Source organism: Stegostoma tigrinum, chromosome 20, assembly GCF_030684315.1.
Source record: "Stegostoma tigrinum isolate sSteTig4 chromosome 20, sSteTig4.hap1, whole genome shotgun sequence".
NCBI classification, from domain to species: domain Eukaryota; kingdom Metazoa; phylum Chordata; class Chondrichthyes; order Orectolobiformes; family Stegostomatidae; genus Stegostoma; species Stegostoma tigrinum.
This window is the reverse complement of record NC_081373.1, coordinates 14,724,035-14,868,213: the sequence shown is the minus strand read 5'-3', so window position 1 is coordinate 14,868,213 and position 144,179 is coordinate 14,724,035. Positions and strand designations below refer to the sequence as shown.

General features: G+C 42.3%; 1 protein-coding gene across 1 annotated transcript; it reads left to right on the top strand.

Annotated features, from left to right (window-relative positions):
- Positions 1–58,530: 58,530 nt before the first annotated feature.
- Positions 58,531–121,766, top strand: LOC125461735 (solute carrier family 2, facilitated glucose transporter member 5-like). Its single transcript, XM_048550834.2, has 12 exons — positions 58,531–58,619; positions 79,840–79,938; positions 85,698–85,858; positions 89,391–89,515; positions 89,919–90,064; positions 95,572–95,704; positions 98,358–98,551; positions 99,916–100,026; positions 114,057–114,158; positions 118,703–118,772; positions 120,943–121,070; positions 121,521–121,766. The coding sequence occupies exons 1-12, from the start codon at positions 58,569–58,571 to the stop codon at positions 121,764–121,766; spliced, it is 1,566 nt and encodes a 521-aa protein (XP_048406791.2). The 5' UTR covers positions 58,531–58,568.
- The last annotated feature ends 22,413 nt before the right edge of the window (positions 121,767–144,179 follow it).

Genomic DNA, 144,179 nt, shown 5'->3' with positions numbered 1-144,179 from the left:
AGTGGTGATCGGAGTTACTTTGGAACAAAGTACTGAAAAAAATGCAAAGTTGGAATATGACTTTTGTTCAAAGTTTTGTGAAGCTGAACATTATGATAAATGAAATGAATTTGTGGACACAGGTTTCATCAGAAAAAATAAAAGGTGTGATCTTTGTACTGACTCTTCCTGCCAGAAGCAGTTCAAGTGTAATCTCAGAGCTGGAGATCAACACTCAGACAGTGAGGGAGGCTTTAGAAATTCTGTTATAATTGATGAATAAAATTTGTAAGAAAAAGACCTAGCAAATGCATATGACACATAATCAGAGTTTACAACATTTAGAAAACAGATGGATATTCTAGAGAATAATATTTATTGCAATTTAACAGACTGTTTGCAAGATTACAAAAATCCTACACAGAGATTCTTAACTCAGTGTTTGCTTTTAAATTCCTGGACTGTGCTGAGGTGTCAAACACAGATAGATCCTGAGTTCAGCTGGGAATTAGAATTGCGAAGGAACTATATTTTTGGAACAGGTGTCAGAAAATTTTTGAACATCCTTAAATAGTATTCGTTGCCAGCAGTTTAATAGCTCAACAGGCATTACGGTGGCTCAGAAGTTGGCACTGCTGCCTCACAGTGCCAGGGACCCAGCTTTGATTCCAGCCTTGGGTCACTGTCTGTGTGGAGTTTGCACATTCTCCCCATGTCTGCATGGGTTTCCTTTGGGTGCTCTGGAATCCTCCCACAGTCCAAAGATGTCCGGGATAGGTGGAGTGGCCATGCTAAACTGCCCATAGTGTTCAGGGAAGTGTAGATTAGGTGGGTTATCGGGGGATGTGCCTGGGTGGGATGCTCTGAGGGTTGGTGTGGACTTGTTGGGCCAAAGGGGCTGTTTCCATGCTATAGTGATTCTATGATCTGTAAACTGGGACATTCTCTGGTAAAATAAGGAATTGAGGATTCAGTGGTAGCAGCAATGTAAAACTCTCAAAAAATGAGGCCAAAAACGTCAACATGAAAGTAGTGTTGATAGAGGCACCTCTTACAGTGTTCTAACCAATAACAAAAAATTAGGAACTATTGCAGTAGAATGAATGCTGGGGATATGATCAATAGGTTTCCCAGATGAGACCCAAAATAAATTATGCATTGAAATGTTCAAAATGGGATACAAAGATTTTCAAAACAATGCATGATATGGAAGGTTCAGAGGGAGAAGTTGGTGATACTATTCAGGAAAAGCGACTTATATTTGTTACAAGAAGCTGCAGCCCAGTAATGAATGTTTTTGTCAGAAACTTAATCAATTGCACTGTGTTAGATGGTGAGTGCTTGTCTTCAGTGCGTGGAATGGATTGATTTAAATTTTGCCTGGATTCCTTAAATAATAAGGAATTAAACAAGGATTCAGAATGTGATCGTTCTTCAGGTTTGGGATTGACAACATCTTTGTCACATGGCTTGGGCAATCCATTTTTTTTTCTGCACAGACATAATGTCGGTGAAATGCCATTGAATAGGCTATTCATGAAAGAAACTCAAATGAATCTGGACATAGCACTTGGCCAGGCATTTGTGTTTGGGAAGTCAGTGGATTTACAGTTTACACAATCTGGGCATTATTGGAGTTTAAAGGGGAGGAAAATTAATTATCTTAAAACTACAACGTCACTTTGCCCATCCATCTTCTCATAGGTAAAAGGATGCAAAAGTAAGAATAGCGGGACGCTAAATTTCAGTCCTAAATGTGATGTATGAAAGTATTTAAGGGGACACCATGATGACTCATTGCTGGTGTTTACCAGCAAGGGACTTTAACAAAGTTATAATAATGGGCTTGAAGGTATAGGATAAGAAAATACACTTGCACCTCATAGATTCCAGTCAACAACAATATAGAGTGAAGAGATAGGAGTAACAGCGGACAAGGAATAGAGAAATGGATGGGAGAATCGGACTGGAGATGCCAGCTAAATCTCTAGCTGACAATGGCTTTGGGAATTTGTCAATGCTACATTTAGGGATACATGTGAAAATATGAACATTGTGGTATGAAGACATCCGTGGGAAGTCCTTTCAGAAATGAAGTGTGTAAATGGAGTCAAACTTCAAAGGATAAGAGACTTCCTAAAATCCTAGCAGACTAACCAAGGTTCAACTTAACATGTCCCCTGGCGCAGGCAGGCCATGTATAGGCTGGGCCTATATCCGTATCAATTGGTTTTTGGGAAAATCCAAAAATTCTTTTGTTATTCAATGATCTTTCCTTGGGCAAAGGAACACTTTTTCTAAGCGCTTGTAGGCCCTGCATGCTGGGAGATGGGCAGATTCTTTGGCTGAGGGAGAGTAGAGATCATTGCTTGATGAACGTAAGGATTGTGGAACAGGCTGACAGTATGATAAGAAGTACAAGCCCTTTCGACTGAGAGATTATCAATCTGCAAACAAATTAGAAGTTAACTTGACAAAAGATGTGAAACATAACCAAAAAAAATTGGCGAAATAAAAACCAAACAAACTGCAGATGCTGTAAATCAGAAACAAGAACAGAAACTGTTGGAAGAGCTCAGCAGGTTGGGCAGTATCTGCGGAGAGAAATCAGAGTTAACATTTCAGGTCGAGTGATCCTTTTCAAAAATATTGGAGAGCTGGAAAGAATTTTGTACTACACTAAGGTACCAGATAAGAGACACCCAGTTTCACTTCGTGGTTTTAACCAATGGAATTTGCTACTACAGAAGGCTGTTGGGGCCAAATTACTGACTGATTCAAGAAAGAATTGGATTAATATTTCAACTTTCAAGTCATAAAGGGACATGGTGACAAGGAGAGTAAATGGCACTGAGATGGAAAATCAGCCATGATAATATTGAATGATGGTGCAGACTCAAAGGGCCAGATGGCCTACTCCTGTTGCTGATTTCTATGTTTCGATGTTTATCGTTAGGATAGACATGCACAGAAAATGTGCTCCTTTATGAGACCTATAGACCTGGAGCTAGAAAAAATGGCTTAGAGTTTGATCAAGATATTACAGTGGATTCCTTTATTGCAGGAAAAGTGACTTTGAAGATCTTCTTAGATCTTTTAGGAACATAATATTGGGGAGTGTTGCCGAACAAAGAGAACGAGTGGTACAGGTGCACAGTTCCTTGAAAGTGGAGTGGCAGGTAGACAGGGTGGAGAGGAAGGTGTTTGGCACTCTTGCCTTTATTGGTCAGTGCATTGAGTATAGGTGCTAGGATGTCAAGTTGTAGCTGTACAGGGCATTGAACATAGAACATTGAACAGTACAGCACAGTACAGGCTCTTCGACCCATGAAGTTGTGCTGACCTATTATCCTACTCTAAGATCAAAACTAACCTGCATACCCTTGTTTAGGCCACTTCTGGAATACTGTGTTCATTTCTGGTCTCCCTGCTATAGGAAGTATGTTGTTAAACTTCAAAGGATTCAGAAAAGATTTATAGGAATGTTGCTGGGATTGGAGGGATTGAGCTATATGGAGAGGCTGAATAGGCTGGGGCTTTTTATACTCTGGAGTTTCGGATACTGAGAGGTGACCTTAAAAAGGTTTACAAAATCATGAGAGACAAGGATATGGTGAACTGCCAAAGTCTTTTCCCCAGGGTATGGGGGTCCAAAACTAGAGGACATCGGTTTAAGGTGAGAGGAGAAAGATTTAAAAAGGGATCAAAGGGGCAACTTTTTCAGACAGAGAGTTGTGTGTGTGTGGAACAAGCTGCCTCAGGAAGTAGTGCAATTACAACATTTAAAAGGCATCTGGATGGGTGTATGAATAGGAAGGGTTTAAATGGATATGGGCCAAATGCTGGCAAATGAGACTATATTTACTTGGTATCTAGTTGGCCTGGACAAGTTGGACCGAAGGGTCTGTTTCTGTGCTATATAACTGTATATGCGAAGAGTTGCAAGCCAACAAGTACTAAACAAAATTTTTACAGGGTGAGAAAGGTTAGAAGAAAATATTTTTGAAACCATTTAAGGCAGGTATATGGAAGGTAAACTATGGAAATTAATCAAATGTATTGAAAGATGCAGTAAGGGTTTGGTATTTCTCACATAGGACTGACTTACTGAAATTGGTTGTATTGAACTTAAAGCAGATCCAGGTATGTTCTACTGGTGTCACAAAGAGAAACAAAGACACATTTATGATGCATGTCTGTGGGGAGATTTACAGAATTTCTGCAATGTGCGACAGATAAATTAAGAGTGGAGATTGGAAGTCAGGCTTCAGGAGACTTTGAGGGTGCGAGGTTAGATGTATATGCAGAATAGGCCAAGAGTGAGTATGGATCAATATTCTTACTTGGAAATTGTTAATCAAAGTTTTATTTAAAAACAGGAGCATCTGATAATATGGCAATTAGTTAAACAGAAAAGTTGGGCCACACAGTTCCCCTGAGACATGATTTCACATCCAGGGAATATAGTGATTGGTCAAGGAGTTTTATTTGGCAGTGAAATTGTTCTGCACTCATATGTGACCCAATGCCAGCTACAACATATTGGGACTGAGTATGGTGATGAAACATCCTACGGCTTACGGAGGCTCAACAGTGAATAAAACATTGAAGAAATTAAGTTTTAATAAAGGTACATTCAAGTTTCCAGCCTTGGCTGAGTGAGAAGGCAAGAAGCGTTTTTTTTAGCAAAGCTTCACATGCCAATCTTCTGGGTGGCTATTCAGCCCAGGAGGATTTGACATATTCTTGATGAAAAATAAATAAATGCTGTCAATTGGCCTGTAAAACAAAGTGTATAAAAAGGGTGGTTGAAGGCCTGTAGAAGTTATGGAAACAGGGGTTTATTTATCCGTTCTGAAGGAAATTCTATAAAAGGCACAACAGAAAAATTGTCATCCATAGAATGTTGTGTGGATAACCATTCCCTTTAGAACCATATACACTCAACAAAAAAGTCACTGATGAAAGGTTGAGAATTGACCTTGCTAACATAAAGGAACCATTAGAAAGAAAAGAGATTTTCAAATTAAAATGGGGTTGATGCAAGTGACCAGTTGTTACACAGAAAAAGATGCTTGATCCAAGATATTGTTAAATATCCTTGAAGAGGGACATCTGGTGGTACAGAATGTTATAGGAACATAAAAAACATAAAGATTTCCTCAGGTCACTTTCATTTAAGAATTACTTGCATGTCTTCAAAGTTATATTTTGAGAAGGGGCACCTGATATTATGGCATACAGTTAAGCAGATGCTCAGGGTATATTGATGAATTAATTAGCTGGGTAGATAGAAAGTGAGGTGCAGGTGAAACTAGAATTGAAAGGAGCTGTAAGACTGAGTGGCTAATACATTCTAGGAGAGGCTGGATAGATTGGGACTTGTTTCACTGGAGTGCAGGAAGTTGAGGAATATCCTTACAGAGGTTTACAAAATCATGAGGGGGTGTGAATGACAGGTGTCTTTCGCTTAGGATGGGGATGTCAAGACTAGGGAGCATATTTTAAGGTGGGTGCAGAAAGATTTTAAAACATTTTTACACAGAGAGTGGTTCATGTGTGGAATAAACTTCCAGAGGAAGTAGTGGACGTGGATACAGTTACAATGTTTAAAAAAATTTTGATAAGTTCATGAATAAGCAACGATTGGAGAGATAGGAGCCAAGTGCAGGTAGGTATGATTAGTTTAATTCGGATTATGCTCAGCATGGACTGATTGGACAAAATGGACTGTTTCTGTGCTACATGACTCTATCCTCAAAGAAAGGTGGTTTGTTTTATGTCTCACCAAATGGACTGGACCTGAATTGACATGAGATACAGAAGTAAAACTTCCTCTACATTGTCGTTATCGAACACTCCCAAGACAGATAGAGAAGGGTTTAAATTAAAGTAAAGCTGTCTCAACACTGTCCCCATTTGATACCCCCAGGGTAGATTCAACGTGAAGTTAGATTAAGAGCAGAACTCCCATGACCTGTGCCCTCACAAACCTTGGAATTTCTCACAGATTATGTCTGCACAAGGATTTTAAAGGTTGACCTTTGGATGTTAGTGTGCACTATGATGTGTAAGCACAACAGAGCCACAGCTCACACTGAAGCTGTGACAGCACTTACAGGCATAAGAGTTTAAGAAGTAGGAGAAGAATAAATCAAGTGGCCTCTCGAGCCTTGTCCACTATTCAATACAACTGTTGGCTGCTGTACTGCCTAAAACTTGACTTTCCTCTCTATTCCCCATGTTCCCTAATTCCCTGAGAGACTGAAAATCTGTCTATCCCAGTCTTGACCAGTTAAACACTGTCAGTGTTGACAGTTGCTTTTTATGTGAAGCGGTGCTGTTTACATTACAGCAACTACACACAGGTAAATCTTATACTGTTTCACATTTCCATGGTAAAGTGACGATCCCAAACAGAGGAAAGGTGGATGTTATCGATTAATTTTGGGAGGGCTACATAAAGACCGCTCAGTCGAAGAAAGGTTTTCTGAGACTGTTGAGTTTTGCTTTGGGAGAAATTTCTGAATGAGGAGGCAGAATACAGATTTACCTCTGACAATAGGAGGAGTACATGGACTCAGATTCCAGCCCGCAGAGTTTTACCAACACACTCAGTCATTTTCATGATATTTCTAAAGTAATTATCAGTCAGTTACCCAACTTAGAATGAGAGACTTGAACTTATCACAGCAGTGGGATGTATAAAAAGCATCTCACACACAACTGAATCACTTTTCAATGCACTAACTATTATTTTGCAGTTACAGCCACCATTTTACATGCAGCAATGTCTCACAGGCTGCATTTGTTTTTTTTGTTTAACCATCAATTAATGGAAAAGCAATGCCAGGATGATTGCCTCCTCATCCTCAAGTTCTGCCAAGGGATATTTAGTTAGCAGAATAGGCAGACAGTAAACTAGTGCCTCATCCAAGGGACATTACCTCCAGGAATGCACTGCTCCTTCGGTACCGTCCTCCCTGGATTATGTGCTGAGGCCCTGCAACGGGACATAAGCACACTGACTGCTGACAAAAAGGTGACATTAGCAGAACCACAGTAACAAAAAGACATGCCAAAAAACTGAACAGCTAATATAAATTTCATCTCAAGCTTTGAAAGCATACGGAGAGAAAGGAGCAGGAAAGGGCCCAGAAATACATCAATTTCAAAGTAGCCACCCTGATTTTCAAATCTCTTCACAATTTCCACCTTTCTTATGTCTGTAACATCTTTAACCTTGCAATCCCCCCAGAGTCTGTGCACCCTTCCCATTATGGCCTCTTGCAAATCCCAATTTTAATCACTCCACTGACCATAGCTGTGCCTTCAGCTGTCTAGGCCCTAAATTAAGAAATTCCTTCCTCTCCACTTCTGTTTAGACCTGTGAAAAAATCATGTTAAGTTCTTCATCTGCCCTAATATATACTTTCAAGATTCAAGGTTAAATTTTGTTGGATGAGCATTCCAAGCAAGCATGTTCAAATGGTTCACTATGTTAAAGGCAATGCAAAAATGCCAGTGAGTTATTGAACGAGGTGGAGACCAACCAGGCTTACCACAGAATTGTTACTGAACAAAAAGAGGCCATTCGACCCATCATGCCTGCACCAATTTTATTTCCTAGCGCCAATTTCCTGTCTTTTCCCCATATCCCCACACGGCATTTCTATGTAAATAATCCTCCAATATTGGAAGTGGCCAAATTCAATGGCGCAGGAAGATTCAACCAGCAGTGGTGGCAGGGGGTGACTTTCAGCCCAAATTCTAACACAACAGGGACAGATGACATCCTAAAATGGTTGGCCAGAACCAACCTGCCCCTTTGCAACTAGATTCACAATCATGCCAAGTGAGGATGGGAGAGCAGGACACCACAATTAATGGGCTTTTTTCAGACTGAGGGGGAATGTTCTGCCTTGAGTAAACTAACCTTTGTATTATATTTATAGCTGAGGATTTTTGATGGGTGTTCTATTCCTGCTGTATCTTGAGCCAGCTCTTAAATTCCTGACGCTTGGATTGAAGATAATGTCAGGTCACTGGGTAGAACACTTACCTTGAACACAAAAAGTACTGGGTTCATACTGAGAGTCATGAGCAGAAAATCCAGGCTGACAATCCCAGTGTTCTATGTCCAAGAAATGCTACACAGTGGGCAGTGTTTAACTGGATGCAACTGAGTTAAACTAAGACCACACGTCTCAGTTAAATAGGAGAAATCCTGTGATTACTATTTCAAAGTTTCCTGGCAAATATTAGTGCCTCAAGCATTAATTACTAAAACTAATTCTCCGATTATTATCATTTTGCTGTGTATTGGATCTTGCTGTGTAAAAATTGATTACACTTCAAAAGTATTTAATTCGCTGTGAAACCCTTTGGAATATCCTGAGGTAGTGAAAGGAGCTATAGAAATTCAAGAGCATTCTTATCCTTCTTTCCCTTAATCATTCTCCCCCTGTGGGAAGGGAATCTGGACTTTCACTTAAGTGAGAGCAGTAATGCATTGGAGATGGGGAAACATTTTGACTCAGCAATGGGAGAATCTTCCAGGCTTCTCCATGCAAAGAGGCCCAGAATCAATCCGAAACAGGAGCTGCTGTTTGTGCGGATTTAAGGTTCATAACACACCAGCTGAGAAACTGCTGATGCTGTTGTTTTTGAGGCCCGAATCGCTTGTCTCAAGGCCCCCTTGATTCAGGCAGATTTATGCAAGAGCTTGCTGCTGTTATTACAAGTCTGAGCTTATTGGGAAATTGCTACATTATGTAGAGTGTCTAACAAATTGCTTATGTTGGTATAATTGGATTACAACAGCAGTGCAATCCCAGAGGAAAGATTAGCAAAGCGAAGGCACTTTCCAACCTCTGAAGCCGTGTATTTGCATTTTTTATTTTTTGCTTCTTCCCCATCTCTCTCTCTCTGTCTCTCTCTTTCCCTTCCTTCCGCAAGGCAAGCATGTCTCCTTCTGGTATATAAGAAGCAGCCCAGTGTGGTTTTTATTTGGTTGTCATTGTTGAATGCCCTGACAACTCAATTATGAGTCCCCATGCTTCAGCCAGTGTACATCACGTACAGTCCAAGATTGAGACATGATGATCACCCAGCCACAACACCTTTGTGGTTAAACAAAGCTAATCAGACATGAACTGAGAGTTAGGGCACCAGTAAGCCTATCACCAGAGCTCACCCCTGACTCTCCATGCAGCTAAAGTTGTGGATTCATTAGTGATCACATACAATTCCTTAACACACATCTCTCACCTTTCCAAAGCATAACCTCATGATGTCCCAAAGTGCCTTAATAGCTAACGAAATACTTTATGAAGAGTAATATAGGAAGTGGTGTATTATTAATGAGTGTGGCCTCTTTGGGTCTTCATATAGGCTCAGGCAGGACCTCTAGCTTACTGTTTAACAACATTTATTAGTATCATATATGGGATGGAAAGGCTACAGAGAAACATGCTTCAAAAGCATTAGAAGGTCAAACTTTCTTAGCCAAATGTTAACGTGACTACATGGCATGGTGGCTCTGTGGTTAGCACTGCTGCCTCAGACCGCCAAGGACCCAGGTTTGATTCCACCCTCAGGTGACTGTATGTGTGGAGTTTGCATGTTCTCCTTGAGTCTGCATGGGTGTCCTCCAGGTGCTCTGGTTTCCTCCCACAGTCCAAAGACATGCAGGGTAGGTGGGTTGGCCATGCTAAATTGCCCATAGTGTTCAGGGATGTGTAGCTTGTGTGGGTTACAGGGGGATGCATCTGGGTGGGATGCTTCAAGGTTCGGAGTGAACTTGTTGAGCTGAAGGGCCTGTTTCCACAGTAGGGATTCTACGATCTACCAAGGCTGCATTGACACCACAGCATATCTCAGGTGCCTACATATCAAACTTTGTCTCTACCCCAAATTCTTTCTGAATTGCTAACATTACTAACTAATTGTGCTTTCTCAACCTTATTAGCTGAAATATTTGATTAAACATATTTCTCTTAACGGCACAATACATAACCCCTCAGTTCCAAAGAAGCACCATTGGACTCGAGTTAACTTTATTTCTCTCCCTGCAGGTGCTGCCAGAGCCTCTGAGTTTTCCTGGCATTTTGGGTTTTGTTTCAAGACTTCATCAATTGCAGTGACCCCTTTTTATTTTGCACCTTAAAACTGAACGTACTTCCATTCCCATCCCTCTCACAAAGTCCATTTTTCTCAGCTTCACACACACTGTGGAAATCTCACGATTCCTCCTGAGACAGTCGTTTGAGATGGGGTAGAAGGCCATTGGCAGGAACACTGTCCTGGAACCAGCTTAAATAAAAAGAGTGGGATTAGTGACAATGGATAGAATCTTACAGGAGCCTGGACAATTTGGGATATGGTGAGAAATTATGCAAAAAGCCAACCGCGACCTCTCAATGTCAATTTACGGCATCTTTTATCTACAATCTGGGTGCCAGGATAAGATTGTTGCTAGGGAGTGGCAAGTTGCCTGTTCTGGCATATTATTGCTAGTTCGACAGGCAGAAATCTTTCCAAATCCACTCTAGGTGAAAGTTCATGTTTCTGGACAGACTGAGGAAACTTATTACATAATTAAGGGCAATCCTTGACTACGTTGAAGGTATCATTTTGCCAGAATTATCTTGCTGACATGTGCCTTGTACCTCCCACAGGAGGCCTAACTGCACACAAGCCTACCGACTTCACAAAGGCCAGCTCTGATTTCACACGACATAACTCGGCTCTCTTTACAATTTTGCATAAGTGTTGCATCAAATCAACCTGTAGCTGTTAGTTAGACACCTCCAGGAGACTGGATTTTGATATGTGATGATGAGACGTTAACTTTGTAAAGCCACTTTAAAACATAATGCATGATACCGATTGCTAATCCTGAATTAAGAAAAATTTTGGATTAAAATTTTTAAAGTGACAGTCTAAAAATGATTATCCCAACTTGCTCTAAAAGGCAAACAAATTTTTTGGATTCAATCTCAATTTGCCAGAATCCTTTCACTGTGGAGGCGATCAATTCAGTTTAGTTTGAAGAGACAATCTTACACTACAAACCTTCGGAAATGGCTCAAAATTGCCGATCCAAAAGCATTGGGTGCCCCCTATTGGGCAATCATGTCACTTGCGATGCTTCCTTGTAGGACAATGTCAGCACTTCAAAATGGCATTTTCCCTCTTTTTCTGATTTTCGGCAACTTCTTGTTGGATCGAGGAAACACCTTTGGGACTAACCAACCTTCAGGCTCAGATTGAGACCTGGAATTACATCTCATGACACCCCAGTTATGCGCTCCTCCTTGCCTTACCATGTATGGTGGACTGATTGTTCTAATGTTAAGACTTCTTTAGAAGGCTAAAACCCGAAGGAGCACCTCATTGAAGACTCCAACCACTGTTCCATTTCAAAGAAGCTCATTTTTCAATACACTGTAACTGCATGAACTGGCCAATCAATATAAACCATTACTGAAGGAGTCTGATAAATCCCATGGCTGTCAGGGCCTCGTGGTTGAAGCAGCACATTTGATTATAAGGTCTTTTTGAGACTAAGGTAAGTAGTTAACGTAACTCAAAAGTAAGTAAAAAAAAATCTGCTGAGGTTTCATCAACACCTCACCAAACAGGGATATCATTAATAATGGGTAGCACTGCATATAAGATAGTCCTGACTTTGAAGCTGCTGGTGTTTCAAATGGAGACCTGAGACGGGTCTTAATTGTATATCTTCATCTTCCAAAGCAGAGGAGGTGGTGGCCTGTTGGTATTATCACTGGATTTAATAATCAAGGGAAGGTTCTGAGAGCATGGGTTCAAATCTGGTCGTGGCAGACAGTGGAATTTGAATGAAAAAAAATCTGGAATTAAGAGCATAATGATAACCATGAATCAATTATTTGTAAAAACCAATCTGGTTCACTAATACTCTTAAGAGAACAAAGCTGCCATCCCTACCTTTGTCTGAGAAATTCACCACCTCCATCAGACTGGTATCTCTGTTGTTACTAACATGTTGTTGGGTGTTTTAATGTTGGTTCTTTAGGTCTCCGTACAGGCTCAGGCCAGATTTAGAGGTTACTGTGAAACAACATTTATTAATACACTGTACACAAAGGTAGGGCAACTTGCTGATGAACTACACAGAGCCCATTCTCTTAGCAGAGTGCAAATCCATGATAATTGAGGCCACAGTGAAGGTTCGGCTTATTTTACAGACTTACTTGCATATTCATTAAACCTTGTCTTTACGGGAAAAGCAATGGCCTATTTTTGCACAGCAAGCTCATGCAAGTGTTGACCTAGGATGCCAGAGTGAACTCCATCCATATCCTCTTCAAAATAGCAGCCATGGGATCTTTCATGTTCACGTGAGAGAGCAGATGGGATCTCAGTTTAATGTCACAACTGAAAAATGACACCTGTGATAGAGGTCTGAAGAAGGGTCCCAACCAAAAACATTAACTTTCCTGCTCCTCTGATTCTGCCTGGCCTGCTGCGCATCTCCAGCTCCACAGTGTATTGTCTCTGATGGGGCTGTAGTGTCAAGTTACTGTATTTATTCATACCATGGACTATGAATTGAAGCTACACTTTCTGACTTTGAGGTGTGTATGCTGACCACTAATTCATAGTGAACATTGATTTTTCAATGATGAATGATCGGATCCTGTGAAACAGTTTTGCGGCTTTGGAATGCATTTGGCGGATAAAGGACTCAGTAATGGTATTGCGTCCTCACATCTGGGGCAGCACAGAGGCTCAGTGGTTAGCACTGCCTCCTCACAGCACCAGAGACCCAGTTCAATTCCAGCCTCGGGCAACTGTCTGTGTGGGGTTTGCACATTCTCCCTGCCCCTACATGGGTTCCCTCTGGGTGCTCCAGTTTCAGAACACAGACCACAGAACACAGAACATTACAGCACAGTTACAGGCCCTTCGGCCCTCGATGTTGTGCCGACCTGTCATACCGATCTGAAGCCCATCTAACCTACACTATTCCACATACGTCCATATGCTTATCCAATGATGACTTAAATGTATCTAAAGTTGGCGAATCTACTATCGTTGCAGGCAAAGCGTTCCATTCCCTTACTACTCTCTGAGTAAAGAAACCACCTCTGACATCTGTCCTATATCTTTCACCCCTCAATTTAAAGCTATGCCCCCTCGTGTTCGCCATCACCATCCTAGGAAAAAGGCTCTCCCTATCCACCCTATCTAACTCTCTGATTATTTTACATGTTTCAATTAAGTCACCTCTCAACCTTCTCTCTAATGAAAACAGCCTCAAGTCCCTCAGCCTTTCCTCATAAGACCTTCCCTCCATACCAGGCAACATCCTAGTAAATCTCCTCTGCACCCTTTCCAAAGCTTCCACATCCTTCTTATAATGCTTCTTATAATAGATAGATAGAGTCGATAGCCAGAGACTATTTCCCAGGGCAGAAATGGCTAGCACGAGGGGTCATAGTTTTAAGCTGGTTGGTGGAAAGTATAGAGGGGATGTCAGAGGCAGGTTCTTTACGCAGAGAGTTGTGAGAGCATGGAATGCGTTGCCAGCAGCAGTTGTGGAAGCAAGGTCATTGGGGTCATTTAAGAGACTGCTGGACATGCATATGGTCACAGAAATTTGAGGGTGCATCCATGAGGATCAATGGTCGGCACAACATTGTGGGCTGAAGGGCCTGTTCTGTGCTGTACTGTTCTATGTTCTATGTTCTATGTTCTATGTTCTAATGCGGTGACCAGAACTGTACGCAATACTCCAAGAGCAGCCGCACCAGAGTTTTGCACAGCTGCAGCATAACCTCTTGGTTCTGGAACTCGATCCCTCTATTAATAAAAGCTAAAACACTGCATGCCTTCTTAACAGCCCTGTCAACCTGGGTGGCAACTTTTAAGGATCTGTGTACATGGACACCGAGATCTCTCTGCTCATCTACACTACCAAGAATCTTACCATTAGCCCAGTACTTTGCCTTCTGGTTATTCCTACCAAAGTGCATCACCTCACACTTGTCTGCATTAAACTCCATTTGCCACCTCTCAGCCCAGCTCTGCAGCTTATCTATGTCTCTCTGCAACCTACAGCATCCTTTGTCACTATCCACAACTCCACCAACCTTAGTGTCAGCTGCAAATTTACTAACCCATCCTTCTACGCCCTCATCCAGGTCATTTATAAAAATGACAAACAGCAGTGGACCCAACACCGACCCTTGCGGTACACCACTAGTAACTGGTCTCCAGGATTAACATTTCCCATCAACTACCACCCTCTGTCTTCTTTCAGCAAGCCAATTTCCAATCCAAACTGCTATATCTCCCACAATCCCATTCCTCCGCATTTTGTATAATAGCCTATTGTGGGGAACCTTATCGAACGCCTTCCTCCCATAGTCCAAAGATGTGTAGGCTCGGCGGCTTGGTCATGCTTAAACCATTCAGTGCAGGGATGTTTAGGTTAGGTGGGTTAAACTCAGTGAATGGGTGTGGGTGGGATGCTCTTCAGAGGGGCAGTGTGGACTTGTTGGGCCAAAGGGCCTGTTTCCACACTGTAGCGGTTCTATGATCTTCTTTTGTGGCTAAATGTTTCTGTTTACTTACTTCTTTTACTCGTTTACTTTAAATCGCACAGGAAATGCCTTTCCCTGAGGGCAGAGATGGTGTAATTCTCCAAATGTAGTCAGTCAATTCATTTTAACGCTAGTTACTCTTGGACAACTATTGAAAGCCCCTACCTGCAGGGATGGTTCATGCTACAGGGTCTCAAGTTAAGGGAAAATTGGAAGGCAATTTGATGCAGTGGGTGGGCAATAGCTAATTGTCTCAATCTCCATCACCATTAACAACAGCCCAACTTGAAAATGTTTGTTAGAGTTCCTCCAGCATTCTTTATGACTAGCCCAGTGAGGTGACCAGCAGAAAACTGCTCATTGTAGCATTCACACAGGTGAATTGAACTTATAGCCCCTCATCAAGACGTCCAAAACCACTTGTTTCTAAAAGCAAGCTGTGAATTGGAAAGCATCCTACAGTGACAACGAATCCTTCAAAATCAATCAAACAATGGTCGTCCAATATTGGAAATCCTTAGACTTATGTTAAAGATCAGAGTGAACTCTAAGTCTCCAGCCTTACTTCCCAAAATGAAAAAGGCTGCATTAGTTTAAAATACCTAGACTGTCTTGATAGATCTCTTTGCCAGCCTTCACTGTGTTTTTTTTTGCAGACTTGACAGTTCTTGACGCCTTGTCAGTTCCAATAAGTTAATACACTTTTTCTGCATGAGCATGTCTATTTTTGCAGATCTACAAGACCGTCTGACCTCTTTTTAGAGTTACCTTAGCTTTCTGAAGACATGATATATCTCACCTAAAGGCTGCCTTAGCACAACTAAAGGGCAACTTACTTCCTTCAAAAGTGCTTTGGGACAGCTCCAAAGGGATACTTACCACTTCAAATGGGCACCCCAGCTATCCAGATGTATCCCTGAAGAAGGGGCCCGATCCGAAACGTCAGCTTTCCTGCTCCTCTGATGCTGCCTGGCCTGCTGTGTTCATCCATCTCAACACTATGTGGTCTGCAAGGTCCTGACCTGCTTTTGCGAAGTTTAATCTACATGCCTTGTGTTTCAGACTTTGACCTCACCAAAATCACGCAGGAGTGGAGGCAGCTGATGATTTAAATAGTGAGCTGTCTCTGTACACCACATGAGCACAAATCCTGAATTGGCTCCTTTCCATTCCCAGAAGAATTAAAGAAGAGGTGGTACTTGTGATTACTGACCACATTGCTATGACATAAAACCACGTTATCTAGCAAAAATCTGTACGTGTCCCAACGCAGACTCTGTGTACGTGTGTGTGTACGTGTGTATGTGTGTACGTGTGTGTGTGTGTACGTGTGTGTGCGTGTGTGTAAAATTCCTGTGTGTGTGTGTGACAGGATCTTCCAAGTGTCAGTGTGAAAGAACTGAGTCTTCCAGCACAGACTGTGTGTAAAATCGCATCTTCCTTGTACAGCATGGTGGGCAGTATTTTCGAAGAAGTCTGCCTCTGTATATCAAGATTGTAACAGAGTTGTCCATTTAAGTTGCACTGCCTCTGAAAGCAGTGAACTTTAACTTGGCTTTTCCAACGAGGAAGTGTGAGGAACCCAGTGACTGCTGGTAGTTTGGATGCGGTTTACCAAACAATAGAGGCATCGCTCACTGTGAGATCCTGCGCCGCCTGTTCCCTTCGTATTCATCTTATGGTTTGCCAGGGGCTGAAGTTATTAAGTTTTCACTGCAGTCATTCATCACCTGCACACAAGTTAGCACAGCAGAGCTAGGTCCTTGGAAATGATGTCTTGTACAATAATTAAGTAAATGAGAAAGTTAAATCTTGCTTGGGAGCTTTGAGAAATGAAATGGCAGTGAGTTTGGCAGGCTCTCCATGAAAATTAAGAGACATTTCACACTCCCTGAGTAACCCCAGCGTCATATTTTACCCAAGCAGAGGGAAATTGACTCGTAATTAGTGCTGTCATGGAGTTTTTTGATGGGCGAATAATTCATTAAACGTTTTGCTGTGAGAGATTCTAATGGGGAATCGTACCAGAGGGCTGGATTTAAACCTCATTATGGCTAACATGCCATTAATACAGATCCAACCTACTTTACTAAAGTTACCTACCAAGTGCATTCAATGAAGGCAAGCAAGTCAGGTCAGGAGTCTTATCGAAGGATAGTTTTATTTTATTTTGCTTCACCCATTAAAGAGATGCTCTTTGGCATCCTCACTTGTTGTATTGACATGCATTCCTACTGCAGGGACTGAGCTGAGGCAAATCTCTTTGGATTTGGAGGGGTCAGTAGGATACAAAGTGGCTTTATAAAACTGCTGTAATTTTATTTATTTTTACATATGTCTGCCTCTACCTATGTAAAATCTGGGCTTCCCCTGGTTTTGCTTACCATTGAGTCGGACATTATGCTGTTTCATAACAGCAAGAGCAATATTCCACATGATGGCTCATAGAGTCATAGGGTCACCGTGCTCAACAGCACCGAAACAGACCCTTCAGCCCAACTCATCCATACTGTCCAGATATCCTAAATAAAGCTAGTCCCATTTACCAGCATTTTGCCCACATCCCCCAAACCCTTCCTATTCATATGTGCATCCAGATGTTTTTTAAATGTTGTAATTGTATCAGCCTCCACCACTTCCTCTGGCAGCTCATTCCATACACACACCACCCTCTGTGTGAAAAAGTTGCCCCGTAGGTCCCTTTTAAATCTTTCCTCTCTCACCTTACACCTATGACCTCTAGTTTTGGACTCTTCCGCCCCAGAGAAAAAACCTTGTCTATTTACCCTATCCATGCCCCTCATGATTTTATAAACCTCTATAAAGGTCACCCCTCAGCCCCTGACATTCCAGAGAAAATAGCCCCCGCCTATTCAACCTTTCCCTGTAGCTCAAACTTTCCAACCCTGGCAACATCCTTGTAAATTTTTTCTGAACCCTTTCAGGTCTCACAACATCCTTCCTATTGCAGGGAGACCAGAACTGTATGCAGTATTCCAAAAGTGGCCTAACCAGTGTCCTGCACCGCAACATTACCTCACAACTCCTACACTCAATACACTGCCCGATAAAGGCAAGCATACCAAATGCCTTCTTCACTTTCTTATCTACCTGTGATTCCACTTTCAAGGTATTATGAACCTGCACTCCAAGGTCTCTGTTCAGCAACACTCCCTAGGACTTTAACATTAAGTATATAAGTCCTGCCCTGGTTTGTCCTTCCAAAATGCAGAACCTCACATCTATCTAAATTAAACCCTTTCTGCCACTCATCGGGCCATTGGCCCACCTGATCAACATTCTGTTGTACTTTGAGGTAACGTTCTTCGCTGTCCACTACACCTACAATTTTCTGCAAAATTACTGGCCGTAACTGCTATGTTCATGCCATCCTCATGCCTGGTCAACGGCTGCTTCAGGCTGTAAATTCTCAGTGACGTCAGTCAGAGTTCAATTGCAAATTAGAAAGAGCATGTTTTTAATTTTCAGGCCAGGCCTTTGTTCAGAGAAAGGGCCGCCCAACCCAAAATGTTAACTCTGATTTCTCTCCGTAGGTGCTACCTCAGACCTGCTGAGCTTTTCCAACAATGTCTTTCTTTGTTTTTTAAAGATTGTTTTTGCATTTGTACAAAATAGGTAACATTTTTCCAGCTGGGATGTAGCACATTTATACATGTAATAACACGTTTATATTATGTGCCTTGCAGAGCATGCATGGGAGATTTACAAAAATTGGGTCCAAGCAACAGGGATTTCGATGATGTGAAGAGACTGTAGAAACTGTAAATTGTCATCCTCAAGAGAAGGGAAGGTTAGTAGGAGATTTGGTAGCAGTGTTGAAAACTAGGAAGTCAAAATTATTACACATTCATTGAATTTCTTTCCTCTAGTTGTTTCACATCATCTTTCAAATGTTAGCATGGGAGGTGAGGACATTTACAAGTGGATGCCGGGAATAATATTACTTATTGATTATGTACGTCATTCTGACAGGATAGGGAGAAACTGCTTCCAATGGCAGGATGGTAACTAACTGAATACCCCATATTTGAGGTCATTGAAAAATATGAACGGAAAGGAGGGTTTATAAGAATGTTGTTTACATAATGAGTCCTCGTGACCCGGAACACATTGTGTGAAAGCACAGTCTGCTTTCATTTTAGACTCAGTAGGAACTTTTAAAAGGGAGATTTAGAGAAATGATTGGAAAGGAAATATTGCAGGGCTATGGGGAAATAGCAGAGGGCACGTAAGCGAGCAGAGGTAAGCTCAGCTCATACGCTTCTTTCTATGTTGTACTCTCTATGATTGATGTATCTATTGTATAAAAAGAATTAATCATTGTTAGAAAAAGTAGCAAGCCTGAGGATTGGGACAATTTTAGACCTCAGCAAAATTTAGATCAAGAGACAGAAAATAGCATATGAGTGTATAATTGCGGGATAAATAGAAACTGGCCATAAAAGCTTCAATAAATGTGTGAAAAGGCAAAGGCCAGTAAATACAAATGTAGATCCTTACAGTCAGAAGCTGGGGAAATTATAATGGAATGAATGAAGAAATGATTGAGGAATGGGACACATACCGTGGTTCTAGCTTCTCAAAAGAGGCCTCAAATAAGAAATGATAGGAAACCAAGGTCTAGTAAGGGGGAAGAATTGAAGGAAATCAGTTTTTCTTTAAAAAAATGTTGCTGGGAAAATTAATGGCGTTGAAAGCTAATAAATCACCAGGGTCTGATAATCTATGTCCCAGAAGCACAGAAGGAAGGGGGCTGGAAAGTATTGGTTGCACCAGTGATCATAGAGCATAGAGCATAGAACATGACAGCACAGTACAGGCTCTTCGGCCCTTGATGTTGTGCCGACCTGTCATACCGATCTCAAGCCCATCTAACCTACACTATTCCATGTACGTCCATATGCTTGTCCAAATCATCTCCTGTAATTATACAGATTTGCAGAGTGATAACTATAACCTACTATTGAAAAAGGTAAGGAGACAAAAAAGAAACAGAGGATTACAGGGAAGTTACCCGAACAACAGTAGTGGGGAAATGCTACAGTCAATTATAAAAGAGTGATAAGAGAGCTTATGGAAAGTATTAACAGGATTGACAAAGCCAGCATGGGTTTATGAGAGGCAAATCAGTTTTACAAATCTCCTAGAGTGTTTTGAGGATATAACTAATAGAATAGATAAGGGAGAATTAGTGGATGTGACATATTTGGATTTTCACAAGTCTTTTGAGAAGGACTCTTATGAGAAGTTAGTGAGCAAATTTAAAGCACATGGAATGGAGATAATGTATTGGCATGGATCAAGAGTGGGTTGGCAGACAGCAGACAGAGAATGAAATAAATAGGTCTTTTTTTCCAAGTGGTAGCTAGTGGGTTGAGACCACACCTGGAGTATTGTGTGACATTGTGGCCTTTCTACCCATGAAAGGATATACTTGCCATTGAAGGATGTAATGGAGGTTCACTAGGCTTACGCTGGAGATGGCAGGACTATTCTATGAAGGCAGATTGGTTTGACTGGACCTGTGTTCACTAGGATTTCGGAAGGATGAGAGGAGATCCAATTGAAACATATGAATTTCTTACAGGGTTGAACAGATTAGAATCAGGAAGGATGTTTTCCTCTGTTACAGAGTCTAGAACTAGGGGACACAGTCTGGTCCAGGCTACAAAAAAAATTGCATTTTTCTAGCACTTTACATGACAATTGGGCATCTTGTGGGTACAAGAAGCTTTTTGTTAGCTTTCCCAACAACTTTAAGTTATGCGTTACCCTAGGCAGAGGGTATTTGATAATAGGGTCATAAGAGCCTAATCTCAACTGATGTATATGCAGTCCCACAGGGAGTTATTTGACAGTGATTAGAAGGATCCCAGAACATACCTTCAATTCCTTCAGGAAAAATAAACATAATTACATCGTTCCAAATCAATGACTCTCTCTGGTTAAGTTTAGAATTTTGTGATGTCACATGATTAAGGTACTTTAAATGATAAAGTGATTTAATGGAGTAGATGAAATGATTTATTCCAAGTGGAGGGTTGAGGGTTGAAGTCTGAATGAGGAAATTAAAATTAGAGCTAGATTCTTTAAGAGTTAAATCAGAAATAACTTTTTCATTTGAAGGGCGATGGCAGTCTGGAACTCTGCCCCCCCCCAAAGTCAAATAGAACATTTAGCATTGAGACTGATAGGCTCTGAAGGTGAATCATTGTTTTTCTCTCTCCACAGATGTTACCAGATTTGCTGACTTTCTCCCCCATATTTTGATCTATTTCAGATTTTCTAGTATCCACGGCAATTTTGCTTTTATTTTATAGGTTGTATTGTGTTGTATCTCACAGTAAGTGTGTGGTATAGCTTTAAGAGACAAGCTCATGATATCATTGCTGTATCATTTCATATAAGCTGAGGGCATAAAGGCCTCAGACTTCATCTTATTTGGGAGACAACTTGAAGCATGACATGCTGATGGATGTGTGCTACCTTTTGTAACTGAATAGCTTACTATTAACCCAGAAACTCAAGTGCCTACAATATATGTGTATATCAGAAATTGTAGTAAGCATCCTTTAAACCTTTCAATACCCTGTTACCCACACCTAGTTCTATGTTGTGGGAGCTAATATAAGTCTTTCTACATCAGATACAAATACCCTGCTGGATGCAAAAGCCCAGAGAAGTCAGGGTCAAAATAACAGGTGGCTACTGAAGCACTTCATGAAATATAGCCATTGTTATAATGTAGGAACACAGCAGCCAATAGATGCTCAACAAAATACTGTAATGATAATGGCCAAAGCGTGTGATTAATAGTGTTGGTTGGGGGTTAAATATTTACCAGGACAGGTCTGAAACCTACTTTCCTTCAAAATAGTGTTACAGGATCTAACATAATCACCTCAGAATGCAAAGCGTTTAATCTCATCTGAAGACAACACCTTCAACTATGGATGTGTCTGTTTGGATTTTGTGTTTAAGTCTCTTATTTGAAATCACAAACTTTCAAGCACTGCCCCTTTGTCAGGTGAAGTGAAGAAAAGCATACAGGGACAAAATTTATAGGCAGAGAGATCAAAAGATCATACAAATGGGATGAGTGCAGTGTCGACAGACTGAATAAAATGCCTCTGCAGGCAATCAGAAGTGTCAGATGGTGTGAATAAAGTTTCAACAGCTGAATAGTAAGAGAAGGGATGGCCCATGATCCAATTAATTGAGGTAGAGAGTTAATTATATACGTTAAAAATAAAAATAAGGTCGTGCTGGAATACAAACCAAATGGCTAGAATAACATGACAGATGAATTTTTCTTCACAGATGCTGGCAGGCTTGCCGAGCTTTTCCAGCAACTTTCTTTTTGTTCCTGATTTACATTATCCGCGGTTCTTTCAGTTTTTATTTGGCCGGAATAACATGATAGGTATAAGAGTTGCAAGATGAGGGTCTAACCAAAGTAATGAGTAATCCAGAACTGTACAAACTAATTAACATAGAGAGATCATAGCAAGTTATCAAGGTGATGGTGTCAAAACAGAACAGTAAAGAAGATTTTACAAATACGGAACAGTGTGGTGAGGTTACATGTAGTGCAACATGAACCCAAGATCTCAATTGAGGCCATCTTCATGGGTATGGAACTTGGTTAACAGTTTCTGCTTGATGATTCTGCATTGTTGTGCATCTAAAAGGCGAATGTGGAAGACAATTACCCGAAGATCAGAGGCTGAATGTCCTTGATCACTGAAGTGTATCCCTGACTGGGAGGAAACACTCCTGTCTGGTGATCATTGTATGGTTTCCATTCATGTGTTGTTGTAGTGTCTGCGTGGTCTCACCAATATACCGTGCCAATATATGCCAATATATCTGTGAAGAAAAATATCAGAGTGAACATTTCAGGTCTGGTGACCCTCAAGTTCTGAGGAAGGGTCACCAGATCTGAAATGTTCACTCTGATATTTTTCTTCACAGATGCTGCCAGACCTGCTGAGCTTTTCTAGCAACTTTGTTTTTGTTCCATATTGTTTCAGCCACTTGGTTTGTCTCCAGCACCATGTTATTTTTAAGATTTTGTAATAATCTGTTAGAGTCAATTTATCGGATTATGGGTCATCCCTTCCCTTGCTGCTCAACTGTTGACACTTTATTCAGGACAGCTGACACTTTTGATCACCTGCAGAGACATTTTTATTCAGCCTGTCGACACTCAATTCACACCATTTGTATGATCTTTTGATCTCTTTGCCTATTGATCTGTCTGCCTATAAATTCTGTGCCTGTATGCTTTTCTTCACTTCACTTGACTAAGGGGCAGTACTCCAAGAGCTTGTGATTTCAAATAAACCTGTTGGACTGTAACTTAGTAACATGTGACTTCTGATGTTGAAAAGATGAAACAGCTCAAATCCTGTAATGAAGTGGCATCTTGTACCAGTGATAATGGGAACTGCAGATGCTGCAGAATCCAAGATAATAAAATGTGAGGCTGGATGAACACAGCAGGCCAAGCAGCATCTCAGGAGCACAAAAGCTGACGTTTCAGGCCTAGACCCTTCATTAGAGCTCTGAAGAAGGGTCTAGGCCCGAAATGTCAGCTTTTGTGCCCCTGAGATGCTGCTGGGCCTGCTGTGTTCATCCACCCTCACCATTTATTATCTTGGCATCTTGTACCTCCTGGATTTGTGTAATTCTTTCATGAATGTCTTTGTTATATCTTTGTTTCAAACAGGTCTATGTCCACAGAATCATTCCCAAGCACAGGAAGCTTCAGCTAATCACAAGAAAAAAATGGTGTGGATGAAGTATTTCAAACAGTGGTCTGAGTCCAACAAAATGGAATTTATCCTGATCTCCAGGATGCGTCGTCACTAACATACCACGTTACCAGCTACCTGACACCAATGCTGCTAAGAAACACTGTTACTGCTCTGCCACGCTCTATTCACCGAGGAACAAAAATTCTTTGAAGACTATTATTCCTCAAGTTTAAGACTTTGAAACTTTCATGCTCTTTGGCATTTAAACTATCTTGTTTTATCCTTATATTCAAGTCCTTTCTTAGCGCACTACTCCCTGTGCCTGAAATTTCCTCAAATCTTACAACTCTCCCAGAGTTCAGTGCCTCTCCATTTATTTCCCTTAGATATTCCTGATTTTAATTCCCCCACCATTGTCAGTAGTATTTCAATTGCCTGAATGCTACATTCTGGAATTCGCTCCATAAACCTCTTCCCCTCTTCATCGCTCTCTCTCCTCTTTTAAGCTACTTTAATAATATCTCTAAATGTGGCTCTGTGCTAAATTTGCTCTGCTCATTTTCCTGTGAAGGACCTTGGGACATTTTACAACAGTATAGTTGCTAGATAATTGGGATTTGGTTTTGCTGAAGTACCGGCTTGCCACCATTAGAGGCCCCTAGAGAGCTATGTGCTGTGGATAGACATACAGTGGTGAGTAAATTAGGGGAGAATGCCAATTTGGTTCACAGATCTGAGAGTTTCCACTGTATCAGTCCCTCTTCCCCTCCAAATGTATGCTACTGATACCCAATTCTACTCCAGCCTTGCCTCTCTCTCGGCATCCCACTGCCTCTCATTTGTCAGGTGCTCAGCGCTAGATGAACAGAAATCTCTGCCACCTAAATACTACAGAGACCAAAGCTATATTTTTTTGGTCCCCATCACAAACAGTTCCAGTGTCACCAACTACATTCTTTCCTCTGGCAACTGTTAGAGTGGAAACAAGACAGTCTTCATGTATATGTGATTCTGAGAAGAAATTCTGTCCTTGTAATCACACCATCGTGAAGATCGTGTCTTTCTACCTCTGTAGCACTGAGTATTTCCATCTCATTCATTTTTTTTGCTATCTCTAGGCCCACTGTTTCAATGAACACTTGGCTGGTTCACTGTCGATAAACTAGGATTCATCTCAATCCATTAGCGCATCCTTACTCAGGCTAAGTCACATTCATCATTCATTTCTGTGCTCATAGACCTACATCAGCTAAAGGTTTGGAAAAGCCTACATTAAAATCTCTCCATAGGCTCTCTCCCTGCAAATCCATGAACTTCATCAGCTCAAAATCCCTCTGAGACATCGGCAATCCTTTCTTTCTCAAGATAGGTATAACACAAGATTAGATACAATAAAGCCCCCTCTACATTGTCCCCATCAAACACTTCCAGGGGCAGTTACAGCATGGATAGGGCACAATTCTCACTCTCTTGCTCTTTCTCAATCGATCTCTCTGTCTCTCTTTCTCTCTCTTTGACTCTCTCTTTCTGCTTTACTCTGCCATTATCTCTCCCTCTCATTCACTCACTATCAATCTCAGAATGCTGCCCAAATTATACGGCTCATTTACTCTATTGCCTTGTATTCCTCATTGTCCTGAAGTCAGTCTGTGTTATGCCTCACTGTAGGGTTTTGGTCATTGATGCAGAGTGTGTGCTGTTTTATAGACTGGGTCATGATATCAAAGCTTAAGATGGATATTCTTATACTGATACCTAATTTGAGGTATTACTGTGGGAATATCTTAAAACAGGACCAGAGTCACTCCCAATAAGTGTCATATTAATGCCAGATAAGTGACTGGCATTTGTCTCAGTGATTTGGTTCATGCGTGGGCCTCATGACTGGGACTTGATGTTGGATCTGAAAACCAGGCTTATGGTGAGATCAGTAAATTCAGACAGACAATTATCTGGGGAAAGAAAAGTAAATGACGCAGATGCTGCAGATCTGAAATAAGAACAGAAAGTGACGCACAACAGACCTGGCAGCATCTGCAGAGAGAGAAACAAAGTTAATGTTTCAAATTGAGATGACTCTTCAGAACTCAGTTTGGACTCAAAATTCCAACTTTGTTTGTCTTCCTGCCAATGCAGAGTTTCGTCAACACTTTCTGTAATTATCCGGAGCAAGTCTGTTACACTATGACTATTACACCAGATGGGTTCCCCAGAATTTGCTCGCTGAATCCAAAGGTAAATTCTGCATGATTGGCTTAAATAATTGATTAATTGGCTTGTTCTGCAGGAGATTGAGTGATGGTGGAGGGTTGTTTTTCAGATGAGAGGCCTGTGACTAGCGGCATGCCACAACAATCGATGCTGGGTCCAGTTTTGTTTCTCATTTATATAAATGATTTACATGAAAATATAGAAAGCGTGGTTACTAAGTTTGCAGATGACACCAAGATTAGTGATTTTGTGGACCGTGAAGAAGGTAATCCAAGATTACAAAGAGATCTTGATCAATTGGCTCAATGGGCTGAAGGGTGGCAGTTGGAGTTTAATTTGGATAAATGCAAGTATTGTATTTAAGTAAAACAAAGGCAAGACTTCATAGAGACGTAAGCATGGAACCAGATCCTTCAGTTCAACGAATCCATGCTGACCAGATATCCTGAATGAATCTAGTCCCATTTTCCAGCATTTGGCTCATATCCCCTTAAACCCTTCCTATTCATATACTTGTCCAGATGCCTGATAAATTTTGAAATTGTACCAGTCTCAGCCACTTTCTCTGGCAGCTCATTCCATGCACACACCAGCCTCTGTGTAAAGAAGTTGCCCCTGAGGCCCCCTTTAAATCTTTCCCCCCTCACCTTAAACCTAAGCCCTCTAGTCTTGGACTCCCTTATCCTGGGGAAAACGACCTTGTCTATTTACCGTATTCATGCCCTTCATGATTTTTGAACCTCTATAACGTCATCCCTTAGCCTCCGATGCTCCAGGGGAAAATAACCCAGCCTATTCAATCTCTCCCTATAGCTCAAACCCTTCAACTCTGGTAACATCCTTGTAAATCTTTTCGGAACCCTTTCAAGTTTAACTACATCCTTCATATAGCAGGGAGACTTGGATAGTGTTGTAGAGCAGAGAGACCTATGGGTTCCGATACATAATTCTTAGGCATTTGCATTACATATAAATAGGGTAGTTACGAAGGTATTTAGCACACTTGCCTTCATTGCTCAGGCCATTGAGTTTGGGAGTTGGGACATTATGTGGAAGGTTGAACAGAAGGTTGGTGAGGCCTCTTCTGGAGTACCTTGTCCAGTTTTGGCCTCCCTGTAATAGGAAGGATAAAATTAAGCTAGTAAGGGTTCATAAGAGACTGCCAGGAATGAAGATTTTTGATTTACATATTTGAGAGACTGGATAGGCTGTGACTTTTCACTGGAGCGTGGGAGGTTGAGAAATGATGTTATATAAGTTTATAAAATCATGAGGCTTATAGATAAGGTGTCTTTTTCTCAGGGTGAGGGATTTCAAGACCAAGAGGTACGTTTTTAAGGTGAGAGGAGAAAGATTTTTAAAAAAAGACACAAGGGGCAATTTTTTATACATAGAGAGTGGTTCGTGTGTGAAATGAACTTCCAGGGAAAGTGGTGGATGAGGGTACAGTTACAATGTTTAAAAGACATTAAGATACCTACATGAGTAAGCAATGTTTGGAGGGATTTGGGCCAAGCAGGTGGGGCTAGTTTAGTTTGGGATTATGGTTAGAATGGACTGGTTGGACTGAATGGTCTGTTTCTATTCTTATGATTCTATGACTCTATGGTTGCTTGTGGCTGGTGGACCTTGCTTATTTGCATCTCCCTACCTCTGTCATACTCAATATAGCTCTACAAACATTCTCCCTGTGTCTACGTGGGGGTTTCCTCCGGGTGCTCTGGTTTCCTCCCACAGTCCAAAGATGTGCAGGCTAGGTGGATTGGCCATGCAAAATTGCCCGTAGTGTTCAGGGGTGTGTAGATTATTTGCGCCATAGCGGGATTGGTCTGGGAGGAATGCTCTGAGGGTTGGTATGGACTTGTTGGGCCAAAGGTCCTGTTTCCACACAATAGGAATTCTATGACCTATGATCTGAACAGAGTAACTGAGCTGTCCCTGCAATAAGTAGGTGGTGGCAAAAGGTTAGAGACACTGCCCTCATTCTGCTCACAATACATCTTTGATGAAGCAGTCACATGACAGTGAAGAGCTATTTCTGATTTGTAGAGGATGTTTGTAAAGTTCTATGACTGGCTTCACAAAAGAACTATTCATTTTCAGCTTTCCAGTTTCTGAAATGTGATTTAACAATCAGAATCTAATGAATTAATAAAAAGGTCATGGGTTCTGCAAAGTCTTGTAATTCCAAAATTATTCACATAAGCCTGTTGTGTGGGTCCTCTGTGAAGCAGATAGATGATAATCTAACTAAAGGCACCAGATTTCTAATAGGCTTCTTTTGTGGTTTATTCCTGGTCTTTGGCGAGAATTCTATGGGGTTTATAATTTAATGCAATTTCTGAAATTTAGGTCATAGAGTCATAGAGATGTTCTGCATGGAAGGACTCCCTTCAGTCTGACTCATCCATGCCGACCAGATATCCTAAATTAATCCAGTCTGAATTGCCAGCATTTGTCCCATACCCCTCCAAGCCCTTCCCATTCATGTGCCCATCTAGATGCCATTTAAATGTTATAATTGTACCAGCCTCCACCACTTTCTCTGGCAGCTCATTTGAGACATGCACCACACTCTGCATGAAAATGCTACTCTTCTGGTCCCTTTTAAATATTTCCTCTCTCACATTAAACCTATGACCTCTAGTTTTGGGCTCCCCCATCCTGGGGAAAAAGGCCCTGTCTGACAGAGAAACTCCAAAACAGTTCAAATCAATCAGATGGAAACTTCTCTTTGTTTGCTTTTATTTTCTCTCTCCCTCTCCAACGTCCTTCCTCTATCTCACGCACACTCTTCCACTCTCACTCTCCCTCTATTTAAGTCATGACTCTCTCATTCTCACTTTAATTGACTTTCACATCCTTGAAGAGTTTGAGACGGTGATTTTCTTTCTATTGTAAATGTTAGAAAATTCTAATAAGCACATGGGATCTTGGACATGAATATACACATGGTGTACAAAAGTTTGGAAATTATGCTAAACCTTTCTCAAGCACTGGTTAGGTCCCGGTTGAAATATCATCTTTAAATCTGTGCACAGTTTAGAAAGAATGTCAAGACATTCAAGAGGAGCAGAGGAGATTGACCAAAATATTACCACGATGAGGGACCTCAGTTACATGCAGATACTGGAGAAAACTTGATTATTCTCCTTGAAGCACCTCAAGGTTAACACCAGAAGACTCTAAGATGTGGGACCAGAGGTAGGCAATTTGGACCATGGATTCTATTCCTCCATTCAATGAGATCATAGCAGATCTGATTATCGTCAACTTCACTTCATACCTTGTGCCCATAACCCTTGATTCTCACACTAACAAAAAATATGTCTGCTCAGTTTTGGAGACGCTTAATGATCCAGCCTCAATAAAGCTCTTTGGTAAAGAATTCCATACATTCACAACCCTTTCAGAGAAGAACTTCCTCCTCATCTCCGTCTGAAATAGGCAACCCCTTATTGGAATTATTCCCACTGATTCTAGATTCTCCAATAAGGCAAAGCAACCTCTCCTCATCTACTCTCTAAAACCCCTTAAGAATTTTATACATTTCAGTAAGGCCACATTTCATTCGACTAAACTCCAATAAACACAAAACCAACCTACTCAATTTCTCATAAGAAACTCCCTCCGTATCCATGATTGACTTAATGAGCTTTCTCTGGACTCCCTCCAACTCCAGTATATCTTTCCTTGCATAAGAGGTTGAAACTGTTCACAGTATTCCAGCTGTGGTCTCACTAGTGCCTTGCATTGTTTTTGCAAGATTTCCCTCTTTTTACACTCCATTCCCTTTAAAATAAAGACCAACTTTCCATTTCTCTTTCGTATTACATGTTAAGTTTGTTTGCAAACGTTTTGTGATTCATTCACAAGGACTCTCAAATCCCTCCATGCCACAACTTTATGCAATCTTTCTCTATTTAAATAATATTCTGCTCCTTTAATCTTCCTGGCAAAGTGCATAAGCTCATATTTCCCATTGAATCTGAACCATGTATCAAAATTTACAAGGGGTATCCCCAGTAGTTGGTCAGTATTTACAAGAAATCCCTAAGTATGTTTAAGTAATTACTGGGGGATCCCTGGAGAGTGTCAGTATTTGAAGGGGTTCCCCGGTCGTATGTCAGTATTTATAGGGAGTCCCAAAGAATGTTTCGGTGTTTATAAGGAGTCCCATGAGTGTATCAGTATTTACAAGGCATCCATGTGATTGTGTTAGTATTGAAAGGAGGGCCCCTAATGGTGTGTCAAGATTTGTGAGTATGTCAGTGTTTACGGGAGAGGATCCGTGAAAGTCTAAGTATTTACAGTACATTCCTGTGTGCCTGTCAGTTTTTGCTGTGAGTCATTGTGTGTATGTGACTATTTAAAGGAGGCCCCCTAATTGTGTGTCAGTACTTACAGTGAGTAGATTCGTACATTTGAGATGGTAAAATATTAAGCTAAAGAAACATTTGAACCAAGAGTGAATTATATGAACAGTGGTAAATACTGGACAATATTTTTATGTAAATCAGTACCAAAGCAAGCAAAATAAGAGCTTCAAACAGTGACGGCAGAAGAATTGGCAAGCGTGCAGATGATTTTGATAATCCTCCAATCAATTGGCCTAGAAAAGGTGATGATCCCCTCTTAAACTATTGCTGTCCAGTCTGTTTGCTGTAGTTCATTGAGACATGTTTTTAAATAGACTCTGTAATTAGACTTTGTTTGCTTTGCTATTTGTTGAGTGAGTGAGTTTTGTTTGCCATAAAATATTCTTGTTTGTCGTTACTCTCGCTGCCATCAATTCATTGGCTAAGGCAGTGGTATCGATAAACATTTCAGATTTCAAAGGAGTGAAATGACTAAAGCCTGGTACATTTATCTCCATATTCGTACCTCAATGCAGACACCTCTTTCGAGTGTCAATATTTGTTTCAACTAAAGCCTTCAGATAAGGCATCCCTCTGAATGCCTTCTACATGGATATTACACAAGACATTAAGGTGAGACACACTGACTATGGAAATTCAATAATGTTTAACCACAATGTTTCATGTGCCTTGTCAGATTTGGAGTCTTATTATCATCTGGGCATAGCGAAGGCAAATTCTTAAATTAAACTTCTGAAAAATATACCAGAGGCTTCAGCACAAAGTCTCAACTGACACTTCCATGCAGTACCAAGGGAGGGCTACACTCTTGGAGGTGCTAGTTTTGCAAATAGAGACTTAACACATGAAACAACAAAAACCCAAACAGCAAACTGTTCTTTTCTGGTCATACTCTCGTCCACAAAATGACTGGAGAATCCATCATTGTGCAATGTAGCTGGACTGGATAGTTGGAAATATGACTATTGATCTCATTCTCTACAGTTTTTCTCCTTCACAGACAATTCAGTGGAACTGGTAATGTGGGACACAAGCGGACTCACAGTACTCATTAGAATACTGTGGACAGTATGACGACATGAGAATTATCGGTGCACTGAGGGACAACACCATTATTGGTCAGATTGCTTCTTTCCTGATCTGTGTATATCAAACGGTGCGGCACGGTGGCTCAGTGGTTAGCACTGCAGCCTCACAGCGCCAGAGACCTGGGTTTGATTCCAGCCTCGGGCCACTGTCTGTGCAGAGTTTGCACATTCTCCCCGTGTCTGCGTGGGTTTCCACTGGGTGCTCCAGCCTCCTCCCACAGTCCGAAAATGTGCAGACTAGGTGGATCGGCCATTGCTAAATTACCCGTAGTGTTCAGGGGTGTGTGGGTTACAGGGGGATGGGTCTGGGTGGGATGCTTCAAGGGGCGGTGTGGACTTGTTGGGCTGAAGGGCCTGTTTCCACACTGCTTGTCAAACAGCTAGAGGCTATAATCCAGAAATGTCTAATGGTTTTGTTATCCAGAGTCTCTAGGACCACCTGTCATGTTCAGATCCCTGCTCCTGGTAATTTAAGGAAATCTCAGGTTACCAATTCACAATTCTGGGTGTTCCGATGATCAGTTCCTTCATCCAAATCTCAAAGTCCAGGCAATTCACACCAGGCAAGAAATGTAAACTCCAGTAGAAGGGAGATAATGAAATGTGAGGCTGGATGAACACAGCAGGCCCAGCAGCATCTCAGGAGCACAAAAGTTGACGTTTTGGGCCTAGACCCTTCACCAGAGAGGGGGATGGGGTGAAGGTTCTGGAATAAATAGGGAGAGAGGGGGAGGTGGACCGAAGATGGAGAGAAAAGAAGATAGGTCCGCCTCCCCCTCTCTCCCTATTTATTCCAGAACCCTCACCCCATCCCCCTCTCTGATGAAGGGTCTAGGCCCGAAACGTCAGCTTTTGTGCTCCTGAGATGCTGCTGGGCCTGCTGTGTGCATCCAGCCTCACATTTCATTATCTTGGATTCTTCAGCATCTGCAGTTCCCATTATCACTGACTCCAGTAGGAGGGAGTCAGCTGAGGAACTCTTTCTGCAGGTTTGGAGCAGTAAATAGTCGGAGGTGAGAGTCACTGACTGTAATGCATGAGCCATTGTTCAGATAATTGTCCTCTAATGTACGATTGCAAAGTCGTTTACTTTAAAAAAGATAATAGATTAAATACCTTGGAGAACCTGCTCCCACTGGTAGGAGTGTTGATGGCCAGAAGAACTGAAAAAGTAACACTAGCAGATTCAAGAGTAAATTTCAAAAAGGAATTGGGTAAATTCTTGAACAGGAACTAATCGCGCATCTTTGGGGAATGATTCAGTATATGGGACTAAATGTAGTGCTTCTGAAAAGGCAGATTATGACTGGGTTAGGAAGGATAAACCGGTTCATTTTCTTGTCCCACTTCTCCACTGTTCATAACAATGTCTGAATTTAGGTATCGCCAGATTTTAAAAACATATATATAAAACACGTTTGTCATATGCATATATGGTGTAAAACTGTATGTAACTCACTATCATAAACAGGTCAGTAGTTCGTTCAGTAACCAGGAAATGGCTAGTTTGTTGCAAACAAAACTTATTCAAAAAAGATGCAAAGTTTAATAAGAAAGGGATTAAACTGTGTAACAACTCTTCTTGAAAAATAATACATACACAGCATTAGCAGCACAGCCAATGAGAATACAGGTCATGCCAGATCCTAGAATTAAAGCTAGTTCTTCGATCATTTTTGCAGCTGGTTATCATTGTGATCATTCACTAAGACATAGCCACACTGGCTGCTAATGTTCTTTGGCAGCGAGGCTTTAGCTTATTATGCAAAACAAACTTTCCAGTTTCTTTCCCTTGGACCACTGAGACTGGTTTTTATATGATTCCTGTTGGCATGAATCTCTCACAATTCTGATGTCCTAAACATTTTCAGTTACAATAACCTAAAAGATTTCTACCCAAATTCTGCTGGCTTGGAAGCTTCACAAACTAGAAGTCACTTCTGCTGAGATGACTGGTTCCCTTTAACTGAACTGAAAAGCTAGATTCTCCTCCTCAGAGAAAAGCTGTCCTCTTCTGAAGTGAACTCTGCATTGTTCTGAACCGAGACCTTGAACATTCTATTCTAAAGTCTAAACTAAATTAATTATGTAAATGGGTTTACTCAATCTATCATTTGTGGCAGAATTAGGCAACAAGTCCAATGAGACTGAGGTTGACATCAGGAGCATCTCATTTCATCTTTTATCCTTTTCACAAACGGTGTTGTGAGTTTTTTGCCAGGCAGCAGCAAATCACCAATTAAGGGAGATTATTGTAGGCGAAAAGCCTTGTTGACAGCACAACTTGCCCATTAACATTCAGCTTTCTAACTTACCAAACCAGTCAAACAAGCTAGAGATTGAAGGGTCTAGGCCCGAAACGTCTGCTTTTGTGCTCCTGAGATGCTGCTTGGCCTGCTGTGTTCATCCAGCTCCACACTTTGTTATCTTAAGCTAGAGATTGAGAAGTCTCAAGATGGTAACTAGAGCAGTACTTGACGAATTCAGTTTGCGGCTTAGTCTAGATGACTTCCATGTTGGACTCAACACCAACATCTCAGGGCACTCCACAGGCACCAGGGACATTTAACCATGGGATCCAGGGGGAGCAAACCAATTGGCTACAAAATTGGTTTGAAGGTTGGGTCAGAGAGTGGTGTTAGAAGCCTGCTTGTCAGACTGGAGGCTCTGTGACCAGTGGTGTGCCACAAGGATCGGTGTTGGGTCCATTGCTTTTCGTCATTTCTATAAATGATTTGGATATGAATATAAGAGGCATGGTTAGTAAGTTTGCGGATGCAGCAAAATTGGAGGTGTGATGGACAGTGAAGAAGATTATCTCAGAATACAATAGTACCTTGATTAAATGGGCCAATGGGCTAAGGGGTAACAGATGGGAGTTTAATTTAGATAAATGCGAGGTGTTGCATTTTGCTAAAGCAAACCAGGACAGGACTTATGTACATAATGGTAGGGCCCTGGAGTGTGTTGTAGAACAGAGAGAGTTAGGAGTTAGGTGCATAGTTCCTTGAAAGTAGACAGGGTGGTGAAGAAGGTGTTTAGCACGCTTGCCTTCATTGGTCAGAACATTGAGTATAGGAGTTGGGGTGTACTCTTGAGGTTGTACAGGGCATTGTTGAGGCCACTTTTTGAATACTGTGTACAATTCTGCTTGTCCTTCTATAGGAAGGATGTTGTTAAACTTCAGAGAGTGCAGAAAAGATTTACAAGGATGTTGCCAGGACTGGAGGATTTGAGCTAAAGATAGAGGCTGAATATACTGGGGCTTTTTCCTCTGGAGCTTCAAAAACTGAAGGGTGGCCTTAAAGATACTCACAAAATCATGAGGGGCATGGATAGGGTGAAACATTTTCCCCAAGGTTAGGGAGTCCAAAACAAGAGGGCATAGGTTCAGGGTGAGAGGGGAAAGATTTAACAAGGGCTTGAGGGGTAATTTTTTTGTGCAGAGGGTGGAATGAGCTGCTGGTAGAAGTGTGGAAGTTTGTACAATTACAACATTCACAAGTCATCTGGATGGGTACACGAATAGCAAAGGTTTAAAGGATATGGGCCAAATGCTGGCAACTGGGACTAGGTCAGTCTGTTCAGCATGGACGAGTTGGGCCAAAGGTTGTGTTTTCATGTTGTACAACTCTATAAGTATCTATCTCAGCAACTGGACCAGGCTCCATTTCCAGTTACTTTACACACTTTCATAGCATATGTTCACTCTGGGCTTCCCTGGATATTCACAAGATTTTCTTTTGCCCTTTTTGGCCCTCTCAGCCAGTGATATGAGGTTCATAATACCCCAGCCTTGCCTTGACATTTAATGCAGACACAAAGCCAAGAAGTTTGTCGTGGTTGTCTACAGTTCTCAGTCAATCGAAGACTGCTCTTCGGTCAGAGGGCCCTGGTACAGTAACTCAGGGGCATCCTCCAATACCAGTCCAGGGGTCTGGAAACAAGTCAGCCACTTGGAGCAGCCATAGGCAGGATGTTCTCCCTCACATGAGGGGTGAGGAGCCAATCGTCAGGCTGCCCAGCACCTATCTTGCTTGTTTCTGCCCTATTGTGAGCTGTTTTCCTCCAGAATAAGAGAGATGCAGATATAAAGGAAGTTGAAAGTAGGTGGAATGGTTTATTATTTTTGATGCAGGTGGGGAGTTGTCCTGAGTGACCGAGTAGGTAGGGCAAAAGGCACGGAGACTTAATGGTGTTACGGGTGGGGGTGGATGAGAGTGAGTGCCTAAAAGTGTTGCAGGCAACAGTGAGAGATGTGGAGCATAATACTTGGTAAGAGGTGGGATACAGGAGCAGACATAGTGTGAGTTTTCATAGAGAAAATGGTGACACTTACACTGGCAGATTGTGAAGAATATTGACTTATGTTTCTGTATATTCCTACTAACACTAAACTGAGTGGCAATCTCAAACCATGTTGGCAAGCTCTGGTGACATTGTCGCCATCACTGGTCCTGGGGAATGGGAAGTCCTACTCTTCACCACCCCAAGTCCAAGTCTCTGCCCACAAAGTTGGGCAACCATTTGCCCCTGTCTGCTATACCCAGGCAAATGTCAGGAAGTGTGCAGGGCAGCTCCACACTGACAGTGCTTGAACAGGTAACAATGGGCGTTTAAAGAAAGCAAGGATGCCCGATGCATTCTGGGATATTGGCTGTGTGGCAAGTTATTCTGGGAATGCTGTGTAATAAAATGGGGCCAGAATTGAATGTGAGAGAGGCCATGAGCAGGGTTGGAAAAAATGGTAAACTGGTAGGATATGGTGAGAAATCTCAACTGGCCTCATTGTGAAAAAGACAGTGTAACTTTGCCTTAGCAAAAGTGTATGCTTCAACCCACTTTATCCATTAATACTGCAGGAGTCTGATGGACAACTGGTTGTATTCAACTGATGTATTCAGAACACATCCTGAATTTTTAAAAAAATCTTCACAGGACTAACCAAAATCCACATTCCTCTTTTTTTAAAAAAATTCAAATTCCAAAAATATGAATAATGCATCATAATTAATGTATTATGTTCATTAATATTATACATTTATCACAACAACCTTCAAACTAGTTAACAAATACAAAATAGTTGCAGAGCCTTATCTTAGGATTTTGGCTGAGCAACAGTTAAATTCAGGAGGGGTAACTATTTGCAGATTGTCGAAATATCGGTCTGTAGCTAAAGACATTTTGCACACAAGCTGTTGGTTCTGGGATCAGCTGAACAGTCAATCTTGTCCATGCCCAGAGTCTTACAGATGGGGACTCTGAATAGTGTTGAGGTCCAAGTGGCCTTCTCAGGTGTTATTCTGGGATGTGCTGGGGCGAAGGTCAGTTTGAGGGCGTTTTAGAAATGATGGGTAGGTATGTTCACAATTATGATGAGAAGGTGGGCAAGTGAGGTTGAGGGAATTGAGGCGATGGAATTAAAGGATGTGGGAGGAAGGTAGGGTGGATTGGAAGCAAGGTGCTTGATATCAGCCAGTGTTGTTATTATCAAGTCTGCCAAACTGAGGATGGTGTTGGGGGGTGAGTGGTCGTTGGTTTTCCAGAAGAGCCCAGAGTTGTTGCTGATTAATTTTGCAAGTGTGTGGGATATGGGATGAATTCACATGTGAGATACACAATACACTGATTCAACATCATGAGGCTGTTCCCCAAAAGCGATTCAGCAATGGAATAATGCCCACTAGTCCAAGGACCACACCGTAGCTGCCTGGACACTGATCTTGCCCAACAACATCATCATCCTGAGGAGGGCGCTGATGTGCCATTAGGCAACAATCAATGCAGCCTCAAAGAGGTGGATAGCATAGTGGTAACATCACCAGACTAGCAAAATGCTCTGATAACCTGGGTTCAAATCCCACCATGGCAGCTGGTGTCTTTGAAATAAAGAAACTAGTCTAATGGCAGCCATGTAACCACTGCTGATTGTTATAAAAGCCCATCTGTTCACTAATGTGCTCAGGGAAGGAAATCTGCCATTCTTACCTGATCTGATTTACATGTGACTCCATCAATGTGGTTGCCTCTTAACTATCATCTGGGCAATTAGGGATAGGCAACAAATGCTGGTCTATTCTGCAACATCCTCATCCCATGAACAAATAAAATCATGATAGACAAAGAACGTTGTGTCACCTTCCAGGGATAGAATATTAAAAATAAACAGGAATAATTTCCAATGTTGGAATGTCTCAATGAAAGTTCAGTGGAACATGGGCCTAAAGTAGACAGGAGAACACATGTGATCACCAGCCTCTGGGATTTCACTAGGCAGGGCTAGGCTGTGAGTGAACAGGAATAATTCTAACTTCTGTCAAATAATTTTAAAAGCCGGGAAAATTCTAATCAGCTCAACAACTCAACTCAAATACTCAACTCACCCACCCACGATGTCCCTCACTGCACTATACACTCAATCCCATCAGATTCTCAAACCTTCCATAATCTTCATCTCTCCATATCAGCATGTCTCTAAGTGCAGCCCAGCTGTAAATAAGCAATGGACCATTGTGAATCCCCCAAAACATATTTTCACATACAATCCTTCAATTTAATAAGAGGACTTTGCTCCATCTCTGTGCTGTTGCTGAGTCTGTCTTTATAAGGTGTATTTTTTTTTACTTTGTGGCAGGTTTCCTTTATGTCTTTATTGGGTTAATGACAGCTAGCTCTGCAGGTTCTGTTCCGGAGGGTGAAATTTGCGAATGGTCTCATTAGCCTCATTATCCTTCAGAGGATTACTACATTCTCTACTATAATGAGCCCCCTCTCTTTACGTTCAATCTATGTAATTTATACTACACAGTTTACCAGTGACTAGCTTCCCACAAGCACACACACAGTGACTCTGTGTGATCTTGGGCCATTGAGTACACACACATTTACTCATGAAAGAACCTGGATGGAAGTGATGGGCAGCTTGTTTATTAACAGTTTCTGTCAAGGGAACATGAGGATTTCAGACCAGATAATCCACACTGTAAGCTATACCAAGCTAATACGTCTTCTAGACCACAGGTTCAATCCCGCAAGGCAGTAATTGACTGCTCAGATTTTGCTGCTGGAGTACAATAGAGTACAACAAAACCATCCATTGAAATCCTACAATCAAACTTCAGATTTTCAAATAAACCCCAAAACCCCTCTATTGGCTTCCTGTCTGCAATGCACCAGTAAAGCTCAGGTTTTCTATGCATCGATTATCTTAATTCATCAGTGCATCCATGTCTGCATCTCACTTTCTTGTATGTTATTCTAACAAACAAACCCTGAACCCCTCAATTAGATTCCAGTCTGTGGGGCGGCACAGTAGCTCAGCGGTTAGCACTGCAGCTTCACAGCATCAGGGACCTGGGTTCAATTCCAGCCTCAGGTAACTGGCTGTGCGGAGTTTGCACATTCTCCCCATGTCTGCGTGGGTTTCCTCCGGGTGCTCCGGTTTCCTCCCACAGTCCAAAGATGTGCAGGCTAGGTGGATTGGTCATGCTAAATTGTCCATAGTGTTCAGGGGTGTGCGGGTTATAGGGGGAATGGGTCTAGGTGGGATGTTCCAAGGGACAGTGTGGACTTGTTGGGCCGAAGGGCCTGTTTCCACACTGTAGGGAATCTAATCTAATCTAAACTCACTCCCAGGTATCAGTTATTCTATACATAAACCACCCTGAACCCATCAGCTAGATTCCAGTTCTAACTCACTCCCAGGTGTATGTTAATCTATGTATTACTCCATTCCCCACATCCCAACCCCATGCCTCAATTAAATTCCAGTCTGTAATTCACTCCCAGGAATCTTGGATCTAATCTATATGATAGTCTATACATAAAATACGCCAAGCCTCTCAATTAGATTCCAGTACGTATCTTACTCCTGGGATTCTGTTATTCCATACATAAATTCCTCCCAAATTCTTCAATTATATTACAGCCTGTTACTGACTCCAGGCTAACTGAATGATCTCTGAAGGAGTAGCTTGCAATTTACTGGGCCATAAACATAAGTCATGGGAGCAGAAGTAGGTCATTGAACACATTGAGTCTGCTTCCCCATTCTATGAGATCATGGCTGATCTGATGGATAGTAAGAACTGCGGATGCCGGAGTCAGAGATAACACAGCACAGAGCTGGAGGACCACAGCAGGCCAGGCAGCATCAGGCTGCTTTACTCCTCCAGCTCGACACTGTGTTATCTCTTATTTATGGCTGACCCGATGATCTTCAACTCCACTTTTAATAATCTCAAAGCCTCACAACCTTCTGAGAGAAGAAATTCATCCTCATCTGTGCCTCAATTATGCAATGCTTTATTCTGAGATTATGCCCTTTGGCATAGAGGAAATACCTTCTCCCCATTTACCGTGTCACGTCTCTAAGAACCTTGTATGTTTCAATAAGGTTGTATCTCATTCTTCTATATTCCAATGAATACAGGTCCAGTCTACACAACTTCTCCACACTAGGTGAAGGCCTAGTGAACCTTCTCTAGACAGTTTCCAATACCAGTACATCTTTCCTTAGATAAGGGTCCCAAAACTGTTCATAGTATTCCAGCTGTGATCTGACTGGTGCTATGTGTAGGTTTAATAAAACCTCTCTACTTTTATCAAAAACAGATATTGCCAGAGAAACTCAGCAGGTTTGGCAGCATCTGTGGAGAGAAAGCAGTTTCTGTCTTAAGCACTTTCTGATTTTTTGTTTCAGATCTTCAGTATCTGCAATTCCTTGTTTTATCTCCCCAGTTTTATACTCTATTCCCTTTGAAATACAGGCCAACATTCTACTTAGTTTTCCCGCTGAATGTGGATGCAAGCCTTTTGTAATTCATGAACAAGGCCTTACAAATCACTCTGTTCAGTAGCTTTCTGTAGCTTTTCTGCAGTAAGATAGTATTCAACTTCTTTATTCTTACTGCCAAAGTGCATAACCTCACATTTCCCCACATCACTTGTTTGCACATTGTGTACTGGTGGAGAATAAATAAAACCCTTTCTCTGCTTCCAATTGATTCTAGATGTGGAACACAAACACTTGTGAATTTGTACCAAGGTTTAATAGGTTCAAATGTTGGATTACTTGTTTACAATATTGAGACAGACTGGTTATCAGTGGCTAGCAGACAACACCATCCGGTATCTCTCCATCACTTCCCTGTTGACCGAAGCAATCTGTGTCTATTATGCTGCGTGATTGCAATACTTGTCTGAATAGAAGTCCACATGTCAGTTTAGCAAAATAGGTTTGGTCATGAAATTGTAGCATTTTCTGCAATATGATTACATGCCCTCCAGTCTGAACTAGCACTGACATCAAAGGCGATAGTGGTATATTAGTATTTAATCCAGATACAGTTCAGCAGAGGATTCTATCACTTCAGAGTAGGAGATCATGGGCATATTTCACTCCCCAGAGATTTCAACTCAGGCTAAATTAATGGCACTATGGGGGTGCTGGTGTCACTACCCCACAGATGCGGTATGAAACTAAGGCCAATCAGATGGATGTAAAAGATTCTATTGCCACTTTAGAAGATCAGGGAGGTTCTCATCGGTGTTCTAGTCACTATTTATCCCTTTGTCAATGTCAATAAAACAGAACTTCAGATCATTTATCTTGTTACTCTTTAATGGGATCTGAAATGTCTATGTTGGCACCTGAGTTTATAATCCTTTAGTTCAGTCACTGTACCTCATAAATTACTTTGATGGTTGTCAGGTTCTTTGGAGGGTCTGTATATGTGAAAGGAACCAGAGGAATGCAGAGTTATATGTCTATATTGTGCTAGTGTTAGGTTTTTGGTGCTGAGATGATGTCACAGGTCCTGATAATTGATGCTCAGTGACAGAGGGATGAATATTAACTTGATGATTCTCATCCTCCTAGGTTGTGGGATATTTGATGTGTTGCCTGCTTGTGGATACTAGAGGGACATTAGGAGCTGGTGCACTACATTTACTTCGAGAGTATCAGAATTGTTAGTGGTGCCAACAAAAGTTCACTCCTCACCCATCGTTATCCACAGGATATTTCAGTCCTTTTGGTGTCCTGAGCCTTGGGAGACATTTTCACCTCTTGAACTTACAATATGTACTTGTACCTGTCTCAACACCCACCCCTCAATCCACTGCCCCTCAGTCTGCCCTTCGGTAAGTCCATCCCACACTCTCTCCCTCCAGCCCATCTCTCAGTGCTGCCACCTATAAACCAAAATAGTCACAGTTTCAATTCCCAGCCAAAGTATCAATCCTGATCCTAAAACTGGCCTCATCTTTCCTGAATTAAGCATAGTCACAGGGTTTTAGCAACTTAAGCAAATGATTTATGCTGACACCCTTGTACTGAGTGCACTGAAAAAGTGCTGGACCGTCAGAAGTGCCATCTTTTGGCTGGAATGGTAAACCAAGGCTCCATCGCCCATCTCAGATTGATGTGAAAGATGACATGGCACTATTCAAATAACGGCAGAGAGATGAACCAGCCCTGGTGTCCTGACCAATATTTATCCCCAAACAACAGTGTCACATCAAATTACTTGTTCATTTAACTCATTGCTGTTTGTGGAGTTTACTTTCCATGATCACTGAGCATATCAAAAATCTTTACAGCTAATGAAGTATTTTTGAACTGTGGTTATTGTTATAATGTAGGCAGCCAGATTTCTTACATTACAACAATGGTAGCCATTAAAAAGTATTCCAGAAGTTGTAAAGCACTTTGGGTAAGTCTAATGTTATAAATGGCACGACAGAAATGCAAGTTTCTTTTTTATATATGAACATGTGAAATGATTGGATAATAGAAAAAGCCAGCTGGACCATCTAGACTGTCCCACCCCAAATCTAACAATTCCCATTCACCCAGATTTATGTAAACTCCAAAGAAGGGGAAAGTCCAGATAAAACCAACATTCATTCTGGGGAAATAATTCATCTCTGATTCTCTCCATCTCTGCCTGACTTTCACAAGGGAATTGTAATTAACAGGCGCTCACACTGGCTGTAGTTTACTTTATTTCACACTTTCTTCCTGTGTGGTACAATTTCTGTCCCATTCAGAGTCTTAGAAGATCATTCAATTCCTGGAGCATGTTCTATCATTCAGGTAGATCATTGGCTGCTCTGTGCCTGGACTCCAGCTACCTGCCCTGGATCTATAATTCTTAATGGCCAGGAACCAGTCCAACCTTCATTTTATGGTACAAATCAAATCAACATTCACCACGTGCCTGAATTGTTGTGATCTGGAAGACATTGCCTGAAATGACATTGGAAGTCAATTCAGGAATGATCTTCAAAATGAAGGAGCTACATTCTTGAGGAGGAGAACATTCGCATGGTTTTGCCAACAAAAGCCTTGCATTTTTATAATGCTTTTCATGATAGCTTGACATACCAAAGATCTTTACAGCTAATGAAGTACTTTTGAAGTGTAGTCATTGTTGTAATGAAGGGACTGACTAAAGATGGGTGGGAATAATTGAGTAGCAAGTTCACAGTGTCAGTACAGGCATGGTGGGCTGAGTGGCCTCCTGTGCTGTAAGATTCAGTGAAGTGGGCCAATTGCTCACATTCATGGTAGTGTAACATGGGATCAGGCTAGCACCTTCATAGGAAGAGGAAACAAAAATAGGGGGTGGAAAAGCAATGCTGGAGGATCCTATTCATCACAAGGGTAACAACCATGGCCCAATTCTAAGATCTGATTAGTTTAGCAACAGGAGGTAACTGATTATGACATCATTAAGTTAGCAACAGGTCTCGCACTGGTCCGTTGCAAACTCAGCTTGTGACCGTCCTAATTTTCCACAGTAATGAACAGGCGTCAGCATCTCTTCTGAAGCATTTATCTTGCCTGTGAAGATTAGTGAAGGTTAGCAGCAATAAAGAGGTCATATACACAACATTCTGTGCCAGTGCAAGGCTTCATCAGTTCCCACATTCTCATCATATCAATGTATGTTGAAGTATGTTCTTTACAGATGTTCAGGGAATTCTATTTAAAGGCTCCATGAAAAGTGAACACACAGCACTACACATTGTATAAATGTACCAGTGTAGCCCTAAATTACAGAGAGCTCAGGAATGGGAGAACAATTGGATTTCCCCAGTCTTTATTCGCTGTAGTAAACTACATGATGTTTATTTACTATAAAGAATGGCCTATTTGGCTACAATTGGTCAAATATAATCAAATGACGCTCAGTCTCCAAATGGGATTAGAAATGTTCTCAACCTGAGCTACAGAGTTAGAATGGCACTGACCTTTCACCTTCCAGAGAATTGTATTAAAAGACAGAAGAGATGGAAGAAAATACTTTGCATTGGCTCAGTGATTGTCACCTTGATCAAAATATGCTCCAGGAGCCTAAGTACAGCATCGGGATATGCTGGCGAACTCATGTCAGAGTTGACTCATTAAACCAAGATCCCATCTACCATCTAGGGTGGATCTAAGAAGATCCCATGGCTGTTATTTGAAGAGGAGCACGGTAGTTTTGTCCACTGTCTTTGCCCATCAATCTACATCAATAAAATAGATTGGCTGGTAATATAATTGCTGCAGTTATCAACTAACTGTGGAATTTTGTTGTATGCAGTTTGCCTGATGTGGTTTTCATTAAATGCAAAATAAAAAGCGAAAGAACTGTGGATGCTGTAAATCAGGAACAAAAACAGAAGTTGCTGAAAAAGCTCAGCTGCTCCAGCAGCGTCTGTGAAGACAAAATCAGAGTTTTAGGTCCAGTGACCCTTCCTCAGAATCTCTCCACAGAAATCCTTTCACAGATGCTGCCACACTTGCTGAGCTTTTCGAGCAACTTTGCTTTCATTCGTTAAATGCAATATATCCTGAGGTTATAAATATTCTTCATTTCAATCTCTCAAATCATTTTGCAAGTTGAAGAGCCATTGAATTGCGATAACTGTTACATTGTAAGCTGCCATCATGTGCCCGAAGCCAGGCAATCAGATGAATGATTGGGGTTCAGTGGTCGGGGAATGGGGAGGCACTGGTTTGTTTTAGCCTTTGTGTCTCTTTCTGCCTTCATTCTGGTTTGTTCCTATTTTTAAACAATAAGATGTAGGATTTGTGGACAGCATTGGATCCCTCTATTCCTGCTGGAATTCTGTGCCTGAGAAGCTCAGTGAGACTGAGGTACAGGATCCATGCAGAATGAATGGTCACAGGAGGGTGGCAACCAGGAAATGCGAGTTGTAACTATAGGAGTAAGTGGGCAGGAGCAGAGACGTGTGTGTGTGTGTTTGTTTTATACATGCATGGGATGTGGGCATCACAGGCTGGGCCATCAATTTTTACCCATCCCTGATTGCCTTTGAAAAGCCTTCTGGAATCATTGCAGTCCATTTGATGTAGGTACGCTCCACATTGTTAGTGAGGGAGTTCCACGATTTTGACAAGTGGCACTGAAGGAATGGCAATCTCTTTCCCAATCTGGACGCTGAGTGGTTTGAAGGGAAATTTGCAGCTGGTGGTGTCCCCATGTATCTGCTGCATTTGTCCTCCTCGATGGCAATGGTGATATTTTTGGAAGGTGCTGTCTAAGGGCAGGGAGGGGGTGAACGTACACGGGTGTGAATTGTCTTGTACGGGTTTTCAGAACGGGTATCTGTTTAATTCCAGTCAATTGATAAGCAATCCTTTCCCTGGCTGATAATTGCCATGGAAAATATTATTAAAATGGTTATTATTGCAGGCCTGCCGACAGACACAGGCTGCAGCAGTTCAAGGTGGCAGCTCACTACTGCCTTTTCAAGGACATGTGGAGACAAGCAATAAATGCTGATCCAGCCAATGAAGCCAATGTCCCATAATTAAAAATTACTGAATGCCAATCAGATAGCGTAGTGATAAGTTCCTAACAGCAGGTTCTAGGCTGTGGTAATTACTGTCCCAGTTTTGTAAAGTAAACTGTGGTGTATCTTGGTCATTTCACACTGTATAAGTGCAAGTTGTTGTAAGTTCATGTCAACTGTAAGTTTATATCTGGAGCGTAGTGAAGCATGTTCTTATCTCCATGTCACATCTCAGCCGTGTGAGTGGCACGGTGGCTCAGTGGTTGGCACCACTGCATCACAGCACAAGGGACCTGGGTTTGATTCCACCCTCGGGTGATTGTCTGTGTGGAGTTTGTACATTCTTCCTGTGTCTGCATGGGTTTTGTCTGAGTGCTGCGGTTTCCTCCCACAGTCCAAATATGTGCATGTTGGGTTGTTTGGCCATGCTAAATTGTCCTGTAGTGTCCAGGAAGGTATAGACTAGGTGAATTACCTAAGAGAATTGAAAGGTTAAAGGGGTAGGGTAGAGGGTGGGTCTTGGGTGAGAGGCTCTTCGGAGGGTCAGTATAGATGCGATGAGCTGAATGGCCTGCTTTCATACTGTAAGGATTCTATGTATCCACTGACCCTTTGATACTTCTGCCTTTGAGCAACTTAACCTGTTCCCCCATCTCACCTCTCCTTTCAACTTTTTGTTGGCTTATCCATTCCCTGTGCTCATACTCTCTGACAGCCTGATTTACTTTCTTTCCTTCCCTCTGTCAAATTCTGCACTTATCAACTCCATTTCTTCAGGGACTTTTGTTCTTCTCATCTCCAGTTGTCTTCACACCTCTTAATTCAATGTGCTTGAGACTTCCCTCAACCTTTTTCTCTAGTTTCTCCTATCTCCTGGTGTACTGAACTTACATTATACCTGAGCTGCAGCCATTCCTCCCTTGATCCAAATCCAGTAACTTGCAGACCAAATATTATTCCTGCCTGTTAAGCTAGCTACTTCGCGTCTAGTGCTATCTTTTGGAACTGCCATAATCATATTCTCAAAAAAAAATCCAACTTAACAATCAGAGATGTTACAATTTCCCAGAGACTGAGATGTTACTCTGTGCCAGACAGCAAGATGTCACAATTTCTCCGAGAATGGAGATGTTACACTTCCCCAAACAGCGAGATGTTACTCTTTCCCAGAGAGTGACATGTTACACTTTCTCAGAAAGCAAGTTGTTACTCAGTCCCAGAGAGCGAGATGTTGCTCAGTCCCAGAGAGCAAGGCATTGCACTCTTTCAGAAAACAAGATCTTATTTACCTTTTCTCACTCTCTTTTATGTTTACAAAGCCCCAGCAAGCCTTCTTACCCTATCTGTACACATACTTTAATGGATTGAAATATTTGTTCCCCTTAACTGTCCCTATTCCATTATTAAATTGAATGTTTTTCCATTAGTACTTACTCCCATACCTTCTTTTCCATCTCAGTAAGAAGTGACTTAATAGAGACATATAAGGTGATCAAAGGATTAGATAGGGTGGACAGTAAAAGCCTTTTTCCTCAGATAGCTAGCACAAGGGGACATAACTTTAAATTGAGGGGTGATAGATATAGGACAGATGACAGAGGTAGGCTCTTTACTCAGAGAGTAGTAAGGGTGTGGGATGCACTGCCTGCAACAGTAGTAGACTCGCCAAGATTAAGGGTATTTAAATGGTCATTGGATAAACATATGGATGGTAATGGAATAGTGTAGGTTAGATGGGCTTCAGATCGGTTTCACAGGTCTGTGCAACATTGAGGGCCGAAGGACCTGTACTGCGCTGTAATGTTCTATGTTCTATGTTCTATGACATTTTGTGGAGTGGCTGTGTGCATGTAGCAATTAACAAGTCATGATAATTTAGCAATTACAAGTGTCAAAAAGGCATAAAGGGCCAGTCTTTGCCAGGCCATCAATTTCATCTGTCTCCAAACATATGACCTCTCAGTTCTACATTAAGCTGCATCTGTCACATGTCTGCCTATTTGCATGTAAGGTACAGAGATAGCACAACTGTGGCCAGTATTTACTGCCCATCTGTAGTTGGTCTTGAGAAGGTGGTCTTGAACTGTTGCTTTCCATTTAGTGTAGGTGTGCCCATATTGCAGTTTTAGAGGGAGTTCTAGGATTTTGAAATAGCAACGCTGAAGAATGGTGATATATTTCCAAGTCAGGACGACATGCGGGAAATTAAGGAGCAAATATGTAGGAAGATTGCAGATAACTGTAAAAATAATAGTGTTGTCATAGTAGGCGATTTTAACCTTCCAAACATAGATTGAGACTGCCATAGTGGTAAGGGCTTGGATGGGGAAGAATTTGTTAAGTGTGTTCAAGAAAGCTTTGTCAAACAAAATTTAGATGGCCCTATTAGAGAAGTAGTAAAATTTGACCCGTTCTTGGGAAATAAGACAGGCAAGTGACTGAGATGTTAGTTGGGGGAGCACCTTCGGGACCAGTAACTGTAATTCAATCAGTTTTAAAATAGATATGGAAAAGGATCGATCTCGTCTACAAGTTAAAGTTCTAAATTGAGGCAAGGCCAATTTTGATGGTATTAGACAGGAACCTTCAAAAGTTGACTCAGGGACACTGTTCGCAGGTAAAGGCATGTCTGGCACACAGGAGGTTTTCAAAAAGCAGGATAACAAGAGTTCAGGGACAGCATGTTCCTATTGTGTGAAGGGCAAGGCTAGCAGGAGTAAAAAACAATGGACAACTAGAGATATTGAAGTTCTGGTCAAGAAAAAGGAGATATATGTCAGGTACAGACGTCGGGGATCACGTAAATCCCTTGTGGAGTACAAAGGGTGTAGGAATACACTTAAGAGAGAAATCAAGAGGGCAAAATGGCGATATGAGATAGCTTTGGCAGGTAGTGTAAAGGATAATCCAAAGAGGTTCTACAAGTACATTAAGGGCAATATTGTCGAGGGAGAATAGGGCCCTTTAAAGATCAATGAGGTCATCAATGTTTGGAATCATAGGAAACGGGGAGATCCTAAGCGAATATTTCAAATCAGTATTTGCTGTGGAGAAAAACATGGAAGCTAGGGAACTCAGGGAAATAAACAGTCATGAATTAAAAAGAGTCACCATTACAGAAGAGGAGATGATGGAGGTCTTAAAACGCATCATGGTAATAAATCCCTTGGACCTGATCAAGTACATCCCAGGACAGTGTAGGAAGCTAAGGAAGATATTGCAGGGCCCCGAGCAGAGATATTTGTATCATAGACTTCCATGCGTGAGGTGCCACACGACTGGAGGGTTGCTAATGTTGCGGCATTATTTAAGAAAAGCTGCAAGGAAGAGCCAGGAAACTACAGACTGGTGAGTCTAATGCCAGCAGTGGGTATATTGTCGTAGGAGATTCTGAGAGACTGGATTACATGCATTTGGAAAGGCAAGGACTGATTTGGGATAGTCAGCATAGCTTTGTGAGTGGAAAATTGTGGGTTTACCCAGTTAATTGTGGGGCCCTAAGGAGTGTTGTCGAGCAGAGAGACCTAGGGATGGAAGTACCTAGTTTCTTCAAAGTGGCATCAGGGTGATGAAGAAGACATTTGACATGCTTGTCTTTCTCAGTCAGCGCATGGAGTCCAGGAATTAAAGTACATCATATTATGGCTGTACAATACATTAGTAAGGCCACATTTGGAGTACTGCATATAATTCTGGTTGCTTTGCTCTAGGAAGGATACTATTAAACTGGAAAGGCTACAAAAAAGATCTACAAGGATATTACTGAGTCTAGATTGTTTGAGTTATAAGAAGAGGCTGGGTAGGCTGAGATTTTTTTACCCTGGATCATAGGAGGCTGAGGGGTGACCTTATAGAGGTTGATAAAATCCTGAGAAGCATACATAAGGTGAATAGCTAGGGTTTTTTCCTCAAGGTAGAGGAGTCCAGAACTAGAGGGCATAGATCTAAGGTAAGAGGATAAAGACTTAAAAGGGACCTGAGGGACAACAGACGGTGGTGCATATGTGGAATGAGCTGCCAGAGGAAGTGGTAGAGGTGGGTACAACTACAGCATTTAAAAGACATTTGGACAGGTACATGGATAGAAAAACTTTGCAGATATGGGCCAAATCCGAGCAAATGGGACTAGTCAGTTAGGAAACCTGGTGAACATGGACAAGTTGAGCCAAAGGGCCTTTTCCTTGCTGTAGGGCTCTATGTGAGTGGCCTTAGAGAGGTGCTTGCTGGTGGTGATGTATCTGCTGCCCTTATAATGGTCATGGATTTGGAAACTGCTTTTGAAGGAGACTTGGTGAATTTCTGCAGTGTATTTGCATATGGTACACACTGTTGCTACTGTGTATTTTTGATGGAAGGAGTAAATGTTTGAGGATGTGGTGTCAATCAAGTGGGCTACTTCGTCCTGAATGGTGTCAAGCTTCTTGTGCATTGCCGAAAACACAATCACTCAAACAAGTGAGAATATTCGATCACATGCCTGACTTGTGCCTTGCAGATGGTGGACAGACTTCGAGCAGTCAGGAGGTGTTTTTAACTGCACGACTCCCAGTCACTGACCTGTCTTGTAGCCTCAGTATTTATCTGGCTAGTCCAATTCAATTTCTGACCAATGGTACTGCATTGTCATTGTTGTGTAACTGTACTGATATCTTTTCACTTGTAAAGACGTTACATAAATACAGGTTGTTGTCATCAATAACCTGCACAAAACTCCATGGGAATTCAATCTTTCCTCAAATCACTATCAGTCTGCTGAGAATCTCCTTAAGCAGGGATTGCACAGTTTAGAGATCCCATCAGTGCCTTGAACAACGCCACTGAAGATACACTCTGCGTTCACCAAAGTAGAGAAATGAAGCCCTGAAGAAAGTGGGAAATCTGTCCAAACCAAGCCCAAGAAAATACCTGACATTGCATTGTGCACCTATCCCTTCCAGTGTAATTTAATGAAGTCTGTTCAAAGTGAGACAGTAATGAGACAGTCTTATTCCCTTCTTCTTGGTGCTGTCCTCTTGTCCAGTTGACGAGATTGTTCTCAACAACAAGAACGACAATTTCTCTACTCAATTACCTTGTCTTTATACAAAAAAAGTACTGTTATTTTCATTCTCCTCACAGGAAACACTGATGTCCCCAGTGGCAAGATCCAAAGGAAAAACATAAGAGCAGAAATAAGCCATTGAGTCTATCTAATCTGCAATGAGATTGTGGCTGATATGATAAACCTCACTCCACAGTTTTGCCTTTATCCATTACCCTTGGTTCCCTTACTGTTTAAAAAGCTGTCTACCTCAGTTTTGGGGTATACTTAATGACCCAGCCATTGCAATCCCCTAAAGCAAAGAGTTCCACAGATTCAGTACCCTCTGAGTGAAGAAATTCCTCCTCATTTCTGTATTAAATGTCAGAAATCACACGACACCAGTTGTAGTCCAACATGTTTATTTGCAAACACAAGCTTTCAGAGCGTAGCCCGTTTGTCAGGTGAAGTGACTTGACAAAGGGCCTATGCTCCGAAAGCTTGTCTAAGGTTTTAGAGTAGATCTGTAGCTTGGGTTGTGGGTGATCAGGTTGATCCACAACCTCAACATCCGAAAGCTTGTGTTTTCAAGTGAACCTGTTGGACTATAACCTGGTGTTGTGTGATTTCTGACCCTGTCCACCCCAGTCCAACATCAGCACCTCCACATTTTACTCATGGATTATACCTTCTGGTCCTAGAATCGCCAGAAAGAGAAACAACCTATTCTCATCTATCCTATCAAGCCTCTGTGTTTCAATGAGCTCACCTCTCAGCTTTCTAAACCCCACTGAGTACCACCCCAACCTACTCAACCTCTCCTCATAAGACAATCACTGCATACCTGATATCAATCTATGAACGTTCTCTGGTTCTCTGTGTGCTTCACAGCACTGTATATGCAATAAAGACTATACAATTGTGGATCTTTCTCCCACACAGAATAAAGAAGGATAGGAGGTTAGAAATGTTTGGTTAATCAGTTTAAATAAATTCTGCTTTGGTCACATTAGCAGGGAGCTTGACAATAAAGGTGAGTGCTCCACCAAGCGCACAACATGACCCTGCTTTGCTTGTGTTGCAAATGGAAGGCAGGGCCTAGTAACAGATTCCATGCGTAGTAATCAATCTGTAATCAATCTTTACAGTAATATAAATCAGCTTTAAACATTGCCGCAGTTAATTACTTTCTAACTTAATGCGTAGGAATATTGCTAGGTTGTGGGTGTTGTTCAGTATTAAAACAAATTGATCCAAGAGTAATAATCTAAAAGAAATTTAATTTGTTTTACTTCTGACTCTAATTAAGTTTTACACAAAATACAGGTTATATAACGTGATTTATAGCAAAAAGCATCGGAGGTAAAAAAGAGAAATTGTTGGCCACAGGCAATCCCAATATTAAATAAATGGATCTGTTTTAATAATCCAAAATAATTTAATTAGCTTCACTCCTAATTAATTTCTGCACAAATAAATTGTCTTAGAGGATGCTTATCTCAGATAATAAAACAAATTGATATGTTCTGTGGCTGCATTGCCTTTGCAGGAGAGAGAGAACGAGTGCTGGTGTTTTTGCGAGGAGCTTGCTTTTTTTAATCTTGAAACGCTTCCTTCAAAGAACAAGGAAGCAGTGGAAAGATTTGTGGAATGACCAAACATGACTTGGTGATATTTTTTGTTGGAACATTGTATCAGCTAAGCTCTGGATTTTCTACCCTAAACCTTTTACATTTAAGTAACATTCTCTCTTGTTTAAGATGGTCCTTAACATTTACCTCTTTGACCAAGACCTATCTTGATGGCTTCATGTTGGCATCAAATAGTCTCACACTTCCCACATATGCCCATTTTAAAAGGGCACAACTGGCTGCCTATTGCCTTGAGTGGGCTGGAGACCTTGCCCAAAATGAAGAAGTGAGAAAAGAAATTTATATAACACCTTTAATATAATGGAATTTCATAACATGTGTGCAGAACTGCTTTCTAATCCAATATGTAAATAGCCCCACAAGGGAAGACTTACAATTGGAACTAGTAATGGAAGAATGACCCAGAGCCGGTAAGAGAAATAGGGGACTATCCAGGCAACAGTGACCATAATGTAATATGCTTTAAGTTGACACTGGAGAAGGACATAAGTAAGATGAAAATCAGGTTCATATAATGGAGAACAATTGACAATCAAACTCTAGAAAACAAAATGGGCAACAATTTTGGGAAATAACAATGCAGAACAATAATGGGAAACATTGAAAATGTTCTTCAGAGGAGCTGAGGGAAAATACATTCCGCTCAAAGAAAAGAACAAGATAAACATGAGTGTGACTCTGTGGATGAATAACGACATAGGGAACAACTATGAGATAGGAAAGAAACACACATTCAGTACAGTAACATCAAAGGAGAGCAAGATATGAGATAACACAAAGTGATTAGGAGAAACAAACTGGGTGGGTAAAGAGGAATATGGAATTAAATTGTCAAGGAACATAAATACTTCACAGATATGTCAATTTTTTAAGAAAGCTGCAAAGGAATTGGATCATTAAGATATAGACAGAATAATATCACAGATAATGATAGAGAGATAGTGGAAACATTAAATGATTATTTTTCTTTGATATACACCAAGGAAATAGAACAGGTAATCATGACATTGAACAATGAGGTGAGCAAGGCAATGTATACATTTAGATAAAAATTAGGGATATATTAAATAAACTTAGCAAATACAAAATGGAAAAGCCCCTGGTTCAGATGAATTATATTTCAAAAAATCTAGGAAAACAATCATGACAAAAAAAAGAAAAAATATTATGTCTTTACAGGCAGCACATTCCAAATCACAACTGTTTATTGCAGAAAAAGAGTCTACTTTTCTCTCTCCTTTACTTCTTTCACCAATCTCCTTTTCAGTCACAGACACATTCTCCATCAGCGCCAATTCCATCATGCTCTTGCCCTTCAATTCTAATAGGCAAACAGTTCCTATTACCACATTTTGAGGTTTTGCTGTAGCAGCTGAGGATGTGAGGTCATCATTTGTAAAGCAATCTCTGAGCAAAGAGGCTTCCTTATTGTACATGCACTCAAACCATGTCTGCACCTCATTGGGTGATAGGTTTTTTACCATCATTTGTTTTAAGTGTAGCAATCTATAGGGCCTGCTTGGTCTGTTGTAGCTCAGGACAGCTACTTACAGGTCTAAGCAGGAGAGACACTTGTCTTGAGCAAGAAGTAGTTTATTCCACATCAGCAACTAGTTAAAAGTTGCATTGATATGATAGACATTATTACAGAGACTATGAAGAGGACCTGGATGATAGGTCTCATTCTTTCAAGATCCTAAGTTGTTTCTGCCCACAAGTTCACATGACATCATCATAGTGGGTGGTTTTTAAGGCAGTTCTCAGAATGAACCCTTTCAAACTGTTATACTCTTAGACACTATCTCCTCCCAAACATTTTTTTCTGGTTATTATTATTATTAAATATTGTGTTTGTATTTGTATTTGCCACCACTCCAATTCCCCCAGTTTTTTGGCTTCACAAATACGGGAGATCAATGCCTGACTATTCTCCCAGAAAGTATTCTCTTTGGATTTGGAAGATTGGTGGCTCCCTGCGTTGAAGATAGTTGACTGATTCTTCCCCTGACAGGATGAGGTTTAAAAGTCCCTTCAAACAGGAGGCCCTTTAATACCGTGGATTTCCATCATAGAGAACAAAACAGTCAATTACTGCTTTGCAGTTAAACTGGGGAACACTTAAACTAACAGATTCCTTTTCCGGAAGACAACTGCCCTGTTGAAACAAACAATTTCTTTTTTGCAGTACCTTGAATCTTTGGGTATTAGTCATTCTGTGAGACCTCATGGAGTTGTACACATCACAGCCTTAATCTGTGTCAAAAGATTTTCATTCTCAATCTGCCAGTAAATAGGTTATGAAATATGTAAACTTTTATTTCAGCTTGTGTCTGTTTTAGTTTAAGTTTTAGTTGTTTAACGAATCCCCTTCTCCAAGGGGTTCCTAACTTGTCTACTGCTTTATATCTGTTAGCAGTTCTAAAATGTTTTCACCATTGACTGTAGATTCTTCTTTATTGAATCTTGCAATGAGAGTTTATTTTGGAGAGCTTGGAATATTCATCTCTTCCCCGCTGTCCATCTACACGAGCAGACTGGGTATTTAGAAGCTGAGAAACTTTCAGAACTCCAGCCAGCATGTAATAAGAGGCAGGTAAATAAAATCCTTACTGCTGAACACTATGCCATGCTTGCAACTAAAGTCAAGTCTGCATCTCACCTGCTTGGTGCAATGTGATACAGGAAAACCACTTCCTGGTCTAACCAGAAGAGGAGCTTGTAGTAATTAATTTCATGTTATCAACTAGTTGCAGGTAACATTGATATATTACACATTGCTGCACATTTTATGAGGAGGACCAGGAAGTTAGGTTTTATCCCTTGAAAATATTGATCTATTTTGCTCATATATACATGTATATAATCTTAGATGGTGGTGCTTAAGGCCCTCCTCATTTTTCTGATCCATACAACCTGTATAAACTTGCTCACACTCCTCTAGGTCAGGGTCAGTGGAAATTTGGAATGAGGAAACAAGCAAGAGGAGTACAAGTAGAAAGAGTTAGTGAGTTCTGAGAATCTTTACAGCGTGTAAACAGTCCCTTTGGCCCAACAAGCCCACACTGACCCCCAGACGTATTCTCTTATAATCCACCTAATCTACTCATCCCTGAATACTGTGGGCAATTTAGCATGGCTGATCCACCTAGCCTGCACATCTTTGGACTGTGGGATGAAACTAGAGCACCTGGAGGAAACCCATGCAGACACGGGGAGAATGTGCAAACTCCACACAGACAGTCGCCCGAGGATGGAATTGAACCTAGGTTCCTGGTGCTGTGAGGTAGCAGTGCTACTGAGCCACTGTGCCACCCCATTATTAAGTCATTTTACAGTTTCCCCATGAAACGCTCCCAGGGCAGACACAGGACAGAGCTAAATACAGGATACAGCTCCCTGTATAATGTCCCAACAAACACTTCTTCGATAGGTAGGGCACAGTGCTTGATCAGAGTAAATCTTCCTTTACACAGCCCCCATCAAATGCTACCAGGACAGGCACAGTACAGGGTCATGTAGGAATGCAGGTTCACTGAATTTATAGTACACTGCTCACATGTACCATGCACGCTCCTGAATGATGCTATTGCTTAGTTCACTTCCCAGCATTGACTATCAGTTTGCATTCCAACTCCAAATCAATAGGTTATGGAATGGCTGTCACTTAGCTCAAAGGAAAAACCATGCAGAGCAGGGGAGCATCATGATATAAATTGTTCATCTAGAGAGCCAGTGAAGTCACAACGTGCTGAATGGCCTCCTTCGGTGCCATACGCATTCTACGATTCTGTCAATAATGTTCATTGTCAAAACCTAAGAATCTTCCTGTCTCTTCACTGTCCGTAATTTCAGCAAGTACAACCAAAAAGTTAATTTGTCCAATTTATTTTATTAATGGTTTTATGGATCAGACAGTGTCCTATTTAATGTTTGTTTGAAAGCCCATTTTCAACGGTTTCCTCTCACCCAGGGGCAGTTTATTAGACACATACAAGCCCCGGATGGAGTTTGCTGGACAGGACAGATGAATAAGGTTTGAAATCTCATTTAATGCGGCCTCCTGGCCTGAGGGCTGTGAACAGATAGATCAGAGGGCCAGGTTATCCCAGAATTAGAACTCATCCACAACACAGATGGATCTGCTGATTCCCAGCAAACATGTTGGTTTCAGCACAGGATGACTCACTCACTTTGTTAAAAGGCCAGCAAGCATCAAACAGATGGTTTGTGCAGTTGGCTGGGGATGTGTCTGAGTGACCACAGCCACACAGGGCTAATTCAGAACTAATTATTAACGAAGGAGCTTCCTCAGAGCAAAAACCACTGTGGAAAGTCAGGAAGAATATAAAGAGTACAGTGGGGAGGTGATACTGGAAGAGATATAAAGGGAAAAATGCCAGACCACATATAAAGGAGAACTAAAGATTTCTAAGCATAAGATGAAAATGAATCATCAGCAAGAATAGAATGCACTAAAGTGAAAATAGGTCTACCTGCGGAGAATGATGTTTTTGTGGAATTATTTTGCTTTGAATTTTACAAATGATGGCAGAGAAGAATATAGATGCAGAAGGGAATATTATGATTGCTTTAGATATTAAAGGTTCTACACAATTTGAAGTTATGCAAACAATCAATAGAGACCACTGATGAAGGAAACATTCATTCAGAGAAAATTAGTAAAACCCTGAACTAAGTAAGTTATTGGTTATAAAATACAGAAGACACGAGACATTATGAAAACAATTTTTCAATCCTCTTTAAACATGCAAATTGTGCCAAAGGATTAGAAAAGAGCCAAACAAACGCTTTTGTTCAAGAAGGCAGGGTCTGCAGTTCGTGCCCACCCCTACTGCCCTTAACTGAGCGGTTTGCTAGAACAATGCTGGTGGCAGTTAAGAGTCAACCATGTTGCTGTGGATCAAGAATCACATGTAGGTCAGACTGAGTAAGGATGGTGGATTTCCTTCTCAAAAATACATCAGTGAACTAGAGAGAGTTTTATGATAGTAGTTTAGAAGAATGAAAAGCAATTTCATTGAAAGGCATTTACCTCTAAAGGGGCTTGACTTGGTAAATATCAGGAGGCAGTATCCATCCATGGAGTCTCGGAGTAGGGAGGACAGTCTCAGAATGAGAGTCTAACCATTTAGGACTGAGGTAACACTCAAAGTGTTGAGGAACTTTGGAGTTCTCGACCCCAGGGAGCAGTTCATCAAATGAACGTATTCGAGATAGAGGCTGATAGATTTTTGGAATACATAGGGAGGCAACAGATATGGATTATAGCGCAGGAAGATTATTTGAGATAGAAGATTGGGCAGACTCTTAGTGAATTATGAATTCAATCATGCAGAAAGCATCACTTCCAAGTTTCACAGAAAATTCTTACTGTTTAAACTGGCAGTTAACATTTTGGAATATCCATTAGAATGATGGTAAGTGGTGTTAGTGGAATCATTACATTAGTCACAGACACAGTTATAATCCCATTAGAGAGGTTTACATCAAATCTTACAATGCAGAGTTTTTTTAATACCACTGAGTTTTTTTAAAATTGGATGGAGCAGGTGGATCAGTCTCAGAGTAAAGAACAACAGTTTCAGTGATAAGAGATGGGAGACCACTCAGAGGGTGGTAAATATTTTGGGAATCTCTACCCCATGGAGCTGTAGAGGTCAACCATTGAGCATGTTCAAGTTGGAGATCGATTGGTTTCTAGATGACAACTGCAACAAGGAACATGGAGATAGTGCAGGAAAATGATGCTGAAATAGATGGTCAGCAATGATCTTGATTGGCACAACAGGCACAAGGGGCCAAATGGTCTTTTCCTGCTGCATATTTGAATTTTCACAAGGCTAATATTTGTTATCTAATTATCCCTGACCACCAGGGCAATGGAGTCCAAAACTAGAGGCTACTGGTCTAGAGGAGAATGATCTAAAAGGGATCGAAGGGGCAATTTTTTTCACGGAGAGAGTAGCGTGTGTATGGAATGACCTAGCAGAGCAAGTGTTAGAAGCTGGTACAATTACATGGGTACATGAATAGGAAGGGTTTAGAGTGATATGGGCCAAATGCTGGCAAATGGGACAAGATCAGTTTAGGATATCTCGTAGTCATGAATGATTTAAACCGAAAGGTCTGTTTCTGCACTGTACAGCTCTGACTGTAATTGATCCACTAAGGGGCCGTCACAGTGGCTCAGTGGTTAGCACTGCTGCCTCACAGTGCCAGGGACTCGGGTTTGATCCCAGCCTTGAGCAACTGTCCATGTAGAGTTTGCACATTCTCCCCGTGTCTACGTGGGTTTCCTTTGGATGCTCTGATTTCGTCCCACAGTCCAAAGACGTGCAGCTTAGGTGAATTGACCACGCTAAATTACCCGTAGTGTCTTGGGTGGGAAATGCAGGGATAGGGTAGGCCTGGGGGGGGGGGGGGGGAATGCTGTTTGGAGGGTTGTTGTGGATTCGATGGGCCGAATAGCCTGCTCCCACACTGTGGAAATTCAATGGAAAATATTACCACTTCCTGTCTAAACTGAAGGAACACAAAATAATCAGGCACTTTGGAGAATAATTCCAAGAAGGCTGTTGTTTGACCGCATGAGTTTTGCCCAGATTGAGTCCCATTTATTTAACAGTAAGTTTTGTACCGTCAGTTACTGTGGTAGAAGCAAGTATTGCATCCTCTCGAACTTTTGCACAATGAAGGAAACTCTGCAGGCAATCTTCATTATTCTAGCTAAAAATTCAAGATTACTTATTTGCCTGTGCTGCTACATTTTAGGGATCCAAACGCTTCCGCAGCCTCTCTGTTACAGACACTGTTAAGTCCCCGCCTTCCCTCCCAACAAACACATTGTTGTTCCCCCCCACTATGACTGACAGCCTGGTCTCACTTTCCATTGCCCGAATGGATCGTCAATCATCTTGCTTTCCGAATTCAAGCTGAATTGAGGTGGAGATTCGAGGGGTGGGGGCGAAGAAATTGAATGGTTTTGTCTCTCCGTTGCGGGACAGTTGAGTTTGCTGACTGTATTTGGCTGGAGTCATGGTAGACGAAGCTTATCTCTGCGAGCCTGGCAATGGAAAAATCATCGGGGTAAGACCAAACCTCCGTGGAAAAATCAGTCAGTTTTGTTTGCTGAAATTCTATTACAAATGGAAACAAATATCTTCATCATTGTTAAATGTGGGCTAGATTGTGTTTCTTTGCATGAACTGTGCGCATTTAAAATTTAATAACTCTTTGCAGATATAAAACGAAAGTTCTGAATCAAGTACTGTGCAACTTCCACTGATCTTTGAAGCAACTGAAAAGCAATAAAGGGAAATCACATTTCAAAATATGAAGTTCTGGACTGTTGGCTTGAGCACATCATTAGGGCTGACGCTCCGGTGCAGTACTGAGGGAGTGCAGGTGTGTCAGAGGTATGCATTTTCCACATAAGATGAGACCATACCTGCTGTTTAGAGGGAAGCAGTTATTTGCTAGGACTATGTGAATAAAAGCAGTCTTGGCCAAAGTACCTCCCTCGATAAACACTACCAACAAAGCCTGACTGTTCATCTTGCCTCAGTGTTAATGGGAACTGCAGATGCTGGAGAATCCAAGATAATAAAATGTGAGGCTGGATGAACACAGCAGGCCCAGCAGCATCTCAGGAGCACAAAAGCTGACGTTTCGGGCCTAGACCCTTCATCAGAAAGGGGGATGGGGTGAGGGTTCTGGACTGCCCTCCAACCCCACCACCCCGGCACCTTCCCCTGCAACCGCAGGAAATGCTATACTTGCCCCCACACCTCCTCCCTCACCACTATCCCAGGCCCCAAGATGACTTTCCATATTAAGCAGAGGTTCACCTGCACATCTGCCAATGTGGTATAGTGCATCCATTGTACCCGGTGTGGCTCCTTCTACATTGGGGAAACCAAGCGGAGGCTTGGGGACCGCTTTGCAAAACACCTCCGCTCGGTTTGCAATAAGCAACTGCACCTCCCAGTCGCAAACCATTTCCACTCCCCCTCCCATTCTTTAGATGACATGTCCATCATGGGCCTCCTGCAGTGCCACAATGATGCCACCCGAAGGTTGCAGGAATAGCAACTCATATTCCGCTTGGGAACCCTGCAGCCTAATGGTATCAATGTGGACTTCACCAGCTTCAAAATCTCCCCGTCCCCCACCGCATCCCAAAACCAGCCCAGTTCGTCCCCTCCCCCCACTGCACCACACAACCAGCCCAGCTCTTCCCCTCCACCCACTGCATCCCAAAACCAGTCCAACCTGTCTCTGCCTCCCTAACCTGTTCTTCCTCTCACCCATCCCTTCCTCCCACCCCAAGCCGCACCTCCATTTCCTACCTACCTCATCCCACCTCCTTGACCTGTCATCTTCCCTGGACTGACCTATCCCCTCCCTACCTCCCCACCTATACTCTCCTCTCCACCTATCTTCTTTTCTCTCCATCTTCGGTCCGCCTCCCCCTCTCTCCCTATTTATTCCAGAACCCTCACCCCATCCCCCTCTCTGATGAAGGGTCTAGGCCCGAAACGTCAGCTTTTGTGCTCCTGAGATACTGCTGGGCCTGCTGTGTTCATCCAGCCTCACATTTTATTACCCTGTTCATCTTGCCTTCTCATTAGTCAGTCCTATTCTTGGCGAATTTGTCAAACAGTAATTGATGCATGTTAACTGCAGCCCTTGTGTTGGTGAGGCAGTGGCCTAGTGGAATTGTCACTAGGCTGTTAGTCTGAAATCTGCTGTAATGTTGTTGGGATCTGGTTTCGAATGCTGCTAGGGCAGTTAGTGAAATTTTATTTCAGTACAAATATGGAATCCATTGTCAATTGTCAGGAAAAACACATCTGGTTCTCTAATGCCCTTTAGGGAGTGAAGCTGCCCCATCCTGGCCTACATGTGACTCCAGATCCACAGCAATGTGGCTCACTCTTAACTGCCCTCTGGGCAATTAGGGATGGGCATTTAATACTGGCCCAGCCAGAGTTGCCCACATCCTGTGAATGTTTGTTTTTAAAGCTTCAGAATGTTTTATGGATCCTTTTAGGTTGTTGGCAGCATCCTGGTAATGTCACAAGCATGCTTACCCAATGATTCATAGAATCCCTACAGTGTGAAAGCAGTCCATTCAGCCCTTTGAGTCCGTATCAACCCTCTGAAGAGCATCCCACCTACCCTGATAACTCTGCATTTTCCATTGCCAATCTGCTTAGCCTGCACATCTTTGGACTGTGGGAGGAAACCAGAGCATCTACACAGACATGGGGGTAACGTGCAAACTCCACACAGACAATCACCCGAGGATGGGGTTGAACCCGCTCCCTGACACTGTGAGGCAGCAGTGCTGATCACTGAGCCATCATGCCACCCCAGGTTAGGCTAATGATCTGAGATATGCAAGGCAGCTAGTGGAATTTAAATTGAGATGATAAAACCTGACATTGAAAGCGAGCCTCAGTAATTGTGACCATGAAACTATTATCAGTTACTATTTTTAAAAATCACGTGGTTCACTAATATCCTTTAGAGAAATCTCATCCAGTCCAGCATGCAATTGCACAGTTGTGTGGTTGACAATGAACTCCCCCCAGAAATGGGGGTTACGTCAATCAAGGGGTGATTAGTGAAGCATAAAGATGCCCACATCCATAACACCTAGACTCTATGCCACCACACGCTACCATCAATGTGGATGTAGGGGTGGGGGTGGTGGTGTACGAAGTAGAGATTGTCTGACAACTTCTTCTGGAATGTGCCTTTTGAAAGGAAGTCTGGAGAAAGATGCAGTAGTTCTTGTCGGGGTTGGTCCTGTGCAGCTCTGTGTCGCAAGACTCTGTGCCCTGCAGCCTGTTCCCTGGGGCACACACCAAGACAAATATCGACTGTGCCTGGAGGACCATCAACGCATTGAAAGACTCTTTGGTCTACCCAAAACATGTTGGTCTTCCTGACCAAGGAGTTGACTTTGACTTACTGTTGCAGACTGGCACATCCCAAGGTCCAGGACTATGTGCTGAGGGATGCACTAAAGCTTGGGGCAGATGCTGCCAAGGTACAGTGGGGTAAGACCACTGTCTGAGGTCTTTCTGCCAAAGTTAAATGGGGGCCGTTCAGTTATCTGACCCTCCCAATCGTTCAAATAAGTGTAAATATAACTATGTATAAGGAAGAAATGCCTTTGGTTTGTTTGCTGGATACAGTCAAACTTCATTCTTTTTATGTTTGTTTATTTCATCATATGCTACTGTACAGAACCAAACTGCTTTATTAACAATGTATGTATATAAGGAATTTTTATAAATAAAGTATATTTTGACATAATAAAAGAAGAAAAAGTAAGATAAAAAGTGAGGGAATGGGGTAAGACACAGTGTAAATCGATCAGATCCCTGATAATTGCAAAGAACAAAATTAGCTGATGTGTTTGGGACTATTCCTGACACTTACCTGATGCATTCTCAGAATCCTCTCCAATTTAAAAAAATGACCTTTATCTGTGTTAAATCCATGGGAGATTGACAGTAAGGTGCCGTGGATTGAATGAGTGTAGAAAGGATAGACCTTTATGGCTGCACTTGTAGTGACGGAATGGAAGTTGTTTGCTGACATTTCTGTAAAGTCAAAAGCAGCATTTGTGGCTCAAAGTCAACCAGCAGGGAAAAAACTAGACAGTGTTTGGAATGTTTATCAGTAAAGAAAGAGGAGTTTGTCATGTATGTAAAGGACTCCAGTGTTCAATTATTTTATCTGCTCTCAGCTGTTAACTCATCAGTGTAGCCAACATGAGTTTCAGCTAACTCATGTGCAACTTTCCATCGTAAAGTGACGATCATAAGTCCATGCTGAGCATCTGTAGGGTTAAGTGTCACCTCGTGTGGCTGAGGAGCTGACTGTGGCCTGGCAGGATCTGCCACATTTGCTGCAGAGGATGACAGTGAGCGAAGAAGGTGCACTGTCTGCCAACTCTGCTTTCTCTGGGGCCTCTTCTTGGCCAGTCAAACTTGCTGTTCATCTCTTCCAATGTAACTTCCAAATGGTCCACCTCCAGGACTCATGGCTGTCAGCAACTATTTCCCAGTTGTCAATGTGAATGCCTGGTATATTCACATCTCACTTTCAGGTGTCCTTGTAACAGGGGCATAGACACCCAGGAGGCTGTTACCCAGTGACCACTTCTACATACTGAAGATCTTCACAATTATCAAACGTGGGAAACTGGCACTCCATAGGATTTGCAGAAACTTCAATATCTCTGCTAGTAGGATAAGCCTGATGCAAAGGTTGGCAAGAACAAGGATATCAGTAATAATTGCAACAACTATCAAGGCAAGTGCCTGTTGAGCATCTTGGAAAAGTATTTGCCTGTGTTGCCCTTATTAAACTACAGGCCCTGGCTGAATGCATCTACCCCGAGTGCCAGTGTCATTTCAGAACTGCAAGTTCCACAACTGACATGATCTTCAGTCCAAGAGCTGCACAAAACTGTCGTCTGAGTAAGGAGCCATAACATGTTGCCTTCATGGATCTGACCAAAGCATTTGACCATGTCAGCAGGGTCAGACTGTTTTACCGGTTGAGAAAATTGACAGCCCTATGAAGATCCTCATCGTGATCCCATCGACCCATGACAATATAATGAGTGAGGTCATCTCATCACTACTTACTCAATGGAAATTAGGGGTGGGCAATAAATGTCTGCCCAGCCAGGCAACATGTACGTTCCCATGAATGAATAAAAGAAAATGCAATGGTGGGCTAACATCATAAAAACTGAGATCCGCAGTAGGGGCAAAGAAGGTTCTGGCACCAACACTCTGGTTTATTCTTCACTTTGCTGCTGTCATATACCTTCAGGTCATCAACAGAGGATATCTACTTACAAACTAGAACTGACTGATTCAATCATTCAAGATTCAAGACAATGGTGCATTAAGCCCTTATGAGATTGTTACATTATAACAGTCTCAGCTAAAACAGTCAGTAAACATTCTTAGGTATTGCAATAAAAAGATTGCAGTCAAAAGAGTGAATTTGATATTCTTGTTATGTACATCAGACCACCTCACTCCATCGTTCTAAGAAGGACTTACTTCCTTCAGCCATTCTTTACTCCATTACCTTTCCTTCTCTCCTGTTATCATCTCAACTCTTTTCTTTCTCTGATATAACACGGTGTAGAGCGGGATGAACACAGCGGGCCAAGCAGCATCAGAGGAGCAGGAAAGTTGACGTTTTGGGTCAGGACCCTTCTTCAGAAATGGGGGAGGGGAAGGGGATTCTGAAATAAATAGGGAGACGGGGGAGGCGGATAGAAGATGGATAAAGGAGAAGATAGGGTGAGAGGAGACAGACAGGTTAAAGAGGCGGGGTTAGAGCCAGTGAAGGTGAATGTAGTTGGGGAGTTAGTGGGGGATAGGTCAGCCCAGGGAGGACGGACAGGTCGGGGGGGAGGGTGGCGGAATGAGGTTAGTGGGTAGGGAGTGGGGGTGGGGCTTGAGGTGGGAGGAATGGTGAGGGAGGTGGGGACTAGCTGGGCTGGATTTGGTATGTGGTCGAGGGAGGGGAGATTTTGAAGCTTGTGAAATTCACATTGATACCCTTGAGCTGCAGAGTTCCCAAGCGAAATATGAGATGGGCTGTTCCTGCATCTTTCGGGTGGCATCATTGTGGCAATGCAGGAAGCCCAGGATGGACATGTCGTCTGAGGAGTGGGGAGGGGGAATTGAAATGGTTCATGATTGGGAGGTGCAGTTGTTTGTTTTTTGTTGTTGCGACAAACAAACAAACAACTACACGTCCCTGTCGTGAACAATATGGCTCTAAACCCGCCTCTTTGACTTGTCTGTCTCCTCTCACCCTACCTTCTCCTTTATCCATCTTCTATCCGCCTCCCCCGTCTCCCTATTTATTTCAGAATCCCCTTCCCCTCCCCCATTTCTGAAGAAGGGTCCCGACCCGAAACATCAAGCTTTCCTGCTCCTCTGATGCTGTTTGGCCCACTGCGTTCATCCAGCTTCACACCGTGTTATCTCAGATTCTCCAGCATTGGCAGTTCCTACTATCTCTTTTCTATCTCTCTTTTCATTAAGCATTCATGAGATGTGGGCATCACTAGCATGACCAGAATTTCTTGCTTATCTCTAACTGCCCTGGAGACTGTGCCCCAGTGTTTTGGATTCCTCAAACAGGGGAAACCATGTCTCAAGTGTTGATCTTGCATCTAGAGATAGTAAGAACTGCTGATGCTGGATTCAGAGATAACAGTGTGGAGCTAGAGGATCACAGCAGGCCAGGCAGCATCAGAGGGACAGGAAAGCTGACGTTTTGGGTCGGGACCCTTCTTCAGAAAATGAAGAAGGGTCCCGACTTGAAATGTCAGCTTTTCTGCTCCTCTGATGCTGCCTGGCCTGCTGTGATCCTCTAGCTCCACTCTGTGTTATCCCTTTTGCATCTAGTATGCTTCAATAAGATCACTCTCACTTGCATAGACTCATCATACAACAACCACTTGGTGCCAAGAGCCAATCCAGTGAACCGTCACTGTGCTGCTTCCATGGCAAATGTATCGTTCCTTAAGTATGGAGACCAAAACTGCACAGAGTATTCCAGATGTGGGTCTCACCAAAATCCCATGCAGTTTTAGCATGACTTCATTATTCCTGTACTCCTGAAATCTCGGAATAAAGTCATTTTTTTAAAAAAGTCTACTTTTCTCTTCTCATGGACAAATGGAATAACTTCACGTTTCCAAAAATTCTATTCCATCTGCTGCCTAGTTACCCACTCTCTTAACAGGTCTCTATCGCTTTGAAGGCTCTTTGTATCCTGTACACAGTTCACACTGCCATCTAGCTTTCCATTATCAGCAAATTTGATATGTTACTATTTAATATAGATATAGATTAGTATAGATTGCAAATAGCTGATTCTTGTGGCAGTCAACCAATTGGAGTCTGCCAACTTGAAAATGCATCATTAGTCCTTACCCTCTTCTCTTATCCATTAATGATCCATTATCCATGCTAAATAATAGGTTGGATTTTCCTGGATGATGTAAAGTCTCTTGAGGGTTGTTGGAGCTGCATTCATCCAGGCAAGTGGAGAAAACTCCATCAAATTCTGACTTGAGCCTTGTAAATGTTGGACAGGTTGTGGGGAGACAGGAGGTGAGTTACCCAGCACAGAATTCCCAGCATCTGACCTGCTTTTGTAACCACAAATTCCACATGGCTGTTTCAATTCAATTTCTGGTTAGTAGCAACTCCAGAATAATGATGGCAGTGAATTTATTGATGTTTATTGAAGTTAGATTCTCACTTGCTTGGAGACGGTCATTGCTTGTCCAATAAGAGGAAATGTTAATTAACACTTATCGGCCAAAACTTAATGTTACCCAGATCGTGCTCCATTTAAACGTAGACTACTTCATTGTCTACTGGATTGCAAATGGTGCTGATCATTGTGCAATCAGCAAACATCCCCATTTCTGATCGTACCTTAGAGGGCAGGTCATTAATGAAGCAGTTGAAGATTATTGGTCAATGACGTTACCCTGAGGAATTCCTGCAGAGATGTTCTGTGGCTGAGATGATTGACCTTCAACAACCAAAACCATCTTCCTTTGTGGTAGGCATGATTCCAACCAGTGGGGAGAAATTTCCCCCTGATTCCCATTGACTTCAACTTTACTGTGGCTATTCTATGCTACACTCCAGTTAAATGTTATCTTGAAATCAAAGGCAGTCAAGTTCAACTCTTTTGTCCATGTTTGGACCAAAACTGTAAAGCGGTCAGGAGCTGGTGTAACCCAATTGGAATGTCAGTGGCCAAATTTTGGTCAGTAAATTAGTCAGTTAATGGTCAATAACATCTTCCATCACTTTGCTGATGATTGACGGATGACTGACAGGGCAGAAATTGGCAAAACTGAATTTTTTCTGCTTTCTGTGGACAGTTTCCACACTGCAGGGTAGTTAGCAATGTTGTCGCTGTTCTGGAACAACTGGTGCAGCTAATTCTTGGAGCATATGCCTCCGGTACCCATGCTGGAATATTGGCAAGGCCTATGGTCTTTGCAATTTCCAGCATCTTCAGCCATGGAGTGAATCAAATTGGCTGAAGATACAGAATAGATCTTCCACCCCCTTCAAACCCTCCCAGGACAATTCCGGCATGGGGCTGGATACTGAGTAAATCTCCCTTTATATTGTCCCCATTAAACTGTTCCAGGTTAAAGTATCAAATACTTTGTCCATCAATCTGAGTTTCTGACTCTATTTTTCCTTGTTTCAAACAACTAAATATTTTTGTTTGAAAGAGAGTAGAATGCAGAAAGTGAGTTCTTGCTGAATAGAAAATCTTTAGATTATAAAACACTCTCTAGGTTCTTTAAGGATTAAAGTTGTGTGGGAATGAGAGGTTTTGGGAAATGGCAGATGTGGTATGTGAATTCATCATATCGAGTCAGGCTGGCTGTGGATTCTGATAACATATGTGTAGGTCAATAAAGCATCTGTCACACAAGAAACTGAAAGCACAAAATGACTACAGGGAGCCTGGACCAGATGGGATACACCCTAGAATTCCTTGTGGAAAGGAGGGAGCGAAATATCTGAAACTTGGATTAATATTTCACTCAGTCTCATCGCTACCTCAGGGCTGGAGAGTGACTCCCATACAGTCTCCAGATTCAATCATAAATACTGAATCTTAAACCCACAATGGCTGATCAGTGCATCAAACATCTGCATCAAGGGAATGATGGAGTAATGCGTGTATCTTTCTTTCTTCTCTGCTTTAACACCCTTCCTTCACATGTGCTGCTGTTCTGTCCCTCGGTGACTTACAGCTCCCGCACTCAGATTATCTTGCAGTGACTCATGTTAATAGACATTGAATCATGGTCCAAGCTTCAGATGTGAGTGTCAACCAGCAATTCAACCAGTCACAGTAACTGAGGAAGGCCTTTCAGCCCCTTAAGCCCACTCGCCATTCCATTATAACCTTTTTTTATGTGAAGTTTTCAAAGAGCATCTTACATTTTATTGTGCTTTTACTGTTGTAAAAGCGCTTTAAACAAAACTTGGTAAAGCCACATACTGGGATACTGGGACAGGTGACCAATGGTTTGGTCAAAGAAGTAGATTTTAAGGAGCTTCTTAAAGAAAGCTTTTAAAATTCTGATATTCATCTCATCAGATTCCCCTATTGTGTCACCCCATTCCTATAACTTCCTTCATGTCCACATTCCTCCAAGTTATCTGCAATCCTCTAACTCTGGCCTTTTGTGCCTCCCTGATTTTAACTATGTCGTCAATGGCAGCTATGACTTCAGCTATCTGGGCCCTGTAATTCCACCCGAAAACCTCTCCCCTCCCCCATTTTTCTATCATCCTCAAGATGCTCAGTCACCATATGTGGCACTTTAGTGTCACATCTTGTTTGCTAAAAACCGGTAGGAAGTGCCTCTGAATGTTTTCATTAAGGTTGAAGAGTTTTATAAATGAAGGTTGTTGTTGATGAACCACTTAATCAGTGGCATACGAATAGGAGTAGGCAATTCAGCCCCTCGAGCTTACTGCACCATTTAATACAACCATGGCTGACCTCAACTCAATCCCGATAACAGGTCCCCATAACAGTTTGGGACTTATAAAGGAAAAGAGTAAGTAAAGTCAGTATTCATCCTTAGATAGTGAAAATTGGATATTAATAGTAGAAAATAAGGAAATTATGTATAAATCAAATATTTTTCTTCTGTCTTCAGTATAGAGGATACAAAAAACATTCCAGTAATAGCTGTACATTGGGAGAAAGAAACTTGGTGAAATTACAATCACAAGGGAGGGATGCTGAGCAAACTAACGGAGCTGTGAGCTGACAATTCTCTGAGTCCAGACAGACTTTATCCCTGACTCTCAAAGGAGATGGTCGTAAGTGGGTTAGAGTTAATTTGCCAAAATGTGCTAAAGGTTCCATCAAACTTTAAAGTTGCAAATATTCAATTGAGGTAGAAAACAAGAAACCATGGGCCAGTTAAATTGATGTCTGTCATGGGGGATGTTGTTAGAATCTGTCATTAAGGAGGTTATAGATGGGCACTGAGGAAAATTCAAAGGTAATCTGGAAAGTCAACATGGTTTTGTGAAAGTGAAATTATGTATATGCAATTTATTGGAGTCCTTTGAAGGAGTAACATGCATTGTGGATAAAAGGGAACCAGTAGATGTACTGTACTTAGATTTCCAGAGGCATTTAACAAGGTTCCATGTAAAAGGTTTATTGTGCTAAATATGATCTCATGGTGTAGGCATAACACATTAGCATGGATGGAAAATTGGCTGTCAAAAAACAGAATATGCATAAATGGGTTTTTGCCTGATTGGCAGTCTGTGATATGATGAGCCCACAGGAATCAGTCTGGGAGTATCTGCATTTACTGTTTATATCAATGATTTAAATGAGGAGAGTGATAAACAGTAGCTAAATTTGCACATGTATTAAGGACAGGTAGGAATGTGTGTTGTGAAGTGTACACAAAGAGATTGAAGATGGATACAGGTAGATTGAGTTAGTAGTCAAATATCTGGCAGATGGAGTGTAATGTGGGAAAATGTGAAGTAACTCACTTTGGTGAGAAGAATGAAAAAGCAGAGTATTACTTAAATAATGTTTAAGTAATACAGACAACAACTGCAGAATTCTGAAGTACAGAGGGATTTTCATGTTATGTGCATGAGTTACAAAAAATTAGCATGCAAGGACAATAAGTTTTAAGTGAATAAAATTATGTCTCCTATTACAAAAGAAATTGGACATTAAAGTAAGATTCCTGTGCTTCAATTATAAACGGTATTGGTGAGACCATATTTTGAACATTGTGCAGTTTTGGCCTGCTTATTTAAAGGAGTTCAGAAATCACACGATATCAGGTTATAGTCCAGTAGGTTTATTTGAAAACACGAGCTTTTGGAACCTCAGTTCTTCTTCAGGTGCTAGACACAGAATTTATAAGTAAAAAGATCAAAGGTTCACACCATTGATGGGGATGTACTAAGCAAACCTAAAGTGCTAAGATTAATAATTGTATATGTATATGAAATATATATTAATCAATTAAGACCTCCTAACTGATTAAAGATTTAACAGCATCTTACGTTTGTTTAGTACATCCTCATCAATGGCAGGAACCTTTGATCTTTTACTTATAAATTCTATGTCTGATACTACCTCTCTCACTAACACCTGAAGAAGGATTGAGACTCTGAAAGCTTGTGTTTTCAAATAAACCTGTTGGACTATAACCTGGCATCGTGTGATTTCTGACCCTGTCCACCCCAGTCCAACACCGGTACCTCAACATCATATTTAAAGAAGACTATAGCTGCATTGGAGGGAGCACAAGGAGGTTTATGAGATTAACATTTGGAATAAGCAGATTGTGTTATGAGGATATAATGGACGGACTGGGTTTGTTTCCACTGGAATTTAGAAGAACGGGGGATTACATGATTGACGATTCTGAATGGTTTTGACAAGGTGGATGCTTCTTTGTGTGAGTGAGACCAGAACCAGAAGGCACTGTTTAAAAATCTGGAGTCACTCTTTTAAGACGGGGATGATAAGAGACATTTTTCTCTCAGTATGTTGCGTGACTTCAGAATTCTCTGCGTCAAAAGGCAGCGGAAGCAGGGTCATTCAATATTTTTAAGGTACAGGTAGATAGATTCGTGTTAGACAAGGAATTTTTCTTTTTATTTACTCAGGGGATATGGGCGTTGCTGGCTGGGTCAGCCTTTATAGCCCATCCCTTATTACTCTTGAACCCTGCACTTTTGCTTGGCCATTTGATTTTGATCATTTGGGTCAGTCTAGTAAAGAATGGCAGATGGAGTTTAATTTGGATGAATGCGGGGATTGCAATTTGGTAAAACAAACAAGGGTATGACTTATACTATTAAAAGTAGGGCCTTGGGTAGTGTTGTAGAACAGAGAGATCTAGGGGTCCAGGTACATAATTCTTTCAAGTTTGTGTTGCATACAGGTAGGGTGGTGAAGAAGGCGTTTAGCACGCTTGCATTCATTGCTCAGACCTTTGAGTACAGGAGTAGAGACTTTATGTTGAGGTTGTACATGATGTTGATGAGGCCTCTTCTTGAGTTTTGTGACCAATTCTGGTCTCCCTGCTATAGGAAGGAATTATTAAGCTGGAGGGGGCTTAGAAGAGATTTACCAGAATGTTGCCAGGAATGGAAGTTTTGAGTTATAAGTAGGCTGGGACCTTTTCCACTAGAACGTAGGAGGTTGAGGGGTGAACCTTTAGAAGTTTTAAAATCATGCGGGGTATAGATGAGGTAAATGGCAAGTGTCCTTTCCTCAGGATAGGGAATTTCAAGACTAAGGGGCGTATTTTTAAGTTGAAAAGAGAAAGATTTAAAAAAAGATTTGAGGGGCAATTTTTTTACACAGCAAACTCATTCGTGTGTGGAATGAACTGCCAGAGAAAGTGATGGATCTGGGTACAGTTACAATGTTTAAAAGGCATTTAGGTAAGTACATGAATAAGAAATGTTTAGAGTGATATGGGCCAAGCACAGATGGGGCTAGTTTAGTTTGGGTTTATGGTCAGCATGGACTGGTTGAACTGAAGGGTCTGTTTCCCTGTTTTATCACACTGTGACTCTATGACTCTATTTCAACCACATTGCTGCGAAAAATACACTGAAAAGTTTAATAAGTTGCCCCATCCATGGGATCTACAACAATGGCAAATTTCATAGATAATAAAAAAGGTAAAATTAGGGCAAAGTTCATCACAGTTGAGTTAATGACTCCTGGGCTTGGGAAAGCTAGATTAGGAACAAGGGAGTACCTTGCAGACTCCAGGCTACTGGATACTAGGCCAGAAGCCTTTGCCGGGACAAGACATTCACAAGAGGACAACAGTCTCACCCTGGGAGATGGCCAAAAAAGGAGACCACCACAGAGGGAGACCACCATGCCGGGTCGAGACCACTTTTCTCCTCCTTCAGGAACTGGGCCTAGCTATGGTCCGGGAGCCTTGGCCTAGCCTGCGAGTCCAGGCTAGGGAGGTCAGCCCAGGAACCATTTCTTGTTGACCAGGCTAGGATGGAGCCATGTCCAGCTCGATATGGCAATACTGCTGCTGCGGTGTGAGGCTTAAGAGAAAAAATAATGAAGGAAAGAAGAGAACAATCAAAAAGAGAAAGAAGAAGAAGAGAAATAAAGCCGATAGGAGTGGGTGAGACCTGGGCTCAGCAACTGGACCCCCTCCCCCCCCACCTCATCACTATCTTGAAAATTCAGGCCAGACCAGGTAAGGATGGCAGATTTCCTTCCAGGAAGAACATTAATGGACTGGCTGGGTTTCTAAGACAATCATCAGTGGCTATATGTTCATTAGTAGACTATCTTTTAATTCCCGAATTTATTGAATTCAAATTTCACCATGGAGTTGGCTGAAGGTGCTGAATGGACACCTTCTGCCCCTATTTCTTATGTTTGTAGGGCAGTCAGCACATAGTATTATAGCTATCTAACCAACATTCAATATAGGTTAGCATAAGATCTCTACTTTTTGGCTGTATCTATCTAAAAATAAAGCCCTGTGCTTGTTTAGCTTTCTTATGGCCTTGTTAACCTGAGGCATCATTTTGTGATTGATGTATTTGTACTCCAAGATCCCTTTGCTTCTGTACCTTATGCAGACTCAGACCATTTAAGTAGTAAGTGACCTCCCTATTTTCCTTCTAAAATGTACAACATCATAATTGTTGGTGTTAAAATTCATCTGCCAACTGTAGATGTTGGTGTGTTCATCAATAGCAAACCTCCCAGCTCGGCGAACACACCAACATCTAAGCCAGCACCCAAGCTACAAATCTTCACTCAAACTCTGATCATCCGCCAATTATTTGCCCATTATGCAGGTTTATTAAGCTTTTCCTGTAATTTGTCACAATCCTCTTCAATTTTTTTTCATGGGATACAGGTTCACTAGCTGGACCAGCCTTTATTGCCCATCCCTTGTTGACATTGAGGAGGTGGTGGTGAGCTGCCTTCCTGAACTGTAGCAGTCTATTTAATAGGTACACCGACAATGCTGTTCGGAAGGAGTTCCAGTGACAATGAGGGGGCAGCAATATATTTCCAGTGCAAGAACTTTATTGACTTGACCTTCCCAATTTGGTGTCCTTCACAAATTTAGATATTCTGTTTCTGATTCCAAAGTTTAGATCATTAATGCAAATTGTAAACACAGTGGTCCCAGCATTCATCCTTGTGGGATACCACTTCCCATCAGCCCTGCAACTCTGAATAATTACACTTCACTCCCATGCTCTGCTTTCTGACTCAGCAGTCCTTCTGCCTCTTGTCCCCTGATTCCAAATCTGATGACCATATTCATCTTTCTGTTTTGTTTATTCAATACATCCCAATTTTTAAAAATCAAAATATACATAAGCGCCTTACTCTCCTCAGTATTTAGTGTCAGTTTACTTGTTCTATTTCCCTGATAAATACTGAAGCAAAATAATTATTTAATATTACTTTCATCTCGCTATCATTACCTGTGGTAATATCCTGTCTAATCTCTTAATTGACTATAATAGACTTTTCTTTTAATTGTTGGACTTGTAGCTACTTTATGTTTCTTGATAATTTAATTTCAACATTTCTCTTTGCTTTCATAATTTTGGTTTCCTTTTCTCCCAATCACTTTGTGTTCTGTTTTATTCTGCACTCCTTTGCTGTTTATATTCTTGGTGTTTCTTCCCTACATCTCAGTTGTTCCCTATGTCTCTGTGCATCCACAGAATTTCACCAGTGTTTTGTTTGTTCTTTTCTTTTAGTGGAGCTCTGTTGAACACCATTATGTATATTTTCCATTGTTCCTGTACCTGGTTATTTATCAATATTGTTGCCTATTTTCTCAAATTCTATTCACGCGCCCTTTCAAAATCATTTTTTCTAATGTTTTTCCCCATCAAATTTATGTCCTTCTCTATCATCACCCTGAAGTTTATTATATTTTGATCACTGCTGCCTAAATGTTCCCTGAGTTTTACTTCTTTTATCTGTTCTAACTAATTCTCTATGACTAGCCAATAGCGAATCTTCTATTGTTCAGTTTACACATTGGATTAGGAAGTAGTCTTGGATCTCTATTACCGTATTCCCTTTACTTAACTCTTTTGTCCAATTAATTTCAAGGGAGTTGAATTCCCCTGCGATTAATATTCTATTTTTCGTCACTTAGTTTTATTATTTGTCTACATATTTTTTTCCTCCACCTCCCTTCCACTATTTGCTTGTCTGAAGGCTGTGCTCATTCATGTGATTGATCCTTTATCATCTTTTATCTCACTCATAGCTATGTTCCCTTTCCTGTCATCATATTATCCAGAATATGTAACCGCTACACCAACTCCCTTTTTACTGTCTCTGTCTTTTCTATATATGTTAAGCTACAGTGTTTAATTTTCTGTCCTGATTTTTGTGTTGTGTCTCAGTAATTCCTACTCTGCCTCAACACATGATTGTCTCCAGTGTCCTGTTTTTGTAAAGACACTGTGTGCATTACTATGTAGACATTTCAACTTATAGTAAATAAGATTTCACCACATTTTGCATTTTAAATATCTTTTTAGGCCCCTATTCAATCGCATTATTTATTCCTTTACCTTCAGTTTCTGTTCTTACTTAATTGTTTTCCTATCCTGTTGAGTTTACATTTAGGCTGCTGCCTGTCTTCCCTCCCATCTATCCACCCCTCCCTCCTCACTGACCAACCCCCATCCCTACTCTCTACCGACACTCACCTTTACTAGCCTTTAGTAACCTTTATACGTCCCCGTCTCCTTGACCTGTCTGTATTCTCTTCCACCTATCTGCTCCAGTATCCACCTTCTATTACCACCTGTCCCCCCAATTTACTTCAAAGCCCCCATCCCCTCCCCTATTTCTGAAGAAGGGCCCTGACCGAAAGGTCACCTTTCCTGCTCCTCCTATGCTGCCTGGCCTGCGGTGTTCCTCCAGATCCATACCTTGTTATTTCTGTTTATTGTAGATCCCTTGTAATTACTGTTCTGGGACAATCTTTTTTTCATCACTGCCAATCCCTCAGGATCAAGGACAACTTGTTCCCCCTTTGAGGGTGTGGCCAAATAGTCTAATCCTGGAGCTGCAGACTCTACCACAGGAGTCGCGTGTGTTTGAGTGGGATGCTCTGGATTCTGTGCAGTCTTTCAGCTGCATGTTCCCCTTCATATAATCCGTATAGAGTGGAAGCAGGCCATTCAGCCCATCGGGTCCATACCCCCCTCTAAAGAGCATCCACCCAACCCTATCCCTGTAACCCTGCATTCCCCATGGCTAATCCACCTAACCTGCACATCCCTGGACACTACAGGCAATGTAGCCTGGCCAAACTGCCCAACCTGCACATCTTTGGACTGTGGAAGGGAACCGGAACACCTGGAGCAAACCCATGCAGACACGGGGAGAATGTACCAACTCCACACAGACAGTCACTTGAGGGTGGAATTGAACCCGGGTGCATGGCGATGTGAGGCAGCAGCGCTAACCGCTGACCCACTGTGCTGCCCCCTTGGTGAGGCTGAAGTGGTTTGTATCTTTCTGGAAGAATCCAGACAGGGATGGTTGGAGTGGACAATCCCAATGGGTGGATACTTTTATTGTAGAGTGGATGTTGCACACCATTCACCACATGGTCTGAATGGGCCAAGGTCTTGACTCAATGGCAGGGAACATCCAAGATGGCTGGAAACCAGGCTCCACTATGGGATGAGTATTGGTCACTGAAATCAGATACAGGCAGTCCCCGGGATGCAAGCGTGTTTATTTTTCTTCAGTATCTTCGCAAGTCAGCTTGTGCACTAGTCAGAATGCAGTGCAGGAATAAGTAAAGAAGCTGTTTGTAAGCACAGGAAACATTTGTACCTTAGAACTTGAAAATTACACCCCTGTGCTGGATGCTGAAATCAGTTACAGATTGGGACAGTGTTGGGCACTAAAATCAGACACATTTATATGGGGAAGAAATTTAATATAAGCCTGCTTAAATTTACCATCCTCTCAAGTGGGGATAAAAGATCCAAATCCAAAATTATAAAGAATAGCAAGGAAGTTCTCCCTGACATCCTGACCACTACTTTTCCCTCAATAAACATCAGATTACCTAGTGATTACAGGCATGTTCTTTGTGGGATTTTGCAGTGTATATGCTGGTTCCTCTTATTTCTAGCTCCCAACAGTGCCTATATTTCACAAAATACTGTTACTCATATGGTCACAATAGAAATGGAAGTTTAGTATCTTTCATTGTCTTTTTTTAGTTTTAGTTTTTGTCTCTTCTCTCTCTGTCTTGTCCCATGCATGTGCATTCCTCTCCCACTCCCTCACCCAGGGATTATTCACTGTCTTGCCCTGTTCCTCAATCAATAAATTGTCCTCTCCACGATGTGCTGCTGTTAGTCTGCTCTGTGTACGTTCATCTGTAATAAGAGAAAGAGTCTCTTGTAAACCCTGATGCTAAATCTGTAAAGCATTTGAAGGAAATTGTTTGGAATTGGAAATCAGATAATTACATTTTTTGTCTCAATGTATACCCAACAGTGATTATCAAGCTTATGAGAATGCATCAGACGGGGAGAAAGGAAGTGATTGATTTCATTTCTCGTCTCTGGGCACGCGTTTAAAGAATGTGTATTTAACTAACTAGAGATTCCACAGTTTCTGAATACAGGAACAGCAGGAGGACATTCAGACCTTCAAGCCTGTTCCCTCATTCATTTAGTACACAGCCGATATGGATCTTAATTCTGTTTACTCATCGTAGTTCCAGAACCCAGAGTGCCCCTTCCAAACAAACATCAATTTTCGTTTTCTAATCCCTGACCTTGTCAGCTTTTTTGTGGTAGACTTCCAGATTTCCACTCCTCTTTGTTTGAAGTGCTTCCTGAAACCACCCATGAATAACCTTGTTCGAATTTTAAAGTGATTCTGTCTTGCGCTGAACATAGATGTGCAGACATGGATACAATGTGTTTACACAAACATTGACATGCAGACTTAACTTGGAAGGGTTCAGAAAAGTTTTACGAGGATGTTACCAGGGTTGAAGGGTTTGAACTGTGGGGAAAGGCTAAATGGGCTAGGGCTATTTTCCATGGAGCATCGGAGGCTGAGGGCTGACCGTACAGAGGTTTATAAAATCATGAGGGGCAAGATAGGGCAAATAGCCAAATTCTTTTTCCCAGGGTAGTGGAGTCCAAACTAGGGGGCATAGGTTGAAGGTGAGAGGAGAAAGATTTAAGAGGGACCTAAGGGGAAATTTGTTCACACAGACAGTGGTATATGCATAGAATGAGCTGCCAAAGGAAGTAGTGGAGGCTGGTACAATTACAACATTTAGACCGTAAGACCATAAGAGATAGGAGTGGAAGTAAGGCCATTTGGCCCATCGAGTCCACTCCGCTATTTAATCACGGCTGATGGGCATTTCAACTCCACTTCCCTGCACTCTCCCCGTAGCCCTTGATTCCTTGTGAGATCAAGAATTTATTGATCTCTGCCTTGAAGACGTTTAACGTCCCGGCCTCCACTGTGCTCCGTGGCAATGAATTGGCTCACCACCCATTTAAAAGGCATCTGGATGGGCATATGAATACGAAAGGTTTATGGACACTGCACAAAGACAGACAGACAGACACACACACACACACACACACACACACACAAACTCAGCCCTTTTGAATTTTGAAGCCTCCAATAATCAATTTTAACCAGTGAAAATTCTCTTCTAAATGTTTTAGCATTGAGTGTGAGTAAGTTCTAAGAGTGAATGAGAGTGTCTCAGACAGTGGAATTATACATCCAAACAGATACAGGATATCTATCTCTCATCCAGTTCAAGATTGAAACTTTACTTAAAAACCTAAAGAACTGCAGAAGCTGTTAAATCAGGAACAAAAACAAAGTTGCTGGCAAAGCTCAGCAGGCCTGGCAGCATCTGTGGAGGAGAAAACAGAGTTAATGTTTCAGGTCCGGTGACCCTGCCTCAGAATGGAAATTCTGAGGGTCACCGGATCAGAAACGTTAACTCTGTTTTCTCCTCCACAGATGCTGCCAGACCCGCGGAGCTTTACCAGCAACTTTGTTTTTGAAACTTTCTTTCTTCTTTTTACTTCGCTTTGTTTCTTTTCTGTTCCGCAAATCTCTTGCTTTTTTAAGCAAATTGATTCTTCTTTATTTCCAGACAATAATTTAAGAAATTTTTAAAAACTTTTTCCAGTCTTTCTCTCTACCACGTATTCTCTCCCCATTTTTCTCACTTTCTCTGTAAGCCCCACTTTCAATTCCTCTGTTTATTTTCTAGCTCTCCACCGTTTCTCTCTATTTCTATTTCTCTTACCATCTTCCTTCCTATTTATGTGTGTTTATCTCTCTCTCTCTCTCTCTCTCTCTCTCTCTCACACACACACACACTCACACCACTTGCCCCCCCTTCCCCCGCCTCTCTTTTCCCTCTCTCACATTCTGATTGCCTGCATATCTTCTTCTCTGCCGCTCCTTCACCATTTCAGCATTTTTTCCTTTTTCTCGCTGTTCCTTTGCTTGAGAATTTACTTCACCCTAACCACGTATTATGGGAGGCAGTAAAAATGATGTAGTCTGCGTGTGTTTGGTAATAGGTGTTAGGGGATACATTCTGTATAGAATAATGGAGAAGTCAAAGGGAGTTACGGACTATATAACACAGTCTAGAGGATGGGACAGTATCATAAACTACACAACACAAGGTAAGCATATTCTGCCGTCTCTGTAGCAAGACTTCCAGTTTGCGTAAACAGTTCCCCACTCCTTGGATGGATTCCTCTTGGCACTGCCCTGCAATCTTAAACTCAACTTTTGTTCTTTTCACATCAGATCCCTTCTCAATTTCAGATGTACCAAGTGCACTGCCAGACTGCAGGTTCCATGGGCACTAGATCAGCAAATACGTCAGTGCATTATGTTTTGCTTTACGCCCATAATGCTATGTGCTATGCTAATGTAACAGTCTGGAATATCTCACGCTGGGGTGTCTGCACGTACACTGCCCCTGAGGCAACTTATCACTAAGTTAGGCTCTTCAGTTCTTCATATACTGTATTCCTTATATCTATGCATGAAAGGCTCTCAGGTACAGCTCTCCAGTGTAATGTCTAAGACCTGAGTTGCCACATGCATATTCTGGACAGGTGTTGGTTCAGGGAGATCGATTGGTCCTAGGACCAAGATCTCTGCTCCCACCTACGCTTCTTCAAAATAGTGGTCTTCCAATCTGATACACCTACCTCAGGACAGCAGACAGACATCAGCTTATTGTCTTTTCTGGAAGGCATCTGTGCAAAACATCACATCACCAAGTCACTGCTACCCCTCCAATGGGGCAGCACACCCTCAGTACTGACCCTCTGATAGTGTGGCACTCCCTCAGTACTGACCCTCCGACAGTGCGGCACTCCCTCAGTACTGACACCTCCGACAGTACGGCACTCCCTCAGTACTGACCCTCCAACAGTGCGGCACTCCATCAGTACTGACCCCTCCGACAGTGCAGCACTCCCTCAGCACTGACCCCTCCGAAAGTGTGGCACTCCCTCAGTACTGACCCTCTGACAGTGCGACCCTCCCTCAGTACTGACCGACCTGACAGTGCGGCACTCCCTCAGTACTGACCCTCCTGACAGTGCGGCACTCCCTCAGTACTGACCCGCTGACAGTGCGGCACTCCCTCAGTACTGACCCGCTGACAGTGCGGCACTCCCTCAGTACTGACCCGCTGACAGTGCGGCACTCCCTCAGTACTGACCGTCCTGACAGTGCAGCCCTCCCTCAGTACTGACCCCCTGACAAGTCAGCACTCCCTCAGTACTGACCCGCTGACAGTGTGACCCTCCCTCAGTATTGACACTCCAGAGGTACAGCACTACTGAAGTACTTACTACTGCATTCAAGAGCCACTCACTGTGTAAATAGTTAGTTACATTGGCAGGATTTGATAAGTGATATGATGGGTTATTTTTATTTTTGCGCTGCCCCTGAAGCATAGACGTGGAACTAAAATAAAGGATCTGCAGAATTTCCCCTTTCTTGGTTGTCAATGTTAACAGTCTACTTTCTGTCTTCAGAATACTCAGAATGCCTGACAGATGCTCAGCATCAGAAGTATTCTGTTTTAACCTCATCGCTCTTGTTTTGTCTCCTTGCACAGCACCTGACGTGGCCTCTCCTGGCAGTCGCCATCCTCACTTCCTTTGGTTCCTCCATGGCCTATGGCTATAACCTAGCAGTGGTGAACTCACCGGCAGAGGTGAGATAATATCATTGAGCAGGATTGCTGTGTCCTACCGCAGCATAGATATATGAATTTGTGGGAATGGGAGTGAGTGTGGGAGAGAAGGCTAGGCATGTTTAGGGGGAAGCATCATTTGTATGGCATGGCTTAAAATAATTATTTTCAAGGGGTCCTTTTGAGATTTTTCTGAATGGTTACTTTTTGATTTTTGGGGCTACTTTTTCAATGCCACTGACCCATTTATTAGTTGATGCAGTCACATACTAAAAGTTTCTTTTGTAATTATGCTTTCATATGAGATATTTGGACTCACACAGAAGCAGAATTAGAAGAATTCATCAATATTCTGAGAAATCCATGCTCCATTAAACTTGAGCCCACAGCACTGAATGAAAGCGTTCATTTCCTACTATTGGAATTGGCACAAGATGGGCATTAGTTAAAATCAGAAGTCACGCAACACCAACCCCATTTCTGAAGGGTCCAGACCCAAAAAGTTAACTTTCCTGCTCGGCCTGCTGTGTTCCTCCAGCTCTACACCTTTTTATCCTAGGTTATAGTCCAACAGGTTTATTTGAAATCACAAGTCTGGTGTTGTGTGACTTCTGACTTTGTCCACCCCAGTCCAACGCCAGCACCTCCACATCAGGGCATTACTTAACAATAAATGTTGTTTTCAAAATAACTGAGACTTCTACATTCAAAAACCCATCACCCTAAAAGACACTTTCCACAGATTGGTACGGCCACAGCTAATTGTGTTTCCGCAGAAAAGCACAAAGCTGAAAACAGTCTAACCAAGCTGTTACTACCACAGATCTAAAACTGAGAATCAACTTTTATAATTGACACAGTGTTTATTACAGTAGCTTTCACAACATTTTTCTTCAATGGTTAAGTTTGCATTGCTCCCAATTATGTAAATATTTCTTTTTTGAGAGACTTAAAACTGTTCTATCTCCTTTGAACTTGCCTCTGCAGATTCCTTTTAAAATCTCCTTCACACCACTGCACTTTCAAGGGGCTCATTCCCTCCACTTCTATCTCTACATTGTCTTGGAATTGCTTACTCTTCCCCATCTCCTCAGATGGCCAGACCAGCCCAATAAAAGGTAGTGCCTGTAGGAAAAGCATCAGAATCCAACAGAATTCCCTGTAAAATTCCCAGCTTCTAACAGAAGACACACCTCTCAGCAAAGTCCTCAAAATCACTGGCCCAGTTCCTGGCAAAATGTTCCCCTGGCGACTCTCTCTTTGCCATCAATTACTTTCCCAAGTACTAACTGCTCCTCCTATCACAGGCTGTTTCTGTTCTTGCATTGACTGCTGATTGGTTCATTCACTGTGAACCAGTCTGTGATTGGAGGAGCAGTTCTCCACTACATAACATATTGGAGGGACGGTATAATTTCTCCCTGGTTACTTTCACAATTAAATTTTCTTTGGCGATTTGGAGACTTTTGTGGTGAATTTACCTCCAGCCTCCATGTATGTACAGCCCAGTTGGAGGGGGAATTTGAGTGGGAAATAGTTCGGAGGAGGGGCTGAGGTGCTGGTAGGTTGGTGCATAAGGAGTGGGAGGTGGCAGGATCTGAGAATTGGGAGGATGTATAGAGGTGGGAGGGTGTGGCAGGTGGGAATTTGTATGGGAGTGGCAAGATTTGTAGGGATATGGTTAGGGATAGATTGTGTGAGTGGGGGTATCTGTACGAGTCATAGGTTAGAGGATGTATTGAGGTAAGAGACTTAGTGAGGGTGGGAGAGTTTATGGGAGTGAGAAGCTGTGTAATTAGGAGACTGTGTGGGATGGGAGATTTGTGTGGGATGTTGTGGGAGCTGTAGACAGTGTGTGTGGGAGTTATTTGTGGTTTCAGAGACAAACAGGGTGAGCTGAGCGCAGTATCAGGGAGTTAAATATGTTGGATAAGTAGACACACTGGAGAAAGATGTTGGTCCCTGAGCGATCAAATTCTTGCAATTGTCAGGTTCAGTGAGGCAGTTTCTTAAAATTGTGAAATGTAAGCTTTGTTAAAATTTAATTCCTGGGATCTGGGTCTCATTGGCTAGGCCAACATTGATGGCCTATAATAAAAATCGACATTGCCAGCATAACCCAGATGTTCTGGGATCCAGCCCTGAAGAAGAGTTATATTGGATTCGAAACATTCATTCTGTTTCTCTCTTCGCAAATGCTGTCACAGTTTCTCCAGCATTTTCTAATTTAAATTTCAGATTTTCAAATTACATCTGAGGTGGTGGGGAGCTCCCTTTTCCAACAGTTGCAGCCTTTGGAGTGTAAAGGTATTCACACTGCTGTTGGGAAGGACAACAGCATGATTTTGAGCTAGAATTTCTCAGGCATTAAGATGAGACAAGCTGAGCTATTTTCACTGGAGTTTTGAAGAGTGAAAGGTGATTTGACTGAAGTTTGTAATAACATAATACCTTAACAAAATGGGTGTGGAAATGTTGTTTCCTCCTGTGGTTGGGTCCAGAATTAGAGGGAATTGTTTTAAAATTTGGGGTCATTCTTTTTGGACGGAGATTTGGGAAATATTTTTTCCTCAGAGGGTTGTACAACTTTGGAATTCTCCTCAGAAGTCAGTGGAGGTGGGCCATTGAATATTTTTTGAAGGCAGGGATGGATAGATTTTTGTTAGAGGAATCAGGGATTATCGGAAGTAGGTGGGAATGCAGAATTTTAAATATATGACCATGAGATATAGGACCATTCAGCCCACAGAGCATGCTCTGCCATTCAGTGATACCATGGCTGATCCGATAATCCTCAACACATTTCCTGCCTTTTCCCTATAACCCTACGTTCCCTTGCTGATTAGAAATGTGTCTTTCTCAGTCTTGAATATGCTTAGTGACCCAGCCTCTGTGATAAACTATTCCATAGATTCATCTCCCTCTGAGAGAAGAAATTATTCCTCATCTCTGTCTTAAATGTATGACCCCTTAATCTGGAATTATGTTGTCTGGTCCCAGACTCTCACAAAAGGCAAGCAACCTCTCAACATCTAAATGATCAAAGTCCCTAAAAGTGTTTCACTAAGGTGCCTCTCATTTTTCAAAATTCCAATGAGTACAGGTCCAATCTACAAAACCTCTTCTCATAAAATACTCCCTCCATATCTGGTGTCAGCCTAGTGAACCTTCCCTAAACTGCCTCCAATTCCTGTATAGCATTCCTTAGATAAAGGGACCAAAGCTGTTCACAGTATTCTGGTTGTAGTATAACTAGTGTCATGTACAGTTTTAGCAAAAGGTCCCTATTTTTATTCCCTCTGCATAAGGGCCCATATTCCACTTGCTTTCCTTACCACCTTCTGAACCTGAATCCTAGTTAGGACTCACAAATCTCTCTGTGCCGGAGCTTTCTGGAGTCTTCCTCCATTTAATTAAATTCAACCTCTCTCTTCTTAATCCATGACATAATATGATGGAATGTTTTATTAACTTTTAAAATGATGTAGTTCAACCTGAAACTAGCGTTTGAAATCTAAACAAAGGAAAATATGGAGAAGTTCCTGGATCTGGATAAAACATTACAATATATGATGATAGACAGGCAATGGCTAATAGTTTAAACATTAATACATGATGTACAACAAACATACATTTCTTTAAGGCACAAAATACAACAGACTCACTTTCATTATAAGTCACACATGGCTAACAAAGGAAGTTAAAGATTGCATTAGATCAAAAGAGATGGTTTATAAATTTGTCAAAAAAATACTAAGCCTGGGGATTGGAATTATTTTAAAATTCAGCAAATGAGCACAACAAATCTGTTGGAGGGAGAATAGATATAAATGTAAACTTGTAAGAAACATATAAATAGATCGCAAAAGATTCTGTATGTGTACAAGAAAGAAAAGATTTGCAAAAACAAGTGGAGTCTACTACATATAGACGTAAGAGAATTTATCAGGTGAAATACAGAATGGCTGAGAAGCTAAACAGTAACTTTGTGGTCATTTTCACAAAGGAAGATAAAAGAAATCTCCCAGAAATAACAATGATTCAAGGGAGTGATGAGAATGAGAAACTGAATGAAATTATTATTAGTAACAAAAAGTAGGACGAAATGAAATAATGGGACTGAAAAGCATCAAATGAAATAATGGGACTGAAAATTAACAAGTCCTTGTGACCCAAGATGTACATCCCCCAGAGTACTGGAAGAGGCAGCAATAGAGATATTGGCTACATTCATGATCATCTTTTAAAATTCTATACATTTTGGAATGGTTCCACATTGAAACTATGACCTCATTTTTTTGACAAAGAAAGGGGAGAGAACACAGAGAACTGCCGACCTGATAGCGTAGCATCAGTAGTGGGAAAATACTCAAGCCTATGATGAGACATATATAATCATAGAGATCTACAACCCAGAAAAAGGCTCTCCAGCCCATTGCAACCAGGCTGGTCAAAAAGTATTAGAATCCCATTTTCAAGCACTGGGCCCAAAACCTCTTCTGACTTGGCATCACAAATAATAAATTCAAACTTAGAAAATAACCATTTGATTAGGCAAAGTCAACATTGATTTTTGAAGGAGAAATTGTTTTTGACAAATCTGTTGTAGTTTTTTTTAGTTACTCATAGAGTAGATGAGGGGCAACCAGTGGATGTGGTGTATTAGAATTACAGACGGCTTCTGAAAAGGTCCCACACTGAGATTATTAAACCAAGTTTGAGCACATTTGGGGGAAATATCCCAGTCTGGATTGAGAATTAACCAACAGACAGAAAACAGAGACTAAGAATAAATTGGTCATTCTCAGGATGGCAAGCTTTCACCAGTGGGTTAAAGGCCTGAGCCCGAGCTGTTCACAATTCATATCCAATGATTTGGATAGAAGGGACATTTATAATATTTCCAAGCTTGTAGATGACATAAAACCAGTCGAAAGTGAGCATGATGCAAAGAAGCTCAAGCCTGGATGAGTGGGCAAGAACATTGCAGATGGATAAATATGAGGTTATCCACTATAGTCAGACAAATGGCAATACAAAGTGTTCTTAAACACTGTGATTTGTGAGAGATTGGGAAGTATTGATTTCCAAAGGGACCTGCATATCCAAATGTCACTGAATGCTAATATGCAGGTGCAGCAAACATTTACAAAGGCAACTGGTATGTTACCCATTACTGCACGAGGATTTGAGTACAGGAATAAAGATGTCTTGCTTCAGTTATATACAATACTGGTGATACTTCACCCAGAGTAAGGTGCAGAGTTCAGGCTGCCTTACCTGAGGAGAAATATACTTGCCATGGAGGGAGTGCAGTGAAGATTCACCAGACTGATTCCTGGGACGATGGCATTGTCAGTGAAGAGAACTGGAAGAGACTCAGCCTCTGGATTTTAGAAGAATGAGAAATGGGGTCATGGAAAGTTAGAACATTCTTACAGGGCATGACAGAGTAGATGTAGAAAGATGGCTTCCCCTGTCTGGGGGTGTAGAACCAGGGGACACAGACTCAGAATAAAGAGCATGACTGAGATAAGGAGGAATGACTTCAACCAGATAGGGTGTCTTTGGAATTCTCTCTCCCTGAAGTCTGTGGAAGCTCAATTGTTGATTATGTTCAAGACTGATTCCAGTAGATTTCTAGATACTAATGACATCAAGGGATATGCAGATAGCATGTGAAAACAGTATTGAGGTACATGATCAGCCATTGGTCTTTCAGAATTGAAGGGCTGAATCCTGCCATCTTCCTGTGTCTCTATTGAATTATTTATTCCCAGTATATTAAGGGTTTCTACAACTACACCATCCTGGAACGATTCAACCAGTCCTTATCCGTCCCTGACTTGGTGCTGCTGTACTCAGCAACTGTGTCGGTGTTTGCAGTCGGTGGGATGATTGGTTCGCTGCTTGTCGGGCTTCTTGTGGCAAGGTTCGGTCAGTAAGTATCATTGGCTTTGCCCATCTCTGTCCCTACCTCAGCTCATCCACTGCTGAAACCCTCATTTTGCTTTCTGTTACCTCTGGACTTGACTATTCCAACACACTCCAGGCCAACCACTCCACATCTTACCCTCCATAATCTTAAATCATTCAAAACTCTGTGTCTTTCCTCACACCAGGTGCCAGTCCTCAATCACCCCGTACCCTCTGACCTATATTGGCTACAGTGTTTTGCTTTTAAAGTCCCCCTCCTCGTTTTCCATTCCCATGTGGACCTCACTCTTCGCTGTCTCTCCTTAAGCCCACAAACTTCCTCGGTCACCCTGTTCCTCTAATTCTGGTCACTTAACACATCCCAACTTTCAATACTCCACCACTGGTGACCATAACTTCAACCTTCAACACCCCACAGCTTTGGGAATTCCTTCCCTAAATCTTGTTGCTGTCTACTTCACCTTCCTCTTTTAAGATCCTTCCTAAACACTACTTTTTCAACCATGAATCATTGGAATTTGCTCCTGAAAAGGTGATAGAAACAGAGTCCTTTGATATTTTTAAGACAGAGTTGAATGATTCTTTTTAAGCGAGGCAGTATTACGTCATCAGGATGGGCGGTAATGTGGATTTGAAGTGGCAATAGGATCAGCCGTGATCATATTGGATATGGAGCAGGCTTAAGGGTTGAATGGCCTACTTTTGACTCTGATTGTATGCATTCTTTCTGTCATTCTCCCATTACTCTGTGTTATTCTTTTACATTATTGCTTTTCTGACTCTCATTCTTCCACTTCCCTCAGTCTGTCTCTCATTTCCTGCATGTCTCTATTAATCACATTTTATCACTTTTTCATTCTGTCTTTCAATCTCTTACTTATTTGTATCCGTGCTCCCTCCTTCTTTCATTTCTCCCTTTTTCATTTTATCTCTGTCTCTCGCTCTCTCTCATACAAATTCCTGAAACTGTAACAGGATTCAGAACAGTGATCCAAGATAATAAAATGTGAGGCTGGATGAACACAGCAGGCCCAGCAGCATCTCAGGAGCACAAAAGATGACGTTTCGGGCCTAGACCCTTCATCAGAGAGGGGGATGGGGAGAGGGAGCTGGAATAAATAGGGAGAGAGGGGGAGGCGGACTGAAGATGGAGAGAAAAGAAGATAGGTGGAGAGGAGAGTATAGGTGGGGAGGTAGGGAGGGGATAGGTCAGTCCAGGGAAGATGGACAGGTCAAGGAGGTGGGATGAGGTTAGTAGATAGGAAATGGAGGTGCGGCTTGGAGTAGGAGGAAGGGATGGGTGAGAGGAAGAACCGGTTAGGGAGGCAGAGACAGGCTGGGCTGGTTTTGGGATGCAGTGGGGGGAGGGGACGAACTGAGCTGGTTTTGGGATGCAGTGGGGGAAGGGGACGAGCTGGGCTGGTTTTGTGATGCAGTGGGGGGAGGGGAAGAACTGGGCTGGTTTAGGGATGCGGTGGGGGAAGGGGAGATTTTGAAGCTGGTGAAGTCCACATTGATACTATGTGGCTGCAGGGTTCCCAAGCGGAATATGAGTTGCTGTTCCTGCAACCTTCGGGTGACATCATTGTGGCACTGCAGTAGGCCCATGATGGACATGTCATCTAAAGAATGGGAGGGGGAGTTGAAATGGTTTGCGACTGGGAGGTGCAGTTGTTTATTGCGAACCGAGAACAGTGATCCTTGCTGATTTCCTAACTTGATGGTTGCATATTTGCCAAATGCCTAGGCTGAGACTGGGTTCACTCAGCACAGCCTGAAAGGTCCATCTGAAGTCTTTTGCACTGTCTGCCATGGAGGTAGAAGGATGCAGCTCCCACCTCAACCAGAAATCGACAGCCCTGGTTGAAGAATGGGCTGTATTTTGTCTGCTGTGCCTCAGTAGAGGGTGACATAATTAAGTTATAAGCCATGGTCATGGAAGAATAGTCTTGTCTTCCAATAACTGCCCTTAAGAAACGAAGGAAGAACATGGGATTTCTCAAGGAGTTAGACAAAATGACAACTCCCCAAGCACCTGGAACAGACTAAGATGTGGCACTGATGGTTGCAGATAACTTGTATGTTGATGGAACTGAGCTTTTTTTTGGTGTTGTTGTTAAATTCAGCTGTATGATATAGTGTTCTCAACATGAAGTATGTACAGTCTATAATGCCCTGCACCTGGGAGCATCAAGACATGTTGATTTTAAAACCTATTTCCCAGGCTGCAGCATTGATCTTTGTCACGTGACAATGAAATGATGTGGTTGCATTAGTCAGTCTTCATACACTTGAGACTTCAGAGTTGAAATCCACACAGGCATCCAGATCCTTGGAAGCAGCCATATGTGCATAGCACTGCAGTCAGCCACTGGGATTGGATGGCCACCCGCTCATTCAGTATTCAGCCCCCATTCCAGTTAGCATAGTTTTGTAATGGTGTCCCAACATCTCCTCAGTCTGCAGTGATACTGTACTTTGCATTTTTTTGGGAGGAAAGGACCACATGTTTTCATTAGAGTTGAGAAGGTTGAGGGGAGATCTAATAGAAACTTACAAGATAATGTATGGCTTAGAAAGGGTGGTCGCTGGGAAGTTGTTTCCGTTAGGCGGGGAGATTAGGACCCGTGGGCACAGCCTTAGAATTAGAAGGGGTAAATTTAAAACGGAAATGAGGAGATATTTCTTCAGCCAGAAAGTGGTGGGCCTGTGGAATTCATTGTCACGGAGCATAGTGGAGGCCGGAACATTAAATGTCTTCAAGCCAGAGATTGATAAATTCTTGATCTCACAAGGAATCAAAGGCTACGGGCAGAGTGCGGGGAAGTGGAGTTGAAATGCCCATCAGCCGTGATTAAGTGGTGGAGTGGACTCGATGGGCTTAATGGCCTTACTTCCACTCCTATGCCTTATGGCCTTATGGTCTTAAATCCTGCTCTCTGCCCCAAACAGAACCTGTCACTGTCCAGAGGAAAGAGTGATCTCTCATGTCTTATCACATTTATACTGCAAAGTGTTTCACATTAAAGACTGGCTTTGTTCAAGGGCTAGGGTTCAGAAGATTGAGGAATGATCTAATCAAGGTGATTAAAGGAGTTGGTAGCACTGGTGGAGAATAACTATTTCCTCCAATTCCAGAACTAGGGAGTTAAAATTTGAGCCAGGCTGTTCAATGCTGAACTCTTGGAAGCTCTTCCTTACACAGAGGGGAGTGGGAACCTGGAAATCCCTCTCCCAAAAAGGTGTTGAAGCTGAGAGGGAGAGGAGACAGTGAAATAAAAGCAGAATGTGCTGGAGAAACTCAGCAGGACTGGAAGCATCTTTGAGTGAGAAGCAGAGTTAATGGTTCAAGTCCAAAGACTCTTCTCTTCTTCCAAAGAGTCATTCTACGAACACTTAAATAAATTAAAAGTATGGATGTTTCCCTGAAGGGTAAGCGAGGACACTAGCTGTCCTGAGAGTTACACGAGGATTGAATCTTGCAGATCATGATTGACACTGTATCTCTCACAAACATTTCTCCAATTGGTTGACAGGAAGGGGACCCTTGTGTACAGTACACTCCTGATGTTACTAGGTGGACTTCTGATGGGATTCAGCCGAGTGCTGCATTCCCCAGAAATGGTCATCCTGGGACGTTTCATGACTGGAATCCACTCAGGTAACCAGGTGATTCACAGCTCACTTGCTGGCCATGTTTGGGAGTAACTGTTCAGGGAATCAATCAAAGACGTGGGTGGTGCAGAGAGAGAGGAGGATGCAGAAGGAGAGAGGAAGGCAACAGGGAGAAATGGAGAGATGGACTGCAGGAAATACACACTGATATATGTAGAGAGAGAAAAACAGAGTGAGACAAAAGTGGAGACTACTAAATAGTGAAGAGAGAGGCCGGATAGAGGTGCAAAGACAGAGAGTGGCTCAGAAAGAGAGATAGAGGGAGAAATAGAAAGGAAGAAGGACAGAGATGATTACAGAGATGACAAGCATGTAGTTCTGAAAGGCTGTACCTTTATTACTAATACTAGCCCCTGTCTGAACCTTCATCCATTTTTTGCTATCTCCAGGTATTTCACTCAGTGTGGTTCCGATGTATCTGGGTGAAATTGCTCCTAAAAATCTGCGAGGATTTCTGGGTTTAATTCCTACTATCTTCATCTGTCTGGGAGTGTTTGCAGCCCAGGTGCTGGGCCTGAGTGAGTTATTGGGGAAGGTAAGCCTTGTGATTCCTAGCCTTTCACCTCTCACCTTCTGTCTCACCCTAGCCCACATCTATTCAGTGTCTGTCCCTGAGGAACTCACAGTAAACACAGTACTGCAGCCAATCACATCTGTGCTAGAATTGTCTCCGACAGCTGATCTGAATCCAGTATGAGGACAGCTTCAGGGACCACTGCCCATTCACTACCCCAGTCTAACAAAAGAGCTGGATTTCACAGTAGCACAGAAACCAGTCTGACTCTATTCATCTCCCAGTCAGCTCCTGGAGGCTGAAGCAGCACATTGAGTCATAGAGAGGGACAGCACAAAGAAAGACCCTTTAGTCCAAACCCTCCATGCCAACCAGATACCCTTAATTAATTTAGACCCATTTGCCAGCATTTGGCCCAGATACCTTTCTATTCATTTACCCATCCAAATGCCTTTTAAATGTTGTAACTGTACCAGCCTCCACCACTTCCTCTGGCAGCTCATTCCGCACACGCATCACCTGCTGTGTGAAAAAGTTTCCCCTTAGGTCCCTTTTAAATCTTTTCCTCTCACATTAAATGTATGCCCTCTAGTTTTGGACACCCCACCGTAAGGAAAAGAATTTGTCTATTTGCCCTATCCATGCCCATCATGACTTTATAAATCTCTATAAGGTCACCCCTCAGTCTCTGACACCCCAGTGAAAATAGCCCCAGCGTACTCAGGCTCTCCCTGTAGCTCTAACCCTGGCAACATCCTTGTAAAGCTTTTCTGAACCCTTTCAAGTTTCACAACGTCCTTTCTATAGGAGGGAGACCAGAATTGCACACAGTATTCCAAAAGTGACCTAACCAATGTCCTGTACAGCTGCAACATGACCCTCCCAACTCCGATACTCAATGCCCTGACCAATAAAGGCAAGCATACCAAACATTTTCTGTGCTATCCTATCCACCTATGACTCCGCTTTCAAGGAACAGTGAACCTGCACTCCAAGGTCTCTTTGTTCAGCAACACTCTCTAGGACCTCACCATTAGGTGTATAAGCTCTGCCCTGATTTGCCTTTTCAAAATGCAGCATCTCACATTTATCTAAATTAAACTCCATCTGCCAATCCTTGGCCCATTGGCCCATCTAATCAAGATCCCATTGTACTCTGAGGTAACCTCCTTCCCTGTCCACTACACCTCCAATTTTGGTGCCATCTGCAGACTTACTAATCATTGCCTCCCATGTTCGCATCCAAGCACTGAACGCAGCACTAAACCTTGTGGTCACGGGCCTCCAGTCTGAAAAGCAACCTTCCACACCACCCTCTGTCTTCTACTTTTGAGCCAGTTCTGTATCCAGATGGCTAATTCTCCCTGTATTCCATGTAATCTAATCTTGCTAAACAGTCCGTCATGAGGAACCTTGTCAAATGCTGTATTGAAGTCCATATAGATCATGTCCACTGCTCTGCCCTTATCAATCCACTTCATTACTTCTTCAAAAACCTCAATCAAGTTAGCCAGACATGATTTCCCACACATAAAGGTATATTGACTATCCCTAGTCAGTCCCTTCCCTTTCCAAATACATGTTGAAAGCTTTTTCTGATGAAGTGTCACCAAACTTGAAATTTTATCTCTGTGTTCCTCCCACAGATGCTGTTAGATCTGCTGAGTTCCTCCAGCAATTTATGTTTTTATTCAGAACCTTAGTATTGTACTTGATACCAAGATGATTTTCTGAACAAAAATTTGTGCCATCTCCAGCAAACGCTACTTTTTCCACTTCCGTCAATGACACCCCATTTGGTCTCTGCCTCAGATCATCTGCTGATGATCTTTGTTACTTCCAAACTTGACTATTCCTGTGCATTGGTAGCTTCTCCCATGGGATACCCTCTAAGGGAAGAAATTCCTTCTCTCCTGTGTCTTAAATAAGTGACCTCTTATTCTGAGGTGATGCGCTTTAGTCCTGAACTCCCCTACAAGAGGAAACAACCCTTCTACATTTACCCTGTCAAGTGCCCTAAGAATCTTTCATGCTCAATAAGGTTGCCTCTCATTCTTTTAAATTCCAATGAGTACGAACCCAATTTTCTCCTCGTAAGATAGTCCTCCCGTAACCAGGTCAAACCTTTGCTGGAATGCTTCAAATTCCATTGTATCTTTCCTTAGTTAAGGGGCTCAAAACCATTCACAGTATTCTAGTTGTGATCTGACTAGTATCCTGTATGCTTTTAGCAAGGCTTCCCTATTTTATACTCATTCCTTTCAGAAAGAAAAGGTCAACACTCCATTTACCTTCCCATTACCTGCAGAACTTGTATTGTTAACTTGCTGTGATTTATGCTGGAAGGCTCCTAAATTCTTGCGTGCAATCACTTTCTGCTTTTAAATCATTTCCAGCCCCTCTATCTTTCCTGTAAAAGAGCATATCCCACATTTTCACACATACAATCCAACCGCCAAGGTTTTTCCCACCTGCTTAACCTGTCGAGCCACACTGCTGGCTTGGGCCTGGAGTCAATTGTAGGCCCGACAAGATAAGAATAGCAGATATCCTTTCTTAGATTACATTAATTTGTGAGTTTTCATGGCAATCAACAATGGTTACATGCTCACCATCAGGCTAACTTTTGTTTAAATTTCATTATCTGCCGTGACAGGATTCAAACCCATGTCTCCACAGCATTAGCCTGGGGTTGCTGATTAGTAGGCAAGTGACATTATCAGCACAGCATCACCTCCTCTTAAAGTACTTAAATAAATCCAAAATTGCTGCCTGTCAACTCACCCACACCGTTCCATTTCCCAGTCACTATGGGGCTAACTGGCCCTCATTAGTTCCCATACTGCCTCAGTGTAAAATTCTCATCTGTGTTTACAAGCCCCTCCATGGCCTTGTCCCTCCCCAATCTCTGTAATATCCTCTAACCCTATGGTCCTCCAAGATACCTGTGCTCCTCTAATACAAATATCTTGAGCAATGACTGTGCCTACTGTTGTATGAGATCCAAGCTGAGGAATTCTCTTCTGACAACTCTCCATGTCAGTCGTTCTGAGGAAGGGTCACTCACCACAAATGCTGCCAGACCTGCTGAGCTTTTCCAGCAGTTTCTGTTTTTCTTTCCACTTCAGTACTTCACATTCTCCTTTAAAATGATATCCTAAAACCTACTTCTTTGACCAACTCTTAGGCACCTGAGAGAATATTTGACTCTTTGAAGAGCAGCTTTCCTCCAGTACTGACCCCATGACAGTGCGGCACTCCCTCAGTACTGACCCTCTGACAGTGCGGCATTCCCTCAGCACTCACCCTCTGACAGTGCAGCGCTCCCTCAGCACTGACCCTCCGACAGTGCGGTACCCCATCAGTACCGACCCTCTGACAGTGCGGCACTCCCTCAGCACTGACCCTCCGACAGTGTCGTACCCCCTCAGGACTGACCCTGTGACAGTGTAGCATTCCCTCGGTGCTGACCCTCCGACAGTGCAGCACCCCCTCAGCACTGACCCTGTGACAGTGTGGCATTCCCTCAGCACTGACGCTTTGACAATGTGGCGCTTCCTCAGTACTGACCCTCCAACAGTGCAGCACTTCCTCATTACTGACACTCTGACACTGCAGTTCTCCTTCAGTACTGATCCTACAACAGTCCAGTGCTCCCTCACTACTGACTCTCCGACAGTACCGCACTCCTTCAGTACTGACCCTACGACAGTGTAGTGCTCCCTCAGTATTGACCCTCCAACTGTGCAGCATTCCCTCAGTACTAACCTCCTAGTATTCAGTACTGCCTCAGTATGGTGCCTCTGACAGTATTATACTCTCGCAGTATTTATTCTCCAACAGTGCAGCATTTCCTCAGTATTAATCCTATGACAGTGTAGTGCATCGTCTGTTCTGACCCTCTGACAGTGCAGTAAATCCTCAGTAGTTAGAATTGTACTATGCTATTTGGAGTGGGATTTGAAATACCACAGACTCAGAGACAAGATTGTTAATCACTGAGTCACAGCAAACTGTGTTCAAAAGAGCACTGAATGTTGGTGTGCACACCATTGGTCCAATCTCTGCCCTGGAGCTACAACCCCTCTTATAAATTAACCCCCTATCAAATTTTTGTGTTCTGGTTAACTGCTTCTCCCCAGTTTCTTTTTTGTGCACTGTGGAGTATTTATTCTTACATGGATACCCACAAAACCGAGGGAGATTCTCAGCTTCTAATAACCTACAGATTTCTAGCCAAACTCTCTTGTTTTGGAAACTGCACCAACTAAACTTTTCTGCTAAGATGAGTGTGTTTCCCTGAACTGTCCTGAATTCCTGTAAGGTGAGAACCCTAAGCCAGCTTCTGACCTCCAACTTTCAATCTCTGGTTTGTCTAAACTAAGATCAATCCTTGGAAACCGCCACAATACATACAGTTTTCCATTAACACACCTCAGAGGTCTATTAACACTTATTTTCTGAACAGTGCCGGAGTAAGGTCACAATTTCACAAGGACTGAATAGAAATAACCCATATTCATCTGCCTTTTTGGTAAAATACACCTTCCAAAAATGGCATTAATATATTTAAATTATACGTCTTCCATCACATTACCATTACCCCTGGTATACTGGCTCCCATATATACTGACCCAGTACCTCGACATTTCATCCCTGTCGCATGTACCTGCTCTGGTTTATACCCACCCTCGTCCACTCTCCCCCCACCACCACCACTTTCCATCCTGGTGTACCATCTACAGTTTACTTGCCTCCTGGTATACCTGCTGTAGTCTATGTGTATTCTATTATATTTGATCTTTGACAGAAATGCTGCAGTGCACTTGTCTTCCCCTTGTATTTGGTGCGTGTGCATGTACACACACACACACACACACACACACACACACACACACACACACACACACTATTTAGGTCAAACTGAACACTGATTTAGATAATGAGCTCGCAAATAGGTAGAGGTTTCTCCAGTTAAAAATCCACATTGGCTTTCTCGGTCTTGTATTTGACTTATTTTCTTCTTTTTCCCCTCTCCTTCCCTCATTCTCTGCTTCTCTTTCCCTCTCTCTCTTCTTCTGTTTCTTTCTGCCTCTTTTGCCTTGCCTGTCTGCTTTTGTCTCTCTCTCTCTCTCTCTCTCTCTCTCTGACTCTCCCCCGTCTATTCTTCTTTATTTAACTGTCTCTCCCCCCTACATCTCTCTCTTCTTTATGTCCTCTCTGTATTTATTACTGTTTCTCCTACTGTCTCTCTCTCTCTCTGTCTGTCTACCTGGCCATTTCTCTCTGTCTCTTTGACTCTATCCATCGTACACTTTCTCTCTCTCTTTCTTTTTCTGACTCACTCTCTCTCTGTATCCGTTTCTTTCTGTCACTCTCCCCCATCTATCTCTTTCTATCCTTCTCTCTGTCTGATTGTCGGTCTCTCTCCACTCCCTCGAACCTCTGTGTGTGTCTCTCTCTCTCCCTCTCTCTCTCTCTATACACACCCCCAACACCCCATCCCCCATGCCTCTGTTTGTTTACAGGAGAAGGACTGGCCTGTCTTGCTGTCTCTGGTCATGGCTCCAGCCCTGGTTGAGCTGCTGTTCCTTCCTTGGTTCCCAGAAAGTCCTCGATATCTGCTGATTCAGAAAGAGGACGTTGCAGCCACAGTGCGAGGTGTGAACCGGGAATGGGGATGGAGGGGAGGAAGAGGAGGGCAGAGAGTTGATGGAGAGTTGACTTGATAGAGGTGTACAAAATGATCAGTGGTATAGATATAGAGTAGACAGTCAGAGACTTTTTCCTAGGGTGGAGGTAGCTATTACGAGGGGAGGTAGATAGAGGGGAGACGTCAGAGCTAGGTTCTTTACTCAGAGAGTGATAGGACTGTGAAATGCATTGCTGGAGAGAGTCGTGAAGTTGGCCTCATTAGCGGCATTTGAGTGGCAATTAGATAGGCGTGTGGTTGATAGTATAAGGTAGCGGTGGAGGTTAGATAGACCTTAGGTTTAGGGTAAAAGTTCGGCACATCGTGGGTCGAAGGACCTGTACTGTTCTATGTTCTGTGTTCTAGAGAGGGAGGGATTGTGAATGGAGCATTGGAAAGGGAAGGAGTGGAGGGAGAGGAAGCAGCAGGAGGTGGCATGATGCGTTGATGAATAAAATATCAGTTAAAAGCAGCTCCAAAGCACATCGTGGAGCTCAGTCTTTCCTACTTTCAGTGTGACAGAAACACTCAGCATTGTCAGTCGCGGATGAAAGTAGAAAATTACTTAAGAGTATTTGACAAAAGTGACATCCATAATGTAACTGATAAAATTATCAGTCTTCACCTTGAAAAAACCCTCCATCATTTGGTGTGGTACTATCACTGTGCTAAATGGGACAAACTTTGAACAGATCTAGCAACTCAAAACTGGGCATCATGAGGTGCTGGGGGCATCAGCAGCAGCAGAACTGTGTTCCAACACAATACGTAATCTAAAATAAAACACAGAACTGTAGGATTCTGGAGATCTGAAACAAAAGCAAAAATTGCTGAAGAATCGCAGCAGGTCTGGAAGCATCTGTAGGAAGAAATCAGAGTTAACGGTTTGACCCCAGTGACTCTTCATCAGAACCTTTTTGACAATGTCAGGATTACCTAGGCACACACTTGGATCTGACCAGCAGCAACTCGACCACAAAGCAACCCCTCTCAAAAATGACTAGAACAGGATCCACCAATGCCTCCTTGCCTGCAACTCTCACACTTAGCTCAACTCCTAGTGTTTCCACTCTCGGCTGTTCCCATTCCATGCTGTGAGCACTTAAGGCCTTGCTTTTAACACTAGCACCACACAAGTACCTGGCAATTACTATCTGCATCAAGAGAGAATCTAACCATCGCCCCTTGATATTTAATGGCATTGCCATCACTGAATTCCCCACTGTCAACATCCTGGGGATTCATCGGTGACTAGCAACTGAGCTGGTCCAGCCATAATAATCCTGTGGTTGTAACCGCAGGTCAGAGGCTAGGTATTCTGCAGTGAGTATCTGTCCTTGTGACTCCTAAAAGCTTGTCCCCCAACCATAAGATACAAGTCAGGAGTGTGACAGAATATTCCTGGATGCATGCAGCTCCAACAACACTCAGGCAGTTTGACATCATTCAGGACGTGGCAGCCTACTTGACTGGCACTTCATCTAACACCTTCAGTATTCACTTCCTCCACCACTGACACTCAATATCAGCATTATATAGTATCTATAAGATGCAGTGTGGAAATTCACCGAGGCAACCGCAACGCCACTATCCAAACTCATAACCACTACCGTCTCGAAAGACAAATGCAGAGTGTACATTGGAATATACACCACCTGTAAGTTCTCCTCCACTATCTTGACATGGTAATATATTGCCCTATCTCAGTGTTGCTGGCTCAAAACTCTAGGACTGTTGCCCCCACTCTGCCCCTGAAAGGCATTGTGGGTGCCTCTTACTCCCTAAAACCTGCAATTGTTCAAGATAGTAGCTCACAACCACCTCCTCCAGATCATAAAGAGCCCAGCCAGCACGGCCCACATCCCTCTAATGAATTAAGAAAGTATGATTGCTGGCTGGCTATACAACTCGGGACTCTGTCTGTGCCTGCTTCAGCTGCTGTTTGATAATTCTGCTTTTCCCCTCGTGTTGGTGAGGGATAGCTGCCAGCAGTGGGCCAGGTCACCGCCGGATTGTTCCAGAATCACATTTAGAGCCTGGGTTTTAATCTTGCCCAGGTGGCCAAAATGAATCCATGTTCAATCAGGCAGCCTTTTCCACACCCCCGGGACTAAACTGGCTGAACAAGCAGTTCCTGTTCTTCTTCTGCAGAGCAATGGTTCAATTGCATATCCCTGTGACCATGTGTCAGTGAGCAAGAGAGATAGTTAAATAACAGTCTCAGCTCTTACTAACACAGCTTGCTAATGAAATAGTCATCTGCCCAGGGTCATAAGGTCATAAGAAATGGAGTAGGAGGACGCCATTCAGCCAATTGACTCTGCTTTGTCAATCTGCTTGGTCCCATGGACCTATCTAACACCCCACTGAGATGAATGATGGCGATTTGGGAGCTAGAGGTGATATGGAAGAGGGTCTTTCTGGGAGGGTGTCTTTTTGCACCATTATGCTCATTTGTCTCTTGTGCACCAGAGACAAGTTAGCTTGTGCCTCAGATGGTGGGTAGCTCTAATTGGCAGCAGAGAATTGGAAGAATGGTTGAGATATAAGGGACTGGGTCAGCAGCCATATTGAATAATCAGATGATTTCTCATTTCTTTGTTTTCCCATTCACTCCACCAGCACTGACGTGGTATCGGAACAGGTACAGCACCAACATACAGGCAGAGATCGAGGAGATGCAGGAAGAGCAGAGATCATTGACTTCCTTGGAGACCATCTCAGTTTTCCAGCTAATAGCCGATTGCTCAGTCCGATGGCAGCTCATTTCAGTCATTGTGATCAACATTGGGATGCAGCTTTCAGGAATAGATGCGGTGAGTGAGGTCGGAAAAGGGGAGAAATTGGGTTTGTCAAAGAGCGGAGAGGCCAAAGGAGAGAAAGGCTTGAGAGAGAGATAATGGGAACTGCAGATGCTGGAGAATCCGAGATAACAAAGTGAGGAGCTGGATGAACACAGCAGGCCAAGCAGCATCTCAGGAGCACAAAAGCTGACGTTTCAGGCCTAGACCCTTCATCAAAAAAGGCTTGCTTCTCTGTTCACATTTATGTATGCAGAACATCCCAAAACACTTCACAGCCAATGACATACTTTAGAAGTATAGCCACTGTTGTAATGTAAAAAACACAGCTACCAGTTCAGCAAACAGCAATGAGATAAAGACCAGAATAACTCTTTAATGACATTGGTTGAGTGACAAATGTCATCAAAACATCAGAAAGAACACCCCTGTTCTTCAGATTAGGTCATGGAGCCTTCTCATCTATTTGAACTGACAGATGAGGCTTCAGTTTAACATCCTGTCCTCTTTCAATGCAGCACTCCCTCAGCACTGACCCCACTGACAGTGTGGCACGCCCTCAGCACTGACCCCTCTGACAGTGCAGCACTCCCTCAGTACTGACCCTCTGACAGTGCAGCACTCCCTCAGTACTGACTCTCTGACAGTGCGGCACTCCCTCAGTACTGACCGCCCCGACAGTGCAGCACTCCCTCAGTACTGACCCTCTGACAGTGCGGCACTCCCTCAGTACTGACCCTCTGACAGTGCAGCACGCCCTCAGCACTGAACCCTCTGACAGTGCAGCACTCCCTCAGCACTGACCCTCTGACAGTGCAGCACTCCCTCAGCACTGACCCTCTGACAGTGCAGCACGCCCTCAGCACTGACCCTCTGACAGTGCAGCACGCCCTCAGCACTGAACCCTCTGACAGTGCGGCACTCCCTCAGTACTGACCCTCTGACAGTGCAGCACTCCCTCAGTACTGACCGCCCCGACAGTGCAGCACTCCCTCAGTACTGACCCTCTGACAGTGCAGCACCCCCTCAGCACTGACCCTCCTGACAGTGCAGCACTCCCTCCGTACTGACCCTCTGACAGTGCGGCACCCCCTCAGCACTGACCCTCCTGACAGTGCAGCATTCCCTCACTACTACACTGGGAATATCTGCAGGGATTTTGTGCTTAAGTCTATAAACATGCCTTGAACTCTCACCATCTGACTCTGTGAAAGAAGTGTTACTGTATTACCACTGAGTGACTGCTGACACTATGCAATGATGAGCTTCATGTGAGAATATACTAGATTAAGAGAACGGTTTCTGTCAATGACGTGTTTCATGATTAGTTTGAGCTACAAACTGATCTGTTTGCAAAAACCAATCTGTTTGCCTTTCAGATCTGGTTCTATACGAACAGAATATTTGAAAAATCTGGGATCCCAATGCAATATATCCAGTACACTACTGTGGGGACTGGTGCAATTGAAGTTGTTGCTGGACTGATTGGGGTAGGTTACAGCTTATTTCCTACTCTACCAACAATCTTCGAACAACAAGCCAGACACAGAGACATTTGTGATAAATTTCTGCAGAGACTGTAACCCTGGAAGAACAGCAGAAAATGCTGAAAATACTCAGCAGGTCAGACGCCACATAAAAATAGGAACAGAATTAAATGGGAAAGCCACAAACATGGGTTCATGGGTTTGGTTCAGATGGGAAGCTAAAATGCAAAATATAAAATGGACATCCAAACCACCTCGAACCTAGCCAGTTCATGTTTCAATGGAAGTTAGACAAGGCTCCACAAATATTCCCCTTCCTCAATGTTAGAAGAACTCAACACATTAGTGCAAAGTTGAATTGACTGCACAGAGGGCGGTATCCCATCACCAAGTCGCCCTTTATTTACTTGTGCACAGTACAGTGGCTGTGGCCAGCCAGCTCAAAGTCAGTCCTTTGAACTGAGGAGATTCTAAATCCCCTGTTTATGTTGGTTAGCCAGGCCTTCCTGATCGGACCAGGTTAACAACTCCAGTCAAGGATCTCGTAGTCAACAATATCAGCCTGGTTCCAATCACTGCAAAAGATAAGGCTGAAGTATTCACAGTAATCATCAGCCACAAGTGCCAAGTAGATGCTTCATCTTGGCATCCTCCAGGGCAGCAGGTGTGGCTCAGTGGTTAGCACTTCTGCCTCACAGCGCCAGGAACCCAGGCTTGATTCCACCCTCGGGCGACTGTCCGTGTGGAGTTTGCACGTTTTCCCTGTATCAGCGTGGGATTCCTCCCACAATCCAAAGATGTGTGGGTTAGGTGGATTGGCCAATCTCAGTTGCCCATAGTGTCCAGGGATGTGTAGGCTGGATGGATTAGCCATGGGAAATGCAGGGCTACAGAGAAAGATTGAGGGGGAGGAGGCAGGGGCGGGTGAGTCTGGATGGGATTCTCTTAAGAGAGACCACGTGGACTTCTTGTCCCAGAACGGCTTGTGTTCACACTGTAGGGATTCTACGATTCTTTGATCACCTGCATTACAGATACCAGTCTTCAGCCAATGTGATTCACTCAACATGATATTAATAAACGGTTGTAGGCACTGGGTTGTGCAAATCCATGAGCCCTGACAACATTCTGGCAATAGTACCGAAGATTTGTGCTCCTGAACTTGCCGCTCCCCTAGCCAAGCTCTTCCGGTGCAGCTACAACACTGGCATCTACCCAATAATGTGAAAGAATGCTAAGGTTTGTTCTAAACATAAAAAGCAAGACGAATTCAACCCAGTCAATTACCACCTCATCAGTCCACTCTTGATTCTCAGTGAAGTGATGGAAGCTATCAAGCAGCACCTGCTCAGCAATGACCTGCTCAGTAACTCCCCCTTTTGGGTTCTGCCAGGACCACTCAGCTCCTGACCTCATTACGGCCCTGGTTCAGACATAGACAGGAGAGCTGAATTCCAGAGGTGAAGTGAGAGTGACAGCCTTTAACATCAAGGCTGCATTCAGCCAAGGAGTCCTAGCAGAACTGGAATGAATGGGTATCCGGGGCAAACTCACTGCTGATTGGAGTGACATCTGGGTCTGGCAGATAGGAAGATGGTGGTGGTTGTTGGAGGTCAGTCATCTCAGCTCCCTTACATGTCTGCAGAATTTCCGCAAGGTAGTGACCTGAGCCCAATCATCTTCAGCTGCTTCAACAATGACCTTCCCTCTATCATAGGTCAGAAGTGGAAATGTTAGCCGATGATTGTACAATGCTCAGCATCATTTGTGAATCCTCAGATGCTGAAGCAGTCTATGTTCAAATGCAACAAGGTCTGGACAATATCCAGGCTTGGGCTAAAGTAATATTTGTGCTGTACAAATGTCAGGCTATAACCATCTCCAATCTAACCACCACCCCTTGACATTCAATGGTGTTACCATCACTGAATCCCCCACTATCAACAACCTGGGGATTACCATTGACCAGAAATTCAGCTGGGCTCACCACATAAACACATCGGCTGCAAGAGCAGGTCAGAGGCTTAGGAATACTGTGATGAGTAATTCACCTCCTAACTCCCCAAAGCCTGTCCATCATCTACAAGGCACAAGTCGGGAGTGTGATAGAATACCCCCTACTTGCATGGATGGGCATAGCTCCAACATCACTTGACACCATCCAGGACAAAGCAGCTTGCTTGTCAGGACCACATCTATAAGTGTCCACTCCCTCCACCACCAATGCTCAGTAGCAGCAGTGTGTACTATCTACACGATGCACTGCAGAAATTCAAAGATCTTTCAACAGCACCTTCCAAGCCCATGACCGCTTCCATTCAGAAAGACAAGGGCAGCAGATACATGGGAACACCACCACCTTCAAGATCTCCTCAAAGCCACTCATAATCCTGACTCGGAAATATATCACTGTACCTTCACTGTTGCTGAGTCAAAATCTTAGAATTGCTTCCCGAATGGCATTGTTGATAAACGCACAGAAGATGGACTGCAGAGGTTCAAGAAGGCAGCCTCCACCTTCTCAGGACAACTAAGGATGGGAAATAAATGCTGGCCAGCCAGTGACACCCACATCTCAAACATAAAAATCAGCAGCAGAAATTCGCCTTTCGGCCCTTCAGGCCTGCTCCATCATCTAATAAGATTATGGCTGATCTACTTGTGCTTTCCTCATCACCATCTGCTCCTGATAATCCTTGATTCCCTGCCTAACAAGAATCTATCCATCTCTGCTTAAAAAAATACTCAAATGACCTCCACATCCAGCATCTTCTGAGGCAGAGAGTTAAAAGTCACACAAACCTCTGGGAGAAAAATATTCCCCTCATCTGTGTCCTAAAAGGGCAACCCTTTAATTTCAAAACTGTACGCCATAGTCCTGGACTCACTCACAAGAAGAAACATCCTCTTGTCATCCAATATGTCAAGAGCTTATATACTTCAATTAAGTCATCCCTCACTCCTCTAAACTCCAGTGGAAATTAGCCCAGCATGTCCAACATTTCCTCATAAACAACTTTCTCATTCCAAGTATCAATCTGATAAATCACCTTTGAAATACCTCCAACACATTTACATCCTTCCTTAAATAAGGAGACCAAAACTGCACATAGTATTGAAGTGGGGTCTCACCAATGCCAAATATAAAAAAGTCATAATACCCTTATTTTTATGTTAAATTCCTCTCCTAATAAACAATAGTATCCCATTAGCCTTCCTGTTTACTTGCTGTATCTGCACATTATGCTTTTGTAACTCATGCACATAAACACCTAGATCCCTCTGCATCTCAGGCTCAAGACCAATTGGTTCACAAGAGACAACTTGGTTTTTCAAATATTTCAGCAAGTTTGCAGTTCATTTTTCCAGTGATTTTATTTTTAATCAAGGCCAGCCTGATATTGCTAGCTTCAGGAAATTCAGCAGTTAAAGGAAGGCAAGAGGGTTTGATCTGACATGAGTTTCTTTGTGACACTGCTTGTGGGCCAAGAAGACCAGGTGTGTTTCTCCCAAACCCAAGTTATAAAATCCCACTGCCATAATCTGTCTGTTCCCTCACTCCCATCTGATTCTCCCCCAACCATCAATTGGTTCCACCAACTGGTATGAAACACCATGCCCCTCCATACCCACCATCAGACCAGCTTCATACATCTCCATCCCTTCAATCAGACCCCCATGGCCTGAACTCCTCCACTTTCCAAATTTTGATCAGAAGCCCTCACAATCTCACCCAGACCCTACAGGATCAACTCGTCTGGACAACTTGGCTACACCCTTGTGCTCTCTGCCTTCACAGCTGACTGATCTCTAACCTATCACAGTTATCATCACCTATCCATTTGTGGGAGGAAAATCTCCAGAAAAGATTTTGTGAATCTGAATTCCCAGTTTTCACAACTTCAAAAGGAGTATGCTCCTGAGGTCAAAGCCAGTGATCAATGACCACTAACCAGAGAGGTTCTGACAACAGGTCATTGACCAGAAAGGCTAACTTTGTCTCTGTCTGTCTTTCTGTGCCTTTCCTCTCTGATTTAGCCTGTCTTAACTACTGAGTATTCACTTTTTTTTAAACACATGTGAGGACAACAGACCATATGCATTATCAGAAAGGTGGATTTTAAAGATCTTCACAGGAGACAGTGGCAGCGAGGTTGAAGGAGGGAGTTCCAGAGTGTGGGGCCCAGCCAGCTGAACGCATGGCTGCCAACAGCAGAATGATAGAACTGGGAATGGGCAAGAGACAAGAATGAGAGGAGTGTAGATGTCTCAAAGGATTGTTAGGCTGGAGGAGATTTCAGAGATAGCAAGCAGCTCCAGAGGGATTTGAATATGCCGATAGGAATAGTGATGGTGGTGGAAGGTTGTGGGACTGGAGATTATGCTGGAGATGGTTCAAATTCTCAGCGGTCTGGTTTGGAAATTATTAAAGGCACCAAGTAGTTACCTCAAGACACTCAGCTGACAGAAACTAAGCCCAAATTCTTCTGCTCTCACTAAGGTCCGTTTGAGAATTGGTCAAGGTTTGGTGGTAGCACTTTCTAGTAGCAATAAGATTGAATCTGGGCCTGGGAGATCCTGGGTTAGAGTGTTGTGTGAAAACCAGAATCCTGCTGATGTTACCCACTCCTCATCATAATCCTCATCAGCTTGGACATTACTAAAGCAACTAGCTGGACTCATTGAGATCCTGTGTTTCTCTCGAACAACCCCCCCACCCCCGTCTTCAATATATATTTATGTAATGTATATGTCAGTATTTCTGTTCTCCCTCTCTTTTGTCCAGATTTTTTTTTCTCCCTCACTTTCCATGTCTCCATCTTTCTTTTCTCCTTCTATATCTCCCTCTTCCTTTCTTTGTCTTCCTCTATTTTCCCTTTTGTTTCTTTTCTTTTTATCATTTTCTACCTCTGGTTTCTTTTCCCCAGTTTCATTCTTTCTCTTGCCTTTTTTAATTATTTTCTGTCTATCCCCTTGTATCAGTTTCACTCATTCCCTCCTTTCTTTGGCCCTTATTCTTTCTTCCCATTTCTCTGTCTGTCAGTCTTTCTCTCTGTTCCTTTCTGTTTCTCTGCCTCCAACTCTTGATATCTGTCCATTTCTGTCTCTTTCTCAATCTCCGTGTGTCCTTCAGTTCTGTGATGATGCTATGGATTTAAGAGGTGTATTTTGTCCTTTTTTCAATGAAGGTTGAGGCAGAGGAACTGAGCAGTCTGCTCAAAACCAAGAGGAAACAGCTTGTAAGGCCTTGGGGAATTGTTTTAAAGTTGGAACAATAGGAGCAGGCTGAATGGATGGGGCCAAGCTCCCACAGAACCAGGATTTTTAGTTTTACTCAGTAGCTAGAATCTTGAAGTTGGGTGTGGAATTTCTTACACTTCTCTCTGTTACAGCGAAAAGATGGAATTTTCTTCGTGCAGCTCGAATGGCATGTGAGACAATCTGTTTTACTGAATATTCTTTGCAAAGGATATGTTTATAGGATGCTACCATTGTTGGAATAGTTAATTAGTAGCTGTTATTTTGTTAAGCATTTTGTAGAGTTACAGTTACACCAATTCTTTTATGTTTATTTTGCTTATATTTTGACTGAAGTATAAAAAACAAAGTGTGTTTTGCTTAATGTTGAATAGTTTGACCAATCGAATTGCATCTGGAATGTAATGCGTTAAATGTACCTCTGAAAAGTTAGGGTCCACACTATCTCCTTAACAAGTTTTGAGGGGTTTGGTCTGGCCCATAACAAATTGGGGTTCTCGTTGGAATCAAAATCTTTAATTCCAAGCTTGGTTTCGGATTATTGGATTCAAAGGCAGTGAGTGGTGAGCATTGGTCTTTACTACTTTGGGTGTTGCATTTATTTGTTTTAAACAGGGCATGCCTCGTGCAGTAATGGGTCTTTCAGTTGCCAAGAGTTTCCTGGGGGTGTTAGAAATCACTAGGGGATTTTTACAGAAAGTGAGCAAGGCAAAGCTTTCAGAATTGACGAACAAATTGCCTGTGTCTGTGAGGAAAGGGGAAACAATTGCAGCAATAGCTCTACATTTACGATCGCCAGGAATGCAAACAGAATCATTAGAGATTGCTGAAGTTCAATTGCACATGAAACAGCTTAAATTGGAGGCAGTGGAAAGGGAAAAAGAAAGAATGGTCCTGACAGAACAAAAGCAAAGAGAAAAGAAAATGAAATGATTTGAATTACGATTAAAAGCAGAGAATAAAGGAAAGGAAAAGATAGCACTGGCAGAAGCAAGGGAGAAAGAGAATTTTTGAACTTTGAAGGTTGGAACTGAAAACATAGAAACATAGAAAACAGGTGCAGGAATAGGCCATTCGGCCCTTCGAGACTGCACCACCATTCAATATGATCATGCAATCTCAGTATCCCACTACTGCTTTCTCTCCATACCCCTTGATCCTTTTAGCCACAAGGGCCACGTCCGGCTCCATCTTGAATATATCTAACAAACTGGCCCCAACAGCTTCCTGGGAGAGAGAATTCCACAGGTTCTCAACTCTCAGAGTGAAGAAATTCATCCCCGTCTCAGTCCTGAATGGCTTACCACCGTATTCTTAGACTGAGACCCTCAAAAACTCAAAGTCAACTTAAAATGGCAAAAGAAGAGGTGAAAAGTAGGAGTAGCGATGAGGACAGTGATGGAGAGTAATCCCATCATAGCTAAAGGCCTGGCAGGGAGGTCTGTTTAAAAACGTCCAAGTATTGCCTAATTTCAACAAGAAGGACATTGAAGACTTTTTTCATTCCATTAGAGGAAGTGGCTAAACAAATGAAGTGGCCAGTGACCATGTGGATATTCTTAATTCAAACAAAGTTGGTAGAGAGATATTTACATCACTATCAGAGAAGATATCCGTGGAGTATGATATGCTGAGAAAAGCCATTTTAAGTGCACAAGAGCTAGTACCAGAAGCCAACAGACAACATTTCAGGAATCTAAGAAGGGAACATGGTCAGATGTATATTGAGTTTGAATTTGTCAAACAAAGTAATTGTGGTAGTGGATACGGGCATTGAACGCAGATCAAACTTATGACACTCTTCGACCATTATTTTGGAGGAGTTCAAAAATTCACTTCCTGATGTAGTGAGAACTCATGTGGAAGAGCAGGGAGTTAAGACTGCAAGGTTAGTGGCAAAAATGGTAGATGATTAAGTTGGTTCATAAATCAAATCTGGCTTTCGACACCAGTTTCAATCTGTGAGGGATAGAAGCTGGGGAAAAGAGAAATCCTGAGGTGGTAAGGGAAAAGGAGATCTCATTGAAGAAAGTAAGGATAGTTTACCGCAGAGTAAAAAGGAAACCCCTGAGGGGAAAGGAGAAGTTAAAAAGTTCAGGTACTGTAATAAAGTAGGCCACATGAAGTTGCAGTGTTTAGAAAAAGCACTGGGAAGATGGATGTGGGAACACAGGATGAACCAGTGAGTTTTGTTGAAGTGGTAGAGGAAAGCACAATGGAGCTGCACCAGAATGTACAACCTGATCAGAGGCTGGTTGAGAAGAAATTGCCAGATCGTTTTAAAGAATTTAATTGCAAGGGTCAGGTTTACTCATGTTTGCCAGGAGGACCAGGTAAAGAAATCAATATTTTAATTAAGATACAGGAGCGAGTAAACCTTTGATGGTGAGAGATGAGGAAATGTGTAATTCAGAAAGAATATTGCCAGGAAAAGTGGTAAAACGTGGAATTCATAGTGAGAAGCGCAGTGTTGTATTATATTAAGTGAGGTTGGAGTGAAAAGTAGTAGTAGGAGTAATAGAGAAATTCTTGGTTCTGGAAATACAATTTATCCTTGGTAATGATATAGCTTGGTCACAGGTGGGAGTGGTGCCTATTGTGGTTGAAAGGCTAGTGGAGAATCAGGGAACTGAGGTGCAACAGAGCAAGTAAATCCCGGGATTTTTCCTGACTGTGTGGTAACAAGGTCACAAAGACACAGGTTGAAAGCAGGAGGAGAAAGCAACAAATATAGATGTGGAAGTTGAAGTACAATTATCAGAAACTGTGTTTGATCAAATGTTTAGGAAAAAAAAAATCAAGAACAGGTGGAGAACAAAGTGGATATTTTAGTTCAGAAAAATTAGCTGAATTACAACAGAAAGAATAAAAACTAAAGCAGTTGTATCAAAAAGCAATTAAATGATGTGAATTATTTGATAACAATACCAGATAGAAAAAAATCTCACAGAGTGTGTCATGTGAAAATACTGAAAACATATTTTGATAGGGAAGGAAAGAGAAAGAATATTACTGGTTACAGCACAGAGTGAAGAACCAAGTTCAGATGATTCTGAATTGGACATACCTCAAATTGCATTGGACAATGAGGAGGTTCTCAAAAATTGGAATAAATTATTGAGTTATCTTCTAGAGGAAAATTGAAATGACCTGAAGAAGTCACTACAATTACATTGGGAGATAGAATATAAGATGGGAAGTACTAATCTGATTATGCATGATGTAGATACAGGAAATGCTGTTCCAAGTGAGCAACATCTTTATCGACATAACCCTCCGAAGTTGGCACTGGTTCAAAAAGAGACTGAATACACACTCAAAGACAATAGAATCAAATTGCAGCAAATGGAGCTCACCCATTGTGATGGTACCACAACCAAATGGTACCTAAAGATGAAGTGTGGACTTTTGCAACGTCAGTGCATTACAAAACCTGATTCATATCATTTTCCACGCTTGCAAGACTGTATTGAGAAGATTTGACAAGTAAAGTTACTTTTAAGTACTGTTACTTTTAAGTTGCATTTCAAGGTTGGACTTACTCAGAAGATATGGGCAGATACTGTCATCTGAAAGAGTGAAGAACATTTTGGTCTTTGTGACGCAGAATGTGCTATACCAGTTTAAAGTCATGCAATTTGGTATGAAAAACACGGCAGCCAGTTTCCACAGACTAACCATTAAAGTCGTTTCGAGATTACCCAATTGTGTGGTGTACATTGACAATCTGGTGATTTTTAGTCACACATGAAAGGAACATTTGGAGCATCTATCGGAATTGTTCGATTGACTTCAGAAGGCAGGCTTGATGATAAAATTGATTAAAAGTGAGTTTGCAAAAGCCCAAGTCGCATTTCTGGGCCGTGTGGAGTGGACTTGGAAAGATAGCCCCACGGAATGTGAAAGCAAATGTTCCTGGGGAGTTTTCCGTACCATCGACAAAGAGGGCAGTACTACAATTCCTGGAACTTTGTGGTTTTTATCGGAAGTTCATACTGAATTTTAGCAATGTGGTTGCGCCACTGATTGACTTGTTGAAGAAATGCAGAAAATTTCAGTGGACAGAGGACTGACAAAAGGCATTTGACAGCCTTTGAGCTGTGTTAACCACTGCCCCAGCATTAGCCACATCTAATTACACAAACCATTCAAGTTGGTCATCAATGCGAGTGTCAGTGCTGTTCCCTTGCAGGAAGATGACGAGAAGATAGAAAGACCTATAGAGTATTTTCCCAGCAAGTTGAATAATCGTCAACAGAAGTATTCCATAATTAAAGAGGCCTTGAGTTTGGTGTTGGCGTTGCACTATTTCAACATTTATATTTGCCAGTAATTTATCTGGGATAAGTATATATACTGATCATTACCCCTTAAAAGCTCTGGAAAAAATTTAAGGATAAAAATTCCAGACTGTTTAGGTGGAGCTTATTATTGCAGCCATTCAATTTGAAAATTACACACGTGGTGGATGAGAAAACGCAATTGCCAACATGTTGTGGCTTTGATGAAAGAAGATGGTGGAGTTTGGTGGTGAGAATAAAATGTATTGAGATGGACTGTTTGCATGCTCAGAGTCAATGCAATGTTTGTGCTTTGTGTACTAAGAGTGTAAAACTAAAGGGTTTTTAAAATGAAGCTGTTAGCGAAGATTGATGGTTCATCTTTTTAAAGGGAGAAGTGTGACAAAACTATGACTTTTAGAGGCATACTTTGTGCTTTTTTTTAAACCGAAGAAAGGTTACAACAGAGGTACTGAGTAGTCTGTTCAAAGCCAATAGAGTAAAGTAACTCATGAGCCCTTGGGGCTTTTTTTTAAGTGTTGGAACAATAGAAGTAGCCTGAATGGGTAGGGTTAACCTCCCATAGAACCAGGATTTTTAGGTTTTGCCTTCTGCGGTTGCTGGTGTCTTGAATCTGGATATGGAAGCTCTTAGTCCTCTCTCTGTTGCAGCTAAAAGCTGAGATTCTCTCCCTGTTCCATAGAATTGCACATGGGACAATCTGTTTTACGGAATTTTCCTTTGCCAATGATATATTTATGGCATCTTCCAATATTGGAACAATTAATTAGTAGTAGTTAATATATCTATTATTTTGTTAAGCAGTTTGATCAAGTCACAGTTAAGCCAGTTCTTCCTTTCTATTTTTTAACTTTGTCCATATTTTAAATGTGGTGTAAAAATAAAATGTGTTTTGCTTAACATAGAGTAGTTTGACCAATCAAATTGCATCTGCAATGCAGCACTTTACACCTATCTTTAAAGTAAGAAAAAGTGAGGGGTCTAGGTAATCTCCTGATATCTTTTGAGGGGGTTTGTTCTGGTCCATAACCCCGCCCCTCCCCACCCACCGCCAACACACATTATTCCTACCTCTTCCTTTTTCCCAGCTCTCTCTCTGTTCCCCTTTCTGTCTCCCTCTTCCTAACCATCTTTATCTTTCTCTCAAAGTTCTTGGCTGGTATATTTGTTCTTTCGCACAACAGCACACAATGTATGGGCAGGAACTGATGTGCGAGAAGAGGATTCTGTGTCTCACTGTTCATTACTTCAACTAACAGCAGAATTTATTCTGTGAGCTGCTCTGTCCTGTTTTAAGTGGAGCATGACCCACGCTATATAACGCTGAATAAGGTTTTTGACAATTAAAGAGACTAATGCTGGTGGTTTTTAGTCCCAGGAGTGAAATTGCTTGGTGCTTTTTGCCTTTAATAAACAGAAGATGGTGTAGATTTGAGAATGAATCTGCTCTCGCAGACCGGGCTAAGATCCAGTTCTGATGTGCTGGCAGTTATAAGACCCTCCTAGAACTACAGCAAGAACTTTAACCCCAGCTGCACATAGTTACTCACAGAAAATCACAGTGCTGTCATCGATATAGGTCCTGAGTGGGAGAGACAATGTTACCCACTGGAACTGGAAGGATTGGTTATAAAATTACAACCATTTGTTAAACTGTACTATCCTCGTTTACCTTCACTACCCGTTGGTGGAATTCGTTTCACATGGACACCAGGAGGCTTGTGCAAGATTTGGGACATTCACTGGAATGGAGCGAGCAATGCTTGGTTACCTCGAGAGACAAAGATTGTTCTCCTTAGAGCAGAGAGGTTAAGAGCAGATTTAGAGGATGTGATCAAAATCATGGGAAGAAACTGTTTCTACTAGCAGCAGACTCAGTAAACAGAGGACACGGACTTAATATAATTGAAAGAAGAAGCAGGTGGCAATGGAGAAACCAAGATAATAAAATGTGAGGCTGGATGAACACAGCAGGCCAAGCAGCATCTCAGGAGCACAAAAGCTGACGTTTCGGGCCTAGACCCTTCATCAGAGAGGGGGATGGGGGGAGGGAACTGGAATAAATAGGGAGAGAGGGGGAGGCGGACCGAAGATGGAGAGTAAAGAAGATAGGTGGAGAAGGTGTGGGTGGGGAGGTAGGGAGGGGATAGGTCAGTCCAGGGAAGACGGACAGGTCAAGGAGGTGGGATGAGGTTAGTAGGTAGCTGGGGGTGCGGCTTGGGGTGGGAGGAAGGGATGGGTGAGAGGAAGAACCGGTTAGGGAGGCAGAGACAGGTTGGACTGGTTTTGGGATGCAGTGGGTGGGGGGGAAGAGCTGGGCTGGTTGTGTGGTGCAGTGGGGGGAGGGGACGAACTGGGCTGGTTTAGGGATGCAGTGGGGGAAGGGGAGATTTTGAAACTGGTGAAGTCCACATTGATACCATATGGCTGCAGGGTTCCCAGGCGGAATATGAGTTGCTGTTCCTGCAACCTTCGGGTGGCATCATTGTGGCAGTGCAGGAGGCCCATGATGGACATGTCATCAAGAGAATGGGAGGGGGAGTGGAAATGGTTTGCGACTGGGAGGTGCAGTTGTTTGTTGCGAACTGAGCGGAGGTGTTCTGCAAAGCGGTCCCCAAGCCTCCGCTTGGTTTCCCCAATGTAGAGAAAATCGTTTTTGATGCAAGAAGTCAAGATATGGAATCTGCTGTCTGAAATGATGAAAGCTTTCAGAATAGGATTTGGATACAGACTTGAAGGGGAACATTTGCAGGATTTTGCTGTAGGAATCCACATCACATCAGCAGCCCTACTCAGAATGATTGGAAAGGAAGGAATAAGGAGCTGCATTAAGTAACTCTGATTTCAGTAAACTTTCTCCATCATTAATATCAATCAAGTTTTGTGACAAGTGATAGTGAAATGCAAGTTTAACATGGCTAATATTCATGGATAACTCACTGCCCAAGCATCTGTTATTCCACTTGTAAACCCTTTGCCCCTAAAACTCTCAATTACATCAAATTGATAACTCACTCCACCAATTTGATATTTTGTATATAAATGCACCAAACTCCTCAATTAGATTCCAATCAGTCATTCACTCCCAGTGTCTATTATTAATATATAAATTCCAAAATATCTCAATTAGCTTCCAATGTGTAACTTACTCTTGGAAATGTGTTATTCGATATATAAACATAAATATAACTCAATTAGATTTGAGTCAATAACTTACTCTCAGGTATCTGTTATTCAATAATGTAAACCCCCAAACCTCCTGATCAGATTCCAGTCTGTAATTTGCTCCCAGGTATCTGTTCTTCTAGATGTAAACTTCATCCTCCCCACCAAACCCCTTGATTAAATTCTAATCTGTAACCTACTCCCAGCTACCTCCTGTTCTATATATAAACCATCTGAACCCTTCAATTGGATTCCAGGCTGTAATTCAGCCTGGGTACCTGTCACTCTCTATGTAAACCACCTGAATCCCTTTATTAGATTCCAGTCTGTAACATAATTCCAGATGTCAGTTACTCTCTGTATAACTATTCTCAGCCTCTTAATTGGATTCCAGTCTGTAATTCACACCTGGATCTAAATTGTTCTACATATAAACCACCTGAGTTCCTTGATTAGATTACAGTCTGTAAAGCACTCCCAGGTATCTACTATTTGACCAATAAGGCATCTGAACACCTCCATTGGATCCCTCTATGTTATTCACTCTAGGATGTCTGTTCTACATATAGCCCACCTTGAACTTCTTGATTAAGTTCCAGTCTGTAAACTCACTCTTGGGTATCTGTTAGGCTAGATATAATCCATGCTGAGCCCCTTGATTAGATTCCAGTCTGTACTTTACTCCTGGGTCTGTTAATCCATGTCAATACCTTGATTAGATTCCAGTCTGTAACTCAGTCCTGGGTATTATATTCTATATATAATCTACACTGAACACTTTGATTAGCTTCCACCCTGTAACTCACGCTGAGTGTCTGCTACTCCTCTCTCGTTCACTTTCTTTGATAGCTGAAGAGTTGGGAATCTGCACGTTTGAAGAGATCTTTTTTTGGTGAGGTCTCTGGATTACCAGATATTGGGCATGGGTTATGTTTGGGGTTTGCAAGATGTTTGGTGGAGGGTTTGAGAGATGGAATTGGGGGCGGTAAAAGCAGTTGACCTGGGGGACAGGGGCCAATGGTTGAGGATGATGGAGGGGCTGAGAGGTGTCCTGACCAAATGTAGTCTATACTGAGATAACAAAGTGTGGGGCTGGATGAACACAGCAGGCCAAGCAACATCTTAGGAGCACAAAAGCTGACGTTTCGGGCTTAGACCCTTACTGAACTTGCTGCTCATCACTTTGGGGATAGAGAAGGTCTTTTGCTGCTGACCAAATAGGTGCTCCGTTGCCCAAATTACAGAGTGAATCACTATCTTCCAGTGACACTGTCTGATTGGTTCATTTTGTCTGTCTTTGTGATTCAGAGTTTAACCATCGACAGGGTAGGGAGACGTCCATTGCTGATTGGTGGATTCAGCTTTATGGGATTCTCCTGTGCTGGGATCACAACGTCATTACTCTTTGAGGTAATTCCAGATCGTCTCTGTTTATCTAGTCAGATTCTTCACCTCATTAATTAACACACTGACAGCTGTATGTCCAGGGCTGACTTGGCGTTAACACAGCCCACAGCAAACATGTGAATAGGAAAGAGAGGACTTGAATTCCAAAGTGTCATTTACAGCCTCAGAGCATTCCAAAGGTTTTTACAGCCAATCACATGCTTTGGCCTCTGCTGAATCATTGCATTGATCTATGGGAAATGCAGTTCAGGGAAGATTGGGAATTGTGGGGAAACGTGGAGAAATTAGGATTGTTTTCCCCTGAAAAGGTGGAGGTGAGGATTTGAGACATTCAAGATTTATGTTAATAGAGTAAATAAGGAGAGACTGTATTCTTTAGCTGAATATGCGGGGGTTGCCTGATGATGAGAAAGTGAATAAAATGGGTCAACATTCTCAGAAGTCTAGAAAAATGAGGCTTTATTTAGTTCAGATAGGATTCTGAGAGGGTGTGATTGGGTAAATGTTGAGAGGCTGTCTGCCCCCACGCCCCACCAAAACCACCACCGGTTCAAGGGTCTGAGATCAACAACAGGTTCCCAAACATTGGGTCGGATGGGTCACATCAGAATAGCGAGCTGCCCGTCCTCCCAGCGCGGATGGCTAATGCAGATGGGACACTTCCCAGTCTGGAGGCACTAGTGTGACAGAAAACATTTCGAGTGGCAAGTGCAGGACAGGCCCAGGGTAGAGACCTGGCAGAGATTGACTGTGTCCAGTGTGAGGGAGAAATTGGCCGAGTTGGGAAAACTAAATGGCACCTTCTGTCTTTTTGTTCCTGTCTGTCTGTTGTACAAGCTGCTTCTCCCAGGATTCTGACTCCAGCCAGTCTGTGCGTGCAGGTGGTTGGGAAAAAGGAGTTGTTTTAAGTGCACAGGGGTATTTGGAACAGAGACTGCTGAGTGAACGGGTTGGAAGACTGGCAGGTGTGTGGAGAATGGGTAGGGACACATACATATGTAATTAGACACGTTAGCTGAAACCCCTACGTGATTACATAAAATAATAACATTTTCCACGCAGTACTTTAGAGTTTCGTATTTACATGAGGTATTGTGGACTGATCTATAATACTCAAATTTTAATTATATGCTGAATGTTTCTATGCTGCTTTATGGCTGTTTTGTTTTTGCTGGCATCTGGGGTCACATTAATTTTCGAACGGTAAAATGGAGTCACATTGGAAAATAGCTTGAAAGCACTGGCCTAGAATTAGCACAGTCTCGGGATACGGAGGCATTCATTTCGGATTCAGGTAAGGAGAAATTTCTTCACCAAATGCTTGTAAATCTTTGAAATTCTTCCTCAAAAGATCTGTGGAAGGTCAGTTCTGGAGCACATTCAAGGTCGTGATCAATAGACTTTTGAGGTCAGAAGTCACACAACACCAGGTTATAGTCCAACAAGGTTATTTGAAACCTCAAGCTTTTGGAACACTGCTCCTTTGTCAGGTCACCTGACGAAGGAGCACTGCTTCGAAAGCTTGTGATTTCAAATAAATCTATAGAATCTAACTTGGTGTCACCTGGTGAATTATGATCTTGTCCACCCCAGTCCAACACCAGCACCTCCAAATCAATAGATTTTTGAGTTCCAAGGGAATTGAGGGATTTGGGAATCAAGTGAGAAAGTCTATGTTGGGCTTTATGGCTGTTTTGCTTTTGCTGGCGTCTGGGGTCACATTAAAGGAAAACTGGTTTGAGAAGCCATTTTTTGCTCCAATCTCATAGATTTTGAACTTTGGTTAACAGTAGGCACAGATTTACAGTGATTGCACATCAAGATGTCACAAGGTGGAAAATGCTGCCTGAAAGGACATACAAAGCACACTCAATTGAAACTTCCAAAAGGAAAGTAGATAAATACCAGCAGGACTCGAGGGAAGGAGCAGTGGGGATGTGTCTATAGCACTGTCAGAGTTGGCAGAAGCGTCACAGGTCATAAAGCCTCTCTTCATGTTGTGTCACTCTACAGATCTATGAACATTGTTGCTTTTGTGTTTGAGGCAAAACATGGCAGGTAGCCTGCATACAGCAAGATTCCACACACTACAGTGGGGTCACTGATCAATTGGTTTTCATTTGGTAGTGTTGTTTGACGGTTTGAGATTGACCAGCAAAGTCACAGCTTCAAACCCTGATCTGGGTAGAGTTAACTGATCTGATCTCTACATTCAGATAGGCTGCTTCTTCACCAGGGCTCAGAGCGGTAGGGAGATAGGAGTATCGTGGGTGGGGAAGCAGAAATTGGAGCACATTTATCACAATAGAACTGGCAGATATTAGTTAGTAATATGCTATATTATTCGGATCTGGCTGCATTTGGACATGGGCTGCTTCAGTGTCTGAGGATTTGCAAATGATGCTGAATATTATGCATTCAATGAACATTCCCAGGCCTGGCCAATTGACGGAGAAGAGGTCATTGATTGAACAGATGATGGTGTTTCAGGCCTGGGACACTACCTGGAGGAACTCCTGCAGAGATGTTCTGTGGCTATGATTAACTTCCACAACCACAACCACCTTCCTTTGTGTCACATATAACTCCAACGAATGACGTTTTCCCCCTGATTCCCATTGAATCCAGTTTTCCTTGGTGCCACAGTTGATTAAAAGATGTCTTGATGTCAAGGGCAGTCATGTTCACCAATTCTTTGAGTTCAACTCTTTTTTTTTGTCCATGTTTGAGCCAAGACTGTGATGAGGTTAGGAGCTGATTGGGTCTGGTGATGCCCAAACTGAGCGTCAGTGAGCAAGTTATTGCTAAACAAGTGCTGCCTAACAGCACTGTTGATGATACTTTCCATCATTGCACTGATGATTAAGAGTGGATTAATGGGGCAGCAATTGGTTGGGTTTGATTTGTCCTGCTTTATGTGCGCACAACATTCATGGGCAATTTTCCACATTGTCAGGTAGAAGCCAGTGTTTTTGCCGTACCAGAATAGCTTGGCTATTGTGACACAAGTTCTGGAGCACACATCTTTAGCGCCATTGCCGGAATATTGCCAGTACCCATAACTTCTGACCTCTATGGGTCAGTATTGATGGAGTGCTGCACTGTCACAGCATCAGTGCTAAGGGAGGATCAGTATTGAGGTTCAGTGCTAAGGATGTGCCACGCTGCTGGAGGGTCAGTTCTAAGGGAACATTGCACTGTCGGAGGATCAGTACCTTGGGCGTGCTGAATGATTAAAGGTCAGTAACTGAGGGTGACAGCACTGATCCTAGGTCAGTAATGAGTGACTGCTGGATTTGTGCCATATTCTGGATGAGGTGTTAAAGCAAAACTCTGTGGGTCTTTGTTGATGAAGTTAAAAGTTCCTAAGGCAGCAGTTTCAGGAAAATCATAGGACCTCTCCCTGGGGTCCTAGGTAGGAATCTAAGTTGTGAAGATGATACAATGATGTTTCAAGACATGTTGGACAAACTGAGTGAGTGGGCAAGAACATGGCGCATTCAATATGATGTGGACAAGTGTTCACTTTGGCAGGAGGAATGGAGGTTCAGAATACTTCTTAAATGGTGAGAGAATTAATGGCCAAAGTTGATGTCCTCATTCATAACATACAGGTGCAGCTAGCAATTAGGCATTCAAATGGCATGTTGCCCTTTTTTATAAGGTGTTGAGTACAGGAATATAGAGGTCTTGGTTCATATGTACAATTCTTGTCCTCGTGCCTTAGAAGGAATATGTTTGCTGGAGAGGGTGTGCAGCAGAGGTCCATCAGATCAATTCCTGTGATAGTCTCAAGATAAAAGCTTGAAGAGACTGGGTCCATATTCTCTGAGATTTAGGAAAATGAGTGGTGGTCTCATAGAAAATTACAAAATTCGACAAAGAGCACAACAAGGTGGATTCAAAAAGCTAGTATGCCCTGTCCTGGGAGTGTATACAACCAAGGGATACAGTCTCTGAATATGGAGTAAGCCATATAGGACTGCAATGAAGAGGAACTTTGTTTTATTCATAATGGTAGTGATTCTTTGGAATTTTCTACCCCACAGGGCTGTGGAGCTCAGTCATCGAGTATATTTAAAAAAGAAATCAATAGATTTCTAGTTACAAATGCCATCAGGTGATTTGGAGACAATGTGATAAAATGGTATTGTGTAGATGATCAGCCATGATCCAGAATGTTGGAGGAGGCTTAAGAGCCAAATGGCCCGCTCCTATGTTTCTGTTTCCTCTATCTGCCCTAGCCAGTATCGTTCACTCGAACAACATCAAAAGAATAGCTAATCTGATCATTACATCATTGCTGTGTGGAATCTTGCTTTGTTCAAACTGACTGCTTGTTCTTACATCACAACAGTGACTACTGTTCGAAGAAATACCTCATTGGCTGTGAAACACTTTGGAATCTTCTGAGGTAGTAAAAGGCAGAAAAGAAATAAAAGCCTTTTCTTTCTCTTTTTGTTGTACAACTTGCAATTTTTGATGAATGTTAACAGGTCAACAGCAAGACATTATCGACTCTCATTCATGTTCCACTATATTGACAGGCTCCATGGATGCACTATGCCAGTGTGGCTTGTGTCGTTGGGATTATTGCTGGATTCTGTGTTGGACCAGGTATACAGTTTTGGACCTGCTCATCTGTTGCTGAAGCCCCCATTGATATTTTGTTGCCTCGGACTCAAACTATTCCAATTCTCTCCTGGATGGTCTTACAATCCCCAACATCTGTAATCTTAAACTAATCCAAAACTCTGGAATTCCTTTATTTTTAAAATACCTATTCTTGTTTTGAACTGCCTCCTCCGCATCACCACCCTGGCCTTGTGCCTCCCTGTCTCTCCTTAAGCTCTTCTAGTTTCCAACGTGCCCATCGCCCCACAAACCCTCCAAGATCATTGCACTCCTCTAACTCTGGCCTCTTCAGCATCTCTTATTTTACTATCTCCACCATTTTCAGCAGAGTGTTCTGTTTCCCCTTCGATCAAGGTTTAAGTCAAATGTCCTCTCACCTCCTGGCTCTGGATTAGGTGCTGTTTTAGAAGAACTCCTGTCAAAAGCACCTTTTGATGCTTGGTGATGTTAAACAGTACTATATAAATGCAAAAGTTGATGTTGTTGACATACCTAACTGGTCAAACATTGTAAGGTGCTTCACAGAATCAAACCTAATCTTGGCCTCTTGGCTTTAAGAAACATCTTAACACAGGAGAGAGAAGCGGAAAGCTTTTGAAGGGAATTCCAGGATTGGGACCCAAGAAACTGAAGGTATCGTTGCCAAGATGGAGCTTTAAAATCTGGTGTTCTCCAGGTTTGTGTCTTATCCAACAGATGATACCTCTAATGTATAGGGTGTCTCCCTGACTGGAGTTTTGACTTTGTTCCAGGGTGGGGATCAATCACCATCTCCATTGATCCAAACAACCACACTGGTACACAGTGAAAAGTGGAGACCATGAGGAGTGGCAGGACCAGGAGGATTTGAGTCAGGAGAGAGTAATCAATTCCTCACTGCTGTGACCCTTCACCTCACTGGACCCTGTATAAATTTTACCCTCCCAAATTGATTCTGGAGATGAGGTTGTGGAAAAGTAATGAGAGTGAATTAGCAGGAGTGCAATCAGAATGATAAATGTGGGTCTTGGTGTTTAAGGTAGTTGATTTATTGGTATTGTCCATGAAGAATATATTCCATTTACAATAGAGAATGTATTCAGTGTAATTACATCTTTAATTAGTACTTTTCATGGATCATTGTATATAAACAATGATGAATATATCTTCTCTTTTATTCTTAATGAACAATGGCGCTCATCTCAGAGTTCAGATCCATTTTATCACATTAAGCTCTGTCATGGCCATTATGCAAAAATAATGCAAATCTGGGCTAAATTGTTCCTAAACTCATCCTCTGAGTATTAGATTAGATCTCTATCAACATCCCTATTTAAGTAAATGGGGGAGCAAGCCAAGCATTGGAACGTACGACACAGCACATGACACTTAATTTTTACATTTCAATCTTCTCCTTTCTGCTTGCAGTAGGCCAGGCCTGTGCAGCAGTCAGGCTAGGGGCTGGGGGTGGTAGGAGGAGATGTCATGTGTGAGACATGAGTGAGTAGATGAGAGCCAACTCAAACCACCTTTCATCCTCACCTGCTCCAAATGGGGCGGCTGATCGGAGAGAATGGTTATTGAGAGTTTGTCACACATGCCCCTTTGGATTTAGTACTGGTGACCTTGACACTTAGAAAAGTGCAGAATATGAAGGTTTCGAGAGTGTGAATATTGCTGCTTGTTTCTCAAGGGACAGTGCAAATAGGTCAGTGGCAAATTACTCTTGTAACCTCCATAACTAATTTCTTTCTTTCCCTTCTTGTCTTCCCCCTCCCACTTTCTGGAGGATATTTTCCTCTCTCCACATCTGTCACTTCTTGTGCCTTCTAACCTCTCTTTCTTCCTCGTTCTGTACTTGCGCACCATCTGTTTTTTTTTGCATTCTGTACAATCTTCTATCACTGTTGTTCACTTTCTTCGTCACTGTTTTATTTCTGAGTCCCTCTCCTGCCCCGCCTCAATTTCTTTCTCTGTACCCTGCATTTTTCCTACTGTATGTTTTTCCTCTTTCTTTCATTTTCTTTCCTATTTTCTGCTCTCACTTATTCTTCTTTCCACTCCTTACTATCTCCTCTTTCCCTCACTGTCTCTCTAATTTCTCCTCTCTGCCACTATCTTCCCAACCTCAATCTCCCCTTTATCCTCCCTCTCCTTCCCTTTCATTGTGCAGCGGGAGTCCCATTTCTGATGACTGCTGAGCTGTTTACCCAGTCACATCGTCCAGCTGCTTACATCATTGGAGGGGCTCTCAACTGGCTATCAAACTTCACTGTAGGCTTTGTCTTCCCATTCCTTCAGGTTAGTAATGTCAGTTAATATTAAATACTTATCAGGAGGACATTGTAGTTTTTCAATGATAGAATAACAACAACATGCTTTTATACCCAAAATGCACGATGTAGCGCTCCCTCAGCGCTGACCCTCCGGCAGGGTGGCGCTCCCTCAATGTACAACCTTCGACAATGTGTTGTTTACTCCTTCCATCATCCAGACTGTGATCCCCAATGTGGCACCGCACATTGGGGATCAGAGTCTGGATGATGGAATCAAGTCCTGGAGCCATGTGATCTCACAGTTTTATGACTCAAGAGGCTGACCCTCTTCAGCCATTCCCAGATAGGAACACTCAGTACACCGATATTCCAGATATGAGAGTTGGGAAGATAGTCTAGGACAGGAGCCATTCTTTGAGTGCCCCATTCCCCCAACGAGCCTGTAATTTGTAAAACATGTTCTCTGTTTTTGCAGATGTCTGCCGGAGCTTACTGCTACCTAGTATTTTGTGGGGTATGTTGGATTGTCGCTATCTACGCTTATATTGTCATCCCAGAGACCAGAAACAAAACCTTTATGGAGATCAATCAGATGTTTTTCTCTAAAAATGCAACAAGATATCGTATACTTCTGGATGAGGTTCAGCTGAGGAAGTTTAAGGGATATGGGACTTTAGAAAACAGCTGTACAGATTTTGAAACTTATTTTATGGATGAATAAATTCCAGGAGATTTGGATACATAAGATGGTTATAGCTTAGATCTGATTTTTATATTACTAAGGTAACTGTTGGACATTAGTCCTGCATATTGACAAGACCTCATCACCACCCTCCACACAACCCCTTCCTCCAATCAACCAATGGTCCTCTGCATTGAATTTGGTTACTATCACTCCATCTCCTACTTTAGCTCATTATTTTCTCAGGGAATCTACCAAAAACAGGATTGTCCATCAGCTCTAAACCCCAAACTTCTTTCCCCTCTGCTTCACACATAGCATCATCAAACCACAGTCCCTGGACTCTCTTTAGCTCCAGGGCAATTGCCTCTGAGTTGGATGATTGTGGGTTCAATCCCCACGCCAGCGACCTTAACTCAATCATCCAAGTTGACACTCAGTTGCAGTACTGAAGGAGCATAGCGCTGTCCAAGGTGCTGACTTTCAAGTGATTGTAGCTCTGGATAGATGGATAGAATTCTCCTTGAATCAAGGATGACAAAAGAAATTTCATAGCTAGTATTTTGCAAAAGAACACTGAAGTTATAGCTAGTGCCCTGAATGTTATTTATCCCTTAATCACAATATCACCGCAATCAATTATCTAGAAAAGTTTCCAAAATGCTTATGTTAGTTCCCTGTGTATAATACCTCAATTTTGAAAATTCTTGTCCTTGTTTGCAAATTTCTCCATTCCCTCACCCTACCTCTGCAATTTCCTCCAGCTCTACAATCCTGTGTGATTTCTGCACTCCTCTAAATCTGACCCCTTGCACACTCCTGATTTTAATTGTTCCATTTGTGGCTGTGCCTTCAGTTGCAAGGTCCCATGCTCCAGGATTTTCTCCTTAAATTTCCAAGCCTCTCCATCTCCCATTGCTGTCATCCTCAAATGTTTCTGATTGTCAAGTTTTATTTGATAATCACTATGCTGTGATTTGATTTGTTTTGTTTTGGTAAAGGTACTATGTCAGTGCATTTTTTTTGTTGTTAAAGAGAGCCAAATCCACAATGTGTGAGTTCACATCCTGCTGTGGGCAGGAATTCAGTTTTTATTAACTTGAAAACAAAAGACCAATGTTTGCAAAAGTGACCATGATACACCCAAAAAACGTATCTAGTTCACTAATGCCCTTAAGGGAAGAAATGCCTTACCCAGTCTTTGCCTGTAGATTATTCCAGAGCTACAGAACTGGGGCTACTGTTAAATGCCCTTTAAGGCAGACAAACAACTTAGAATGACAACGAGCGCAAATGTGGGTTTGCAGCAACAGCCCACCCATCCATTTCTTTATTCACACAAAATGTGGGCAATACTGGTGAAGCAAGTATTTATTTCCATCCTTAATTGCTCCAAAGATAGTTAAAAGTCAATATTGCCGTGGATCTGGAGTCAATTTAGGTTAGACCAGTGGTTTCCTTCCATAAAGGGCATTAGTGCATCAGAACTTTATTTTCCAAACAATTGATAATAGTTTCATGGTCATCATCAGACTCATAATTCCAGATTTGTTATTGAATTCAAATTCTACCAACTGCCATAGCAGAATTCAGACTCATGTCCTGGGAACATTATCTGGGTCTGTGGATTAATACACTAGCAATTAGTAAACTCGGCTATAGCGCCCCCGTAAACAAAGAAAGAATTGCCAATGATTATAGTCCCTTCCTAAACTCTCAACCTGACTTCCCTCCTTTAAGATTTGCCTTAAAACCAACCTATTAGTCACCTGAGCCCAAATATGTCCTCACGTAACTCACTGTTGGAATCTATTAATAGTTTTTTGAAGAGCCTTTGGAAAGCTCACTATGATGAAGATTCTATATAATGTAAGTTACTTATGATGGGCTAGGGATCGAGAATTGCTGGTGGCCCCTGCGGTATATGTTCTAATTTAGCTGTATTGGGAATATTAATGCCGTGCGCCCTCACCCAGGCCATTAATTAATGACATTGGCTCATCTTTTTTTGCACTTCTTGTTTCTGGATACTTTAATAGTTTCAGGTCTTCAAGGTTGGTGGCTGAAACAGCCAAGGAAGACAGAAGTTAATCTTTGATCTACTTTGGAATAGCAAGCTGTTCTGGCAGAGAACAGGGCCCAATGGTGTTCAATATGCTTCAGACAGATCTGGTGATAGGTGATAGCTAAATCAGCTGCATTCTTTGAAGGTCCAGACCTGCATCCCTTTTTTGACTGGAGGGAACAAAGGTGGGCAGGTAGGAGAGCCAGGTGCTGTATTCTGGAAACAAATGATGCCCGGTTGAAGAGAAGGAAAATAAAACAATAAGGAGAGAAAATGGGAAAAAGAAGGAGGATTGAGTAATGTATAGTAATATGGTTCACTAACTGACAGTTCGGTAAAGAAAAAGAAGGAAGCATATGTCAAGTATAGCACATTACAGCCCTCTTCAAAGTGTGGAGAGTGTAGGAGGTTGCTTAGAAAGGAAATTAGGAGGAGAGCAAAAAACGGCAATGAAATATCTTTGGCAGGTGGGATCAAGGAAAACCCCAAGGCTTTTTCAAAATATACTAAGAATAAGAAAATTACCAGGGAAATGGTGGGACATATTAAGGACCAAAGAGTAATCAGTGTTTGGAACCAGTGGATGTGGATGAGGTCTGAAGTGAATACTTCACATCTGCATTCACAGAGGAGGAAGACATTGTAGCCAGGGTTTTCAGCTGGGGTGGTGAGACTCTAGAACACGTTAAGATTAATTAGGAGGAAGTATTAGATATTTTAGCAGGCATACAGATGCATGAATCCCCAGGGTCTGATAAGATGTATCTCAGGCTGCAGTGGGAGGCAAGGGAGGAGATTGCTGGGGCTCTGATAGGTATTTTTAATACTTCATGGCTACAGATGCAAGATGATTGGGGGATAACTGATATAGTTCCTCTGTTCAAGAAGGGTTGCTGGAATAAGCCAAATAATTACAGACCAGTGGGATAAGCCAAGTAATTACAAGTGGTGGGAAATAATTTGAAAAAAATTCCAAGGGATTGGATTAATCCACAGAGTCATAGAGTCCTACAGCACCAAGACAGACCCTTTGGCTGAACTGGACCATGCCAACCAAAATATCCATCTGTGCTAACCCCAATTCCCTGCACATGGCCCTTATCTTTCTAAACCTTTCCTATCCATGGGCTCATCCAAATGACTTTATCAGTTGTTCATGTACCCACCTCAACCACTTCTGCCAGCAGCTCATTGCATATGCATACCACCCTCTGTATAAAAAAGTCACCCCTTGGGTTCCCATGTTTTCTTTCCCCTCTTACCTTAAACTGATGTCCTTTAATTTTTGATTCTCCAACCCTGGGGAATAAAATTGAGTGCATGCATCCTGTCCATGCCTGTCATGATCTTATACACTTCTCTAAGATTCCCCCTCAGTCTCCCACATTCTAGAGTAAAAAGGCCTGGCTTGTCCAACCTCTTCCGATAACTCAGCCCCTTGATTCCTGGCAACATTCATGTAAATTCCTTCTGCACTTTTTCCAGTTTAATAACATCCTTGCTATAGCGAGATGACCAAAACTGAACACAATATTCCAAGTGCAGCCTCAACAATATGCTGTACAACTGCAAAATTACTTCTCAACTTCTATACTCAATGTCCTGACAGATGAAGACCAGTGCACCAAAAGCTGCCTTCACTGCCCTGTCTACCTGTGACTCCACTTTCAAAGAACTGTGCGCCTGAACTCCAAAGTTTCTCTGTTCCACTACGCTCCTTAAGGTCCTACCATTCACCATAAAACTCCTACCTTCATTTGACTTTCCAAAATGCAACATCTCACATTTATCTATATTAAACTCTATTTGCCATTTCTTGGCCCACTTCCCAGGCTGATCAAGATCCTGCTGAAATTTCTGATAACCTCCCTCACTGTCCACGATACCAGCTATTCTAGTGTCATCTGCAAACTTTATAATCATGTGTTGTATATTCTCATCTAAATCATTAATATGGATAACAAACAACAATGGGCCCACCACTGACCCTTGGAAAGGCAGAGATTGGTTGATCAGGGATAGTCAGCACAGATTTGTTAGAGGGAGATCCTGTTTGACTAATTTATTTTTTTTTGCAACAGTGACTAAATATATTGATGAGGTCACTGCAATTGTTGTAGTTTACGTGGACTTCATTAAAGCCTTTGAAAAGGTCCCACAAGGAAGGCTCATCAAAAAGGTAACAGCCCACCAAGGCAAGTTGGTGAACAGGATCCAAAATTTGGCTTACAACTAGGAGGCAAATGGTAATGGTGGAGGGTTGTTTTACAATTGGAAGCCTGTACTACAGGGCTCGGTTTACTACAGGGCTCAGTACTGGGACCCTTGTTGTTTATTATTTACATTAATAACTTGGATGTGAATGTAGGAAGTGTAATTAGTAAGTTTGCAAATGACACAAAAATTGGTGGTGTTGAGAAGGATGGTCTCAGGCTACAGTCTGATATTGATCACCTGGTCAATTGGGCAGAGCAATGGCAGTTGGAATTTCATCCTGATAAGTGCGAGGTGTTGCATTTTGGAAGGTCTAAGACAGAAAGGATATACACAATGTATGGTCGATCCATAAGGAACTGAAGAACAAAAGGACCTTGATGTGCAAGTCCTGAGATTCCTGAAGGTATCAACACAGGTCGATAGGGTGGTGAAAAAGGCATTTGGGATGCCTGTCATCATTAGCCAGGGCATTGAATATAAGAGCAAAGAAGTATTATTACAACTCTATAAAACATTGCTTAGACCACAGCTGGAATACTGTGTGCAGTTCTTTTTGCCACACTGCCCGATGGATGTGATTACACTGGAGAAGGTACAGACAAGATTCACCAGGATGTTGCTTGGGATTAAAATCTCAGTTAGGAGGAGAGACTGAATAGGCTGAGTTTCTTTTCATCAAAGCAGAGGAACTGGAGGTTCGGATTGAGGTATAACGAATTATAATAGGCATAGACATGGTAGATCATGGGAATCTTTTCCCCGTGGTAGATGATTAAAACCAGAAGGCATGAGTTAAGGTGAGTATTACGTCACCCAGAGGGTAGTAGATATAAGGAACGTGCTGCCTGAGAGGCAAGGAGTCTCACAACATTTAAGAAGCATCTGGATGAATACTTAAAATGCCAGGGCACTGTAGGCTGTGGGCCAAGTGCAGTTAAATAGGAATAGTGTAGTTTAGTGTTTTCTAGTCAGCATCAACAATGATGGGACGAAGGGCGTATTTCTATGCTGTATGAATCTATAGTGCTGTTGAGGTGGTGTTGTGGTGGTAACGTCTCCAGACTGGTAATCCAGCTGTTTTGAGGACATGGGACAGACATGGTGGTTAAATTGGAATTCAATTAAATCTGTAACTAAAAGCTAGCATAAAGGTAACAATGTAATCGCTATTGTAAAAACCCGAGCAGTTCATTAATGTCCTTGTGGGAAGGAAATCTGCCATCTTTACCTGTTCTGGCCTACATTTGAGCAGTGTTGCTCCCTCTTAACTGCCCTATGAAATGGGTTTGCAAGTCACTCAGTTCAAGGATAAAAGATGCTGGCCTTGCCAGCAACACCCCACACCATGAAGCAATTTAAAATAAAGTCATTCTACCTGCAAGCAGCGAGCGTCACTCATTGCTACACAAACTTGCCAATCTTGGAAGATGACCAAGTGAAGCTGTCGACTTGATGCAATTCGTGATCAGTTTCAGGCACCGGCATTTTCGTATGGACTGCAGTGTTTGCTCTCATCTGAGCTCAGGTTTGTGTGCTGTGTCCTATTATATGGGCAGTTGAGTTTAATGGGCTTTGAAAGTAAAACTCCATTTAAAGACTCTTTATTTTATTTTTGCTAAGCTAAGAGTATATTTATACAGTAAATTAAAAAAATGAATCACAGGCACTCTCGATTCTCCCAAACCACTCATGTTGTCAGACCTTGCGTTGTCTTCATTTGTATCACCTTAATTTAGTGTTAATTATGTTCCTCATTTGCAGAGAACAAGCATTAGCAGCTCGCCGAGGGAATTAGCAGCACATGGAACGTATACCCAGAGACAGCCAGGCCCATTAGTAAACACACAGCAAGGGGAGGGAAAGAAGCAGAAATAACATTAAACAGGTATTTTAGACCAAGATAATCACATTTTACAACACACTGGCTTATGGGTAAAATGTGAAGGCTGGTCCAGCCCCATTCTCTCACCCACCCCCACCCCTCTCTTGCAACAACACTCTATCCCTGAGGCAAATCGTCCATCTGTGATCTGTGCTTTGCTGCTAAAGAGTGCACAGATTAGCAAGGGGATGGATAAATGCCGCTAGTGTGCTTTCCTTATTCTATGCTTTGCTGGATAAAGCTGACTGGGCGGATTACATATCACTGGCGACCACTTAAACGTCAAATTACCATAAACTTTTAGAAAGGAAAAATCGAGTAGCAACACAGGTTCAGATTTTTAAAAAGCCCCCAATGTAAACTGATTTGTTCTTTGCACAACAACAACTTCCATTTAGACAGCACTTTTAAAATAATAAATTGCTCATAGGAGCATTAACAAACAAAATTTGACACTGAGCCACCTGAGGAGATGTTAGGGCAAGACTGTGAGCTTGGTCAAAGAGAGCATCTTAAACAACAAGAGAGAAAGGGAGAAGCTTAGGGGAGGGAATTCACGAGTTTAGGGACCAGGCAGTTAAAGGCACCTCTACAAATTGTGAAGCAATTAAAATTGGAGAATGTGCAAGAGACCAGTAGTCGAGACCATACAGATCTTGGAGGGTGTGGAGCTGGAGGAGAGACAGGGAAGAGGTAAGACTGCGGAAGAATTTAAAAATAGCGATTGAAATTCTAAAAATTTCCAGATCAGGAACCATTGTAGGTCATTAAACACAGGGACTGATAGGTCAGTACACATGCTGTGGGTTAGAATATTGACAATGATGCTTTTAAACAGTATTTTCCAATTTTGCTTCGTCATTGAGCTAAGATCTGCTGAAATTCAGTTGCCTGCTCTCTTTCAAGTCTTCCACCAAAACTGTCCTTTCTCCACCTCCTGCTCATATCGCTCCTGTCTCTCCCTTGCCAACTCCTGCTGAGTCTGTAACTCTCTGTCAGTGTCTCACAGCTGTCTCTCCAAGTGGCAGCACCATAGAATCCCTACAGTGTGGAAACAGGCCCTTCGGCCCAACAAGTCCACACCGACCCTTGGAGCATCCCACCCAGATTCATCCCCTTACAACCCACACACCCCTGAACACTACAGGCAATTTAGCATGGCCAATCTACCTAGTCTGCACATCTTGGACTGTGGGAAGAAACCGGAGGAAACCCACACAGATACAGGGAGAATGTGCAAACTCCACACAGACAGTCGCCTGAGGTTGGAATCGAACCCAGGACCCTAGTACTGTGAGGCTGCAGTGCTAACCACTGAGCCACCGTGCCACCATACTGTATGGAACCTGATATGGCATGATCAGAATGAATTTATCACCTCGGGTTGTAAACTAAGAAAAACATAAGTGTCATGTCTTGGAAGCAAAGGGTAAGGGGAGCAGTTGGGAAAGTGGAGTTGAAGTTCAGATCAAATTGAATGGCACAGCAGGTTCAAAAAGACATATTATTCACTCTTGCCCCAATTTCTTATGTTCAAATGTTAGTTAGAGAAGGGTAAATTAAACCCATGACTCCCATGGTGAAAGTGGACCTGGTGCTGCTATCAATTTCTGTTCCCAGATCCCTGTCTAAAATACGGTCTCTGGTGGACAGGGAAACACTCTCAGGAGCATCTAGTCACTCCCGCACTCTGCAATTACGATGATATGGTCTTCTGGGAGAGATGACAAAGCAGATTAAAAACCCAAGACAATCTGTGAGAAAAACATCTGGGGTCTTCTACTCTTCTCAGCAAGTTAGGAAAATCTAGTTCAGGAGATCACACTGGTTCTGTTAACTGTGTTAATCCCCAACCTTGCTAGGAAAAGGTCCAGATCCCACTTGAAGGAATTCAGTGCATCTGGGTTAACTACAAGAGTCAGGAGCATGTTTCCCAGGTTCACTATTCGCTGAGAAAAAATTCATTTCCTGATTTGAAACCTTTATATGACTTGAGATTGTGACCCCAGCTCTGCCTGAATCAAATCAGGTAGAGAACTGATAATTCAAGTTTCTCTTTTTAGATTCCCTACAGTGTGGAAACAGGCCCTTCGGCCCAACAAGTCCACACTGCCCCTTAAAGCATCCCATCCAGACCTATCCCCCTATAACCCACATATCCCTGAACACTGTGGGCAATTTAGCATGGCCAATCCACCTAGTCTGCACATTTTCGGACTGTGGGAGGAGGCTGGAGCACCCAGTGGAAACCCACGCAGACACAGGGAGAATGTGCAAACTCCACACAGACAGTGGCCCGAGGCTGGAATCAAACCCAGGTCTCTGGCGCTGTGAGGCTGCAGTGCTAACCACTGAGCCACTGTGCCGCACCGTTTGACATTCACAGATCAGGAAAGAAGCAATCTGACCAATAATGGTGTTGTCCCTCAGTGCACCAATAATTCTCATGTCATCATTCCTGTCAGCAGTTCTGTACTTAGTACTGTGAATCCGCTTTGTGTCCCACATTACCAGTTCCACTGAATTGTCTGTGAAGGAGAAAAACTGTAGAGAATGAGATCAATAGTCAGATTTCCAACTATCCAGTCCAGCTACATTGCACAATGATGGATTCTGCAGTCATTTTTCTCAAGTATAAAGGCCCGAAATTTAGAATCAGTCAAAATGATTTCATGGATACTCTGTCCCCAGATGTTACTTTAATGTTATTTCCTCCCTGGTTTGTGTTTTTTTGCTTCCAGTCCAGTTTGGAAGGTTCAGCTGTCATGACCTGCCATTGCAGCAGTATTTCAGAGTTAGCAATAAGCCCATCTGTCCAACTTTCTATTCCTTCCTCCCATGTGAAATGATGTGTCTATGACGTTTCCTCAGGGATATGGAGAGTCTGGCACTCATACCATTTGATGTAGTGAAGCAACTAGTGAAACCTCCTTCAGCAACACTTTTCAAAGGTGTGACCTCTAGCTAGGAGGTTCAGGGGCACAGATTCGGGGTAACACCACCTGCAAGTGTCATCCAAGTCACAAACAGTTCTCAACTGGAAATATATCCCCATTGCTTTTCTGTCTGGAACTGTCTTCCTAAAAGCGTTGTGAATATTTCTGCACCACCATGACTGCAACAGTTGAAGAAAGAAACTCACTTCCACCTTCTCAAGGTGAACTAGGAATGGGAGAGAATTGCTATGCTTGTCAACAACACCCACATCCCCATAATTAATTCACATTGCAGCTTAGTTACATTGGCCATGATGGAAGAGAGAATTGGGTATAAAATGGGTCAGACACTCATTTCTCAACACTGGGAGTTGCATCCAACTCAGACCAAGAAACTGAAAGATTGGTCAGTCTGCATGCTGTAAATACATTGTGACAAACCACAAATTGAAATCTAACTCAGAATGATCAGCAACAATTCACCTACATCCAGCACTGAATGGCAGTGCCACTTGGAGAGGTTACTGTCAGTCACTATCATACTCGACCATTAGGAATCAAAGGCACATTGAGGAAAGGGAGCCCTCCTATATGAAGGCAACATATTCCCAATGCTGAAAATCTGAAGCAAACACAGGAAATGCTGGAGAAACTCAGCATCTATAGAGAGAGAGAAAAACAGAGTTAACATTTTGAGTCTTTTTTGATTGATTTGGTTTATTGTCTTCATATGCACCCAATTACAGTGAAATGTTTTGTTTTGCGAGCAGTGCATGCAGATCTTTAGTAAACAAGGACATACAGATCACAGGGTACTTAGACAGAATTCTCTGTGTTTTTCCTATCTACCTATCATATTGCACCTGGAGCAGGAATGCTTCAGACTCAGATGCTTGAAATGAAAATGTTCCAATCCTGAGTCATTCACGTTTAATCCCATTCATAAAGACAGCATGGAAATTATAGGTATTTTCTAATCAACCAGTTCAGAGCTGCAGTGACACACCTCTTGAACTGGTGGGCTTGAATCCAGGCCTCGGACCGTGGAAGTCATACTTGATCCATTCCATACTTTTTTTACAGCCATTGTAGTCTCTACGCACTGATTTAAACTCTTCCTACAGCTCTCGATTAGACCCTTCAACCTGTTATAGCTGCAAACCTGGACCAATGTATCTGTCTGGTTCTGTAATGTGACTTCTGTGGGAATTTGAAGTCATACCATGCCAATGAATTGGTTTCCTTGTCAGGCTAATCTCCTTGAAAGATTTGATTAACTTAGTCAAGCATGATATGCCCTTTGCTGGCTGCCACTGATTAACCCCCATACCTTTCTAATTATTCATTAATGTTATCACTGGTCCTGGTCTCTTGGTTTCCCTGCTGCCGTTGCTGATGTGAAGTTAACTGACCTGCAGTTAGTTGAATTTACACTTTTCATTCCAGATGTAACATTCGCCACCCTGTAGTCCATTTGGTAAAACTCCGATTATAACAAATTACTAACTTATATGGCGATGCCTTCTTAATGCATCAAAGCTTATAGCATTAAGATGTGCTTAAAGGAATTTACATGTACAATTCGGTCATACCATAGAGTCAGAAGGTCATGGGTTTAAATCCAACTCCCAAAGGATTTGAGCTCATCTTCCAGTTGATACCTGTGGTGCTGTGTGCAGTGACAATACTGCACTCTCTGAGATGCTGACTTTTTTTGGAAAAGATGTTAAAGCAAAGATTCTTCTGTCCTCTCAGGCAGATTCAAAATATCCCATAGTGCGATTTAGAAGAGAGGGCAAGTTCTCCATAGACGTCTGGTTAATTTTCGTCCCTCAAGCAACATGTGCTAAAATTGGGTTTTTCCAATCTACACCACACCACTACTTGTGGGGTCTTACTGTGCACAAATTGCTTGCTGAGTTTCCTGCATTCCAACAACCACCACGTTTTTTAACTGTGCTCAATTGCTTGTAAAGAGCTTTAGAACACGATGAGATAGTGAGAGGTGCTATAGGAATGCAATTTCTTTCTTCCTCCTGCAAATGTCTATTTGGAAAGCAACAGCAGAATTGAGGCTCACGGTGCTATGGAGACATTAAACCAACAAAGCCAATACTATGTGCTAATCTAACTCTGACAGCAGTACATGCAGGACTGCAACAAGAGCTAGACACCACAGTGGGATGGTGTTAGAGCATGGCAAAACACTGAGTACAGACTGAAAGAGCAAGTCAGTGGTGCACACTGATACAACCTGAATTTCTAAATTTATTTTAGAGGTTATTTTAATTATGAGTGGAGGCATTTATGAATGTACTCCATTTCAACATAATAATGTTTTAAAGCTGTTTGTGGCTGAGGAATGTTCTGAAGTATCTAGCTGTACATTGTTTCTTTTATATTTAATTATTTATTTTGTTTTGCAAGTAATGTCAGCTGGGAATGCACTGAACTGCACATGTATTGTGCAGTATTTCAACCTGTACATTGTTTTTCCAACAAAGATATCATTAAATCCCTACACTATGGAAACAGGCCTTTCAGCCCAACAAGTCTACACCAATGTCTGAACAGCAACCCACCCAGGCTGTCCTGCCTACCCTATTCCTGTAACCTTGCATTTCCCATGGCTAATCCACCTAATCTACACATCCCTGGACATTATGGGCAATTTAGCATGGCCAATCCACCTAACCTGCACATCTTTGGTCTGTGGGAGGAAACAAGTGCACCAGAAGAAACTCACACAGACACAGGGAAAAATGTGTTAATACACAGAGCCAGTCACCTGAGGCTGGAATTGAACATGGCGCTCTGAGACAGCAGCACTAACCACTGTGCCATCCCAAAGAGTCAGCTAGATTCTAAATGTTAACTTGCTGTCTCTCCATGGACGCTTCCTGACCTGCTGTGATCTCCAGCATTTGTTGCTTTTTGAATTGTCAAAGGTGTCATCTTGATTGCACAGTGGTGATAAGATCAAATGCAAAAAGACTAACTTTTCTATAACCTCAGGACAACCCAAAGTGGACCAAGAGAGCAAGCATAGATACCATGGGCTAAATGGCTACTTTCTGTGCTGTAACCATTTCTGTGATTCGAAGTGTTTCACAAGCAATGAAGTTATTCTATGATTGAATGGCGGAGCAGATTCAATGGACTGAATGGCCCAATTTCCACTCCTATGTCTTTGAGTTTTAAGGTCTGATGTACTATAGTCACTGGTGAATCATAGGGCAAGGTCATTACTACGGTGCTAAGACCATAGGCTGGAGCAGATGGCCCACCATTTAGTCCACTGTGTTTGCTCTACATTTCCACGAGAACATGGCTGATCTGATAATCCCCATTTTCACTTTTTATAACCTGATTCCCTCATTCATTAAAAATTTACCTCAGCCTTGAATATACTTAAAGACATAGCCGCAACAGCCCTCTGTGTAAAAAATCCCTCAGATTCACTACCTTCTGAAGGAAATTCCCCATCGCCTATGTCTTAAATGGGTGACTCTTTCCTCCAAGATTATGGTCTTTGACTCTCCCATGAAAGGAAATAAATCTCTGGATTAACCCTGTAACTTCTCTAAGAATGTTACATGTTTACTAAGGATTCCCATTCATCCTCCTAACATCCAATGGCTATATGCCCAACCTACTCAACCACCTCCTCATGTGAAAAGCAGGACTGGGCAAGAAATGCTCAAACAGTGAAACCCCTCCGTCCCAAGAACACATTTTAAAAAGTGTTCATAAACAACTTCACAACTTAATTCAAACAGAAGTCTGCAAATTTCTCCTGATATCCTGACCAATATTTACCCAATAACCAGCATCACATAAACAAATTACCTGCTCATTTCCACAATGCTGTTTGAGGGATCTTGCTATGCACAAATGGTTGCAGTGCTTCTGACCTAATGATGGAAGCAAGGTCATTGATGAAGTAGCTGAAGGTGGTTGGGCCTGGAACACTACCCTGAGGAACTCCTGCAGAAAAATTCTGGAGCTGAGATGACTGACCTTCATCAACAATAACCATCTTCCTTTCTGTTGGATATCATATTGTGATGTGAGCAAATGTCCTTCTTATTCATATTAACTCCAATTTTACTGTGCTGCTTGGTGCCATGTTCAATAAAACACTGTCTTGATGTCAAACGCAGAAGCTTTCACCTCCCCTTTTGGTACCCAGATCTTTTGTCCATGTCTGAACCAAAGCTGTGGTGGGACCAGGAGCTTCAAGGTCCTGACAGAACCCAAGCCAGGTTTCAGTGGGCAGCTTACTGCTTGATGCACTATTGGAGACACCTTCCATCATTTTGACGTTGGTCAAAAGTTGACTGATGGGACGGTAATTGGCCAGAGTAGACTTGCCCTACATTTTGGTTGTCAGTGCATGCCTGGGCAATTTTCCATTTTGCCAAGTAGCATTGTAATTGTAACAAACAAAAACAGAAAATGCTGGAAAAACTCAGCAGGTCTGGCAGCATCTGTGGATAGAAGACAAAGTTAACAATTCAAATCCAGTGACCCTTCTTCAGAACTAGAAGTGGCAGATTATTTATTTAATTTTATTTTATAATTATTTAGGTGTTGCAATTGTCGTCAACTGAGAAACAGAATCTTCAGCATTGCCGCATTCCCTTAGCACTAGCATTGAGAGCATCATGTTTAATCATGGGTCTTAAGTCCTGGGGTATGATCCAAACCTATGACTTTCTGACGTCATAGGGCCAGTGCAAACACAATGGGCCAAATGACCTCCTTTTGCAATACTGCACCTCTGTGACTCCGGCTCTGAAGTGATGCCTCTAATCTACTGAGCCACAAGCACAGGAAAATGAGTTTTTGATTTGTTTTTTTTGTCCCTGTCCATTCTTTGGTAGCTCTACCTTAGTCCCCATCAACATTCAGCAGTCTTGGTCACAATCTTTCCAATTAGTTGCTGTGATTCCCAAAACAATGCTCTCACCTTAATAGCAACCATCTGTCTGGGATCTCCTCAGGATGTTGAAAGCGCTCTCTAGACACAAATTATTTTTCTTTCTCTGAATTCCCACATCTCCTCCATCACAGCAGACTTTTCGGATGATGTGATTTTTATACATTCACTCCTTAGGAATTTCAAGCCTTCCCTCTCCCAAACCTGGTCTTAGTACTTACTGTGGAGGCATTTTTGCACCTGTTACCCACGCCATAGCGATAAACATGAAGTTTCCTTACTCTTTAGTTGCCATAGTTATCGCAGTTTTGTTAACGCTGTTACTGTCACCATTCTCCTGAATGTTTCACTTCCTAAATTACGAATTAATTGTTCACCTTTCTCCCTGCCTCACACCAGTGATGAAACTTAAAAGGTATTTCACTGGCAGTGAAGAACTCTGTGCCATGACACAGCGTTGTGAAAGTTGCAATATAAATGCAAGCTTTGTCACTTACTGGCGTCGCATCAAAACCAAAGTCAATCTCTCACATAAGATAACAAAGTGTAGAGCTGGAATCTCTCAATCTTCAACTGCCTTCCCATACTGAGACAATGCTCACCACCTTCACAGTTCTGTTTCCCCTAATTTTGGCCATTGCATTAGCTAATTTTGCCTGAAACGTTTTTTAACCTTGATGCAGACCGGCAGTACACCTGGACTCTAACCTTTGGCTTTTCTATAAAACAAATTGTGGTGGTATTTAACAAGTCTTTGTAAAAGCAGAATAGCGCCGCCAAACGGCAATTAATACGCAAAACAAATGGAACGCGGTGTAAAATATTTAGCCCCTATCGAGTGTTACAGCTGTTATCTGCTTTAGCGTATTCAATGGATCTCCAGCACTCTGAGCTTAAAGAGTCTGTGAGTCTGCCTGCTCTGAAGCAGGCCGGATAAGTAGGCCAGCATGCTGATGGCTGTATATATTTTACCAGGAATTACTCTTCCTCAGGGAATTAAATGCCTTACAGCGGTCACAGTAAGTCAGTGTCCCTCTCTTCCATAACCGAAAACTGGAGCCCTCGTCACCATCCTCCCTTTCATGTACCCTTGCTCTGATAAATGATTTCCTTCTGTCCCTTGTCTCTCCTTCCCTACCATCCCACCTTGCCATTTCTAATCAGGACTAAAAAAATCTCTGTAATGAATGACACTTCTTTTTAACATACAAGAATTTTACATTTTTTTAAGAACACGCGCATTTTAATTAATGGCAACAGATTTTCTTTTCAGAAGGTCTTTAATGTGTGCTTATTGCTGTCTTCTCCCTGTAGTTTTAGAAATATTATGTTGACTGATATATTCTGTCCTTGCCGCTCCCTTGATGGGACCAGCTGTCAGACCCTAGATGATGACATTAACAGAGAGAGAATGAGATGACAAATTCCAGTTATCAGAGAACAAGGCCAGTGACAAATCGGATTTCAACTCGCGAGAAGCCCCATTACACTGTAATAAAAAAAGATGGATGATCTCTCTGTCGGGGCCCTGCTTAATGCGATTTCAGCGGTCTCACTGGGTTCCAATTAAGCCAGAACAGAGGGAGAGAGCTGGAAAAACAGCAAGGCAAGCTGCACTAATTGTGTCTGCACAGCCAAAGGCATAATCCCCTCCTCTCAGCTGTTCCTCTCTCTGTTGTTCTCTCTACACAGAGCGTCACAGCAATAAAAAAATTCCTAGCAATCAACCCAGTCCACAGGAAAATCTGTTGAATAATTGATAAAATTAGTTAAATCTGCGGTTACACAAATAATACAATCCCTTCGCTTCAATTGTGTTTATTGAGATGTCTCTCATTTGTCTCCCCCATTCCCTTACTGCCTGTCTGGGCAGCCCTGCATCACTCCCGTCCTGCCTAGCCCTTCCTCAGCTTGTCTATCCCCACACCCATCTATCTGCCTATCCCACTGCAGCTCTTTCAGTCGACCTGCCATAAATCTCTGAGCGTAATATGCACTTTCTCACAAGAAGAACAGCAATCGTAATGGAGTAGGATTTTTCAGAGAGGCTAAAAGGCATCTGAAACACTGACATTGAGCCTAAACTGCGAGCGTTATTCAGAGACATTCTACTAGAAGATTTACGGTATTTATCTGCCCATCACTCTATCCGTATATCTCCCTTTCTCTCTTTCTATTCATCTCTATGTTTCTATCTCTATTTTTTCATATCTCTTTCCATCTCTCTCTCTCCAGCTATCATTATGTCTCTACTGCTTTTGTTTTCACCATCCATCTCTCTCCTTCTGTATCTTTCTATCTATTGACCTGTATTCAGGATATGGTTAACAGATTTTAATAATTAAAAACAAAGGCTTTTTCTATGGACAGCCATATTTAGGTAATGGTCCCTCCTGCTATAGGTTACAGTTATCTCTCTTTCCCACTCTATCGATTTTTCTGTGACTCTGACTGTCACACTCTCACAATCTCTGCCTCATTTTCCAGCTGTCATCTTTGCTCTGTCTCCCTCTGTCTTGCTCTTTATTAATCTGGCTCTGTCACCCTCTCTCTCTCTATCTTCCTCCTTATCTCTCTCCACTCCTCCTTCCGTCGTTCCCCACCTCCATTGCTCACACTCTCGACAAACATGTTGGTGGCAGCTCACACACATTTGACTTGTTTTAGTTGAGGTCAATTTCATGTTGAAAAATCAGCACAGGGCAAAAGCAATAATCTTCTCACTGTTGTTGCTTTTCAAAATTGAAGTAGCTGAAGCCCCGCTGTGACGTTGCCCCTGAACAGTCCATGATCTGGACCATGCCTGTAATAACTGAACAGACAGATTGGACTATTACTTTCAACCCACTGTTCACACACTCATTTTCAAAAAATGTGGTTATAGAATGTGGGCATTGCTGGATAGGACAGTGTTTATTTCCAATCTATAAATGCACAGAGGACACTTAAGAGTGAAAACAATGCTGGAGGCTTGGAGTTACATGTAGGCCAGACCAGGTAAGGACAGCATATTTCCCTTTCCTAATGATGAGACTGGCTTGAAATACAATGGTTACATAGTTGCCATAACTGGCTTCTTAATGTCAAGCTTATTTTTTTTTTAATTGAAGTTTCACTACCTGCTGTGGTGGGATTTGAATATATCCACTGAACAGAGGACTTTGAATGACTAGTCCAGTAACTTAACACTACACTGCCACCTTCCCTTATCATATCATCAAAGATGCTCACGATCTTCAGGTTGGGGGACAGCGGTACTCATTAAGAAAAATTCTCAGCTTTTGTAAATAACCATTTAAAACAAATATTTAACTATATAAACCATGAAGCACTTTCACCATTTGAATATTCTTTCAGAATGCAACTCCCTGATGTGATTATGATAGGAAGAATACACTAATAATCAACACCCACTACTCCACTGATTGCCCTGGTTGCATGAATATGTTGATTCCATCACAGAAATGGTCAATTGCTTCCCTTTTATTACTATTGTACACAGCAAAAGAGACTTTTTACAGGATTCTCTTAATGAACTCAAAATAGACTCATCAACATTTATAGCAAGGGAAGAGGCCATTCAGCCAACAAAGATCTGATTACACTAATCCCATTTTCTAGCTCTTAGCCCATAGCCCAGAAGGCAATTGCAATGCGTGTGAGTATCTAAATACTGCTTAATTTATTTCTTACAACACAAGATGTATCAATATTCATTTGGTAGAGCAGAAAAAGACACATTCTGTCAAAGCTTTTTATCTTGCACTCATCAGGATGATTTGCAAGAGTAGCAATTTAAGGTGAAAACTATCATTTATACTGAATAAAAACCAAAAAAGCTGCAAATGCTGGAAATCCGCAACAAAAACAGAAATTGCTGGAAAAGCTAAGCATCTGTGGAGAGAGAGCAGAGTCAACTCTATTCTGAGGAAGGGTCACTGGACCTGAAATGCCTGGTGTTTGACAAGGTATTTGCTAAAACTTGTTTCCTCAGCCATATCATATTCTTCAGTGACTGCCTCTAAATCTGACTCAAGTGGACTCCCGCTTAAGTTTCATCCTTCATGCTTTGAATCCACCCAGGAAACATAGGTGTCTCCATGATGTTGAATGTTCCACAGACAGCTGTTTTTGCCGCATCCTGAGACCCACATTCAGTGGCATGCATCATCATATGTACACTCTTGATCTCTCCCTCTCTTGACCTCTCTCTCTCCAACAGCACGCTTCATGCTGGTTCAGAGCTGTGCTGCTCCCCATTCTGAGCAAGGGTCACTGAACCCAAAATGTTAACTCTGATTTCTCTCCATAGGTGCTGCCAGACCCACTGAGCTTTTCCAGCAAGTTCTGTTTTTGTTTAATCATTTATACTGTACAAGCAGACAACTGACAAATGGATTTTGGTAAAAACAGCACAAACTTGGGCTTAATAGACTGATTCACAAATGTGTCTTTTTTCAGCACTAATTCCAAATGCAGACACAATCATGTGGCACAAAAACAATGGTCTCATCAAGGGGGATATTTTTCACAGAAGGAATCAAATAAAAAGAAATTTGTCAACCAAGATTCTGAAAACAAAGGACAAACCAGGTCTCCCTGTTGGTGAGATTAAACAGCTGATAGCTGCACACTAAATCCAACAGGATCCACAAGTCTTTGGAAAATGGTCACAGTTCAGTTTTTTGGTATGTATAAGGTGGTCAGAAATATTTGCAAACTTTAGCAGGTTCCCAAAACTTCTACTGAGAGGCTGAGAGAGAATGGCAGTTTCTTCCTCATTTACCGTCTAAGTTAATGAAATTACAAACTAATTCAAGAAAGCCTTTCTGGGCAACAAATAGCAAGGAGGCTTCCACTGTACTTTCAAAACCAGGTTTCCCTGTAATTAAGAGTCATAGCCCCATCTCTGAACTCCCTAAAAAGTTTGTGAGTTTTTTCCTCCAAAGTCACTTGGCTTTCTTTAAACAGCAGGTAATCGACAGCACACATTAAACCGTTGACTTCACTTCTTAAAAAAGATAAAAACCCTTTTCAATCCAGTAAACATTCAAACAATTCCATAACTTCTGGTTTTCCACTAATCCATAGATATAAATACATATTTCCAACAAAAATTAAAAAGAATGAAATATTCTTAATATTGACTCTTCAATCCTGTACCTTCCTCCCCGATCTAAAAGTGATTCTTTTTCTCTTAAGAGAACCCCTTCCTCCCAACTCAGTGCTTGGTGACATTCTGTTGAGAATCAAGACCACATCCTGATCTTTGAGAACAATAAACTCCCATTTTCACCAGCTCAGAACCATCCCTAAGTTTTTTTTCAATTGTAGTTAACTGCAGCAATGCTGGAAATTTTGCACAAAGAACATTAGCCTAGATTTTGTGCTTTAAGTCTCTGGAGTGGGGCCTGAACTCACATCCTTCAGTGAGACTACTACCCACGGAGGCTCAGCAGGGTCACTGCTCCACATATTGATTTCTACTAAAAAATCCATGTTGGTTGATAGTGGGCAAAGGTAGGACTGTGATACCTACCGTAGTTGAACAGTTTGTCAAATCACAAGGTCTAAATTCAACACATTCTGAACAGCCAAGGAGTGCCCAATGCTACTGGAACTGGAAGTAGTAGTGGGTCAATGATTTCAGATGGGTATGGTAAGCTACTAGTCCAAGGTGTCGGTTACAGTTCAGTACATCCTGTACAAAGATAGGACTGCACTGTCAGATATACTGCCTTTCAGCAAAAATGTTACATGAACCCCCTGTTTGACCTCTCAAGTTGATGCATGATACTATTTAGAAGAAAAGCAGGAGAGATCTTTCCAGTGGCCTGGGCTAATATTATCCCTCAACCAACACCACTAAAAACAGATGACCTGGTCATCTAGGAGACGCAATCGTGTAGTGATATTATAACTAGACTAGCAATCCAGAACCCCAGGCTAATGTACTGGAAACATGAGTATAAATCCCACCCTGGCAGATGGTGATATTTAAACGAAATACAATTGGAACTAAAGGGTTGGTGTAATAGTACCATAAGCACTGTCATTTGTCATTTTCAAAAAAAAATCGTTCACTAATACCATTTAAGGAAGTAAATCTGCCATTCTTAACTGGTCTAGCCTGGCCTACATGTGACTCCATACTTGCAGTAATGTGGTTGGCTCTCAACTGCCATCTAGGCAATAAATGCCAGCCTAGCAATACTGCCCACATTCTGTGAATTAATAGGGTATCACATTCCTGTTTGTGGGGTCTTGCTGTGCATAAATTGGCTGCTGTGTTTTCTACAATATAACAGTGAGTAGTTTTTGCAGTACTTTACTGGCTTCAAGGCCCTTAAGGATATCTGGAGGTCGAAATAGGTGCTATATAAGTGCAAGTCTTGCTTGATTTTTCTTAGAATGTTGTCAATTTATCTTTCTTTTGGTGGCTTTAAACTAACAAAATGTTAACCATGTTATCCTGGCCAATATTTATCTCACAAGCAAAATAAAACCTTACAGGGATAGTACAGGAAAAGGGGGGTGAGTGGAACTAGCTGAGTTGCTCTTGCAGAGAACCAGCATGGACATTTCATCTCTCAGAAGTTCTAAATCTGTGGAATTCTCTACCGCAGATGGCTGTTGAGGCTGGGTCATCAAGTATATTCAAGTTTGAGGTGGGTTTTTAATTAGTAAGGGAATCAAAGGTTATGGGGAAAAGACCAGAGAGTGGAGTTGAGGATTATCAAATCAGTCATGATCTCATTGGATTGCAGAGCAGTCTTGATGGGCTGAAAGGCCTACTTCTGCTTCTATGATAATAAAATGTGAGGCTGGATGAACACAGCAGGCCAAGCAGCATCTCAGGAGCACCTGTGCTCCTGAGATGCTGCTTGGCCTGCTGTGTTCATCCAGCCTCACATTTTATTATCTTGGAATCTCCAGCATCTGCAGTTCCCATTATCTCTGATACTTCTGCTTCTATGCCTGACGGTCTTATGAGAGAAGAAATCTCCCATCTTAAATGGCCATTCCCTTACCCTGAAATTATACCCTTCAGTCCTAGGCTCTCCTACGAAGGGAAACAGCCTTCTGTATCTACCCTGTCATTTTCCCCAGTAATCTCACATGCTTCAATCAAGTCTCCTCTCATTTTTCTAGACTCCAGTGAGTACTAGCCCAAACTAGTCAACCTCTCCCCATGTGAAAATCTCTGAAAACCCATCTGGATAATGGGTAACACTGCATTTGGGGGTGTGGGGGCCTGGTGACTCAGTGGTTAGCAATGCTGCGTCACAGCACCAAGGACGCCAATTCAACTCCAGCCTCGGGCAACTATCTGTGCAGAGTTTGCACATTCTCCGCGTGTCTGTGAACACTTCCACCCACAGATGTGCAGTTTAGGTGGAGTGGTCATGCTGAATTACCTATATTGTCCAAGTATGTGCAGTCTAGGTGGATGAGCCATGGGAAATGCAGCATTATAAGGATAGGACAGGTGGGTTGATCTGGGAGGATGTTCTTCAGAGGGTCAGTGAAGACTTAATGGGCCAAATAGCCTGCTTCCACTCTGTAGGAATTCTACAATTCTACCTCTACATTTCATGTAATGCCTACCCTCCATGTCCAACAGTCTATGATTGCATCCTCTTTGAAGTCACCAATTCCCTGAAAATGCTGTTAGCATCTGTAAACACTGGAAATACTTTTAGAGTGGAAAGCCACATATGATTTAAAGGGGAAAGTATATTTTAAAATGTGACCTATTTTTAATATTCAGCACAAAAGATTTTACAGGGTTAGAGCTAATTTTGAGGGAGAGGAGATAATGGGAACTGCAGATGCTGGAGAATCCAACATAATAAAGTGTGAAGCTGGATGAACACAGCAGGCCAAGCAGCATCTCAGGAGCACAAAAGCTGATGTTTTGGGCCTAGACCCTTCATCAAAAGGTTCTGGAATAAATAGGGAGAGGGGGAGGCGGACCAAAGATGGAGAGAAAAGAAGATAGGTGGAGAGGAGAGTATAGGTGGGGAGGTAGGGAGGGGATAGGTCAGTCCAGGGAAGACGGAGAGGTCAAGGAGGTGGGATGAGGTTAGTAGGTAGGAAATGGGGGTGTGGCTTGAGGTGGGAGGAAGGGATGGGTGAGAGGAAGACCAGGTTAGGGAGGCACAGACAGGCTGGGCTGGTTTTGGGATGCAGTGGGTGGAGGGGATGAGCTGAGGTGATGTTTTCTTCTTCCCCTTCTGAATGCTACCATTTCCTAAACTACCAGTGGAATTTATTTCTGTGTACCCTTCCTGTCTTCAAATGAATCATAGTACAAGAATTTTACATTCAGTCTGTGTATTCAATCAACAGTTTAATGAGCTAAATTTATTTGTTTGTTATAGCTATGGTTATGAAAACTAGAGACGTT

What these genes read in the sequence shown, in the direction of transcription:
- LOC125461735 (XM_048550834.2), top strand. Translation starts at nt 58,569, where the DNA reads ATGGTAGACGAAGCTTATCTCTGCGAGCCTGGCAATGGAAAAATCATC. An exon ending in CTTGTGGCAAGGTTCGGTCA is followed by an intron (nt 85,859 to 89,390) that starts GTAAGTATCATT and finishes ATTGGTTGACAG; the next exon opens with GAAGGGGACCCTTGTGTACA. An exon ending in CGTTGCAGCCACAGTGCGAG is followed by an intron (nt 95,705 to 98,357) that starts GTGTGAACCGGG and finishes TCACTCCACCAG; the next exon opens with CACTGACGTGGTATCGGAAC.